The sequence below is a fragment of the Netta rufina genome (assembly GCF_964035555.1).
Source record: "Netta rufina genome assembly, chromosome: 9".
NCBI lineage: Eukaryota > Metazoa > Chordata > Aves > Anseriformes > Anatidae > Netta > Netta rufina.
This window is the reverse complement of record NC_140132.1, coordinates 4,282,619-4,426,797: the sequence shown is the minus strand read 5'-3', so window position 1 is coordinate 4,426,797 and position 144,179 is coordinate 4,282,619.

The following is a 144,179-nucleotide window of genomic DNA, read 5'->3' as shown; positions in this document are numbered from 1 at the left end:
CATCCACCCTGAACAGAAGGGATAGCACATTGCTTCCTGAAAGATAAAGAAAGGAAAAAAAAAGTTGTTTTTTTTTTTTTTTTTTTTTTTAAGTTAGCTGAGACACAATGAAATAAGTGTGCTTTCATCTACAAGTTTTCATAAATGAAGAACTTGAAGGACATGTGTATACATTACTCAGAAGAACACCTTTCCTCCCTCATCCTCAACAAAACCCTGAGGTCTCCACTCTCACCAGTTTTATTAATCAAGATCTTGTTGGCTGACAAGAGGAATCCACCAGCTTGACCCCCCTCCCCAGCCCTGGGCACGGCCCTAGATACATTTGCTCTGCTGGTAAGACAGACAGGATGAGGATTTCCCCCCAGTAACTCTCCAGCTGAACCAGCTGGAGGCCTCCCATGGCAGGAAGTCAATTTATAGACTTCTGACACACAGCAGCTGCTGTCGAAAGCTCCCCACAGCTTTTGAAGCCACATTGACCAGCCTGCTTCCATTGGCTCCCTATTTTAACAGCATCTTGAAAAACAGAAATTTATGCCCAAGGGTTCAGAGACTCTCAGGGCTTTCTCTTTTCTACTTCAGATTCCGGTGACAGCCTACAAGCAGACAAACACCTCAGTGGATCTGTTTAGCTCTTGCACATCATACCACTCCCAATTAGTGCCTACTCCCAAGCTCCGTGCTCTGTTACAGAAGTTGAATACTTGTGCTAAAGGTAATGCTTCACAGCTAAATGTTATTTGGGGCAGTGGAACTCAGGGAGGAATGCAGAAAGCAAATAGTGGGAAATTTCTGTATAGGCTTTTGTAAGCGTCACAAAACCAGAAAGGTTTGAACTGCTGCTTAAAGCCATTATTTTTGGAGCAGGATGGTAGGACAGAAGGAAGTTGGGATTTGTCCCATTCAGTAGTTCTAAAACTAGCCCATGTTGTCTCCTACTTTGAAATAGACACATCAGTAAGAGACTGCTTCCATCCATGTATTTTACTGCTATTTTGCCTTTGTGTTGTTTTTTTGTTTGTTTGTTTGTTTGTTTTTTGTTTGTTTGTTTGTTTTTTCTTTTTTTTTTTTCTTTTTTTTTTTCATCCTGTCTGGCATTTCCACCAGTACCCATTGCATTACTTTTTCGATGGTATCCTGCCTACCACATTATTTCTTTCATAGCACAAGGGTGCAGAAAAGAGGAATTTCATGAAGTTCTGATGGTCTCTTTGAGTTCTGCAAAAGTCAGAAAGATTTTATCAGCTGGCATTTTTCATTATTCCCATCCCAAGAAGCAGCTGCTTTCCCCCCTCTGCTGGCATCCTGCCAGAAGAACAAAGCCACCTAGTTAACAGAACTGTCAATAATCCATAGGCTTCAACCTGATAAAGTCATCAGGGAGGCTATTATTAAATTGGGTCCTAAGAATAGTGATAGATAATTGTGATTGCTTTACCAGGTAAATGAAGAGGAAATCTCTGAAATAATTTATGTCAAATTTGCGGAACTCTGAGCATCGACTGAGGCCTCCAACATCAAATTCTATCAGCCTTAAAGACTCAAGACTGCACCATGTGGAGCAAAAATTTTCCATGCTGGCATTCTCCATTGGGGTTGCTAATCTCTGTGTCATGGTTAATGTGCAGATTAGATGAGAATACTCTTTTTCTAGCTCTTTTAATGCCACAGTTCTGCCTCAATAACATACTAATTCTGGCCAACTTCTTTGGAAAGCACCTTTTCGGTAAAACCCTGGTGAGAGACAAAGAGGACACATCAACAAAACAGGTCAAGCAATTGCTTTCAGACTGACTTGAAATCTTCTCAATACACCTAAGAGTCCAGCATGGTGAGGCATGCACCATTACACTTTATCAGAGAAACAGACAGCTAAAATTTTCAGCACCTGAAGCTTTCAAATAAATACCTACATATTTTGCTGGCACAAATCGCTAGGAAGTACATCAGAGTAAGCCTAAACGTGTAGTTGGATACTGCATGCTGGAAGCTTCTGGATGTCGGATGCTGCAGCCACAATTTCTTGCTCTTCCAGAAAGACAAGAAAGTCCCTCCCAAACCTTCTGTGATCTTTTCTCTACAAACATCTCTCTTTTCCACACAGCCTCCATTTTTCTCTTTCCTAGTCTTCTAAGTCAGATAAACTTTCTCCATCATTGCTTTTGTTCCTTTCATCCTCCACTTCTTTTAATACCAATTCTTACTTAGGACTAAATGACTTTTCCTGGCTCTGGTAGTACTCAGCTGCTGTAAGAAAGAACATTTATTTCACCTGCTTCTACTTCAGCCTACTCATCCATGAAACAAAGTACACAACTTGCCCACCAGTCACAGTCTCCAATGCAATTTGTTCACACTACTTATATTGGTATTTAGGGAGGATGGGATATAATAAACTACAACTTCCTCACTGCAAACTAAAGATCTCATTTTCCTGGCATCTAGCAACCCTGCGGTATCTTTGTTGACAACCTGCCAAGATCTTTGCAGGTTCTCAGCAAATCTGTTAGTCTCTGCTGGGGCCAGCTGCTGTCTACAACCCTCACATATTCCAAGCTTCGTTCAATTTGACACACCCCTCAACGTATTACGTGCTTCTGACCTCAGGGGAAATCAGATGGAAAGACACTTCTGCTGACCATAGCAGAAACCTGACCTCATGAGCCCTGAAATTCAATTTGTATAGTACCACAATGGGTGAGAAGAGATGGGGTCAGAAGAAGGAAGGGATTTTCATCCAAGCCTTCTCAAAGATTCAGGCTTGGCATCGTGTCCAGAGACATTTATCCACCCTCCCAAAGAAACAGATGAAATCGCAGAAGCTGATAAGATTTGAACAGTTACCAACTTTCAAAAAACACTTCAGATTTGTCAGCATTCTAGTTCTGATCCATCACAGACTGCAACGTGTTCACATGATTCAGCATTGTTTCGTGAGATGTTAAATATTATACACATCAAGAGTTTGAGTTTTATTGTGTTGCTTTTGTTTGGTTGTGTGTTTTTTTGTTTTTGTTTTTTAGACTGTGGAAAGGTCAAAATAGTTTTTCTTCATTGTCCAGCTAGGCTGCTTTATCTGTCACAAAGACATATACATAGCATGAAAGTGCACTAAAACTCCAGTTAGACTGACAGAAAGAGGTGACCATGAGGCTGCATAGTATTCACAAAGTATGCTACAAACATACCTACTGATTCAGGCTCTGGCATTGAAAGAGGGAACAAAGAAAAAAAAAAAAAACACAAAACACACTCAAACCCCAGATCATTCAAGCACATATAGCAGACTTCATTTGTGAGAATGCAGGTTGTATGAAACAATACTTCCACAACTAGGTGAAAACTGAGCAGGACTTCAAGGGTCAGTATGGTGGATTTACACACTTAAGTTAACAGGGCAGCATCTAAATTCTTTATTGGAACTAGCCCAAAAGACAACACCCTGCAGAAATCATAAATGTAAGAACAGGAATTTTGTGACCACTCACAAGCTCAAAAGAAAATTATTCCCAACAGGCGACGTTCTTTTTCCCTTAGTAGTAGTAGGGGAAAAAGACAACCACCATTCAGATGCAGAGGAAGAGGAACAGACACCCAACACATTGAAATCAGGTGCACACACTCTCTAGCCATCACCAATGATACTCAGATACTCCAAACTTGCTATGGTCACACAGGCACAAATTTGTGGGAAATAGGTGTGTAGTTGGTGCTTGGATCCAGCTTTAAGATGGCCTATTTGTGGCCTTTAAGGTGGCGCTTGGCTTCAAGGTATCACTTGACTACTCTTTTAAACTAAGCTAATTCGAGTACAAAACCATACACTGGAAGTTTTCCATTCCTTGGTTTCCAAGCCCAGATCAGAGCCCTGCATGCCATCCTTTCTAGCAACCAGGTTTTGGCAGTTCTACCTTACCCTCCGGTTATTGTTGTATTGTAAGCATATGAAAAATGAAAGAAGCCATAAGGATAGCAGCTGAAGGAAAGCAGAGAGGGCTGGGTTAGTGCCTGGGGGAGGATATGAAGGTGTTTGTTGTGAGATGGTCTTTGGATGTTCTGGTTTAATGGCTCTGTGTGTGTGGGTGCTACATGATGGTGAGGTTGCTATTACAACTGCTTGTTATTTATAGAAAAGAAACCACACGCTCCTGCCTAACTTGTCAGCACTTAAAGCTGCATACAGGCAGCACCTTCCTTCAGGCAAGGTCTTCCAGCTTAGGTTTAATTCAGTTTTATTTTAAATTTTAAGCAAACATTCAGAATAGTAATAATGCTTCACCACAATCTTTTGGCATCACACATCACTCTTAGACTTTTTCCTCCGTGTTCTCTCATGCCCTTTTCTCCCCAAAACCCTGCCTAGGTATGAAGAGTAGTTATCCTCTAGTTTATTGCACAAACAGACAATTACCACATGGGAATCACAACAGCTATTTTTAGATAATCTCTCTCTGGATCTTCCACCTTATGTATTTAACACCTTTTTTCCTAAAGCAGTATATTTAGTGATACAAAATACATTATTAGTGATGCTATCAGTAATATCGTATAACCTTAATGCATAGCATAACAAACTACACATCAATACTTGGTTAGCATCAGCTCTTGAGCCATGCCATCTAAGTGCACCCTGTAGGTCCTATGACATGTGTGCTAAATACCAACTGAACTCCAAACCTCTGCTCAGATGACTGAGCAGCCCCATGACACACTATAGGGGTACCAAAGGGCATGCTCAGTCAACCCACAAACCTTTACTAACATGATTTCCCCTTCAATACATATTAGTTCCAGCTAGATAACACTTGTCTCATGGGAGAAATGGACAAGGCGAGGCAACTAAAAGGAAAAGACTGTACATTTCTTTAATGCTGCCACATTGATATCAACAGCAAATGCAGAAGAATTTTTCACCTGGAAAGTCAGGGGCACAACAGTAGTATTACTTCTACAAAGGAATACACATTGTCACCAGAAAAGTGTTACAGCTGTAATAGTGTATCTTGCATTACGCATTCCACTTGATTATATTTTATAATCATCTAAAAAATAGATTGTTTCTTCATAATAATTCATTCCTAAATGAAAAAGCTCTAAAGACCTCTCTAAGGCAAAATAAATATGCCCAAAGCGTAACACGTTCATGCATGTTTTCACCGAGTTCTAAAGTTCTGCATCTTGAAGCATCAGGATGGAAGCTCTTAAAAGAATGCTGTTGAACAGGTCTAACAATTGTCTAAAATAAATTTTACAGTATGGAGAGAGAGTTAATCCGGAAGACTGATCCTTCCACTTCTTGACTGATAAATACTAAGCCCAGTAACATCATTGAAGTCTAGCCATATCAGCGTTCACATAGCTATTTAATAGGATATGCATATGCATTTTTACTCAAAATTTATTTCTATTACTTTGGGATAATATCTTAAAATCAATATGCTGTAAATACTGCTCTACTAGAGGATAATTCAGATTTTCGTAGTTCAGGAAGCCTTCATATGCAGGAGCTCTTAATTTTTCTGAGCAGTTCTGCAGCTCAATCACATGTACATCACTTGCCACCCTGAAAGATGTACTAAGTCTTAGCACAGGTACACACACCAGCAGAAGGGATGCGACTATTCAGATTGTCTCATTTGTTGGATTGATGATTTGATCCCTAGCTACTCTTTTCCAATTTGTCTTTTACAATGCTCCCACTTCTCTACTGGCCAGATACAACTGACAGGTGCTTAGATATCTATAGGCACTACATCTATACAACGTTTTATTAAGGGAGTCGAATTAGTAACAGACTGGGAAATAGAATAATCCATACAAGAGACTCCCAGCTCATGTAAACATATTACATGCTGTGTGTCGCTTATTGCCAAGGAAAATTTTTTAGAGTTTAGCCAAGAGAAAATTTTTTGTTTAGTCCAGGAAAAGAATATCTGATATTAACTGTGTTTTCTGATCCAATCAGAATGAAAATGCTCAAGTTTCAGATCAATTGTTCCAAAGATTTTTAAGCATATTAGGAGGATGTCAGTCACACTAATGTAAGTCACACTGCAGTGCAAAAGAAATCGTTCAAAAAAAGTCATGCTCTTTCTCAATCACTAAGTATTATAAAGTAATCTAGCATAACAAATCCAGAAAATACCAAACCCATAACTATACAAAGTGAAATGTAGTGTTGATAAGGTGTTTTAATTAGAATTTAAAGCTCATTTTGCAGTTACTCAGACATTTTCGTCTTTAGCCACCAAGTATTGAAAGTAAGAGATTTGCTGCATACATTAGTTAATAGGTCAAACAATGAAATTACAAATGTAGATATGAGGGAGAATCCCTTACTCAATGAAAAAAATCAAGCCTAGGAAAAAAAAAAAAACTACAGAACGGAACAGACTGGAAAGCTTTCAACAAAATAGGCACTTCTCTGCCCTGCCCTATTCTTCTGCTTCCCCCTCAACAAATTAGAACACTAGAGGCAAAACTTTTCAGAGGAAAAGATTACTTGGGAAAAAATCATTCAATTTGAAATTAAACAAATAATTATAACCTTTTTCCACTGAATATACTTAAAGGGAAATAGTAGGTACTGTTATTTGTTATAATAGATTAAAGTAAAAATGAAATGTTTTCACCAAGTTTCTTGAACTACTTGAAGTCTATTTCTTTAGGGTGAGTATGAAAGGAGGAGTAAGATCTTTAGTTCAGACAGCTTAAGATACTGTGTTTTGCTCCAATTTAGTAAAAAAAAAAAAGTCATTTTAAAGCTCTTAGCCTTTAAATTACATATTTTTTAATTGTATTTCCAGTGAATAAATTAAGACAACTTTAAAGTGTTGAGTAAATTAATTCAGATTAAACTCAAACCAAAGCCAAATCAAACTTTGTTTTGTTTTTCTTCCCTTTTTCTTTTCCACTTCTTACTTCCAAGTTTCCAAAGGGCTCAAACGAAAACAACAAGAAAAAAGTCTTAAGTGGGTTTGAACTCGCTCAACCCTAGATAATACAAGAAACCATACATGTATATGAATACTCCTTCCAAACTTCCTTCCTGTGATCAAGAAATTGTCAGAGAAGTTCAGGTCAATTTCAAACCATTACTTGAACTGAAATAAAAATAAAATAATAATAATAAAACAGGATGCTATGAGGTAGAATTTAATTACAGTGTCCATCTTCTTAAATACACATCATTTATGAATGATATAGATGTTTATTTATTTGTACATTTTAGAATCATGTGCAAGGTGAAATCATATTGAAATATTGTTTCATAAAAAGAGCATGAACAGTCCAGGTAAGTGAAAAGGCAAAATTTTCCTTACTTTAACATTTTGTTTTGAATCTTAATACAAGATTTGTGGTAGAATCCAAGTTTCACACTGTCAGAAACAAGAAATCAAAGCAATAACTGAAGAGCCTGCTGTGACTTGGAATGAGACTAGCATAGGAAATCTCATCCAGGGAAATATGATAGTTTGGTCTTGTAAAAACCAGTTGGAGTAGCCCATGTGACAAAGGTGAGAACGTGCATGACGTGAAAGAAAGTTTCACCTTCCTTTTTGCTCTTTCCTTCCAACTGTACAAATAAGAAGTAATTTAATAGGAAAATTATTTTCACTCTTCCCTATTTTGTTCCAAAAAAATATCAAAAGCATTTTTCCCAACTGTTTCCTACTCCTTAGTTTGCTCCATACACCCTTCCTGCTTCCTGGTATGAAAAAGGATTAGAAATGAGAAAATGAAAACTGACTTTCTTCCTTGATGGATAGCTGATAGCTTTCAGTTTAAAAGGCTGAATAAATAGAAGGAAAAATTATTTCACAAAATACTATTTAGCAGGAAGGGAATCTTGCAAAAATAAAAAGCATTTTGGATTGGTGTTTCAAAACAGTATACTTTCTACAAAAATATTCCACAAACAAAACATCAGCTTTTGCACTGGTTGCAAAAGTTGGTTGGTTTTGGCACTTCACTGTCCCTGGGAAGTGCTAGTCATATGCGCAGTCAGTCCCTGCACCTGCCTCCCACCACAATTCCCAGCTGCTGCAGTGAACAGAACAAGAGAATTCCCAAATTCAGCCACTCAATGACCCTGTTCTTGACATTCAAGGATAAAACGTATTCACCTTTTATGAGCTGGCACAAAGCCTGTGCACTATTAAAATCTCACTTCAGTCTGTTAGGATTTTTTAAAGTAGTCTTCTGGATCTTTCCTTAGACGCAATTTCTCTCTCCGCCAGAGTTCCTGTACCAAGTAGCTGTACAGACTAATAAGAAGATTTCATTTGGTTTGATTACATCAGAACATTACTGACCACTCTATGATCATTCCTATGATCATTCCAGCTGTACAACTGTTAAATATGGTAACAAAACACTGAAAACACCTTGGTCAGCATACCTTTGGGGCTTTGAGCGCTGGCATGCATCTTTCTTTCCAATTTTCTTCCTTTTTGCATCTTTAAATGCCAGTGAGGGATTTTTGTCAAAGTGTGTCAGTGGCAAAATCAGGGCACCAGCTTGTTAAATAAACAATCAGCCCCAGCCCCCAAGGCATTCCAGAAAAAGGAGAGATTTCTCATACTTATATCTTTCGCAAGTTAAGGTTTATTTAGGTTTTGAATCCCCTTAAGGCTAGCATACAACATGTAAAGCAGAAGCCAGTAAGAGAAATATTTTACTCAGATTGCTTACTGAAGAAGAACAAGGCTTTTGAAACAGATCAAAATGCCACATTCATTATTAGACAAGCAAGGCTAATGTTGTTTAAACTTTCTTCTTTATTTAACTTGAGTTGCATTCATTTGTATCTATTTTTAAAAGGTAGCTTAACTTCCATATAAACAAGATATTTGGAGAGCAATGGCTTTTAAGGCTCACACTAACAGAAACATCCAAATGAAAGGGAATTTTTACACCACCACCCCTTTTCTTTTTTTTTTCCATTTAAGAATGCACAGGTGTTGCTCAAAAATAGCCCAAGCAGCATAGCTAAATGTAACCGTGCCGGGAGAGAAAAAAAATCAGTCACACATACTAGAAGTTTTACTTGATCATTCATAACTAGATACATGCAAATATATAAACAACTATTTTTTTCATATGAATACCCAGCCTTTCAGGAGGATGCAAAGCAACCTAATACCAGAAATCTTTCCCTGTTTCAGATTTGGTTTAAAAAAATGACTCAATGGAATGGCTGGCTGAAGTTCACAAAGCTTGAAAACAGCTCTGGACCTGTTTTTAAGAGTTCATAGCTTTTCATTGCTATTAGAGATGAATCTGAAATTGCCTAAAGTTGGAGGGTATTCAGAGCCAGGATGGAGAGATAAGAGAGGCAAAGATAGGCTACAGTTCTAGAAATGAGCATTACTAAGTTGAAAAGCACCTAGATCCTGGTTGCATGTAATAGCTCCTCTCTAAATAAATGGAAGATTAGGACAGATTAGTGAAATACCAGTCTATTTGAAATGCACAAGTGAGGTGATTTGGATTCATGCATTCTTTGACTATTCAGGTAAAATTCACTGGGGAAAAAATAAAGTCCCATTGTGACCTCCAGCAGAATAGCTGCATCTCTTACCACGTTTATTGGAAGTTAACAGTGACCACCGCAAACTGGTGAGAAAGTTTACTATCCCATGATCAGGAAAGCAATACTTTTTCCATTTTGCCATGAATAAAGCAAGTTGGTGCTTGTGCAAATTTGGTGTTACAAAAAAGTGCAGAACACAAATGCTTCTTGTGTAGAAACTCAAGAAAGGAAAGAAAACTCATATCTATTTCATTTAATTTCCTTATTGAGGAACACCAAGCTTTTCCAGAAGTCTCCCCAGTTTCTCTCACAATCACGGACTAGCTCTAGACTGCATTACCTTGTGAAAAACAGAAAGCAGCTTTTTATAAAGTTCACCACAATTTGTTACTGCTCAGCAGGAACCTAATCTGGACTTCTTGCAGTGCTGCAACCCAATTTAATTTCTCTGTCAGACTGCCTGATGGATGTGTCCATAGAGTTTTCAAAAGGGAGATAAAATTCTTTACTACTTAAAGCAGAAAGTACTTTTCATTTCATTTGCTATCCAGGGGTTCAGACATCACCTACTCAGCAGGACTTCACTAATTCAGTTCTCTATTTCTTCAGCAATGTGTCTAAGTTTTATTCATTTAGAATGAAAACAGAGAAATAAAATGTATGAACAAAAACCTTGCATTGGTGAGGCTCTGATTCACAGGCACAGGCACTCTGGAAATCGCAGCCTGTACTGTTCAGTGTTTTATCCCTTCATTTTAACTCCCAGTAATACTGACCCAAACACTAGCCAAAGAGATAGTATTTAACCAGGCTGCATGATGGCTCTGCATGCGACATGAGCCAAAAGGCGATGGGGAATTGACGCGTGCCATTTGCACAGTGGAGGGAGAACTTCATGGCCCTCAGCTACAAGCAAACCAGAAACCCTGCAGAAGACAATATAACCCTCAGGGAGAGCAGAAATAGCACCATCTTCTTTCAAAGGAAGTAAACAGTAAACCTGTGAGCCAAATCTCACGGATTAATGAGTGCTTGTTCTAGAAGATTCCCTGAAAAAGCACACATACACTTCAAGTGTTCCAAATACACACCCCTATGTAAGGGTGCTATAAATACTTTGGCTTTCTTTGCTGTCATTATTAAACTTGGAAAAGTGCAGCCACACCTATAGGCAAATCGGAAATCCCCTCTGAAAATATATTAAAGCATTTTGATAACAATAGGGTTATGATTATTCTTCCATCCATGTCAATAACTGTTTTCATAAGGTTGGATACAAGTAACAACATACTGTGAAATGACATTGTGCTTTTTTTTTTAAACTGAGCATTTCCAATTTGCATCATAAATCAACCTTTTAAAGTTATAAAGCAAACTTTAGAATTGAACTTCTGAAAATTTGATAAATTCATTATCAAAATTTACTTGATCTATTGAATTTTCAGAAAATTCCATAGATCGAGTAAATTTTGATAATGAATTTCAGTGATGCCTTCAGCACCATTCCTCTTGAGTAACAGAATTTGACAGAGCTAGAGGACAAGATAATCTGGATACACACATTTTATATGTGAAGTATCATGTTGATTTTTATCCACCACTAATTCCAAGGCACCCTGAGAAGAGGTGTAGTATTCTCCACAGAAGGCAAGAAATTAAAACAGTATCAACGTTGCGTAAGAGTTGTTTTAGGGTAGTTGAAGTTCTAGAATACTTCTAGAGAAAAGCAACCAGAGAAAGCAACTGCATTCACCAAATAGAAAAATAAACAGCCAGGGATGCTGAAATAAGAGCGACTTCACCGTCAATACATTGCTTAGTAAGAAGTTCCTACGCAGTTACAAAGAGGACCCAAATGCAGGGATAACGTGAGCAAAAACAGCCTCCTGACAGGAGAGTTCGGCACCACCTGCACACGCTATGAAATATTGTTTGGGAGGGCAGAAAGTGAAGTTGTTGTAATCACACCCAGAAAGTCATTAAACACATTATCCTAGCATTAATCCACTACTATCCCAGCACTACAGATCAAAAAGAGTAATGACAAAACATCAACTGAACAAGTGTAATTATTTATCAAAGCACATTACTAAAAGGTACGTTGCTTTCAGGATCACAACTATAAAGCAGAAGGTCAGATTGCAAATAGTATAACAGCATTTTCCTTCAGCATTCTTACATGTGTTTTTTATTGTTTTGTTTTGGTTTTTTTTTGTTTTGTTTTGTTTTGTTTTGTTTGTTTGTTTTTTTTAACTTCTTGAAGATTACCCAAGCCCTTTAACTATTTTCTCTGAAGCCCTTCAAACACTATGACAGGATGTGAGATCCACATACATTTTAGTTTTCTTTATCAAGTTATCTGCAGTACAAGTCCTCTAATAAAAGTATACGTTCTGTCTGATGTGAGCTTACCTCAACATAGGAAATAAAAGGATATTAGTAAAGACTGTCCACTGTATGTAAAGAAAAGTCATATATGCCATTTAAAGCTAGCTGAGCTTGTTAGACTAGATGGGTGCCCATAAAGTTGTGTTTTGCTACAAGGAAAAGAAATGTGGAGGGAAAAAAAGACACCCACATGGAGGGAGCTAGTGGAAAGATATCACATCACATGAGAAACACCAGGTCTTACACACAAACAGTGAACAACTGACACCACGTGATGTCCGTAGACACTGTCTTCCCCCTGCCAGCTTGACACATTGATTACAAGTCTATTCCCATGCCTAAATGCTCTATCAACCTTTTCTCAGTTAAAAAAAAAGAGACATGACAATTTTTAAAACAACTTCTGAAGTGGATTGCTTCATGAAATTAACCCTTTTCCCGAAGACTCAGATATTCACTTAATGCTAGAGCAAAGGAGATGAAGCCTTCAGTAGGAATTTAAAATCAAGGATAAAGTAATCCGTCAATGTTCTGCTCCTTTCCTGTTCCCCTAATCCAGCACCAGTCTAACAGCAATACCAAAACTGAATGCACATCAAAGCCAGGGGACTTCTGTTGTTTTCTTTTTATCTGTGTGGATGCAAAACAAAAGTAAGCTTGCCTTTGTCAGATTTGAATCTAGACTTCTAAATCTCGGAAATATAACCCATGGCTTTAAGCATTATTTTACTTAAAGTGGTACTCCTAATGGGTCAGTGAAAAGAATCCAGATGGCTCCACATAACGTCACGTCAGATGATGCTATTCCACAGTTTTATATCAACTAAAATACCTTTGTGAAAAGCATAAAGTAGGCAATGGCTAATTCAAATAAATAAATCTATCAAGCTTATTTCAAAAAACAAGGAATTGCCTTCTGGAATTGGAACTTTTTCAGAATCTGAAGTTATAGGTACTGTATATAGAAGTCACGATTACATGATTAAAGTCCAAAAATAGTCACGTTTACATAGAAACACTCTAATTGAAAAATGAACATATTTACTTGGAAATCCTCTGAAAACACATGCTTAATGTGGAAAAGATCTTGAAAACTGTGGAATAAAAGCCAGAGTATCTGCCACAATGTCAGATCTTTCCGCAAGTTGAGCTCTTGCTGTAAAAGCAAGTAGTATGCAGTCTTTACAGTGATATCTCAGTGTCTCCAACAGTATATCTGGATGTATAAGGTGTTCCTCTTAGCTGTCAAAAAGAGTTCAAGACCCTTCATATTTGCTTTTCATGAAGATATTACAAATATAGAATCCAGCCTATTAACAGCTGGATAACCTTCCAAACTTATCTCAGGAGATGGAAATGACACCAAAAAGATGGTTAGGTCATTAGATTCATTGCTTTAGGGATGATGTTGCAAAATTTGAAAGACCTTAATCAATGCAAGCAGCTCAATAAAGTTTGATCAGCAATCAAGACTGAAATAACTATGAAAAGACTGTAGCTGCAGAAAACAAGACAGCACCAATCAAGGTATTAAAAGTGAAAGTTTCTTTTTTCCTCAATACCCAGGAGTAAAACATATTTAAAACTAAAGGCAAAAAGACACTATGTGATAGCAATTTCTCAATTCTCTAGAGTAAACTTAATCAGGTATGCATAACTTATTTCTGCCCATAACACCCATCATTCCCCCACCCCAGCACTGTGTATTGTTTTTATTTTTGTGATTTCTACAATACTTTGTTCTCCACACCTAATGAAGGTACCCTCTCCAGTAATCCAATCTTGCTGTTTCTCATCCTCTCAATCTTTCTCTAAACCGTACATCTCCAAGCACATCACCTCAGTGTCAGCAGAAATTGCACTTCGCTAATTTCCATCTTTATTACAGCTCTGTCTCAGTCCTGAATTAGTTTAGCTTTCCTCATTTAGGTGGATGGGACTTGTTACAGTACAGGACATGTGTCCTGCATGAAGCAGGACTATGGGAGCAGCTCTTCAAATGGTATTTCAGTACAAACTTGCATTTCATCTCTACATAGGAGTGACCCATAAAATATAATTTAACTAAAAAGAAATCTTACTCATTAGAATACACATAACATGAAGTAAGTGCCCACACACAGAACTGCATAAAGTGAAGGGATGAATTAAAACCCATTTCATTACTTTAGTTCACTAAAATATTGACAAATGCTCACTTTAGAACCCTACTGCATACATTTACAATGTTATAAACACAGACCTTGCCACCAAAAACATTATAAAAAGCCTGTAACTTTCTCAAAATTTAATTAATTTTTGCTATCCATTTTCATAACCATCTGAAAAGTTGCATTCAATAAGAGATAAAGCAAAGTACGTTATTTTTTACACTCATTTCAGAAGCTAAGAATTTTAACCAATTATCATAATGTACTTAGAGCTTAGGTGCAGTAACTCTATATTTAAGAAAAATATACTAATTCAGTAATAGGAGCATACAAAGTCAGGTTTCTGAAAATAATGAACATACATTAATTCAAAGCCATCATTATGAACGCAATACTTCTAATCTTTTTCACATTGCAAGGACAATTTAGAAAATGTAGCAGGATTATACTTTTTGTGGCTGGTTATTCCACAGTTAACATCAAATCCATATTTTGCTTTTGCAATGCCAAGAGTTAGCATAAGAAAAAGCTAGGTTACAAATTACTCTAACAGCAGGGTTTTACAATAGACAAACATGGGAGTCATTTATAATGCATTTTCTGCTATTAAAAAACAAATAAACATTTACAGTCTGTGCTAATTAACTTTACTGCTGAATTAGTAGTATTCCTGACTGTTCTTAAACAGAAGAAATATTGCAAGGATGGCAGTAAAGTCAAACACTGCAGTGCAGAAAATGTCAATGCCTTTTAAAACCTCTCTTGTCCAAAAGCTCTGTATCCTCTGGAGGACTTCTTAAGACCCACCTATCTGTGCTCAGCATCAAAATCCTCCACAACATATGAACATGTGACAGAAGTTTATAAGAAGGACATTATGTCAGAGAAAAAGCGACCACAGTTTGAGCACAGCAGCTTAGTAGCCCTGCCTCACCAACGTACAGCATTCGTTCTCCAGAGTTAGCAAGTTTTGTCCTGGTGCAAGGCTAAGTGAATGTAGCTAAATAAAGGGCACGTTCTAACAGCTCATTTCTCCATGAAAATTGAAACTCAGCTTGGACAGGACTACAGTCTTCATGAGTTTTATAAAACTCATGAAGTATTTATATGCTGTTACCAATAAACATCTCTCTAGTGGTTTTGTTTGTTTTATATTGTGGGTTTTTTTTTTTTAAATACCTTATCTTGCTGCTATACTGCTCCATGGCAAGTGGGGAGTACAGAATGTATCCAATTAGTTTTCATGGAAAAAAAAAAATAACTATAACAAATGTTTTAGTTCTACCTTAACTGAAGTCAGTGGTACTTTAGGATGAAGCCTGTGTGAAAGCTGAAAAGCATGTGACAGCAGAATCTCTAAGAACCAGATAGATCCTTCCCCTCATCTTGCTAGAAGAATTTAACAAGGTCTGGGCTGTGCTCAGCATATAGAAAAAGTACCTGTCAAAAGGAAGAGAAAAACATACTGGTTATGGTTACTGAATTTACAGTCTAATAATATTTTCTAGATTATAGTCTCCACCTCTTGACAGAAGTCCCAGTTCATTTAAAAAAATTATTTACCTCTTAACTGTATCATAATTGGAATTGTTATTAAATGCCTCGTTAAATGACTTCCCCACTAAGTAGACATAAGTCTGGCCAAAGAGTTCATTTAAAATACGAAAGAAAACAGTTTACAATATAGCCATGTAATCATGACTGGTAACTTTAGCTGGCAGGAATCCATCACCAAGATCTCTGCACCCTGTTTTATATTTGTTTTTATTTTTATGTTTTAAAGACATCCAGTCAACTTCCTCTCACACCTCCATATTTTTGTTGTGCTACAAGTCATAATTAGATGCTAATGCAGACAAACAAACAGCACTGCTAAATGCCATACCATAAAAACACTCCAGGACAACAGTCCATTCATTTTCTTTACTCAAAAATTAATACAACAGTTCCTCTCCTTTAAAAGTTCTCAAATTTATTTTTTCAAATACATTTTTTCCAAAATGTGTGCCACAAAATATTTTATTTTTTTTCTCTAAAAAAAGAAAGAAAAACATTTTTCTGGGTGGATAATTATGGAAGTACCATTTCACGAGTACTGAAGACAGCAAGAGACCTTTTGTCACAGCTTCAGAGCTTTGGAGTCAACCTCTTACTTGCCTCTTTTCTGCTCAATTTCTTTTGTGCTTCAGAGCAAAAGATGTTGTATTAAGCTCCAATATTAAAGTCTGTTCTCTTTAGATCCAATATGATGTTTCCAGGCAGAAAACCTCAAGTTTTGAGAGCTTAAGTGGGGCTTCAGGCCTTTCACCAGCCTTAAACACATGGATCAAGTGCTTCAGAACTGCAGCTATAGTCATATTGCATCTATCCTTGCAAGTGTTAACAGAGAAGTGTGCTTCTAACCAGAGATATTGCTATCACCAACACAAACACATTGCATTAAATACATACAAATGTGAGTCCATGTCAGCATATTTGTATAGAACCATCTCCAAATGTTATATATTGAGCATTTTAGTCATTTGACTGCAACATACACTGCCTGAAGATACCTCCAGTTAAAGAAGGGCAGACAACTGACACTGTTAGGTTGTACACTGGAATACCAGGAGAAAATGAAACAGGGTGTGTTACTATGATCCTTATTTCTGAGCTCGGTATGGTTTTAAATTAACGCAACTAAAATCAGCATTTGCTGCATGTCCTGGTTTCGGCTAGGATAGAGTTAATAGAGTTAATTTTCCTCCTAGTAGCTGATATGGCACTGTGCTTTGGATTTAGGATGAGAATAATATTGATAATATGCTGATGTTCTAATTGTTGCATAACAGTGCTTACACTAAGACAAAGACTTTTCAGCTTTTCACTCTGCCCCACCAGTAAGGAGGCTGGGGGTGCACAAGGAGCTGAGAGGGGAACAGAACCAGGACAGCTGACCCAGACTGGCCAAAGGGATATTCCATACCCTATGGCAACACACTGAACAATTAATGTGGGGTGGCTGGGTGGGATGGGCATCAGTCAGTGGGTGGTAAGCAACTGCAGTGTATGTCACTTGTTTCATACACATTATTATTATTATTACTATCATCATTATTCTTTCTTTTCTAGCCTATTCATGTCCTGGTGCCTAGAAGACTGGTATACTGGAACACCCTATGGCCCACGTGTTAACATGAAGTTAGAGTTCCTTGTAGCGGTCAGGTCAGGGTTGCAGTTCTACACTTGTAGATCCTGACTTTGCTGCAAGGAAGCTAATCAACCTTTTAACTATGGCTAAACCAGAGGCAGATGGGTGACCGTGCAAGTGACAGAGATATTCAAAATGCCCACAGTAAGCTAGCACAGATTGTTCTTTCTAGGAGATGGTAATCAATGCAAATCTATGCATTAGTTATGAGGTGTTTTAATTCCAATAATAAACATTCTGTGATTGATGAATTTTTCACAGCTGTTGTCTATATAGCTGTTTAATTAGAGCATGCTGGCAGAGGCTGTTAATTCTTCATCAAGTTGCCGACTCCAGTGCATTCCTCTTTCTGCAAGGGAGGATGACAGTTGCCAGAGCGATTTGGGCGGCTGGTCAGGGGACCTGACATTTGGCATAAGATCAACGTGTTAGATGACAAGCCAAATTCCATCAGCTTCCTAAAAATACTAGCAGAGTGATAAACAGAAAGTGCTTTAATTGCTGGTGCTACTGTCTTTGCTTTTCTGTTACTGATGGGCACCGGATCCAACTACACAGAATTCCTACTCCATGATACTATTATTCCCAGAGAAGGGAAGAGCCAGCCAACCCTAATCTACCAGGAAGGAAACAAGATCAGCTGCCCTGGGGGTGGGAGGCTGCCCAAGGTTCTGGCATTTAAGTATTCAACCTTCTAAATCCATATATTCATCCATCCAAATCTCCCTCACTAGAATATTCCAGGAGGGAAAGGGAATCCCTATCTTAGGTAAGTATCATGTGATACGTGCTCAGCTGGGGGTCTTAGACATGGAGATCCCCAAACAGATACAAAATAGGGGCAGCCAACACTATTCCCACATTGAGGCATCTAAGACCGGACTCAAAGAATTACATCCAGAGGCCAGGAGGATGATTTTAATTCACCTTTGTGCCTGCATCAAAAGCCCCAACAGAAATGTCAGTTGTGGACATAGCTCCTGTGCCACAGGTTTCTCTCCATTTAAAGCTGGGACTTGCAAACTTATTCTACATATGCCACCACATAATTTTTAGATGCAGTCAAGTTCATCCATGTTCACACTGGTCACATACAGATGGATCGACTGGACATCTAGAACACTGACCTAAAGTAGAAGACACCTTTTATGTTCAGAGCAGATAGCTGAAAAGTTTCCTGTCATTAACCTTTGTTTTGCTTTATAGGTGTTGATACAGACTCTAAGCTCTTTACAATAAAAAGATGTTTTGATTTCAGTCACAAGACTGGGTCCCTGAAACCAGTCAAAATTCTTGCAACAAAAAGTAAATTGGATCTGCAATTTCATTGAAACCTCAGGGAAAAGTTACATTTCCAGTAGCATGACCTTTGATACCAAAAGGGCATGTTCACATTCATCCCTTCATAATTAATCATGTTGAAAAGTTTGAAAAATTGAACTGCATCTGTTTAATACTGAACCATTTCTAGCTTTTAAATGAAGTGTTTAAATATCAATTCACTTCTACATCGTTTTTAATCTCAATTAGAACTGCAAAAAGCATCTAAACTTTTTCCACTTAAATTTGCCACAGATGCTTTCAACAGGAAAATTGATGTTGCTCATTGAGTCATGCCAACATACAGAGAAATACCTCTTCTAAAGAAGACTAGTTTGGCACAAGAGACAAGTGTTAACATCTGAACTATTGAAAACATTTGAAACACCACGAGTTCAGTAAAAACAGCTCTGAGAAGTAAATGCACATACAAAAAATAAACAGTTAAAGCAAACTTTCATAAGATAGTAGCAGACTGATGTAATTTGCTCTGAGCCTCCAGAAGACACTCTGCATCCCTCACCAGCCTGATGTTCCAGTATGGAAATTCTACAACAGCCAGCCTGCTGCATTGAATATTTTTTTCCCTCATCCATCATAATTTTCCTGATCATCAGTAATCTGCTACTTCCAGAGGCAAGAATCCCTGTTCTACTCAGCTGCTAAAGCCTTCCACTCCCCAGCCAAAGTGAAGTTACCCTGTACCTTTCTTCACACAAAACAGCGCTACTGCCTCATGAATGGATAAATGCTGTGTAAATGGTCATCAAGATGGGCTTTAGATGCCTGCCTGTTGTCCCTCTCTCCCTCCAGACCTGAATCTATAATTAAGACAAAACCTTGCTTTTCATTTTCATTACTTTGAAAAAAAAGTTACAGTAGGTCTTTTAGTTTAGATGCTCAGTAACCCAAAAGCAGCTAAAACAACTTTGCTCATTACCTTTCCATTTTTTGATTTGTTTCTAACAGTGTAGAAGACTAAGTTCATGTGATATGAAAAATAACAAAACACCAAAGCTCCTGGCAAAACCTGTAAGAATTCATAGTGCCAAGTCTTACATTATAGCATTCAGCAGCTCTGCAGGTTGCTTTGCTTACAGCGATTCAAAATTTGCAAGCAGCAGCATGGAGTTCAACTTATCATTTGTCAATGCCTTCCTGAAAGGCAAAGGATGAGTTCACAGACTTTAGAGTGGGTTTCCGCAACTGAAGCTTCTGGTAAATGTTTTACCATGCTTCTTACCAGAAAGTTGAAAACAAAGAGGCTTGAGAAAGATGGGAGTTTTATGATTGCAAATCTTCCCCTAGTTTTAGTAAGATTCTTCAAAGTCATTAAGCATTTCATACCTGTTCTTGACTTACACCTATACGTGAAATCAAAAAGCCTGACCAGTTCTCAACACCTACACCAGGGCAATGTGTTTGCATACTTCATGCTCTTATTTTCTGAATGGCTGAGGGGAGTGAAAGAGAAACAGGAGAGAAAAGGCATCTTTGTTGCTTGTTGTAAAGAGAAGAGAAAAGAGAAAAAAAAAAAAGAAAAAAACTGAAAAGCAAAATTAAGGGTATCATTTATTTGCTAGTAACTGACCCATCACACTCAAAGTTTCCTTGGTCGCCAGGTATCTGTTACAATATAAACTGTAACAAGGGAAACCAGTAAGGGCACTGCTGTACATACCTCACAGTTTTTCCATTAAAATCTCAGACTACTTGGAGTTCATTCGCATGATTACCACATTGTCCTACATACCATTTAACATGCACCACGGTCTTCATATCACAGTTGCGCAGCATTCCTCTGCATTCTTATGTAAGTCAGATTACATGCATTGCCTGGTTTTCTAAAGAGTTAGTAGGCAGCAAACCATATTTGACTCTTGATATACAAGAAATCACCACTTAAATTCAAACGATCACAAAACTTCATATTATCTCTGCCGTTTTTCACCTCCTCCATGCAGACTGTAGGAAAACTCCCACAACAAGTTGGGCTATGGTCATTAAGCAGCAGACTTGGAAATACTAACCTCCCATCTTCCCACTATTGACTTCCAGATCTACATACTGGTCACCAATTCTCTTTGCCAGAAAGCCAAGTTTTTTATTTGTTTATCTAATTTTATTAAAATGTTTAAGCTTTCCTGGTAAACTTTGCTGTAAGCAGCTCTCTTGATAGTGCTAGCTCTCAAACAAGCAGCAGCCCGCTCCCAGAGGTGCAAGTTGCCAGGGGGTGTCACCAGCCCCAGGAGAGCTTGGGACCAGCACCTGGCTGCACCCTTCTTCCCCTGCTGGTCATCGCCCCTCACCTTCCCCAAGCTGGAGCTGGGAGCAGCAGCAGTATCTGCTTTCTCCAGGATAGGATTTCTCACACCACTTAGGGCCCTTTTGTCACCCTGCTCCATAGCATCAGCCAGAATCATGTTATTGTTCAAAAAGTATTTCATTCCTCATATCCTTGTAACTCCTCATTTGTTTTATATTTTTGCTAATCATTAGCTGAAGCTAATGCTGATGAAAAGCAGGAGGAAAAAAAAAAAGTCTGAGTATGCTACGTAATGTTACAGACTGGTTAAGTGTTATTAGTTTCATTCATGGACAAGGAGTAGAATAATACATGTACATGGAGAAGACACCTACTGGTACATTTCTTCTTAATATTTTTATCAAGATAAAGAGCATAGCAGTGTCATTTCTAGTGGTCAGTCCCTTTGTCTTCAGTCATTGATACATTAATTTTCTACTCAAAGTATAAAATTATGTTACATAAAATACACATAAAACCCCAGGAAAAAAAATGTTCTTGCACATTTCCCATAACACATCAGGACAGGAGGCAACTTATTTTTTGTTCTTTAAGGTCATACTGTAGCCATCAGAAAGTAGAGCTGAAGCCAGGAGCATTGACCTGGACTTTTTTCCTAATTTCTGCCAGAACTATGCAGCTTTTCATCCTCTCCCAGTATAATTCAGTGCATTTGCTAGGCAGGCTCAGATGACAAAGCATTCATCCATTTCTGAGTCTGGGAAGCCATTTTTTCAGAGGAAACCCTAAGGGACTACCAGTACAGCTGTTCCCTGAAGAAGTACCCTTCTGTTTTAGGTTTCCTTCCATCTTTCAGAGTCTGAAAGGAAAGATCCAATAATCATCTCGAATTCTCAATTCCCACAGGAGAGTAAACCAACCTCTGAAGCAAATTTGTTAAGAATCCAAGTTCAGAACCAGTGAATCCAAAAACACTAATAACTTCTGTGAGAAAAACAATTTGGCTCAAGAATAACTTTAGAAAAAGTAAAACAAACAACAACAAAAGATTTAGAAAAGCAAAAACCTTCACTAAAGCAATTATTGTTTGCAAATATCAGACAGCCAAAATTCAAGGCAAAACCAGAAGTGTTGATGAGTTGATCCATTGCAATTAGTGAACAAAATGTTATGCAGAATCACAATACATACTTTTAATTACTGGAGACTGGCTAAGCTTTCATACTGGACAGAGAAGCTGAGAGAAATTCTTTCCAGCTGCACTCATGGAAGACTCCATAGACTTCAAGTAGCTTACACACGCACAGCACAGCACTTACTCCACAGCAGGCCAAGAGCCTACTCCAGCTGGTATCATATTATGCAACACTCCCTCCTCTATCATAATACTTCAGTGCTCTGACAAGCAATGCTTAAAAGCACAAAATCAGTCTGGCTTTAGCTGCCTTCTTTTCACTTCTCCAAGTTTAAGATCGCCCTCTCTTCCCATGGAAATAAACCACATTGCCTAAAGTCACTGAAACAAAGACATCACCAATAAATTAGTGTAAAGACATACAACAGTGAATAGATTGCCAGCATCTGAATCTTGAGTAATTCCTTTTGATTCTATGGTGAAGCACTACAACAGTGCAAGTGAAAATAATTTTTTCTTCCGGAATCCTTGGTTAACCAGAAGCGGCCCAATTCCGTTATTCTTTATATTTGGAATGACTTAGTACCAGTATTTCAGAAGCTTTTTATGCACAGGAAGTGTTCTTTATGTAGCCTTTTTTCTTTAAAGAAGAAAAGTCATAATAGTGATTTAATCGATTTTCAAATTCATGGCCTCTAACTTTACCTAAAATTGCTCAACATACAGGAGTCACTGAATTGTCTTGGTGGAACACTGAAGCATTCAACTGAAAATATAATGACCATAGCATCTAACCACATCGTAGTAAAAAAAAAAAAAAAAAAAAAAAAAAAAGATAGGGGAAAACAAGGGGGGAAGATACAAGAGTAAAAACCAAAGAAAAAAAACAAACAGCTACTTCTCATAATGCACTGTTGTAATGGCATCTCCCTTCTAACCTCTACCAGCTGGGCATTAGGTACTGCACAAACTTGCAAAGTTGACATCCAAACATTCCCCATGTAAGAGGAAAATATTAATGGACTGGCATTTCACACACATGTATTATTAAATATTTCCAAAAATAATCTTTTTAGGAAGGAAATGAATGAGTCTCTATTTGCAGGCTTTACTATATATGTGTGTTGATATACAAAGGAGAAATAAGCAAATAGAGCATTTACACGCTCATAGATCTAAATGTATTCATAAAGATGACTTTTGTGAAGAAAAATATCTTTCACTCTTTCATCAATCCCACCCCAGTGTCCTCTTTATATCTAGTCACAAGAGTTTTGTTTGAACTGTAGGCTTTCAGCCATGCCATATAAAATATGAAGGACACAAGCCAAATTCTACTCTCAGTTACACAGTTTCAACCTTGAACGTCAGACTTGCACCAGTGTAAACCAATAATAGATTCTGGCTGCCCTTATGGACCTGATTTTGGCAGGTGGATGGAACAGGATTTGAAAGTTGTATTTATTTACCTCAGGAAACTAGAATTCACATCCAGCTTAGAAGAGATTTGAAAGTTTTATGGTCCAAAAAGCTAATCTCAAATGGAATTCCTCACAGCATAAAATCACCATACAGAAGAGTCTTGCACAATTCATTTTTATGCCCTTAATCCTTGCTTAGATATGGTCCAGGAAAAAACAGGCAGGATATTGCAGCGCAGAGCTAAGGTGTAATCATAGCAAAAGCACGGGGATAGGACCTGGATCCAGCGCTACTTGTTGTCAGCCTGCCTGCTTGCAGAGGGTTGCCATTCCCCAGTGGCTTCTCAGAGCGCTAAATTACAGCACAGATGCAATGGCAAGGAAAGGAAAGGGAGGTAAAAATAAAGTGCCCTTTGAGAGTTTTTAATAAGCCTTACAAAGAAATCATGCAACTTAGGAAGATGTAAATCACTTCCCAGCTGAAAGGTTCGCTATTTATGCAATATATGCAGCTATTTCAAAATTACCATGGAAGTCATTAGAAATACAATTTTTAATCTTGTAACAAATACCATATATAACACATAAAATAAAACATATAAGATTGGAGTGAAGACAATTTCAATGCCAACATACCATTAAATTGCAAGAAACATTCCAGCTCTATATTATCATCAGTAGGTGGGCTGTTTCTCCTAATCTGTGCCAATGGGGAAAAAAACACATTCTAAAAGGAAGCTAATAACCAGTTCATACTAAAGGGTTTAAGATCCATCAGTGCAACCAATATAGGGACACCACACAGAGGCAGAGTTACAGCACGACCAGATACATAACATTACTTCATCAAAACAGATATTTAATACTCGATAGCCACAGCCCCTTATTATTTATCCTACTTAATTTATCCATTTTCATGAGACTACTGGGATACCAGCAGCATAGCAGAGGAAGATGGCTGTGGAACAAGATAGAAAACATGCCTAAGAGGAACACATGGAATTAACAGTACTTCAGAGCTTTGCTCCAACTTGCAACTGGCAAGCATACCAGCCTCTCAAAAGTTTAGTTCTGAACTAATTTAAATAAGGTAATTAGTAGTACTTGAATGGTGACTGTCACCCACTAAGCAGTGATGCATTGAGATTCAACGCTTATGTCAAGAGCTTCACATGGATTCTGCAGACTCTATTCTATTCAGAAGGATGGCGTGAAGTTGTTTAAACAAGATCCTGTAAGACACCTTCTTCACACTGCGGATAAGATCTGGAAGCAGGTTTGCTTGGCAGAGTCTTGCACCAAGTGAAAGTTGTTTAGCTTGTCAGCATTAGGGAACCTTAGTGCAATAAGTCAGAGCTGTTTCAACAAGTGATCGCAATAGAGCTTTTGAATTTATTTCCATATAGCAAGGAAGCGCCCATAGCTTCAAGGCATATAACATACTAGACCTGGTCAAACAAGAGCACTTGACAGCAGAGCCAAGCTAAGGAGCTTAGTTGGGATCAACGCACCATTAGAGCTGACTACACGCATTCAAAAAAAATTACATAAAGTGATATGTATCTAAGGTCACTGTTAGAGCCAGAAAGTGGTGCCAAAACATTCTTGCAGGCTTCTCCCTTCCTTGGCTTGCCCTCATTCACGGACAGAGAGCCCAGGCTGAGACAGGGCTCAGTGCAAGCTTTCACTGGCTTACCCCTCTCTGACGACTGAACAGGTCATGTTGCAGAGTCATTTATATTTAGAGGAACAGGTGGGCAGCCCCACTCCAAATTTAATCAAGTTAACACTTTATACTTCTTCATGGCTTTCATAATTTTGATTAGCTTAGTGTTGCAAACTAAGGGATGGGCTACTGCAGCCTGTTAAGTTACAGAGATCATTTCTCTACAAACAACTGAGTTTTCTTCTTTCCAGGAAGGTTGTTGGTTTTGTTTTTTTTTTAATGTGCAATTTCAAATACACATGATTTTTCTTACTCCCAACACAGATGTTTAACAGTGAAGAATTCTCCAAACTCAGGATAAAATAGACCTTAGTATGACAGAGACAAGAGAGTAACGTTATTTTCATATGCAGAGTTGTGTCCCCAGACTGAACACTGGCAGTTTCCCACTTTCCACCAGAAATCCAAAAAGGAATTCACTATCAATATCCTTACTCAATTTCAGTCCCTACAAGTCTATGGACACCATGTCCTCCATCAGAGATCTTGCCAAAGTGAAAGAACCACCCCCAGGTTTCCAGCTCTTTCTATCTGTAGTTGTGGCCTGGGGATCACCCCCATAGCACACAAAGAATTACCCCAGCGTTCCTCAGCAACAGGCAGGCCACCGGTCTGGCAGAGGCCAAGGACCTTCACACCCCTGGGCTGCCACCAAGACACCTTTCACTAGCAGAGCTCCCCAGACCCATACATTTTTCTAAGAGGTCTGGAGCCAGACAGCACAACAGAGAGGTGCCAGACATACTCATCTCACCTGAGTGTGGCAGCTTAGTCCAGGTCCTGGTTTCTGGTAGCACAGTCCAACACTAGATGTAAATATTTACCTGATTGCTCTAGTTATTGGTACAGATAAATACAGACAAAAAAAAATGAAGCTAGAACAGCCTTTTCCTACTAAAACTCACTAGCTAGACATCTTACAAAGATGGCCTCCCTATGGTACACCAGTATTTCTTTCTTTCCATATTTGAGCAATATCTCTATAGGAAGCAGAACTACACCCTATGCTAACTTCCTAGACTCAGGGATCTTTTTAAGGACACCATCTCATGTTCACTGTAAGTTGCTTATAAGGGTATCTAAGGCACATATGCCCTGCAGAAACTCCAAAGCCTAAATGGAAGCTAGCATTTTCCCTCTTCATTTTTAAATGAGAGATGTGATAATCCTTAAGTGTTGATAGAAAATTGCAGGTGACAGTCTCCATTTTGTCTCATTAGATTCTGATAATCTAAAATAGCATATTGGTAGCATGTTCACAGAGCGACCTGATGAGGGGGCAGCACTTCCCACAGCCCTGATTTCAAGTAGGGTTAATGTCAGCAATGTAAAGGATAATTAATCTTATCTGTCAGAGCAGCTGCTTCACATAATTTTACCCTAATAGTGATATCACATATCTCTGCCAAGTTAAAGGAGTAGAAACAGCATACTCCATTCAGATGTACTTTGCCAGTGATCACTTCCACCCTCACTAGAGCAAATCTTCAAATTCATAGATTTAGAACTCTCTGGCTTAGATATCTATAAAATTTTATACTAGAAAGTTTTATAGATATTATTTATATACGTATACACACATGCATATATATATATAAAAGGCAAACTCTTTACTAAAATCTCTGGAAAAGTGGTACAAAAACACAGCATTAAGACACAGACTTCAGTATAAGATTTCCAGTTAAAACAGCAGTTTCTAGAACACAAAATCCAAGACAAGCCACCAAAGTAGTACCAAAGTAAGGCACAGCCCAGCCAAGCCAAGGAGCTTTTTTTGTTCCTGTGAATTTACCAATTTTATTTGGAATTCACTCTCTGGTAGAGGGAGCCTCCTCTAGCCCTTTTAATAAAGGAAGTGGCCTTTGGAAACCAGGATGGAGAACCTGTTTCCATCTGAAGTTTTTGCAGAAGATTTTTAAAGGAACACCCACATGGCATCTAGCTTGTTCATACACTCAGTGAGACAGGGCCTTTGGAAGCCTCCTACTCTTCTAGAGTACAGAGCTAGAAAATAACGTAGTCAGTGAAACTGATTTTTAGCATGAAAAAGAGCATGCTCTAACTGCTCCCACCATTCCAAAGGAGCAAAAGTTGCTCCTCTATAAACAGCTCCATAAGATGTAAATGGCACTCATCTTCCCTTTTACCATACAGGCACTTATTGGTTAAGAGAAAGCTGTAACAAAAAGTAACAAGCTTCAAAAAGCCTTTGAAAGATAAACTTTATAGGCCATCCCCAGAGAAGCCTGAAGCTGCAGGATCACTGATGACTGCTGCTGTTGCTGTCCTTTTTGCAGGAAGGCAGATACTGAAGAGCCCAATCCCCATGTTCTCTGGGTCACCCATGGAGCCAACTGCATTTCACTTGGCAGCACAGTTGTTTTCTGTTGTATAATTTTGCAAAATACTGTTGCTCAAGTGATAAAATTAACCCTCTAAGGATGCAGAGTACAAAGAAATAGCTTTGATGGATCCAGAGATGAGAAAGAGGGGAGGAGAGGTTAATGAGTTGTAGCTGCAGTAGCTCTGTACAGAAAGAGAGAAGTAGAAGAGAAAGCAAGAAATGACCATCAAGGAGCCAGAAATAGAGCAGCATGGAAAACTCTATTACCTACTGGGTGGCCTGGATCCAAGTTCATGAAAAGCTGCAATCAATCAGCTTTTGACAGAGGCACTTAATGTTACTCAGCTAAGTTGCAGATTCATAAGCAAAATGAGCTTACTGAGAAAGTGACAAACTCAAACTTGGAAGATCTATTAAGAACAATTCTGAGAAACATTTTCAGGGAAGATCATGTTCAAAGTTACAACACAGGGCATTGTTCCTGCAGAATTTTACCCTGAGCCCATGAAGAATGATGCTGACATCAACAATCCTTCTCATAGGTATACACAGGTGATGATGGATCCAGGTCCCTGTGCAAACAGGAGTGATGTTCCCAACATGAGATTACTTCCACAGTTGAATATAAATACTGCCAAAATTCTTGCAAGTTCTACCAAATTATTTTGCTGAAAATGAAGTTTTCATAGCCAAAGAGCACAAGATTAGCTAATACGTAGAAGTAAAAACGGCCTGAGTGCCTCCATAGTTTCAGAAGTTTAATATGCACGAATGTTAAAAAAAAAAAAGAATAAGACCACGTATGTGCAGGTATATGTCTGTCACTGAGAGTGGGAGGTAACACAAACAGGAAGTTTGAACTGATGAGGAAAGCTGCCAGATATGCAAGAGAGACCAATTAAATGCTTGTAGTAATGCTACTGTGAAATGCCAGACTCAGGACAGGAAACTGAAAAAGTTGTTAAGGAAATACCTGTGCATGTCATTTGGCCTTTTAGAAGTAACTCACAACAGTAAAATCTGTTAAGTATATCCAAGGGTACATTAAGATGACAGATTTTTTTCCCCCTTGATTTCCAAGAACATTTTAAGAATTCTAGCTTAAGCTAGCAAGTATCTGGGGTGCAGCTAATACTCCTATGGTTATTTTCTGTGCTAGTTGAGGTCCAGCTATTGTCAAAGCTATCAGTTTTTACATTAGGAATCCATTTTTTCCTCCTTAAACAAATGCCAATAGTTTTAACAATTTTCAGGCCAGAAGGGAATGGGATCTTTCTATACAACAAAGACTGCATTCGTCTAAGACATCGACCCTCATCATTTCTATAAAAAAAAAAGTGAACAAGTTTTCAGAAGTCTTCTAGAAAAATGTTATAGGTTGAAACCTCTAACACAGATTCACCTACTGGGATTTGTAGATGTTCTGAGTGCTGCACAGATGAATGACCTTGACTTTCACCAGTTATCATAAGGGACGAAGACCAACAGCCCCTTCATGTGACTGGGGACTTGATCTAATATAGGAGTACACAGACACAAGATACGAGACGTGCACAAATATGAATGATAAAGGCTTGTTTTGCCCAGCTCTTGGGGTCTATGTAGGAGGACACATGTTATGCCGTACACAGATTGGCCTCCAGAACTCTCAGACCAGGAGACTCTCAGGAGTTATGAAAACCAGCTATTGAATAAGTGAGCATCATAGCCACTATCCCTTCAAATAAGATGATCTCATTTTTCAAGGGCACAATTTTAGAAGGGGTGAAGATGTTTTATCTGCAGGCACATTGTTCTGTATTCATTCTGTGAGATTCAATGGATGCTTCTAAAAATCAGTCTCTTCACTTCTGAGAAATACATAGCTGCTGTTTTGCATTTTGCTAATAGAGATGGCTCTCAAAGCGATATTATACCACCTGGTAAATATTGATCATAGCACCTTTGTGCAGCTGCCGGCACATTACAATTAAAGAAATAAAGCACAGAAAGCCCTCAAACAGGAAATCCACACAGGAGTAGCACACTGACACAGGGTACCCTAAATCCTCATCTAGTTCCTAAACATTGGATTCTGCATTTCCTGAGCTCTTACATGAAGTGGGAAATTTCATTCACATTTTTCAGTTTTTTTTTTTTTTTTTTTTTTTTTAATTTCACTGTTAACTTCACAGATATCAAGAATACTTTACTACCCTTTTGTACATAGAGTAATAGATTTCTAGGGCAGATGTGCAAAGTAAAAATCATTTTCCTCAAAATGACAGATTGGGAATTCTCCCCAGCAATACAAATATTGCATTGTTCATCTCCTAAAACACAACACCTCAGTGAAATAAACAAGAGCAAAATTACATGATCACAAAAAAACACAAGTCAAATGGTTATCAGAAGCCACCATGAGAACAAAAGCATTATGAAAATTTTGTTGATCAAAATGATTTTGGTAGAATATTTTTGCTTGTCAATATTATACCAATAGAATACTTGTGTCTGCTTTTGTAACTGGCAGCTTTTAACTCTAGGGCAGTAGAGAGATGACTTCCATTTTGAGTCATTACAAAAGGTAGCAATACTTCAAGCAGTTGAGATTTAGTATTGTTCATACTAGAAAAACAGGAATATTACATATGAAATTGATGATCACTGATAATAGATACCATTCACAACGTAGTTTAAAAGAACAGGAGAGAGAAAGAAGGGAATATGCAATATGACTGAGGAAACAAAGGCTGCACATGAAATAGAAAGCCATCTCACAAAGGAAATTCACTTGGCCAGACTTGCTGGAACAGAGAGTAACAAATTACTTGAAAACAGCATATGATCTACCCACGTCACCTTATTTGTGAAACAGAAGCCACAAAAATATGAGAATCGCAGATGAATCAAATGCAGTTATATTATAAACACTTCATTTTAGCAGAGCCAGGCACAGATGTCTGGAGACACAACAGAAAAATGAAGCTAGTAAACAGTAGAGACAAAAAAATCCAAATATGTTATGTTCATCCTTTGTTAACAAGGATTCTAGACCCAACAAGACCTAATATTGCTAAGACAGCTCTAGATATCTAGAAAGATGTGTCATGGAGATTCATGGTGAACTATTTCAACTGTTTTTCAGATGAAAGATTTAGTTTGACTGGAGAAGAGACCAGCAATGAAGGGGATTAAAAGATCGTCTGCCCTTTCTTTCATCTGTGACAAAGGAATAGGTAGCTTCTTTACTGACCGTGTACACTAGGAAATATTGCTCTCCTACACAGGCAACAATAGAAAAAGTTTTCAGTTTCTCCCTTATTCTACCTACATAAGAAAACATTGTGAATAGTTTCAATCTCACCTTCAGTTCCAATCTAACTTGAATACTGTCAACCACAGACTTTCTGGTCTTTCTGGTAAGCCGTGAATCTTTATTCTCACTACTCACTGAATAACGTTTTTTTAAATAAAAGCTGAGACTGCTGCCTTTAGAGAACATAGACTCTTCCCATGGTCTTGCTCAAAAGGTTGCCAGATTACCAGGTCCAGAAACCTCTTTACTTCTTCTTTCAGAAGAATAATTCCCAGCACACGGCAGAAATATTTTAATATTCTTAGAAGAACCTGAATTGACTAGGGTTTTATTGTTTTGTGTTTAAGCTAATAACATATTGGTGAATAATATGAGATAAACATCATACAAGATGTTGATAACTGAAATGGTACATAAACTTTGTAATGGGGCCTCAGGAGCTGCATACCATACCTTACATATTCCTGAAAGTATTTACTTCATAAGGTAAAAATCACCTTAGCAGTACACTGCAAAGCAGATGGAAATGTGCTAATAAGTTTGTTTTGATATGCAGTGAATGACTATGGCCTTATGAAAGTCATGCTTTTTTTGCTGCCCTTTTAGTAAGATTAGACCTTAACGTCCTATGAAAGGAATTGCTACTTGTCCACAGAATGAGCACTGTCATCACATCACAAGGTGTAAAAAGAGAGAAAGGACCATAGCATTTCAAAGGGTCTTCCTAGTGCCCGGGTAATGGTGTCCTCTGAGTGCCCACTGAACAATTACTGTGGTACTGGTGTCTAAGATGTTCCCAACAGGGACAGAAGTTACTCTGCCAGTTCACTTTACCTACCAGAGAGTCAACTTGCAGGAAGTAGTTGCATTATAACTGATGGAAGACTGGATATTCCCTTCGGAGATGCGTGAGATTTTTAATTTTATATTAGGAAAACTAGCACCATGGGTAGAGCATAGATTTGCAAAATATAAAATTCTGGCTGCAGTTCAGAGCATCTCCCTTACTCAGCAAAGCATTTATTCCTAAGGTCAACTTTCAGCATGCTCAACATGCTTCACTGAACACAGCAGAGCTCCTGCAGAAGTGACAAAAAATAAAAGCAAGCACAAAAAAAAAGAAGCATTACTACTACACAGATTGTTTTTGAACTCCTCGCTCAGTCCAACATTTAAAATCAGAAATTTCTCTGGTAACTTTTCTAAAGCTATCCAGGTAAATTCTGAAGTTAGTTCATTGGAGAGAAGGTCTCAATGATACATGGGCATAGGATTCCCCATGAGTGGACACTCATTCACTTATACATGCTTAAATGCAGTCAGGCATTAGACAAATGAGAAAATTCTTCATGAAAGCTAGCAGTTGTATTTCAGAGAAATTCAACAAACTTGGTGTATCAGAGCAGTGCTACAGAAATATTAGAGCTGACCATCTCGATCCTCTTGACTGTAAGATTTTTCACATACATCTGGTAAGCTTTCTACTTCTTCTGTAATGGGATGTTGATAAATAGGTATATTTTCTAGTGGAATAAAATGCCAGACGTTAAGGCTATGAAAGAAGTACAGTAGGTAATAGATACTGTTTCAAAAATCCTGAAACAAAATATTGCTTAAAACTGTTTATTGTGTACAGTAAAATATATGCAACTCTAATAGCATCTCCTTTTCCTTAGCTCATAGGATATAAACACTGAAATTACAGTGCTAAAAGGTTTTCCCCGCTTAGAACAACCTATTAGGTCAGCAGTTACACTACCTCTAACTGCATTAATACCATCTGAGAGCCAGGCAATGCTAAAACTAATACCAAAGCGTGCAGAAAGAGAGGAACTGCTACATTCCATGGTCTGGATCAGAAGCCACTAGCCACCTTTCAAAACACAATGGAAGTTCTTAAACAAAACCTCCAAATTGAAGTGTGGCCCCAAAATATCTGAAGACTTCTCCTGTAGCTCTTGCAAGGTAAAACTTTTCAGAGTTCTAGATACTTACAGACAGCAGATTGGAAGGAAAAAAAATTATCTTCCTGGGCTGCAAATTGGCCAGCAGTCATTCAGGTATGTTAGCCTAGTGCTGAACACCTGCTAAGATAACTTCCAGGATTTGTCAATTAGACACTCTGGTAAACTAACATACTTCTAGGCTTGTAACCGGGTCAATTCAAGCCTGAATCTCCCTCCAAATGACCATGTACATTTGCACTTTGTTGTAAGATGGAGTTCCACTGTATAAAGATAGCAGAATTGAGCTGTAAGGTACAGGATCCTAACAGCATTTTAATGTCAATTCTCCTCAGAATTGACGTCTTACTCAAGAGTCTACTTTAACTTACACAGATGGAAAACCTATGGAAAAGGTTTTCCTCACAGGAAAACTAACACATCTATTTTGGTACAGTATGAGACAAAGAAGAGTTTACTGTAGCTGCTTAGCACTTCATTTCAAGTGGCACAAACTTTTATTGACAAACCACTCAATATTCAACTCAGAACCAAGTCTCGACCCAAAAATAGGTGGGAGCTACAGGGCAAGCACTTCTCTTATGAACCAATATTTTCCATCAAGTAAAATATCATTATAAGCTTTTCAAATATGCCAGCAGAAACTCTAGAAATCATCCTGTGTCGTGTCTGTTGAATGTTTGTGGTTTTGTTTTTTTTCAAATGGGTTGATGTTAGATTGCTTTTTTCCCTTTAGCTGAGTAGTAGTCTTTAAAAGGTGTTATTTCCAAAACTGAAGTCTCACTTGTGACCAAACAATACATCTGATGCTGCAATTTGAATATCAAATTTTATAGCTTGCAGGCACTTGACAATCACTAACTTATAGGTTTGTCAGCCCAAAGAACTCCCTCCTCCCCCCCCCTTTAAAAAACTGATGAGGATGCCCTAAAAATAAAGCATTTCTATGTTTAGATAAAACCTATTTTTGATTCCTACATCCTTTGTTAGGATGCAGAATGAGATTCTGGTGCTTTCTCATGTGCAGGAGTAGATCTGGGGCACACCTGACATTTCCACAGCTCACTCAATCTCAGGTACAGAAACTGAACTTCAGTAACTCAGACTTTAATTCCTTCTATGTGAATATAGACCAAAATATGCTTCACATGTTAAGCAAATGATTTCTAACAACATGACTTGTTATTATAATGCATTACTTCCACTAAGAAAAACAGTCCTCAGTAAGCCACTAATTGAGTGCCCTTTTTAAGGCAAAAGGGCTTCTCACCTGCTTCAGGTTGCTTTAGATCACTGTTCTGTCACAGAATATAGCACCTACTCCAGATGGAAGTTTAACAAGGAGCTATAACTCAGACACCTCCTACTTATCTATAAAAACCCTTGTGATACGACAGGGTTTATCTGGTTGCCTTTCCTACCTGTTTATCAGTTGTTCCTACCTGAGGGAATTACTGCCCACAAGCTGGTATTCTAGTGCTCTTAACCTCCATGGTGATCTCCTGTAGATCAGGAACACCCAATTTTTCCTGCAGATTCCCGAAGAATCTATATGCTTGGATGCATTTGGAAAAGTCTCTAACACAGCTGTAAAGTAACTAGTGCCTCAGTGAAGGTTTTCCATGCCTGCCAATTTCCATCACCATCTCTGATGTCCATTCCCTTAAGCACCCAGAAATTAAACTAAGGACATTTCTATTGAGACTGAAGTACTGTGTCACAAAAGCAACTAAGATTTCAAGATTCATGAAAAACTTCAGTACAAGATTAGTCTTGACTTAATTGCAGGACTCCTTCACAGTTGCTACAATATTCATTATCTTAAATAGGTAAAGCATGTCTCAGATGCAAAAGCCAGAGAAAAACCTAGAGGAATTCACCCCATTACCACATATAGTTTCCTATCTTTTACATGCCTTTCATCTCCACCTGTACTACATGAATTCCTTTTAAGAACACTTCTTATATTAATGAAGATGCTCATTGAGTGACATTGTAGTCCTTGTGCACCTAAACTACATCTAGTTCACACCTGAACAGCCCAGATAGTTTGTCAGCTACACTGATGTGGATGTTTGTGGATGAGATGGTTTCTTCTGCATCACTACTGTTATAACTGTAGACTGTTGGACAGCTGGCAATAAAACAAAAATCAGCTACTGATTCAAGAATAATCTTAAGATTTATGCATTCACAACAATCTACTGTTTTACATGTATTACATGTATTTGAGTTGCGAAAGTTTGCTCTGCATGAAACAAGCCTTTATATGCTAAAAATGCAAGAATCGCCATGCCTTTTTTTTGTTTGTTTAAAACAGAGAAGGCCAAGATAGGTTTACAAAGTTTCACATCTGTAAAAGTTATCTTTCTGTCAGACAGGACTGAGAAAGAATAATTTTTAATGCCAAATTTTCTATAGTAGTGTAAATATCTGAGTTCCTAAAACAATGAAATATAATACTATACTCTGTCCAACACTACTGAAAACAAGCCTGTGTATATTTTTTTTAAATCCTATGCAAGTACAAAAAAGATAAAACTGTGCTTTGCTTACTTTAAGTAGTGCAGTGACATACATAAAACATCAACTATCACTTGCTCAGTCCAGAGAGGAATCTTTTTGATATGTAACATATAGGTAACTTTTTCAAGTCTAAGAACACCTCCAACTGATAAAGAAGAAATAGAAGGCTGGCCAGCTCCACATTGTCCATAACTAATATTTTCAGCACAAGGCAATACTGACTACTTTGTTACATTATTCCCTGTAGACTGTATTTGGGCTTCGAAAGAAATGTTTAATGCACTTCAAGTTTTTTGTAACATGTCTTCAAAATTACTTCACCATAAAGTAACATCTGCATCTGTTTCATTAATGGTCCACCTTGAAAAACATAGCTGTTTCTTCAGTGCTCAGCATTTATGTTTGTCCACTACTATCAGGTGATACATATCTGTTTAACAAATAACTTGTCCTGGTTTCGGTTAGGACAGAGTTAATTTTCCTCCTAGTAGCTGTTAGGGTGCTATGTTTTGGCTTAGGATGAGAAGAGTGCTGATAACATGCTGATGTTTCAGGTGTTGCAGAGCAGTGACTTCCATGACACTATCATCGGAAAGTATTCCTATAGTTACGAATTGTTTTGAGAGCTCTCAGAGAAGCAAAATAAAAAGAAGCAGCAGCAAGTGCATATAATTTGTTATTATGCAAAAAATCAGTCTGACATAACATCTCATTTTCTTTGTATAAAACAATAACAAGCCCAAAGGAACTATGCTGATTTATATCAGCTGAGGATCTTCCCTAGTACCTGAAAGTCAACATCACCACTATGGCCAGTAGTCTACTATACCCAAGAAACAGTTAAACCCATGATTGTTCCTCCGCTGTAGCACACAAACATTAGATATTAGCCTCCAACAGTGGAATCATATCATATTTGTTCTGTAAACTGAACCAAATACCTATGACATCTGTGAGGAAAAAGAAGCCAAAGGTTTGCACAAAGCAGTGAAGTAAAAACCATTTTGGATGACTACGTTTTTCATCTAGCAATAGTAAAGGAAATCATGCACATGAAGATTCAACTGTTCTGAGAAATTGTACCAAAACTGAATGTATTCCTTGTCCTTTCCTGGAAGCTTGTCACAAAAACAGAATAAATTCATAAATTTCAGAAGAAACAGAAGAAAAGCATCTCACATCTGTAAAAAAGAAATGCTTCATGAGAAAATAAAGAGGGGATGTTTCCCCAGATGCTTGAGGTTTTTTCTAAGTACAATAGAATATACTTGAGACATTTCTTAAATAACTTTTTTCTGATTTACTCCAAGCCTTTATCTAAAAGAAAAAAAACTTGAACAAATAGCATACATCAAATAAACAATCAAAGCTAATACTGTCAGCAAGAAGTTTGCAAGACCAATCTAAAGCTACTCCAAACACTATCCCAAAAGTTGTCTACAAGCAATGTGGAATACCACATCTCATATGATGAATCTAAGCTTAATACCTTTGTCATTCTGTCTGTCATGATTAAACAGAGTAGGAGTAGAAATGGAATCAATATAAAGTTTTATGTATCATTTTTTTAAGCCAACTTTTTACTTAAGGAATTATTTACCTTTGATGTAAGGTAGAAAACAGTTTATATTTTAACCCAGGGCAGAGACTAGGTTCTGTGTAAATGTTTCCAAAAGCAGCTCCTCTAAAGCCACAGCATTCATTTTTCTTCTCCTCCAGTGCCTATATGCTGACAGATGGAATGATGTGCTTTGGGTCAGGAGGCTTTCCCACCATGCAGAACAAGTCAATTTACATTCTCATCAAGATCTAGCAGCTTATGTTTGAGTTTCCTTTATTATATTGGTAAAGTATCCCACTTCTGAAAACACAAAGTTACCCTGTTAAAGCAAACATGAGCTTTCTCTCATTGTTCTTCATAAGGCTCTATGCTAGGCTGTCCTAACCGGAAAACTCTGATTTACTTAATCTGAAGTGCAGCTTGTTTGATGTTGCATAAATCCCCACCTAAGTACGTAAAGTGCGCTCAAGTGCAATTCATCCACCTCAGGTGCCATATTCACCCTTCATTTATGAACGTGTAATGTTACAGAGAAGGGGACTGTACAAGCACAAGGAGGGCAGTTTTCTATAGGTACAGAGAATATTCAAACTGTTAGAGTGGCTACACAAATACCAAACAAAAAAAAGCAAGCAACAAGTTTGTGTCATAAAAAACTACCACTGAATTTGTGCATGAAAGTACAAAACAGAACAAAATATTCCTTACTCAAAAAAGTGTGCTCATGAATACACACAAAATACTCCAATGAGGTAGTAAATACTGGAAGTTATAAGGTGAACTTAGAAAAAGTTAATTAGACAGAGCATTAGCTAGTTATTTCAGAAAATCGAGTCATTAACAGGATTTCATGAGGGAAAAGGGGCATCCCAGCATGTGGGGAGTTGTGAGTGTGCCAGGGCAGAGAGGAAAAGAAATGGGACATACTCAACAAGCAATATTATAAGCACAGAATTTGGTTCAAGATACGAACTGCTGAAGAGTTACAATACAGTTCTACACTTTTAACATATATTTTTAATATCAAAGATGTTAATCCTGTAAGAACACTGATCAACTCAGAAAATCTAAAAAACAAGGAAGCTTGTTATATGGAAATTAGAGGGAAAACGTGAATTGGTAAATGGCTGCCAAAATCCCAGAACCTACAGGTGGCATGGATTATTAATTTATTCTGGGCTTCTAATAGGGCATACAAACATTGTGTTCCTACAGAGAAACATACAGGTGTTCTCACACCAATAATGAAGACTAAATCTCCTGGTAACTTCATTACACAGCACAGAATTCAGAATAAATATCACACTACAACGATTTTTTAAAATGATTTAAAACCACCTTATTAGCAAAATTGAACAGGTTCTTAGAAGAGATCTCTTTAAAAATTGAAATTCTGCCCACAGAATACAGAAAACAATCCACATCCCACAAGCTACATGGAGGGCCACAATGTTTTGAGGAACTACGTACATTAAAGCAGAAAACTTACAAGTGGTTTGATGATTATTTTTTTGGTCCCTCTGGTCCCCCCAGACATTATAAGCAGGAATTCTCCCCAAACACTTGTCAAGGTCATCAAATGATCACTGTGAAAAAAGAGTATTTAAGACAACAATGAAGCAGGAAAAAAAAGGCTGTGTATTGATGCTCACTGCAAAAGCCTTTGGGATATTTTCATGTAAGACAAAAGCTCTGCCTAACATCGCTGATACCACATTAAGCACAAAACAATCTACTTAGAGCCACTGAGTCAATACATTTTTTAATATTTATTAAAATATGACTGTAGCCTAAGGAAATATACCTGATATTATTAACTATGACACATTGATAACTCCATGCTTTTATCATAGCATACCCCATGTTGGAAGGGACCCAGAAGGTTGATCACCAAGTCAAGTTCCCAGCTCCACACAGGAGCACCCAAAACTCCAGCAGCTGGGTGCTGTGACCACTGCCTTGAAGAGCCATTTCAGTGCCTGACCACCCTCTGGGTGCAGACCCCTTCCCTAACCCCCAGCCTGACCCTCCCCTGTCCCAGCTCCGTGCCATTCCCTTGGGTCCTGTCGCTGTCCCCAGGGAGCAGAGCTCAGCACCTGCCCCTCCACTCCCCTTGTGAAGGAGCTGCAGGCCATCATGATGCCTCCCCTCAGCCTGCTCTGGGCTGAGCAAACCCAGGGACCTCAGCTGCTCCTCGTACATGTTGCCTTCCAGACCCTTCACCATGTTTGTTGCCCTACCATGTTGCTTGCTTTTATCATGTTGCTAAGCGCAAGTTGTATAGGCCAACAGATACACTAAATAACCAAGCCTATTTCCAGTTTACTTTTGCCACAAACACTGTTGTAGCTACCTAAATTTCTGTATTAAAGACATCAAAAATTCTAGTTAAAAGTTGGATTATTAGAGCTTGGTCCTGTTTTACCAGTGGAATCAGTGCAACACTTCGCTTTCACTTCAAGGCAACCAGACCACTCCCAGTGCTCTTCCACAGTAAGTTTTGAAGAGAACAGTAAAGCCAAGAAGAATTAATGCAGGACTTGCAGATGAAATGGTCAATCAGGCTGACAAGGAAGGAGGTGAGCAATACAGCCTGAGAAACCAGATCTCAGACATAACAGGGGTCAGTTCTTCCAGTTAAGTCTTCAGAGCCATCCATGCACCCCATACAAAGAAGAGTGCACAAGTCCACCCATCCTTTCCTGCACCATCCCCTCCTCCCAAGCCTGCAGGAGCCAGAGCCCTCACAGGCAGGGACACCACACCTGAAAACTTCCCCAGGGCTTCAGAAGTGCAGCTCTGTACTAACTGCCCAGCAGGAAATACAAGTTTCGATAAAGCAAAGAAATGGGGAAGATTCAACTATGGGCAAAAAGAAATGTGAGCACATACGAGAGTGCTCCTGTATAAGTCAGCCGAGATGATTTATGGTGCAGCCCAGAGCACTAGCACAAGACCTGCACTCCACAAAGCCAGAAGCGGATGGCCATCGAACAGTCAGACTGCTCCCCATGAATCACAATTACAGAAACACCTGTGATAAATGGCTAAAACTCACAGTACTCAATAACCTTTAACTCCTTTCATTATTTTTTTCTTTTTAAATTTGTGTGTAAATGCATACACACTTGTTTGCAAGAAAACTTGCCTGAAGATAGTTGCTCAAAGTTTCTTTGCTTTCTCTACAGGAAAAGTGACTTTCCTTTCATCTGTCAGCAGATGTTTATTTCCTTTTCACATTCTAATGCATCACATTATTTACTGTGGCAAGATTAGCTATGTAAAAAGACCCATTCTCATTTACATGTACTAGACCTGCAGACTCTATGGTTGAGTCATCCTTATGGTTTGAGGGGCAGAGAGAGGAGAAACTTCCATTCTCCGCATTCTCAATCTTACAGTTTAAGGACACTCAAGTTAGCAATACATTCATCTCCTACCACCCCAGCCAAATTTCAGATGTTACATTGTCTTAGCAACCCTGTAAAAACAATGTCAATTCTACACGAGATAGAAAGCGGAGGCAAGCACTGGATGTGCTCTGTGGTAACTCCAGCAGTGCTACTGGATGACTAGCTGTATAGCAAAGTTTTAGCAGTCCAGTTTGCTGTGCAGCCGCATGTTCTGCCTGAATCTAACACAGAATGCTCCTGAGCATTAATGCACCTATGCTACCTACCTTCAAGAACTTCCTATTTAGGATAAAAGCTTTGATGGGACTGATGGAAGCAGTGAAATAACAGAGGAAGCAGCAAACGTACAAGTTCCACACTGGCCATAGATATGCCCATCCTCATCATCTCAGCTGACTCCATATGACCTTCCAATTGTTGGCCCCACAGTTCTGAGCAAATCCAAGGTTTCATTTCCCTCTGCTCATAATTCTGTCTTCAGGAGAACGCAAGTCCAGAGCCAAGCCTCACCGGACACCACCATGTTTTCCTGTGGCACTCCGTATGCCTGATGCACTGAGGCAGATACAACAGGCAGCCAGCAATACCTGACTCTTTGATTGTGCCTGTGCAGACAGTTGGCTGACCAAGCTGACTCACAGTACAAACAAAGTTCATGAACTCCTGCATATCTTTCATCAAACCTGGCTTTTATATCTCATGTCTGTAGCAAAATCAGATGTGCGAATTTTACACTTCCTGGTATCCACAAGAACTAGCACAGACTGATTATCTGCTTCCCAATTAACTGCACAAAACATTTGAGTATCAGGTCTTCATATAAAAGTATTATCATCTAACATTCATCTAGAAAATTCCTGTAAGAGCCTTTTACTAAGTGACTGCACAGAAACAAGCTACAAATACTTAAAAGATGACACAAAACCAACAGCTTTTACAGGCACATTTTTTCCCCACAACTGGTGTCATTGTAAAAAGCCTGATATAACTTATGTTCTGCAATATCCATGCCTCTACACCTCCTTAACCCTTCAGCTAGGCATCTCACCCCTTCCCAGATGTCTTCTTATCTCTTTTGATTCCTTTTAGCTTCAAGCTTTTTACACCACCTGGCTCTGGCTCCGTCTTCCAAGGCATCAAGAGCATCATTTGCCTCACTTGGTACTCACTCAGTATAGCAACAGAAGTGGGTGCCTTGCACCACTTACTGCCACGGTTCAACCAATGGCTAGGCTATGGCTGTTCTGTAAGCACATTTTTTAAAAACTGTATTTTGATAAATCTATTTTGAAGCACAAATTAATAACTTTTTGAACTACTCTGTGCAAAGAAGTGAACCTTTCACTGAGAGATCAGAACTTTCCTAGCAGCAGTGTTTGCAACTCACTTGTCTCAACTCAGACTTTTACTAGGTTGAGTCTCTCACTGAGAATGTTACATCTTTGCTGAATTTGGGCAAGAAAGCATTCTGCCTACCTGCCCAAAATAACGTCTAGCCTGTAATTAAAGGTAGCAGTTCACAGTTCTAGCTGACCACCAAATGTATGCTGATCACTTACATGGAAGTTAGCTCCGCCCCTTAAAAAAAAGATCTAAGCACAATACTATATTAGTAACTACGATATGTGAATTGCCATCCTGAATTACTTTGAAGGTCCATCAAGCACAGTATCAGCAGACACCAGTATCAGACATTTAAGGAGGCAATCCCTATGGGGGCAATTATAGACTAATTTACCCATCAGGAAAATTCCTTTTTAAACTCCATCAATTATCCCCCTGAGGCACAGGGATTTATATATCTTATGCTTTTAATCCTTTCTAACATAACTCTAGATTATCTTATTACATTCACTTTTAACCCTTTTTCAAGTTCTCATCTCGTTTCACTATTACAATTTTAAATTATACGTCTGTCTCCAAATATGTGCAGATAAATGACAAAAATAAATTCTAAATGGAAAACTATTAATGGGAATTGCACACAAAGCACGTGTCATGGAAAATGCAGCGAGACTTATCACTGAGACAACTATGATGAACGTTCAACTTAATGTGTTCCAGAAAACCTCTGTGGGTCAGATAAAAGCTGCATCTAGAAAAAGCAAAATTAAGCAAACCTCACAAAGGCAGTCTTTGGTATTTTCACGAATACCAGTAAGCCTATTTTTGAGAGTGTTTTTTCCTGTTACAGTACCCAGTACATGATCCAGCTTCTCAGAGTCACAGAAGTTAGTCTGTCAGACCCACAATTCAGCGATTTCATGAGGAGTAAGAGAGGAGACTGCTGTGAAATTCAGCAAGAGACCCTGCGTTCACATGGAAAGCAGAGAAACATCTTTGGCATCCCCCTGCAGCGGCCCCTTGACAGGAAGGCTATACACAGCTGAAGTTTCCTGCTCACTGCAGAGCTGCTGGGAGTGGATTGAGGTGAGGAGGCATGGGAATCAGCTGACCGTATTAACAGGCACTTTCCTGGTTAGCCTTAGGAGCTGAATGAGAAAGATTTATAAAAACAAGGCAGAGGTCCTGCCTGCTCTGTGCCTATAAGAGGACATAGGTCACATAATGGGATTTAGCAAGAAAAACTGCATGCTCACCAGGACTTAACAGCTGACCAAACTTAGTTCTGGAAAACTGTTACATTCAAATCCCAAGAAGAACCTGAAATAGTGATATAATACAACATACACTTTAAAATATGTATATTTTTGTTGTTGTTTTTTGTGTTTGTTTTTTGTAGCTTTGAGACAGTACATCATCTTTCCAAAGACAGAAACGGCTCTGAAATAACATTAAACAGTTACCAACTTTTTCTCTAGGTATATAAAGCTATCGGGGGGCACGGGGAGAGTTCTGGCAACAATATCAACACTCCAAGAAGAAAGCTCAGCTCCCCTCTGACCTCTGCAACTGCCAAGTTTTTCAAGTGTTTCCTCCTACTTTCACCCAGGGAACTTGATGGATGCACTGCTACCATTCCTAGGGGCCATTCACATCTTCCGATCTGCCAGCTCCATACAGGGCCGTTCCCTCCTCTGCTGTGCATTAACATAAAAGAAAAAAGCAGCCTCTCCCCCATCCCAACCTCAACCAACCTGTACGGGCATCTCTTGACAGGCAGGCACAGCAGATACAGGCCATGAAAAAGAGCTGCTTATCTCTCCTCTGTCTTCTGACTGTGAATCACTTGCTGTAAATAACTTATTCATAGCATCTGCCAGGGACAGAGATCAGGTAGACTCCCTCCCCCCCCTCCCCTTCTTGTCCACAGTTCTTAGAGGCCAAACATAAAACCTCACATAAAATGCCTGCCTAACACAGCCCACAATAAAAACGTGTGTGAATAATCAATGTCATGGCTCAGGAGATGAAGAGCCAGAAGTATTTCACATCAGTCCCAAAAGCGAACTTACCCTAAGTTTTACATAAGGTGAAAACATTTGTTTCTAGTCAAGAAAACCCTTTCTCTACAGCAACATTTCCTTTTGTTTGTTTGCTGAGTTTTGTTTGTATTTTTTCACTTGTTTTTGTGGGGAAGGTGGGCAGGGGGTTCAGGGACACATAGGGGATTTTATATTTAATACAAGATGAACTGATTTCACCAAACAGCATTTTGTCAGTGGTTGGAATGACCACAGGGGTGACAAAATTCAAGTTCATGTTCCCATGCTCAGCCAGACAGAAGGAATCTGAACTGAGGTCTCCTATATCACACCCCATAAAACATCCAGGAGTCTACAAACTTTAAGAATAGGAAGGAAGCACCCGCACACCTCACCCTAGCTCTGTGACAACATGCTTTTCTTCAACTGAAACCACTTCCTAGGATAAAATAATCTAAGGATAACTTCAGGTGAACCAATGCTGGATTTTTTGCTCAATAAAGCATTCATCAGAAAAAAAAAGTTACCCCAGCATGAAACTAGAGCTGTAATTCTATAAACCTGATAAGCACAGCTCTGGAAACCCATTAGGGGAGTAACAAAATTTTCCATGGTTTAGAGCTTCTAGACCAGAACAGGCCATACCAAGTGCGATGTTGGGACAGCACAGAGGAGCATACTAGAGAGCTCCTCACACAACAGACCATCCCCCCCATATGAGGTAAAAAGCTTGCCCCTGCTCATCCATGCCTGGTGAGCCATTCAGTGAACAGACAAAAGGAGCAGGGCAGCGCTACCTCCATACTACCACCCCGCTCCTGAGCGGGAGCACCGGGAGGTGGGTGATGCACAACGGGTGCCAGCAGAAGCAAGATAATGGCTACCTGAAATGCCACAGGTAAATCCATATACAAATGATGTTTTGTTGATTGCAAACACAATCCTATTCAGGTCAAAAAGCATTTTACATGCAGCAGACTTCAATGTCTGACTACATTCTACTTATTTAAAACAGCTTCTGCCAGTCATGGAGGAATTAAAAGGAAGGCATCTGCTGGCACTCTGGTACTCATTCTCTCTGAAGCAGCAAGAATATTATTTGAGTGTTATCATTGGCAACATTTCAAATCCATTCACTGCCAGATTTTTAAAAATGCCATGTATAATTAAATATCTCCCTTCCATGGCCACCACATCAGACACAGAGGGGGAGCAGTGCAGCCAGATTTCAGTCCCTGAACAAGGGGTCACTGGCAGGCACAGTTCACTAAACCTGCTTTTTGAATAATCAGGATAAACCTAAACATTATTCCTTTTCTTACCTTTCAGAGTTCACTTCAGTCTCTCCACTCATCATCTGGTATTATTCAGACTCGCTCATTGCAGGCGTATTAATGCTTGATCAATGCATGTTCCGTAAGGTTTTAATTTTAATAGCATGATATGCACAGTATCTTAAGTTCTACCTTATAGCTCTTGTGGCTGTTATAAAAAGAATTTTGATCTCATTTGCTTTTGAAATGCAAAATACTTTTTCAGCTTCTTCCATAAAATTGTTTCAGTGCACTTGAAATTTTCATTATATTTTTGAAGGATTCCTCTAGTTAAATTTTAACTGAATTTTCATAGCGTGTTCTTTACCTTATACTTTAGTTATACATACAACTTCAACAAACTTCTCTTCTTATAGTTCCTTGTTCATGTTTTTAATTCTCTCAAAGCCACTTACATGTTTGCCAAAATTTAATACTAATTGGCAAATGAGATTATAAACTGGTTAATTTAAAACAGAAGTTCTAACTGAATTTCTGTGAGCAACCAAAAAGAAAGAGGGGCATTAGGTTTTGATTGTAAATCACTGCAGGAATGCTTTAAGAAGTTTGCGGTACTGCCCCTACTCCTATCATCTCACAACACTGTAAGCCACCTTAACTCCCCTGAGCCCCAGTGAACTGAGCAGCAGGTGAGAGTCTCCACCACAGCAGGATTCTCTACAGTGGTTTAATCGAAATCCAAGAACAAACCACAATGAATGTGATCAGCTCTGAATAACAAATGTTTTGGCCTGATATTTTAAGGGAAGTCCATGAGATACATGGCCTCTGACATACAGAAAGCATCAGGTGGGCCAAGGCAGACTGTTGCTTTATTACTGGCAAGAAGGCAGAGGTGCAGGAACCATTACAAAAGCAAAGAGATTTCTGTTCTGCTCTAAGTATGTCACAAAATGCAATGTTGTGGACTGATGACATGTCAGCAATAATGTTAAACAAAGCCATCTGAAATGTTGAAACAATGTTTAAGAATTACATTTATGACAAATCATTGCGCTTAAAAACACTGAATAGAATCAAGGCACTGCTGTGCCAGCCTGCCATTGCCCAAAAATATCAGTAGAGAATTCATACACAGAACTGCACAAAGCCTAAACAAGAGGCAGGATTTCCCAAACAGAAAGCAGCTACTTAGATGTAGAGAGGGCTGCACTGCAGCTGAGATGCCAGGTACCTATGCACTGAATCATGTAACTATCTACATTCCCCAAGAAAAATTTTGTGCTAGTGCCATGAGTCCAAGACTTCTGTTTTAGTTCACAGTGTGGGTATGCAGCAAGCTGATTAAAGCAAGCAGTGAGCAGCAGTGCCGATCTCCTCTCAGCCACAGCAATTTCCCATTCCATTGTCTGCTTCTGGAACAGCAAAGACAGAAAAAGCCTTCTTCATTTCCAATATGGCATAGCAGTTACAAGCAGGGTTGCCCCACAGATAGCTGATACAAAAGTATACCTTTTTTCGACTAAGGCACAAATCAACATAACTTATTGATCCCACACATTAGTGCATGTAGGGAATCAAACCAGGTGAGAACAGACCAATGCCAGAAGAGCCACATGCTTCCTCACGCATTGCACCTCAGGCTCCTGTCACAGTAGCTTTTCTTCCTTTTCCACACTTCTCACACCCATCTCCACCAAAACCAGTGCAATCTGTCTTTATCCAAAGGAATGGATCCAGCTTAAAGTGGACACGTAAAGATATTACAAAAATGGACAGATTGTATTAATATTTCCTACATAACTGGAAAGTCCTTTTAAAGCCTCTTTTAAATTCCTCCTTTCATGCAACTGAAAAGTCATCCTTAACACAAGTAGTTGAACATGCTAGTCACACCCTGGACTGGTGATGATTCATTGCACATATAACACCTGGGCAGAGAAGAATTAGCAGCAACACCATCAAAAACCTGTATGCCGGTATTTCCCTTCCTCTTTAGGAAAGCTGCTGAGAGCATCAGGAAGAGTGAAGGCTCCAGGTTACATGCTCCTACTCCAGCTTCAAGGCTTAGCATAAGCATATGGCTAAGTAAATCAACTGTCTTTAATAGCCCAGAAACTTGAACAAAGCACTGCATTGATCTCACAAATAACTAAATATACTGTGAACCACTTAAGTGAAAACACACAAGCTTGAGAGTTCAAGCCATTGCAAAGGTGAATTCTCAATTTCCTGGAGGAAAAAAAATAAAATCTCAGCTACAGGACAGCTGGATGGCCTAATTACAGCTGTATAAGCACTCATTTCAGACCAGACTTCCAGCTCTCACATGCTACTGTGAAACCATCAGCACTTTCAGGTGAAAAGCTGAAGCCTACTGCCTCCAGTATGCCAGGTCATTCAAAATGAATGAAGCACAGCTGTCTTTCCATCAATTTGCAGAAAGGTGGGTTCACAAATCTAATCTTTCCCTGCAGACCCATAGCAAAAGAAGCATAACCATTTCTGTGATGGACAAATAGAAGAATTAATAAGATTATTAATAAGATTTAGCAGGCAGCCACAAAATGGGCAATGTGTTACGGTTGCCTGTCTCTGTCAAATTAAAAGACAAGACTTATGTTTCAAGTGTCATAACTTTGTTAGAAAAAGATGTAAGTTAGTCAGTAAGCACGAAAAGAAATTCCAACATACTCTTCTTACCTTTCCCACTTTTGTATCCTTTGCACACTAAGGTAGACAAAATAAGATTCATCACAATAAAAAAATGGCCCCACAGCAACTTAGGTAAAAAAATCAGAATAAAAATCAAAAGATAGCCCTCCCCTCTGCCTCATTTTCTAAATCCTAATGTGAAGCTAAAATGAGTCTGCATTGCCCATTTCCCTCCTCTATCCCTTCCTGCAAGAAGGGTTACCCAGGGAACCCCCCTGCTTCACTGACAGGCAGGTCTCCATTACAGTGTAAATCCCTGGTGACTTCACAGCAGATGTACCAGTGGAAAATTGATGCAAACAAAAAAGATCTCACATTCATTCCAACTTCCAGTTTCACACAAACCAGTAACATTGCTAGTATTAAAAACAGGGGAAAAAGAAGTTACTACAGACCCTTCGGCACATGAAATCAATACACCACAGTTTGTGAGTAATAACAACCTGTGTCTTTCCCCAGCCTCACCTTAATTAACAGAGGACAAAGGATGAGTGGCTACAGAGAGGGCCAGATTCAGAGTTTTTCCCAAAGAGCTGCCCACCTCTGAGTGCAATTACCTTCCTCCACAATCAGTTTGTGATATGTTTTATATCAAGTTGGTTTTGTGTGTTCCCCCCCTCATTTTTATTTTGTTTCAAGTACGGGGTATATTTAAGTGCAAGTACCTAGATCAGCAAACTCTACCATTTCCCCATAAACACATCAGGCTACCTATGAGGGCACGGAAGTGACACAGACTTGTGCAAAGGACATTCTGGGAGTGAGGCACCTTGAGAATTCCACTGACACCCAGCTCTGAAACATCAAAAGATCTGCATGCAGTGCATATGGTGTCTGCTCTGGAACAGGCTCCCCAGATAAGTGGCCACAGCACCGAGCCTGCCAGAGTTAAGAAGCGTTTGGACGATGCTCTCAGACATATGGTCTGACTTTTGGGTGGTCCAGTGTTGAGCAAGCCAGAAGCTGGACTTGATGATCCTTGTGGGTCCCTTCCAACTCAGGATATTCTTTGGTTCTGCACAGGGCAAGTGCCACTCATGCTCACAGACATATGCTTGTGAAGGACCAGACTACAAGATGATAGATATACTTAGTTTCCTTTTAAGCAAATCTATGAAATTATACATAGGGTATGCGTGGTCTTTTCACACTCGAATATTTGGTACACTCTTCCCTATTCTATCACCAAGTCTGAGTGCATGCTTTGTGTTTCTTTAATTATTTTTTTATTAATTGGAATTGCCTGAGCTTTTCCAGCAGTTGGACTGCATGCAAATCAAAACAGATTTTTTGTTTGTTTTTAAACAAAGTCTAACTCTCATGGCCAGAGAATTAGCAGTCTCCAGACTCCAGCATACCATAAAGTCTCAAAGACCAGAAAACCCATCAAAACCTTCAATATTTTTTTTTTTTTTTTTTTTGCAAGTCATATGATTTTAAATACAGTTTACTTACACTGCTGGGCAACACAGAATGCTGTAGCAGAGTCAAAACTCTATTTAAAAAAATATCACCAGTCATTAATGTTTACAGAGGAACTGGCAATCCACGTGCAGTACTTTTCTATGAAAGTGGTAATTTAACAGGTCTGTGCATGTGCATCAATTCACCTGCTTGTTTTCAATCGGCATTGGTCATTCTTCTGTTAAAGCACCATGAAGACCAACCCCACAAAGTTCTGACACCACATATAGCCTTGGTCAATCAGAAATTGACTCCTGTTACCCAGTGCAAGAACACGGCCCACACCTAAGTGAGAGCTATATGAAGGTAATGAAAGTACCTTCTAAGAGGTTCCCCTTGGAGGTGTCCCACGTCAGGCAGTGCATGCAGCACAAGCAGCCTCCAGATTCATTATCTGAAACCTTGAAGCACATGGAAAACGCCACAGTTCCACACAGCAATAAAGAGGCACCATCATTCCTGTTGCTTATCTGCAGGAATCTCCTGGGAGTGCTTCTTCCTGCATAAACTGTAATTACAGAGGCTGAATCAGAAAATTCCATGTTATATTTCATCATGTTAAGTGTCTATGTTACTTTCAATCCTTTCCCCTCACAAGAGATCTGAGAGAATATGTGGAAACAGAATAAGCACAGAAGTAAATATGGGCTCCCCTTTAAATGTAGTGGGCTTGTTTCCAAGGCCACACAGGGAAATAGAGGGACTTAATACTGTAAATGAGCTACAGCCTCAGTCACCTAATACATCTGCAGCAACTGTTTTGGCACCATGTAGTTGAGCCAACAAAGTTTTTATTTAACATCATTTGTATATATAACTTTTTTTAATGACCTACATAGATGCTACTATGCTATAGTGGCTCAGTGTGGACTGGGGAAAGTTTCAGTTATAGAAGCTCTCTCTATATTTAAAAATCTTTGTTAGTCTTCTGTCTGCCAGTCTAGTGAAGCAGCCAATTTGGAAAAGCACCTTGTACGAATACTGCAGCAGTCTGAGCACTGCTGGCATCTTCCAACATTTAACAATGCATAAAATCTCCAGCTGCATAGCCAGCCCATCCACAACACTGTTATGCAATATTTTTTTGCATATATTCCACAATACATTGAATTCCTGGGCAACAGGGAGCTCTGCCATGTTTATCTCCTGCAGTTTGGAAGGCAATTCCTTCCAGCTCATAAAAGCAACGCTAATATTTATTCTGTTCCCTTACAGACATGTCTTTCAGAGACACCCTCCCTTTGGTCATCCAGAACACACAGGAAAGGAAGGGAAGAGGACAGGTGGGAATTGGACTGAAGATTTTTTAGTTTTTATACTTTTACTCAAGAGCATATTTGTTGCTAAGTTAGCCCCAAACAATCAATTCAAAAAGTTATCTAATCTCGAGGTGACAGCAGATACGTATTTTGGACAGGTTTTGAGGATTTCCTCAGCAATTTTTTGGACAAATCTGGCCATATTGCTAGTGATACTGTTAGTCTCCTGTCTTCATGGGGTTGCAACGTTAGTCAGAACCCTAAAGCCACCTGTGGAGCCACCTCTACTGTCTGACTAGATTTGAATCTACATCTTTTGAGTGAGTACTGCAATGTCTCTATGTCCTCTGAAGCTGTACTATGAGTGCTTAAGTATTCATTTCACACTGCTAGCACTACAAAAAAAATCCTTCCCTTACCAGAATAAGGTATCTGTGAGCCCTTTATTGCTGTTCCATGCCTTTTCCCAAGCCTAAAGGAAATTACATGGAGACAAGTCTCAACCCATCTCACAGCCATCTACGGAGACAACCTGCCAACCTGAACTGCACCTGGAAAACAGCACAAGCTCATTGATAGAAATTTGTATCTTAAGTGTTTAGTTCACATTATGAACGGCAGGTTTGAGTTCACATATACTCATCCTGAACTTTATGCTTATGATATGGAAACACACACCTTCAGATTTCATAACACTTAAGACTGGAAGACTAATTCTGATGATATTAAAAATACTTTGTGTTCTGGTGTGCCATACAGGTCAGTCACTCACTGTTCTTCACCCAAATATAGCTCATTTCTCTCCGCCCTGCCCTGCACTCCAATAGCCTTCATCTCATGGACTTCCCAGGTTAAGCCCACACAGCCAGCTGAGCTTCAGGAAGGGCGAATAGTCAAATATGCACAATGTAGGCATTGCAAAAATATATTCCATATTTCACCAGATTTTGTATCCCAGTATTTGCTGTAACCTTTCTCTCCAGTACAACAGGAAGAAACTAATCAGGGGATATTATACAAACAAATGGCATCCAGCAGCAGAAAAATAACCCAGATCATCTCATCAAATCAGCAGTTTTGGAACTAATCAGCATATAGAAATACTCCTGGGGAACTTTGAGAGTCTCAACAAATCCAGAATTTCCCAAGCTGAATTGCTCATAGGAAATATTTCTGGAGTGAGAAATTGAAATAGTTTCCAGAAAGCCTTGGATACTACCTGGTTATTTATACATCCACTGCTTAGACCTGTATGAACTAGTAACTGCAACATACAACAGACTATTCTGCTGCTCTTAGTTCTGCTTTTACACAGTCATTCTGGAATTAAAAATGAAAAAATGAGATAAATATGGGACTCGAACCTTCCCTTATCAGATTTGCTAAGTTATAAGAGAATTCTGAAGCACAGCAGCACAGCTTTATGTGTGCAAGAGGATTTGCCCTGCTGAGCGTATCACCATTGTCATTCAAATCAACAACTGTTAGAGAACAAGTCATCAACACTTACATATGAGAGTCACATTCCACACACAGACCTCAGCAGCTACAAGGTGGTTGATCAGAATTAAGTCCTATGAGCTCAAAACAGAAGTTTTGCTCACGCTAACTTTATCAGAAGCACAGAACTGCTACCTGGCTATTGATCAGTGGTTTTTTTCATTTATTATTACATCTACATTCAGAATGGTAGGTATTGTCAAAGATAAAAATGGAGACAACTCCGTGGGAAATGGTCTCAAACACACCAACAGAAGAGCACTGAACAAAGCAAAATCTTGCTGAGGAGCTCTTGACATAGCTGTCCTCATGGAGAGGCTAACAATCATATTGCATACTATACATTACATACTATACATACAGACAGAGCACCAATAGAATGGCCCCAGTAACACACAATTACTTTTGACACCAGCAATAGGTTTCCTGGATTTCTTCCATGATTTACAACCAGAAAAAAAAAAGTCTCTCTCACATTCAGACATGGAAAAAAGAAAAAAAGAATCAATTTGCTCAAGCTTATTTGCACTGTGCTTAGCCACAAGCTGTCCTTTCTCATTACATCATTCCAGCTACTACCAGGCAGAACTTCAGCTGCTTTCGCACAGCAACTATAAGCCTTTCATTTTTCTACTATCATTTAAAATATTAATCATTTCCCTATTAAACAGCAAAGATAAAAGACTTTGGCCCTGTCTGTCAAGAAACTGAACCATACCCAGGAAAATTAAGTTGTGTTTGTGTTCCATTTAATTTTATTGCTCCCAAATGCTGCCATTTGCCAATAGGATGTACTTGAACAGGAAGATAAAACCCAGCACACGTTCCTGAATGTATAGAATGCATTTGAACATAATTAATTGATGAGAACTATAATTAATATGCAAATAAATCAAGTGTGAGCATTCCAAAAACGTATGAAGTAATACTAGACATGAATTGACTTCATACCCAGAGACATTTGTTCCATTTAAAGAAATGTTAGTCATGTGGTAGACTCGTGAGGGCCCAAACTGTCCCTGACAGTCCAGAGTGCAATGGCTTTCACAAGTAGCACGTGCAGGTGGGACTTATTTTACCACAGTAGCTTTATTATAAGTTGTTGAGAGTTCTATGTCAAATTGGGAATGAATTCTCCTGCCAATGACAAAAGCAAGAGTCCCTATTTAGTTTCTGCTCAGTACCGTGACCAGCATATGATTTGTGTATGTCTATACTGTGGACTGCACACTGGAAAAAGGATGCCAGAGTTAGTGGTAAATAAATCAGAGTACCAGAAAGCCTCTAGCTGAAGCAACTCCACAGTTAGTTTTCACAGCTACAGTGCCAGGGCAGCCTGACTACTGCCAGTCCTTCAGCAAGTTCTCACAAACCAAAGCGCTGCTGCTTCCCAAACACCACACTCTGCAATGGAAGCATCCCGACTGCATCCTTTGATCCGAATCCCCAGCAAGATGCAGCAGAGGCATTAGGAGACAGGAACAGAATATGGCAAAAAGAATGCCAATCCACCACAGTGTAACTTGATGCAGCTACATCTTATGTACAATGTAGGGTTTTACACACAAAAAAAAAAAAAGGTACAATAGCGGTGGGAAAGGCTCACACCGTATAATAGTTAAGGACTGGTAAATGAAACTTAGAAGTGGTATATTCAAAACAGAGAGTTGAAAGGTGCCTCACACAACCTATAGTTAAATTACAGTACTTTGTGACACGGGATGTTGCAGGTATCAAAGTTTATGCAAGTTTACAGGGAGACTGCACAAGGTAATGGAAGAGAAATACCAAAAAGTTACCAAAATAAAGGACACATCTCTGCTTCGGAAGTCTGAGTTGCAAGTTATCAATAGTGTCTGCATGAAGTACTCTTTCATACTTGCCCTATTCAGGGATTTTTCCTGCAGGCAGCCAGTTCTGGTCACTGTTGTAATGACCAAGCTGTACCTGTAGTCCAAAGCTGTACAGCTGCTCTGATGTTCACATCCTTACAGTCATAGGGCAGACCATCATAGCATTAGTTAATGTTTAACATTAGTTTTATTCAGCATAACTGACCAGAGCTGCAGAAATGCATCGGTATGAGCTTTAACAGAGCTCATACCTGGAGTAAATTAGCGAGTGTCCAGAAAGACAGGAAAATTAGCCAGTGCTAAACTCAGTCCTGCTGTGACCAGATGGTTTCTGGCATCTCAGAAGAAAAAAGTGGATTTCAGCCATAAATACGCTCAGTTTATTAAACATTGATCAGTAGAAAGCATTGTAAGTATCCAGCTTTGATATAGTAAAAGCACAGGACCCCCAACCCAGTATTGTTCATGAAGTGTATGCAAGAAATCATCTCAAATAACACCACAGAAAACAAAAGTAAAAGTTAAGACATTAGGTAAGAGTTGTTTTTTTGTGAGGAGACCTGAACAGGGCTTACACTACAAAACACTATAGGTAATTCAATATAGCACACATAGAAGCCTCCAAGCATTTAGAGCTGAAGGGCAACATTTAGACCTTGATGACAGGTAGGAATCCATGGGGCAAAGAACATTGCAAGCCATGCCTACAATTAACAGCCCCCAAACAAAATTTGGATCAAAAACCAGGCTGCTAGAAAAGACCCTCACAAACGTAGCCTTCAGATTGAAAACACATTTGAAATCCCTTGCTGTCAACATCACACCTTGTTCTGGTATGACACCTCATACAGATGGTTCTAAAAATGTGTATTTCAGAGTCCCCTCCTGAACTCTAAGAAGCAAAAGGCATCTCTTAGCTGCTCTTCTACAGGCAAACAACAAAAACACTACACACAAATCTAAAATTCTTCCTCCTTGCCTTCTCCAGGTTTCCATATAAAGTGCTGATTAACAGGCCCACTTTAGGAAGGCAGCAGCCAAAAGGATTACCCTTACTTTTAGGCATCACTGGTATTTCAGTATCTAAAATCAATTAACAAGCTGTGTCTATTAAGAGACCCATGAACAGCTACAGAAAGCTGCTTGGACTTGCCTCTTATCAATTCTTAGCAAGAAGAAAAGAACAGTAGTGGGAAGCTCTCCTTAATAGGAGAATTTTCTATGTATGAAATTATTGTGTTTATGCCATGGAACCAACTCTTTGTTTTCCTACAAAAAAAGAAATATTTTCTTTTTCTTACAGTAAATCATGCACGTGCTGTGCAACCTGGCCTTCTTTTCAGGGGGCTGACTGCATTTGCATAAACAATATCAGTCTAATGTTTATCAAGTCATTAATTCTTCATGAAAGCATACAGCTGTATAGAAAGGCTTCTTTTATGCTTCGAAAAATTCAAGTGCAAGTGTTATTAAAAAAGGAAGTAGTTGCATGATTGTAGATCTTGGAGATTAAAGATCATCAGGGCTAGCAAATAAAGCAATCAAAATGCAGAAAAATTATGGAGAGTTTTTCACTGATTTCTTACTTGTTCCTTATTGCAAGGTGTATTTACATACAGATAAAATTCCAGATGATAAATAATACAACAGAAAGTTGTTTTTTCTCCTAATTTGGAGAATTTCATAAAAGACTTGCAGTGACATTATAAAAATGTGCTCATCTACAGCTTCTATAATTGAATCAGACTGGGTAGAAAAAAATACCTCTACATTTCTTCTTCTTTGGTCTTCCCTTCATTACATCCTTTATATTGTGTAAAAAAAAAAAAAAAAAAAAGTATCACTCTAAAAGCATAAAAGTCTTTAAAAGTCATTAATACAAAGCCTTATAACTGGATACAGGTGCAAGTGACAGAACTTCACCACAAACTTTACTCTAAAACATTTAGATTTCTCACACAACATTTTTATACACTGGAAGTTATTCTTTCAGTGAAATTTTGAAGAGGATGTGGTTAAGAGGTGAAAAAAGTGAAACATGGTCCTGCCATCAATTGCCACTCTATTGCTGAAGTTTCCTGCTTCACTGAGTGCCTGGGAGGTGCACACATACTCCAAACACTGACCTATATGATACTAGATGTCTAATGTGCAGAATGCCTCCTGACAATAATAAAGAACCTCAACTTATTGGTCTGGCATTTCCAAGGGAAATGGAGACACTTTGGGATAGACTTTGGCTCCTCCCAGGTGGAGACAGTCTGGTTATCACTCAATCACAGGGTGCCTCCAACATAAAAAGGCAGACAAAGAAACAAAGGCAAAGACAGCAATTCCTTTCTGCCATCACCTCAGGATTTAATGAGAAGTCAAGCAGTCCCCTCTTTCTCATATTTAAATAGAAAGACTTCAGGCCAGACTAGAGGCCATCAGCTTCTCCACCTGCTTCAGCTTTTCCCCTTTATCATCATGTAATACATGTAGCCCAGCTTCTGACCTTCTTGCTCATATTGAACAGCACCCCAGCATATGCCAGCACAAACAAATCATGATGGGATGGACCCCAAGGCAAACACACAGCTCCACTGGCTACTACACACCAAAGTGTCTGTCCATGAGCACCCTATTCTAGGACAAAGTGCTGCAAACGTCCACTCTGATTTAGCCAGATTACTCTACAAAGGCTTCTTTTGAGTTCATTGGGGCTGCATACAGAAGAATGACACTTCAAAGTCAAGATGGTTACAGCCAAGCCAATACAATTAATACTTTGCAATCCAAGAAATCCATATCTTAAAAAAAAAAAAAAAAAAAAAAAAAAAAAAAAAAAAAAAACCATGTAGTCTCCAGACAGCATGAAAAGTAATAAGATAAAGGAAAAAGACCGTGTTTTCCATTTATTTTATAAAAGGCACTAAAGCTTTTTCCACTAGCAATGAGTAATTGCCATAAATCTAAATGAAGAAAGCCTGTTCACTGAGCAAAGACAAAACCAGTTACTGTATATCACAGCGGCAGAAGGATCTAAAGATCAAAGGGTAAATACCATTTCCTGCAATGTGTTTTTCCAGAATACAGCTTACTCAGCTCCTGAGTAGCTTTACAGTAGAGTAGGAAAAACTATGAAAGGAGGGAGCAGCATATGTTTAGGATCTGGTAAATAAACACCCAGACACACACACACACAAGCCATGCTTGCATAGTGGAATCAATGTCTGTGGCTGTAAAAAAATGGCCCTCTTTTTTGCTGTTGTATCACTTGATATGTTCTTCTCCCATATTAGCTCTTAATCCAGGTCAAATGACAAGCTTTGCTATGGATTCGAACTCCTAACCACACGCTTTGTTTTGCTACGAAGAGCAATACCTACTTCATGACTCCCAATGGCCTGCGGATAAAGGCCCCTTCACTACTCCATTCACAGCACAGCATGTAGCTCTCGCCCTAAATCTAAGAAATACAGTGCAACATTACGGCTGTACAGAGTGGAAAACACTACAGAAACAGCTACAAACACAAGCAAGCAATTTTGTAAGAGGTTTTGGAAAGGTTTCAAAAGTCCCAGCTCTCAAAAATAAACTCTTTCTCCTCACTGGGTTATATCCTTTAGCAGTATTGATTATTCCTTTGTATCACAATGCCTCTAGGTTTTCCTAAGAGGTTCTTACAGAGCACTAGGGACTGCAAGGGCTATGCATTCCAGTGAAAATGCAGTGAAAGGCAAGGCAACAGAAGTGATCTGGAGTCCCTCACATACAAGCTGAACCTCTCAGCAAGACACCCAACACAGCAGCTCTCAGGACAAGGACACTTCTCTGAGGCAAAGAGAAAAGAGGAGGTAGGAACAGATTTGCTGCTGCTGTGGGAGGGTTCAACATGAGCACTGGCTTTCAGAGCAAACACACAGCCAGGTGCTACAGCTTTTGGAGACTAGGAAGTGAGACCCTCAAAAACTTCCCACATCTCCTGCCCCATGGGAGAGTCCCTGAGCAAGCACCTGCAGAGGCTGAGTGCCCAAGGGAGCACTGATGGGCCAGGAGCTACAAGACACAGCGCATTACTGGGGCCCATTCCTGTTAGGGCCACACAAGCTGATCCCTTGGCCATACGACCACAGTTCTGCAGTCAGAAATAGGGCATCCCCTAAATATGAGGGAATCAGCTATTGCCATGTGGTAACTGTGGGTGAAGCCTAGAGAGTGACTAGTGCAGCCAGCCAGAGCAAAGGGGGCTCCTTTGTTTTTACCCCAAAACAAGGACCTGATTCTTTTTTCCCCCCAACAGCTAGGGACTGCCCTCCTTTTTGTTCAGGAAGCCAAGGGCTAGTATGTTTTACATTCCCCTGACAACCAAGGCTCTACAGCATGTTCTCCTTACTCAAGGAGCAGATTAATGAAGAATTGGCTTCAGGCAGGTTTGAGTGACACTCGCACCAATTTCAGACAAGGCTTGAAGAAAAGGACAGTATTTGTCCTTGTTTATCTTTGTTGGAGAACCTTTCATGACTGTTCTTTGCTTTTTGAGTTATCCAGACACTTAGGACTACAAGCAGCCTCCCCAGATACTTCCCTGCAAGTCTTTGCAGGCAGCTAGTGCAGCAGGAAGAGTAGTTGCAGGGCTGCACCTCTGCTGTCCCTCTCCTGTGAGCAGGCTCTGCACCCACAAAGAGCAGCCAAACCTCCCCACCACTCCTACTTCTGGCACTCCACAGGCTGAGGAGCCACATCTCTCTCAACATAAACACACACCCTTGCCTCAAGAAGCACAAGATGCACCCCTCTGATCACTCCTGTTAGTAAGCTCTACAGAGATGGACTGACTTGACAATAATCAGCCTTCCTTCATATGCACACCACAGTTACCTCATATCACGACACCTCTCCTCCTCCTCCAAACATGTGATAAATAATAACCTGCTTGCTGCTAATCCAGGGGCATTGTTTCTTACTCCCAAAAGCTCTGTCCTTCAAGCCAACACATCCTTTATTCTCACTCAGGAGAAGCAGGGTGGTTTCCACTAACATTGTCTGTTCTATTGCCAAAATGGAAACCACTTTGTCCTCACACTGAACTGTATTAGTATATTTAAATATCTTCTATCACATAGGAACCTATTCTGAGTTTTACATAGCAGCTTCCAGTCCAATGGCTTTCATCTGAAGTTATTTTAAGGGCTCCCCCACCCCCCCAAAAAAAAGAAAAAAAAAAAAAAAAACACCACAAACTGAGGAAAAATGGTGACATTTCTGCTATATTAAAATACCATCAAGGCAAATACAAATTATTAAAAAGTAAAAATGTCTCTAGAGTATCAGAAGTACAATCAGGTTTGGCACTGCTTTCTTGTCTAAATCTAAGGTTTCTCTTACATTATAAGCATCTGCAGATACTATTTTTAGTGTCTGCTCTGAGCATTAAACAATTCAGTCAGCCACTTAACTCTAAGCATGTGAGTAGTCCCACTGAAATGCAAGCTAATTTCTTTCCGAATGCAAATTATCTGTAGTTCTCAAAAAGCCATTCAAATTGTATTTAAATGTAGAGGACCTTTCTACCTGCAAAAATCTGAATGTAAACAATTTCCTATTGAAGTTTATTGCATGCACTTCAGGTAGGTAATAATGTTGACACTCATTGGCTTATTTTTTTTTATTTTATGGAGAAAATGTACAGAAAAACTTACTCCATTTAACCAATCCTTTGGGAGATTTTCATTACTGGCCTTACATAACAGCAATTGAAGATAGAAACAAAATATTATTTAACAAGGTTTTATATGACAGCATAAAAAGTGACTGCTAGCTGAGTGTTGATTCAGACATATTTCTGCTAGGGTCACTTCCCTGCCAAAATATACTTCCAATAACCATACATAAATTTTATTTTTAATAAATAACCACTAAACGGTTGTATAAACAGAGTAAACTGTGGGTAACTGTAGTTTAGAATGAATATCTGTTGTAGCAACATTAACAAATACCTCGCACAGACTGACTCCAAGTCAGTGCCACCATCACTAGCTTGTTGGTTGGTGGCAAAACCAAATGATGTTGGAACACGTCAGTGGTTTCCCCTAGTGAGAAATCTACATCCTCACTACATCAGCTTTCACACTCCTGAAGTATCCCTCGTGTTTCTACTTTTCAGATGTTCGGCTTTGAAAAGCTTAAAATGTATAAAGAAATAGTCACTGACCCAGAAAGTCACTATGGCAAGACTGTTCCTATACCCTGCCCAAAACATAAACATATAAAACACACTTATATGGAGGCAGTGTGTTCTGAAGTTTGAAATAGGAGTCTAGGATTTTAAAAAAAATCAGCTACCAACTCCTTGTGCGACCTTGGGCAAGTCTTTCAACACCCTTATCCTTCAGCTCTCGAACTGCGTAGCTAAAAAAAAAAAAGTGATTGAAGGGGCCTTGTGAAGGTTATTGATTGATTGCTGCTTGCAAAGCCTGCTGAGATGCCACTGGGAAAAGAATTAAACTGTATGTATTTAAAGAATCAATGTATATTATTACATTATTACTGAAATAATGGTAAACATATTGTAAAAAAAAAAATAGAAGAAAAAAGAAATAGAAAAATAGTTGCAGATCAATTTGCAGAAGGTGAATTAGATGCAGTACAGTATACCTGATCCTGTAGCAGTAAAGTTAAAGAAAGCAGGATGAGACCTTTCTGTAAGAAGGGGTCTGAGGCCCAGGTCAGCGAGCACTACCCAGAATTAGGCACCCTCACTCTTGAAGGGCTTAGTTGGGACCTGCCCATTTAAGTCTTAACAGTGGCAACCATTCATGAAAATTTCTTCAGGTAAATCACCCAATTCCTTCAAAAAGCTACCTTGTAATTTTCTTGTTACAAAAGCAGTTCTATTTTTATGCTTTCATCAACCACATGTACATGTATGTTTAGGTAAATTCTGATTTCCCAACTATGCAAATGTAAGAGGCATTTTACACTTTTCTTAAGTACTGACACATTTACAACTGCAAATTCTCTAAAACGTCATTCAACCAAGATTGATTATTTGCTGCATAGTGAGCAGAGGAAAGAGAAAGAAAGGAGCTGTCAAACATTCTTGCTTTTCTTTTTAGAAGGGAGGAAAAAAAATAGGCTTTTCTTTGGAAAGAGACCTTTTAATAAAAGGATGATGCGAGCACTGAGCAAATAGTATCAGCATATCTGGAATTCCTCATAATAATGGAAGAAATATTTAAGATGGCAGAGAAAACCTTATGGGTTTTCAAAGGCTTCAGATGCATTTGTTTGAGTTGGTCTTCTACTGAAGAGACTCCATTTATTTCCTGCAACTTACAGGTGTATGTGGTCCATTTGCATGATGCATTCAGCCTATTGCCCCTCCAAAAAAAAAAAAAAAAAAAAAACACAACTAATCAGGCCACATTTTTCTTGACTTACTCTATTTCTCAGGCTGCTTGCATCTTAAAATAGTCATTCCTATCTCCCTGTGGCCATTGTATTTTTCCATCACACATTACCAATAAATTGTCCGCATTTCATTATTGGTGTACTCTATTATTATATAATCAAGATTTGCAATAAGTTACATGGAATGCGAAGGTGCCTTTCCTCAAGTATTTCTCTCTCAAAACCAAGTAACAAAGCCACCTTGATTCCCCATGACCTGAAAACTTGCAGTAACTATTTCTATAGAATAACAGGATTATTTTCACTTTTACTGTTATAATCCTTGTAAAACAATGGCCAAGGAACAGGCTCTAGTACCTTTACTGACAGAAAATAGCAATGAAATCTGAGAGTCATCCAATTGACTTTGACAACTTGCAGAGTAAGACTATTAAATTAACCAAGTCACATCTATGACTCCTAAACAGTGACCCCAACATATGGTTTGACACCTTTCCCACTGCTGCTGGAAAATGTATGTATTTACTTATTAAGCTTAGACAGTTAAATAGATTTATAGACTATTCTAACAATAATAATGAAAAATCGTCTCCAATCAATCAAGAAATGCTATATAGCATGTTTCTACAGACCCAGATATTATCCAGGATATGGGCATTTACAGCATAATTGTCCCACTAAGCCAATAACATCACCTTTAAATGGAGCTGACAGTTCTTCCCATCTGTGGTAAGAACTCAGTCTGCTTTACAGTAAAAGCTGCAGTATGAAGCTCACTCCCTCCACCTGTCTCATGCAGAATCAGCCAAAACATGCTGCACTTACAGTTTTGTTAAATGAAGTAATGTCCACTGGGAACTGAACAGAAACTATTACACCTCTTTTGCATAGGAGCATATAGTTGATATGTGGCCTAATGTAGAGCTATATAAACAAAAAAGAGCAGCCAACTCTCAATATTTGACCCTGATTTTATATAATGTAACCAAAGATAGATTCACTGAAACTTAACAAGGATTTTGTATTCATTTCGCCTTTTTCATGGATTGCTGTAGCAATGCACTCAATGGCTATTATGCTTAGCTAAGTTTAGAATATTACGTCTACTTCTGAAGTACACTGGCTCTTCCAAACTCTAAATAAACCACTGAAAGGCTTTAGGAAACTTTTCAGTATTAGTGCACACACAGCCAACTTGTAGCAACTGGGAAGGGGTTCTGCGTTGTATGCTTGATGCAGACTATGGGCTTTGGACAAGGCTAGGATGGCAGCATATTTTTTTTCTTTTTTTTCCTTTTGGTGGTGTTTTTAGTTTATTCTTAATAGAAATAATTTTTAATACTGGGAGATCTTTTCTCACAAGCAATATTTGAAAATATGTTTAACAATCACCAGAAAATAACCAGAAAAACAGCAGGGCAGATAGAGGCCAGCACAATCGCTAAGAACTCAGAACTGCCCAAGCCAAGGGGCAGCACCCCTCCTGGAGCCACATTGCACTTATTCCCTAGATCCTTACAAAGGAGGAAATGGGGAAATATAAGTCCTTCAATGCAAATATTTATCTCAGGTTTATTGTAAAGGTGGACCTCAGTGCACTACAACATGATGAGTTTAAATGTTACAACCTGTGTGGATACAAAACACCATCCCTGGCTCTAAAGAGGATTGTTTAAAGTGGTCATGGCTGGTTAAGGCTCTTTAAGAAATGCAAAAGCACATTTATGTCTTCTTTTTACAATTCTATTTTTCACTTCTGTATATGCTCAACTAGAACAACAACTTTAAAAATCTTAGCATACAATAAACATAATAAAAATAGGAAGCTAAGAGAGAGTGCGGCTCTAACTGCTACAGGTTGATTTCATACCAAAGTCAGACAAAGCCTAGCAATCTTTAATGTACTTCAGAAGCACAGGGTTTATCACAGGTTGTGATTTGGCCCACTTGGCTGACATTTTAACTTCAGCACATCTCCATCCAAGCCTGAAACCTGGCAGACAACGCAGCTTTCCTTTTCTCCTCAGCGAGGGATCTGATTTTGAGCATTCAAACAACTGTGACTAAGATCACTTTCTATATAGACATAAATTGATTTCACAAGACAAATTACAAAAAAAAATCCCCCAAAACCTTCTAAACTTAAAGTAGGCTATAAAGTCAGTGCTGAAGCTGAATCATCATTAACATTCTCCACACAAACAGCAATTGCAGCCTTGAACTCACCTGCACGCAAGCAGCAGTAGGGGCTCTCCAGGGCCAGGCCTGGGCAGCTGCAGCACCCAGCACCTCATTGGGGACAGGACTATAATTGAGCTGGAAAAGAGCCCCATTGCAGCACCATTCAAGAAAAGAGTAAATGCCCCTAGTGTTGGCTTAAATAGGGCTCCCGGGACTGTGGCAGGTGTTTGAGAGACCTCAGGTGAGGCCACTCAGGACAGGTAAGGCCCTGCCATTAGTGGTCTGTCACGGACCTCCCACGAGGCAGGTGTGCAGGCCTGGGCCAGGTCTCACCTTCAGCTTCCAAACCTGGCAACCATCTCCTCAGAGATTCTAATGATTCCCAGTTTTAGAGCCTTTTTCCTCTTTTTTTTTTTTTCCCCTCCAAATAACCTTGCAGTTAAGCCCAATTTTATAGGCATTGTTTAAGCCTGATAACTAACTCATGGATTTGACATTGAACGTGGAGTCAGTTACGAGAAGTGGGGAGCCGGAAAATACCTCTTGGTTATACAGTGGGTCACATACTAATGGAAAGTCATTCCTAAAACTTTTCTGCTCTTTGAAACCATTCAAACCGTGAGGCTTTCACTATTTCTCCTGGGAGGTAACTCTACACTGTATGAGGAAATGTTTCCTAATAGTCAGCCTAAATTTTCTTTTGCTCAATTTCATGCTTTTATTCCTAATAATACACCCTTCAGCCATCCTAAAAATCCTCTCTCTTCTGAATGTTTGGACCCTTGCAGTATGCTAGACAGTTCACATATCCTCTTTAGTCATTGTTTCCTCATTCAGATATTTCTTTTGGAAAATAAACTTGGCAGAGACCAGAAGACAGCTCTGTTACCATCAAACCTCCTGTGAATGCGACTGGAAAAAGAAAAGGTCCTCAGTTAAGTACTTCAATGTGCAAATAACACACTTTGGAGTTGACAGCGATCCCCAGAGTAGTGATTCTCAGAAGCTCTTTACGTGGAAATCTCACTCTGGAATGGAGAAGGAGCTTGAACCAACTTTAGGAATCGAGAAGGATGATGGTGTGTTCTCATCACTAAAGCACATGTATTGGATTATCTGAAGCTACTCCTGGCTCTGCCATCAAACTACTGTGTGGTCGGTCTCCTATGTCTTTGTTTCCCTATCTATCAAATGGTTTTACGGGAATGTGGCTTTTCTTTTTTTTATTTTTTATTTTTTTATTTTTTTTTCCATTCAGTCTTTCATTTGAGCCTGAGTTTTCAAGAAAAAAATTGAGGGGGAGAAGAGTACCTCTGAAAAAAGTTCCCTGCAAAGTACTTTGAATGCTAAAAGCATTAGGATATACAACATATATGTTTCAAATACTGAAGAAATTAAAAATTTCTTCCTGTTTACTAGTTGATGAGGAAGTAAAGCACTTCCCTAACTCAAAGAAGAATTTCTGACAAAGTCTGTCAAAGGTCTGTAGGGTGCTGCTGACATTCTAGGTTTGACTGGGAAGTGAATGTGCAAATGGAAATCTATAAAATGATATGATGGACTGCTTTCTTGACCTTCATTCAGCATGTAAGTACTCATGTAGATGGTAGTTGAGGTGTGGCTAGAATACTTTGTGTGGAAGCAACCTTGAGACAAATCTCAGCAACACTGTGCTATGTTGATTTTATATGGACAGACTAGGTGGAGAGGATGAGAAACACCATTTAGTTTCCATAGTCAGTAACCACTCCAGCAACCACATCACTCACCAGCACCTAAACCCCAAGCCAAATTTTGTGCTGGGTTCACAGCACCCATCCCTGCTCACTCATCACATCCTACAGATAGTAAGTCTGCTAATGGTCTCAGCATCAGTACCCAAACCACCTGCATTTTCTTGTCATGACCCAAATTCCACAGTGGGATTTGGATGAATTGCAACAAATTGCAGCTGGATTTTCGAACCTGCATGGGAAGAAAACCAGAACAACTTTCTACAAGCCAAAGGGAGATTTCTTGACTCTCTTTTCCAGGGCTAAAAAACTAGAATAGGAACTAGTTTTTATACAGATGAATGTTATGAAGTATAAGGATGCACCATCCACTACCTCCAGTCTTTTCTTGGGTTTCTGCTCCTGGCCATTTACAGATGAACATAGGTTTTTGAGGAACTGAGTACTCTGTGCCAGGACTGACTAATTATGAATAGGTTTACCAGTCAAAGGAGATGGCCCTGTGCTTGAGAAAGTATTTTAAGAAAAATAAATAAATAAATAAATAAATAAATAAACATATATATACATATATATAATGTTTAAAAAACAAACAAACAAACAAACACAAAAAAAACACTTCCTACCCTGCATCAGCCTCCCAAATTGTTTTGGTTCAGCCTCATCTTATTTCTTCTAAGCCCATGATCATTTGATTGGAGCAGTATAAGGAAATACTGACAAAGTTATACCTCATCTCTTCACTGACTTCATGCCTTGTGTGTTAAAACAGAATACATGTAACCTGAATACAGGTACAGGCTATTTGCTATCACTAGTGAAAGTAAATCATCTAATGCCAGATGAATGAGCTAAGACAGAGTCAGGTACTGAATATAGTCTCCTTAACCACACAACCACTACTTCTGTATTATTTTGCTATCTTTTTTTCTTTTTACTGCATCCTGGAAGACTATTTTATACAGTTTAACTTTGAAGAAGTACACAATAATAAGCATAAACTGGACAACATTTTCTTCTCTCATACTAATCTTTCTCTGTTCATTCCATAAACTTAGCAAAAATTGCATCTCTACCAAAAGGACTTCCTTGATTAATTCAGCGTTGTCGCTGACATCCAATGGTAACATTATAATGAACACTGCCCTGTGCTCACACTGCGTCTATCACAAAAACTGTTATCCCATAAATTTCCTATGTTCATATCCAATTATTTATACAAAGGAGAAGAAGAAAAAAAAAAAAAAAAAAAAAAAAAAGAAGAATACACCACTTGTTTTGGTAGATTTTTAGTAAGAGACTGGGTTCTTTCTTCAAAGATGTAGGAAGACACTCATCTGTCTCTGCTCAAAATGAGAGCACACATGATTACCCCTCCTAAACATGTCCTTTGTATTTCTCTAGTTTGATATGATTTGTTTCTTCATGGTATTCTCTTCATTGTAAAGAATCCAGTCTCCTGGGTGTGGTCAAATCTAGTTTATCCCTCCACAAAAAATACTGGTATGAATCAACAGTTTGTCTAAAGTAACAATGTTATTACTGTTCAGTGACCAGTAATGTTATGTGAATGCAATGCGTTTCTCCAAATTCTTCTATGAAAGCAATTAGATTTAAAAATTCAAACATAGAGTTTGAAAGGTGGCAAGACCATTTGATTTGTTAAATCAATAACTTTGCTGGACATACACCAGTTTGTATCATGTGGGTCTTGGACCATAGAATGAGCCGTAAGTGTTCTAAATACACCTTCATGTCCTCCTATATTTATAAAAGATGCTGTATTATCTTAATATATATTATCAAAAACAAGGGACTTGGTTAAATAAATTTTGCACTGATATATTTCTACTGATGTTGTACAAACACAACAGCAGCAAACAAGTTTAACAATTACAAACCAAGCCTCATATGGACACACCAAATTTCTAAGAAAATTAGCTTCTCCATCTGCTAAAGTTAACCAACGTATTTGTAAAAAGATTATGCACCAAAAATAATAATTTGAACGAAGGAGGGAGGAATGAACCTCAACATCAGAGCTGAAAGCGAACAGTAGTGAAAGCAATAAATTGAACTTATAAGGTCCAGAAAAAAAACATGAATCACCCAGCCTAGCAGACAATATGTGAAAAATACTGAATGGGAACATGCCACAGAGACAAGATGAGACGAAGTAAATATGTCATGTAGAACAGATGCTGCAAAACAAACACAATGGCAAAAATAATTATATGTTAATCAAAGTCTCAAGAGGAAAAAAAAAAAAAAATCAATGTATTAGCAAGTTTCAAAACAGCTGCATCTAGTTTTGGACAACAGAATTTGCACTTGCAAAAATCCCATCTGCAAATCCAGCCATGGAGGAGATGCGGGTACAATCCATTCCGGTAATTGATACGTGGATGTTTCTAGCTGACTGGCTGATAGAGTAACACAGCTGAGTACCTGAATACTCACATTCACCTATTCCTAAATAATTTCCAGATGCATCATTTGCTACCACAGGCTGTGCTTATCAGAAGGGAACTGCTGAACAACACCTTGCCATTCTAAACTTTCAATTCAGAAGACCAAAGTCAGCTCCTCTAGCCCATGTTCAGTATTCAATCCTAACGTTTCAGAAAAGGTTACAGAAGCGATGTTAAACATGCACATCCAAGGGCAATTCTCACCTAGTAGCAGATGAGACCTGATCCATGAGGCCTAAAAATACATATTTAAGTCAGGAATTAGCACTTATTGTGAGTAATGCTTCCAAAAATGGAATCTCAGAAGACAAAAATATTAGAACACTGCAAAATCTTACTGGTTCAGTTAAAGACATTAACAAGTGTATCTGTAAACACAAAATTCCAGAGGCTCTGAAATTTAAAAACACAATCGGTTACAGTTTTGTGTCTTCCATGACTATGAAACATGAACAAAATAAAATTATGATATAGCCCAGTTTCTTCAGTTTCTGGATCCAGAAACTGAACTAGCCTCTAGCTCTGATGAAACAACAGAGTTTTAACGTGAGGGAAAAAAATCTTTTGTTAATGCTTCTGCAATTATTATGTATACTCAAATATACATAACAAAGTCACAGACCCATAATTGGAAATACAGAAGACTGAGGTCTGACACCTTTCTGAGATCCTGAAAATAAAATTTCCTTCCTAAAATTGATTCAGCTTTCCAATAAATAATTATGAGATAGCTGTGATCAAGTGGGAGCGTTACAATGAATACAGTAGAAAATTCCCACCGAGAATTAATGTTCCTCAGAAGGTAGAAAGTTGGTGGGGTTTTGTTGTTGTTGTTTTGTTTTTTTCCTTGTTTTTCAGCTACTGGAATTCAGTCTCCCTCTTTTTTCAGAAACCACAGAAAAATGTCTCTTGCTCAGCTTCACACTCACCGTGGCAGAGGTTCAGCCAATAAAGGCAGAGAGTAAGACTCCTGGTAAAAGCAAAAGACAACTCTACTACAACAAAGTGTTTGGAGAAAAAAAAAGACTGGGCCAAACATAGCTAGTTTAAGGCCTGACTCTGACCTCCTGAACTTATCGGATTTTGAATGCTAATAAGGATGAATTTGAGCAATTCACAGAGCTGGGGAAAAAAAGAAAAAAGCATCATGGGAGCATGCTTATGCTCTCTCTGTATACACACAGACACACACACAAACACACGTATTTGGAGAAAGCATTCGTGTGAAAAGGATTTCATTGCTATTCTAAGCTGTCTTTAGCAAAATTTTCACAATGTTCAAAAAAACAGCCAAACCAACAAACAATCACAACACTGCAGGTCTCTCAGCAGACAAACGTGTAAAAAACAGAAGCAATCTAGAAAAACACTGAACTTTAATGTGTTTAAGTGCTTTGCTGAATTAAGGTGAAAGAAAGCATTTAAGAAGCTTTGAACCCTATTCTGTTACTCTTAAAAGTTATGCTTATAACTGACTGGCAACATTTGAAAATCAGATCACTATTCACACCTGTAATATTATAAGTGGCCTGGGAAAACACAAATAAAACTAATTAAATGCCATAGCTAATTTATTTAGTCACTTCTTGTAAGTGATATGAAAGAACACATTTAGTGCATGAACTTGTACATGAAAAGTCATCTCTCTGTAATAAAACTTTTTTTTTAACCTCCTGAGCTGGACCCAGCTGCTTTTCATACATCTATAACAAACTTTGTGCCAAATGAACTGCTTATATATTTTTCTAAACAAGCCCCACTTTACTTTTTCCAATCAGTCCAGACAGATGGCAAGTAAAGAAAACACTTTAGAGTCAATCTGGTGGAGACCGTCACTGAAGTGCTTTTGCCAAGAAGAAACAGACTAAACATGAATGAGGCCAAATAGTGAAGCTTGTTTTACAGGCTGGAGGTACTAGACTTCTCTGGGCTTACAGAAACTCAATAGCAGCTTTAAAGTGCTTGCAAAGAGCCGCTTCTCCCTTTTCCTGCAGCATGTAGCAACTGCATTCTAACTGGGATAGCAATATTCAGTCCACACAAGCAAGAATAGGTACTGCATTTCTAAAAACACGGGCAGGGAAGTGTTTTTTTGTTTGTTTGTTTGTTTTGTTTTGTTTTCTCCTGATGTACACAATAGTTTCAGCACCCCATGGAATAAGTATCTTATTTATATGAACTTTGCGTAATTTGCCTACAATATTACAGAATCACTTGCTCCTATTCAAAGGTCTGACTGCTCATTTTTTGAACAAAACCTGAATGAACACCACATTGATATATGTGTATCGACCCCAGCCTTTTCTCTCTCTCTCTTTTTTTTTTTTTTTTTTTAATCTGCTTTTGTGAATGCAGCTAAGGAACTAAAGAAAATAAAAGGAGATAAGAGAAGACCCAAAATAAAAATTCTGGCAAGGTGCTAGATTTTCCTACAAGACCTTATTCATGTGTGTAGTCTCTCGTATGCCTTACACTGCGATGCAATACCTGCCAAGTACAGAGGTTTTGTTGCCTACCACTTTGTAAGACCTGACCAGATTCAATAACCACTGTAACAAAATTAGTCTAAGTGTAGCATATAAATCTGTTATTGCCCCACGAGGTTTCAGACAGGGTGGTTAAAGCCTTGGCATCCAGGCTTCATCAGTAGATGAAGGATCATTCAAGCAGGAAGTACAGAGAGTACAATATAGTTTGTTAATCAGTGAGTCAGATTCACTTTGACCCTTTATCAGAGACAAAATGTCACCAGTTATCTATATGACTCAAACCTGTTTCTTTTTGTAGAAAACAGAATCTCTCTTAAAACAGTCAAACACTGATGGTATTGGGAAGCCTGAGACTCTTTCCTTTAAAAGGAAAAGTCTGTTTGACAATTTTTGGTTCTGTTTTAAATGCGTGTAAACTACCAGGAGAAAAGAGGAAACACAAAGGGCCCATGTGCTACTTAAATTAGCATTGACTTCAGTAACTGATGGAGCTGCTATTGTGTCAGGATAAACATGTAGAGAGAGTATTTTGAACCATCAATGCAGAATTACATGGAGCTGTTTCTGAAGCTAGAACTGGCTAACTACTTTACATTTCTCACAGCTTCCACCTTCTTTTCTTCAGCTTTTCTGTTGTAATGCTCTTTCCTCATCTCTTTTTTTTTTTTTTTTTCTGATAAAATGTGTTTTTTTTTCCACTCATATCTAGCCATCTGAGGATGAATCACCGGGATCCATTTCCTCTTCTGTACATCTCAAGCAGTGGGCCAGATTTCAGGGAGGTCAGCAGGCTGGATGGGAAACATCTGGATATCAAACTGCTGTCTGATAAGCACTGCTGAGAATGTGGCAACATTCGGTGGAAGAGTAGCTCTTTAGAAAAGTCCTACCCTAATACTGCTGAAAATTATTTTTAAGTCTAAACAACTACAAACAGACTGAATTACTTGCCCTCACTAGCTCATTATAAAGTAGTGTTGCTTTGCCTTGTTTCCCCACAGGAGTATTTAATTTACTAGTGTATTCAGCAGACACTGTAATTTTATGTCAAAGCAGCTACAAGTCTAAAGAAAAGCATCAAAAGATGTAGATATAGATAAATAATCAGGGATCAGTTTAAAAGATATATCCAGAAGACAAAGATTCAAAAGATGCTATTAACTAGATTGCACAGTGGTAAGGACATTCAGTAAACAGATTATCTCTAATAAGCTTATCCTGTATTAAACCACTAATGAGTCGATGCTGTGATAAGACAGTTCTGAAAGGCAATGAATTATAGACACAGAATAATAGGAAGGGAGTAGCACAAGGTTTCCCTTCTCCCACAGTGCTCCCTGCACACACTCCAACCGCTGGTAAGTGCAGGCCTGCAGCTTGACCCAACGGGTAAGTCATTCAGGTAAAAGCTGATCAAATTTAGTGTTACAAAATTGTTAGGACAAGAGAAAAAAAACACTGCTCTCAAAGCCACCTGTACAGCTTGCAGCATTTTCACAGAAGCATGGAAAGTGCAAACCCAGTAAAAACTTTGCCTGAGAGCAGAATTGTTTTTCTGCGGAGATCTCATTGCAGAACGGTGATGTAACGGTTTCACCAAGAAACTCTCCGAGGTCAAGAACTTTATAATGATAATTTCAATAACTGCAAAACTCATCCAAGACTGAAGTACATTTTTCCTATCACTAAGGTCTTCACATCATGAGAATGAAATGATCAGAGTGAGAGGGGAAAATTGACATGAACAAAACTTGCCAAAAAGACCAGGTCAGACCCAAATCTATGGTATTTACAAGCATCCCTTTGAACTGAGAGATGCACTAAAACCTGTCTAAGTCATAAAACAGCTTCTAGTTTTCATAATAGAAGAGGTCCCTCTATTTCCAGGACCACCAAGCATCCAGTTCCCAGAGCAATCCCTAGACATACTGCATTTGATTTCTGAATACAGAAAGCATCATCCGCTTTGTTTTAAATGTTTTTATGACTGCAATTACAAAGTCAGTATCAACACACCATCAATTTGCTGCAAGCTATAAGGAAATCACTCCATCATTTCCAACACATGCCAACATATACTTGATTTATGAAAAGGTCAGGGAACAAAGAAATTCTCAAACCAGTGAAAAACATGTGAAATAATCAGAAGGAAGTCTAGATTAAAAAAAAAAAATGCTGAAAGAGCAGTGGACAGGCACAATGAAGAAAGAGGCTGGTGAGCAGAAAAAATTAGGAAAGTTGAAGCAATTACCCATTAAGTAAATTCTCAAGACATGTTACAAATAAGCATGTCCTACCAAATCTAAGTAGGAATGTGCCAATTAGCAGTGCAAACATTCCAGTTCTGAGAATATCTGGCTGTAACTGTGCGTCTTGGAGGGCTAAATCACAAGGTTCAAGCTGTGGACTCAGACGATGATACCAGGGCTCCAGCCAATTTTCAGGGTACCTTTTCAGAGTCAGATTAGGCACACAGCTCTAATGACGGCAGAGAGACTAGCTGTCATGCAGAGTGGTGAAAAACAGCTTAGTGTTTTCACTATGTATTTTTCCACCCTCCAGAAAAAGCATGTTTGCTAAACACAAACCATGTAACCTTGTTGTCGTGGATAATGCATTAATTATACAGTTCTACAATTAGCAGCTTCAAGTTAAAAATAAATAAAAAAAGTTCACAGGTTTGCAGGCTGTCATAAGAAATATCCACAAAGTGTTTCTTTCTGTTTATTTAATCTGCTTGTGAAGTTGCTGTGGAAAGAGAAAAATAATGATGCATGGAGAAAAAATCCTCCTGAGAATCCAGTCATTGATTAAAAAAATGTTAATTAAGAATGCATGCCTTCAGAATGGTATCTAATTTGGCATACAGGGAAAAAAGCATCTAAGAGTGAATTAAAGGCAAGTCCCATGATAAAGATGCTTTGGTTTGGATTAAACTGCTAAAAGCCTCGGTCTTTAAACACTGCAGAAAAAAACGTACCTACATATACCAGAGGGAGTATTAGCATTGTAAAGAAAAACTGTATACAATGTGATAGCTTATAATTGCAAAGACAGTGGAAATAAAAAGTTTAATAAATCACTTTTCTTCCAATATTTTTGCCTTTCAGAATTCTCTCCTTTTTTGGCTAAGTGCTTGCAGTAAAATTGCAGTATAACAAATCTTTATTCGGCAGGCCTCACTGTCTGGCAAGTTGTTGGAGAATAAAATCTTGATCTATAAATTAGCAAACTGAAAACCTACTTATCTAAAAGCCCAACGCATACCCTCAGGCATTTAAATCCCAAGGCTGGTAGGTTGGATCTAATTGTTTCCATCATTCTCTCTACTGTGAGCACACCCAGGATGATATGAACCCCCTTCCCAATAATAGGAACGTACCAATAAAGGCTATTGTGGTCCATGAGCTGACCATTTGCCCAAGGAGTATAAACAGTGAGTATACTGGCACACAGAGGGAGCAGATTCTGGCTTGTGGGTGCTTAGAAGAGATCCATACAGGCAGATAAGTACTACAAGCTGAGAGTGTTTGAACAGAATTCCACTGCTCTCCTAAATCTTACATTAACACAGTACTGTAACAAGAAGATTAATAGCCTCCTGCATGCATTGGTTACCACATACCACATCATGCTGACAATCCATACACATTGCACAAGCGAAAAAGGAAATGGTTGATGTAAAAAACATTCCAAGGGTTTCATATTTGTGGAATTTCTCTTTCGCATTAGGCAATTCCTTTATTTCAGTAATTCACAAAGAGGTTACACATGCATCCTGAAAGGGCAGACTCAGCCAAAACAAAATGCTCAACTGAGCATCTTTATTCAACAACATCGATAGAAAAACATTTCCAACCATACCAGCATATGCTCAGTATTGAGTAGAAACGTGCCACAGAGGGAGCCGACGGAGGAAACTATGAAATGTATTGATTCCACGTATTTCTTCAACGTGGGTTTCTGTGGAAGTACTATCAGCAGCCCTGTCTGGCTTCTTACAGTGATTCATCATCGTGCTGGCCCAGGAGACCAGAATGATGTAAGCTAAACTGGGACTTTCAAGGAAGCATAAGGAGCACTGGCATGACACTCTCATCAAATTTAATATATTGGCTGATTCTTTTAGACCCTTCCAAAATCCCTAGCCTTAACTTCATGTTTTAAGCACAGGTAAACCTTGCCTACTGACCTTTAACTACTGCCAAAATAACAACTGCTGCATCTGCTAGAACTCCTTTTACGGGTATCAGTGGCCTCTTGGGAAGCAACCAAACAGAGATGGTAAGATTGTTTATAAAGCCTGGGAGCAGCCAAACCAAACCCTTTGAATCCAAGTGGTCCTAAACTTTGAACTCAGAAAAAGAATAAAAATCAAAATTTTATACCCAGAGCTCCTTTCTTTAGTGAGCTGAGCCCAGGCCAGATCCAATTGTCTCTTTCCTTTTACTGACAGCAGATCCTGCTGTAGCAGCGGGGCCCTCCCGAGAGGCGAGCGAGGTTCCAGAATTGGGGTAAATCTCTGCCTGTCAGCATATAATTTCTCATACTCATACAGTGACTTAGCATGTCTGTAGGTAGAGATAAAAAAAATATCATAATTGTCTTTAAGGAAATAAAAAGAAAGCTGTTAAGGTAAAGAACACCTTTTAACTGAGGTGCATAAAATGAAGCATTTTTGGTCCAACAAACCAAGAGCCTAGAGCTGAAATGCTTTTAAATTAAGTTGGGGGGGGGGGGGGGGAGAAGAAGGGGTTGAAATTTCCAAACTCTGTATGCAAAAATGCCAAATTAGAAGCTTTCTGAGGTTGATTTTTATATGCTCTGACATCCTTTTGCAGTATGTTTGCTATATACAGGAAATTTCAGTGTGAGCTCAGCCAGTATAAAGTCCTTCAGTACTACCACAATGCTAATGATATTCCAAGCATCCAAACTAAAAATACTTGACTTGTTTTTTTTTCAAATAGTCACTGCCTCCTCTTTCTCACTGAGGGCTGTGAAGCAGAGGACTGTTTCCAGCTTCTGTTACTGAGTTATGAGCACACAAAAATTTTACTTTGAACATACGACAACAGTATGGAGGAAGAGGGATCACCCTCATAAAACTCCCAAATATATCAAATTGTCCAAAGAAAGAGCAGACCAGACATGAAAAAAAAAAAAAATCAGTTAAGAAGTTTAGAGTATGAAATCCCGACTCTTTTTCATTTTTCCTCAGTTAAAATCTCTTAAGAATATTTTATAGTGCTATTTGCACTATAATCTCTTTTACCACTCCTCCTCATGCCTTACCTCATCTATATTAGATCAACAGAGACACATCTGTAGATTACAATATTCTCTGAACACATTAGTATTAGATACTTTTTAGTAAGCAATTATTTCTTCATGGTTTAAAAATATACAAATAAATCTTAAAACTCCTTGTTAACTCTGCATTAATTATTTTTCTTTCATTTACTCAGATATCTAAGAATAACACACGGGATAAACAGATTCAAATGCATGCAAATATATATATGCATATTTACACAAATACAGATGAGGTTGTCTAGAAGTGATCCAGCAGAATGGATAGGAAACAAAACAGAGCTGTCAGTAAGATTTCCCAATGGCACAGGAAAAACAGATGAACCAGTGCCATCTTCTCCAAACTGTGGGCATCATTTCTGGTTATATGACCCTGAAAACTGTCCTGCTTTTTCAGTGCCAGGACACCGACTGCACTGGTATCAATATCAAGCTGGCTTCTTAATGCCTCACTTTTCTGACCCATCTCATCTTATCTCACAGAGCTCATTGCTGAAGAGAGGGAGGGCAGTCATGGGGTGCCGAGCCCAGGGAAAGGAAGCAGCAGCCCTGGGGTGCCGCTGGCCCTGCTTACCATCACAGCCCAGCACAGGCGGTCCCAAGGTGGTTGCACAGAGGCTGCTGACCAGCTTCGAAACATGTTTTCTTCTATCAACGTCCTCTACTCTACTACAAACAACAGAGAAGAATAATACATAAATTTATTTGGGATTTTATGTTATTTAGGGAATTATTTTCTTTTGCAACAAAAAATAAAGATTTTTTTAATGTTTTGTTTTTTCTTTACCAAGTCTCTCAATATGTTTGTTTTTTTTGGTAACTTCCCCATAGTTAGAGGGACAAAAGTCTGCTTCAGCTAAGAGCACAACAGGAATTATAAAGGCTTGATCATGGTTTAAATGATGTCTGATAGCATAGGAAACATACAGTTCAGAAATTTCTTGGATACTTAGTGGGATACACCACTACTCTCACTCCTCTGTGCAAGTCTGACACACACCTGGCACAGGCTTACTTTACTGGCACCCCTCACAACATGAACATCTTTCTTTCTTCATTTTGTATCTCCTTTTTTTACTGCTGCTTTTTGGGTGGGTCATCTAGGGGATCCCTTATTTACCACTCTTGTAATGCTTCTAAAGTCTTTCTGAAATCAGCCATTCTGCAGTCATATTGATTCATATACAGTCCTTTTTTGTACTTCTAAATTGATTACCTGTGCAACTAATTAAAATCATTACCTCTAGTAACTTCATTGCTCCATGGAGTATGCCATGCAGTACAGCTCATCTCAGATTTCCCCAGTATTCTTCTCTCACCCACACTACCTTCCTCACTAAAAGCAGAGCCAAAACAAACGAGGAAATCTCCTCAAAGGGTTGTTTTGCATCTCCTGAGACTCACATACCAATAATAAAAATAAAGGAAATGTCAAACCAGTTGCTGCTTAATACTTTGTAAATGATTAAAAAAAAAAAAAAAAAAAAGGCACAATTAAAGGAGGAGGAACATTTGCATCTCCTCACCATTCCCCTGGTTACCTTCTGCCAGATCTCAGCATATTTGTCGCTAGCAGAAAAGCAGCAGCATTCATTGTGTGAACATGAAGACACTGAGTCAGCAAAACGTAATGCAAAACCTCTTTCTTCTCCATTTGTTTAGACTCAAACAAAAGGGAAGAAGACATGCCCTTTCCAAAGGTGCTTACTTGTCCCAAATCATACCAGCAACAGAACTGTTAGCAGTAAACAAACAACACTCAGTATTAAACAAAGCTATCGACCTGCAGAAAAGAAGCACTGTTTTCACAATACTCGGGCAAGCCATGAGGCAGAGGCATGAGGCAGTGATATGCAGCTCTCCTTTCCCAGCAACAGACACTCCTCTTCTGCCCTTCGCTAGCCAAGCCCGTGCAAACGCAGCTGCTGGGTCTCCTTACCCAGAGGAAGGTCGTGGTGCAGCCGGTCCTTTCAGATGAAGGAAGGTCACTGCGTCTGCGTGTTCGTGGCAAAAGCTGTGTGCACCTACAGGACGCTGAAGGACTGTCCCTAAGGAGTCTGTCCACAGTACCAAGCAGCACTGACAAACAGGTCTTAGCATTGCCTAACGTGTTTGACCAACACGACTACTCGTTCCAGCCTTGGCACAGCACAGCCACTGGGGCCACGTGGTCAAAATTCTTCTGATTCAGTCTCTGTGGGCAAGGAGGCAATGCTGCTCCTTGGAGGGTCATCACCAGCAGAAACATCTAATCTTCTTTGCTGAGATAACCGTAGCTTTACAGGACATCATGTCATATTGCAAAATGACTTCAGGGATGGTAGATGGCCTGGGCGCATGGTGAACTCTGCAACCCATTCTTGCCTTAGGAAGGAGCAGAGCCATTTCAGCACTCAAAAAAATAAGGGACATCTGAGAAAAAGGATGCCACATGACTGTCCACAGAAATGGGAAAAGCTGTAAATCCATTCCTTAAATTTATTTTCCAAAGAAGCCAACAGCTTTGCTCTGCCCTCTACACACCTTCTGACAGGCAAACTGAGTTGCAAGGAGAGGCTGCTTTTAATCATACAGCTCCAGAGCTTTGCTGCCCCATGAGAAACAACAAGTGGTTTCCAAACCAACAAAAGAAAATTGGGTTAGGAGTGACCTTTTTCCCCACTCCTACCACAAGTTCCTGCAAGTGAGAAACTAAATAAAGCATTAAGGAAATGAAATGAAATAATGAATTGGAAAAGCTATAAATAAAATGTTCAAGCTGAAGTGAAAAATTGAAAACAAACTGTTACAGTCAGAAAGTGCAATAGGCCACAGATTTTTTTCAAAATCCTCCAAAAACATATTGCCAAAGAGCTACCTGGGAAAGGGGGGGATGATGAAAAGCAGTCCAGCCAGCTTATACTCTGAATTAGCACAGGCACTTTAAAAATAGTTAAGTTCAATAAGATTTCCTTGTGAGCTCCAAAGCACTCGAGAGTCATCATCAAGGCTACATCAGAGAAGTCATTTAGGATTGCATGGAAGATTGATATTTATGGTGAATCCTATTTTGATGAAAACATCGTCCCATATTCTCAAGTTCTTTTTACAATCCCCTAGCACATGTCCTAGCAGTCCTTGGGGCATATTAGAGCACTAGCATTCGCCATGATTACAATGGCAGCTCATAGCTCTCTGTTTAGACTGCAAATACAATTTTGTTGATGCTACATGATCTGAATTTTAAAACTACAGCTTTCAGGGCACTGGCACTTACTCACATGTTAAGTCAGACAGTTGTGTGCTCCCATCTGCACCACAGAATACTCTCTCTTTGTTGGGTAGGTAACAGTTTTATCCGACAAATATTTTTAGAACATAGCAGCTGAGCTACCATCTATTACCACTTGGAAGGAGGGATTTAACCTCAGGGCCTCATCAAGTTTTCTTGCAGGTACTGTTTCCACACAGCCTGCTTCAGCTGTGAGCAGTGTTATAGAAGTGACTTTTCTAGGGGAAATTTATATTCCATGTTTCCAAAATCATAGAAATGCTGTCAGAAAATACATTTGTTTATGTAATCATAAACATAATTTAATTTTAAACATGATTTGTTTATTGCTTATAAATGTGAGAATTTCCAGAGGCAAAAAAAACAGCTATTAAAGTCAAATATAGTACTGTTGGACTGAGAGAAGTGGGAATCAGGAACACACCAATATACCAGTCTTGATTTCTAGTGTTGGCTTCATTGTTTGTTTGTTTGTTTTTTGGTTGTTGTTTGTTTGTTTGTGTGTTTTGTTTTGTTTTTTCACTGCAGTATCAATGACCTTGACTATAGGGAAGAGCAGTACTGAGGTGAGAATTACCACACGCACAACAATCTCAGGTTAGACCTACCATGAGGCACAAGTTGCTTAAAAGAAGAATTCGACATTTAATCTCTCTTCCTCAGTTTCCTCAGCTATAAAAGGGGCATAATAAATACTTGATTTTTTAATTACCCCCTGGGTGTTTTCAGTGGTAATATGTTAATGTTAAAATATTAAATATATATATATATATATATATATATAATTAATTAACATGCCAGGAGTATTAGCAATGAAAAAGTGTCAGAAGTGTCAGTGTAGGCATTAGACCCTACTCTCATTCTTTCAGTCCTTCCAGAAAACATTTTGGAAAAAATTATATTCCCGAGTGGACGTTATAAACATTTTATTATGTACTTCCCTGGAGTTATACTAGTCTCTGTCATGGAACAATCGGTAAATAAGCACCCATTTTTACAAGAGTGCTGCAGGCTTCTGTGTATTAAAAAATCATTCAGCCTGTCTGTTGCAGAGACGGTACAAATCCTGCTTTGGACTCGGACAGTTACTTGCAGTGGGCACTGATTGCCCAGTGAAAATGATTTCTTCTTTTGGAGTCTTACTGTTTTTATGGTATTTTCTGAAATCATATATAACATTTTCAGACATAAATTGCCTATCTCCTGCTGTTCCTAGGCCAAATTTGTAGTTCTTGGGCAAAATCCCACTGGAATATATTGCATTTCCTATGTATATCTGTTGGTTCATATTGACTCCTGTGCTGGGAGTTAAAAATGCAGTGACTTTGGTGACCCAAAACGCAGCTCAAATTCCCCACTCTTGCTTACTGAGCAATCTAATCTAATCTGGCTGTCACAGACAGTTGAGTTCTTCAATTTCAGCACTTCTTGAACTCATCTTAGCCACAATTATATTTTGAACTGTCTCTTTTCTGTTTTTTGGCATCTACAGTTACAACCTTAATAGGAGTGAGTTGGTAGGAACAATCAAGCCAGTGAAAAGAATAAAACTATGACTCAAACATTAGCCCCCAGTTGTTGTGTTTTGTTTTGTTTTGTTTTGTTTTGGTGGTGGTGGTGGTTGTTTTGTGTGTGTGTTTTTTATAGAAAAATTAGAGCTTCAGGCAGAGATGGGCAGCTAGGTCATTATTAAATAATATTAACTAAACCCTCTGTCTCTTGTCCATCTACCATTTGTTCCTCGGGTTTGAGAGACAGAGAAAAGGGCATCACTTTTACTTTTACTTTGCCCATAGATATTCTTTGCTAACTGAACAGAGGTAGAAGCTTGGGAGTCCCTTTTCACTCCTGATAAATTCACAAGGAAGTACAGCAGCTGACTGACTAGCTCAACAAGCCTGTTTTCCACAGATAAAATTAAATGGTGTTGAAAAATTATATCTGTACGAATTACAAGGTATTCCAGACTGTTGAGTACTTGAGTTTGATCCAAAGCCTGTGGCAGGCATTGTAAAGGCTCTCCTTGACTGCTGTGACCTTTACATTGGACTCCTCCTGATGAGTACAAACAAGGATTTAGGAACTCAGGTTTAAGCATCCCTGCTTTTCAAAATCTTGGACTATATCTTGCCCTTAAGTCATTTTGCTTTGCTTTCAGAGCTGGTGTGAAAACCTTATGGCACATCCACACTACACAATGCAGAAATCCCTGCACCAGCTGGTGTGAGTACCCAGCATAGCACCATGCTGAGCCATTAGCTCGGGTCCAGGGAATAGTACAGATATATTAGCATGGCATTACGCCCAAGCTAATGAGCTCAGGCTAGCTCTGCTTTATACTGCCTTCATCCAAAGATAGCTCCTTTGCATTTCTCTATAGCCCCACACTGCAAAGAGTAAACTTGTCTCTGCACCGCTGAGCCTTATCTGTTCCATGTATCACAACCCTGCTCCCGTGGACCCGGTGCTGCTGGAATGACGTTTCTTTGTCTGAATTCTAAACACTTCAATATGCAATAATGTCTGTTCCTAAACTGAACCGTATTTATCTGTCCACACATCTCAATCTACAGAGCACCTGCATTTCACAACATTTCCTATTCTGTCTTCAGTATTTCACATGCTTATATTGTGTGTGAAATAGAGTTTTGAATGAATCCCAGTAATTACCAGTTAGCTCTTGTGTCCTTAGTCTTGTGGGGAGGGAAGAATTCTTCATTTTAGTCCTATCACCCAGGCCAAAACTCATTTTCTTAAAGCAACACTTATGTATTCTCCTTCTGTTGACAGAAGATCGCCTCTTGAATAGCAGGGAGTTTATCACTGAAATAGAAAATTTCATTGGCAAGACAGGTTGACTGACAGCCATTGCAATTAACAGGAAGATTTCAATTGTTATGCATTTTTGTGCCATTGGCAACACTGATTATTAGCGGGACATGCACGCATGTGAACATAACTGTATTTGTTACTTAGCAGTTCTACTGTGTCATCACTGTTAAGAGATTTCTTTCTTCCTGCTTACCAATTCCAAGCGACCAAACATACGTCTTTGATCTGCCTGAAAGGATAAATATCCTACCTAGGGTCTGAGCACATGAATAGCTAAGCAAAGATCCTGACACAGCAGAAAGCATTTGCACAGACTCAAGACAAAGTTTAAATGCTGAAATGGAGCAACCAGAATAGAAAACACTGAATGGCGCAAACTTGTAATTACCAACAGGAGCAACATCCTTTCCTCATCAATCCTCAGGCATGCTTAGATTAAGCCATAAAGGGTTAGACGGTTCTTGAGGGATAGTGTTTCAGGGTTTTTTGTTTAATGCTTTGGAGCTAAATCACGCTTGCCTTTCCCAGGGGTGCACAAGACAAAGAAGAGGCCAGATGGAGCCCTCCTCCCCTCCCTGCCACACCTGGGCAGGGGCCAGCCTCAGCACGGTGCCCAGGGGACGCTGGCAGCACGGCGGCAGCCCCGTGAGCGCTCTCCGCCAGGCCCTCACCAACCCGCGGGCAGCAGCAGAAGCAAATGGTCCCTCTATTGTGCAACCAGGCAGCAGAGCATCTTTACACTCGCTGCAACACCTAATGTATTGCAGAGACACAGTTCACCCCCTTTGAAGCACCGATGCCTTTCCTTTCTGCAGGCAGCCACTGTCGGGGTAGGTCGCTGCCGCCAGGCCTGCCTCCAAGCACGCACCCTGCCGTGGCAGGGCCCCAGGGAGGCTGCCCAGGGAGCACGCTGTGCCCACACTCCCAAAGCAGCAACGGCTGCTGCCTTCATGCTGCCCGGGGAAGGAGCTGCAGGTTCCCAGCAGGATACTTCAGAAGGTGCAGCCAGCAGCTGGAAGGACTTCAGAGGCAACGCGCTGTGAGTGAGGGACAGCACTTGTGAGAGAAGCACATGAGACAAGCTTCCAGGGCCACAAAACATCTCCCTGGAGCCCTAATAAACAAGGTAACTTAACCCAAGAGGCCTTCCTTCTGGTCCACGACACAGCTGCACAAGCAGCCGCACACTGCAGGGCTGACAAATGGGGACTTGAAGCCCAGCGCCAGCGGTGCGATACCCGCAGTGCTGCTGAGGGCGAGCCCTAACGCTGCCCTGGTCATCGGCATGGGGCACACAGCGGGGACGTGCATTCAAGGCAGGGACACACTACGGGATTTCAGGCAGGGGTATCTGAGGCAGAATCTGTCCTGTTTTGAGAGGAAAGAAGACACATGGCCAGCTACCATGCAGCAAAACAGAAACCGGTGCCTTATCTGTCCCAGCGGAGGTGCGTGTGCTGCCCACACACAGCCAGCCAGCCCCACGGGGAGCTGCAGAGCTGTGGGAAGGCACGAGGTGCTGCTGGATGGCCAGGAGCAGTGTGGGGTACATACACACGTGGTCGGCGCTCAGCGCGAGAAAGGCTTCTTGCACCAGGCTGCTGCAACCGGACTGTGCAGCAAGAAGAAATGAAAATATGGAGAAAAACAAAGCACAACCTAGAAAGGACATTTCATGTCACTGGTTCCACTTCCTCGCTTTGTTTGATCTTCATGGCACATAATGGAGAGTGCCTGGAGCCGAAAGGAGAATCTCAGAGCCAGTGCTGGCCATAAGAGAGTGAAGACACCCTGTCACTCTGTCCTCCCCGTGTGCTCAGGGAAGTGCTGTGGCCAAGTGATGTGGTTCGTCTCACCTGTTGCTGAGGAGGGTTAAAGCCACGGTGCAGGTTCGTTCGTTTTCCTTTCTTTCTTTCTTCTTCTTTCTTTCTTTCTTTCTTTCTTTCTTTCTTTTCTTTCTTTCTTTCTTTCTTTCTTTCTTTCTTTCTTCTTCTTTCTTTCTTTCCTTCCTTCCTTCCTTCCTTCCTTCCTCCTTCCTTCCTTCCTTCCTTCCTTCCTTCCTTCCTTCCTTCCTTCCTTCCTTCCTTCCTTCCTTCCTTCCTTCCTTCCTTCCTCCCTCCCTTCCTTCCTTCCTTCTTCCTTCCTTCCTTCCTTCTTTCTTTCTTTCTTTCTCAGGGCAGTACTCCAGGAGCAGAGAACTCTATCTTCCATCTAAAATAGAGCAGCGCTACCAGTTACCTTGCCCCATGTGAAGCAATGCTGTAGCAGCCACTGCAGCCTGCACCAGCAAGCACCAGTGCCTCAAGTCACATTTGTGAAGTTCCCAGCGGCTCCTCCTGAGCTGCAGCACTGGTGGAGCCTGGAGGGCAGCCACCCCAGGGCTTGGATGAGGATCCTGCTCTGCTTTGTTGAACTTCTCTAGACTTTGGACTGTGTGCTGGACTTTGTTGCTTCTCTAGAGATGATGAGACTCCACAGGCTCTTTCAAGGACGGTTAAACCAAATGGACAAAACACATCACAGGAGAACCTGGGAAGGAGCCATAAATCTTCAGCTTGACACAAGCTGGCAAGAATTCCCAAGTCTGGATGGCAAATTGCTCGGTGGGCTTCATTTGTACTCAAAGGTTTTCTTCACACCGCCACAGCATGAATTTCACATATTTGGAGCTCATTACAGGTTTCACGTGGGCCTACTTAACTCCCCTTTTCCTTTCTCTCTCCTAACACCTACTCACCTTTACCAAAAATTTAGCATCTGTGCAGTCGGAATATTCTGCAGCAGACATTAAGGACGGGGAGCCAAATACGTGGCATGGCATCTCAGCTGTGTTACTGACACCGTGACCAGCTCGCTGGGTACACCGGCACACCTGGCTCCAACGCAAGGCTTCAGCCTGCTGGAGGGGACCAAATCCCCCTGACGCCCGCCGGAGGCTCTGGTGCTCTTCACCTTTATCTGATTCCGTGCACACAGAGAGGGGGATGACAGCCAGCCTGCCCACCGGCACTTGTGCAGGCTTCCCCTGGCCACTGGCAAGGAGCTGCTGATGAGAACCCGGTCTCGGAAATACAGCTTGTTGTGGGACAGACCCTGCCCACCTTATCAAATCAAAAGCCACTTCCTGCACACAAGCTGAGAGCAGATTGACTGTTAAGAAGCATGCAGGAAAGGACAACAGTATACAAAGAGGATAAAATTCTGCCCTCTCGGCATTCACTAAGAAAGGTTTTATCCATTGCTGTAAGTGTTAGAATTCAAAATAAATCCGTGTTCTTGCTGCCGGCGGTATCATCGCCCCTATTTCCTGCCCCTCTTCCCAAAGACCCTTAATAGCAAAGGTATTTCACAGGCAAACATTTCTTTTTTGAAAGGCAGAGCTCATCTTATTTTAGAACCCAGCATCTATGCCAAGGCTTCACACTGTGCTGAATGCATTACAACATCTACCAAAAGTGCAAAATACATTTTAAAAATGGTCAGGCAATACACTGAATAGTTGTGGTTTCTGAACACTTGCCAGTTTTAGTTAGAGGTTGTTGGAGTTTTTTGTTTTGTTTTGTTTTTTTTCCCTGTGTAACTTATGGGCACATTGAAAAAGATGTGTAAAGTGTTCTTGCAATCTACTATATCAAAGCAAGTAGATTTGCAAATGCATTTGCTCACTGAAGCACACCACATTCAGAACTCTGCCTATAGCTCCCTCACCCATAATGTGTTGTTTTCCCTTTTCAACACAAAATACCACACAAAGCGGTTATCTTTGACAGTTTTCCAAACACCAGTCAAAGTCTAGAATACAAAAATCTGGTTATTTGAGGGAACAGGATGCTGTGACAAGCAGAGTAAAAGATACAATTTTTTATTAATTTTAAAAACAGAAGATAGGAGAAAAAAAAAAAAAAAAAAGAGCAGGAATGATAAAGAGCAAAATCTAGCTTGGGATGAGTCAGAATAACACAAGTGGTTTGGTTGCTGAAATTACCTGCAAATACTGGTTTGCAGACAGTACAGCAAATACAAACCAGACAGAGGAATCAGGAATCAGATCCAGTTCTCATAAGAAATCATGGTGTGAACCTTTCCTGAATTCCAGTGTAATCTTGATTTGAGTTTGAAAATAGGTTTGCACGATTTTTTCCCATTACTTATTCATTATGGGCGCTTCTGGTGAAAAAGAGCAGTAAGAAAAGCCAGGAAAGCAGCAGGCAGCCTTTGTAAAAGAGACTGAAACAGGATTAGGGCTCTCCCTAAGGAGAAGAAAATAGCTGCAGATGAGTCGAGTAAGAGAGAAATCTAGACGAAAGCAGAAGGAGCTTAGGAGATGTTTAAAAGCCCAGCAACAAGTACTACTGGAACCCCGACTGCATTAAGCAGATTAAAGATGGCAGATCAGAGGGTGTGAAACCAGAGCTGCTTGGTCATTTTCTGACAAAGTTGTTTTTCAAAAGAAAATGCCAATTAGTTGAAACCAAAGCTTTTGGCAGGGAAACACACACTGACTTTCTCTGGAACATTTTCTTGGGTACAAGATGGAATTTCTGAGCAGAGAAATCATTCCCCAAGAGCAGCCAACAACCCCATCACTAGGCCAGTGCCCTGAAATAGCATTCAGATCCCCGCACCAGAGGTGAGGAAATACCCAGCCTAACGGTGTCCCTCGGTGGTGCGCCCACCTGATTTCACAAGGCATCCTGCAGACATCCCAGCCCAGCAGAGCTGTATTCGGGTGGACCTGTGCCCAGGCTAATCAGCCCTTCTGGTGCACCGGGGTCATCCTCACAGAACAACTCCTACTGCCCCCCTAATGTCTCTGCACCTCCCTCCCTGCTGGAACTACCTCAGGCACCACTGGACCCCAACGTGCGACCACACCTCTGGCTTGCTCCAGGGCTGGACAAACCTCTGGGCAAATCCAGACTCGCTCTCTGGTATCAATAGTTGTTTTGCTTAAATGCTGTCACTTTATTTTGAGAACGTTACTAAAATGCAAGCCATATTCATGCATTCTAGTATCTTATTTACATACAATTTATAAAAATTCATATAAACAATAGTTTAAAAGCTGAAAAAAACATTTTCTCATAACCAAAACAAGAAAACCAAGAGGAGATGTTAATACATTTCTTCACCTAACATTTTGTTCAAAGCTGTACATTCACGCAAACACCTCACGAACCCCGATTTTACTAATACTCCGTTTCCCCAAGGAAATAAGTCCCATCTCCACTCTAGAAGTTAAAATCAAGCCTGTCATACAACAGATGTATTTTTATCTTCTCTGCATATTTTTTATTTTCTGTTTTCCAGATTCTATTTCATCTTCCCTGCCAATTGTTCAGAGAGCTCTACTACTAAGCCTTCTGCCTTAAACATGGTTCATAGCAAAGGTGAACAAGCAAGTTAGCTCATTACCAGAAATGGTCCAAGGTGCGTGCGAACACCCCTGGAAAGAGTCCGGATGTGTGCAGAGAAGACACACCTACGGATTTCTATCTTTTCTTACAGAGAAATGCCTGGCTGTCATGGTTCTTCGACAGGTGAAGCTCCTGAGGAGTCCCAGACCCCGAGCTGGTTCTGGGTCCTGGAACGCTGACTGCATCAGACACTTTCTTACAGAGTGAAAATAGCTCAGCTACTGATTTTAATAACAGTATTACTCACTGCTGCGACTTAGCATGCTAACTATTTACAGCAAAATTTACAGTCTGACCATTAGTCAGCCGTTAAATTATGCCTCGTGATAAAATAAGGTTTAGATCTGCTTCTTGAACAAGTATGATCAAACTCACAAAAAGTGAAAGCAGATGGGAAGTTCTATTGCAAAATTGCTGCAGAAACAAAAAAAGGGGAAAAAATCAATGGTGTAATTTTAATGAAAATAGAATTCAGATGGAATGAGATAATGTGCAAATCATTTGGTGAAAAATACATCACCAAATATGATTTAAGAGACATTTCAGTGCCATGGTTACTCATTTAATTTCCAAAACCATGCAATGTTCCATTATTGTAATAGCTTTGATTGGCTGTGATTCTGCAGCAAAACTACTACAGTATTGTTATAATGATAAATTTTGCTGCAAGAAAAGGGCTATTATATAAGACTGACTCTTTCCGATATTTATAGAGTGAGAGTTTTTATTTATTTATTTTAAGAGGTTATAATGAGAGACGCTGGATTGAAAACAAAGAAAGAAAGAAAATTGGGGCCAATCAATATAATGCTCTCAATTAGCCTGAGTTTTTCATATTTTATGTCGTTTCAGGGCTTCAGAAAAACACAGAAGGAATCTACAGCTTCTATTTTTTTTTCAGATGTGTGCTTTTGCCTCTCTGTTATGACTGTTTTCTCATTCTTTTCTTCCGTCCTTCCTGCCTCCTCTCTCTTGTCCCCACTTTTCAGCCACCTGAGATTTTGGACATGAAAATATGTTTTCCTGCCAACGTTTTTCCTTTTCTTTTCCAAATACTATGCAGACTGGATAACAGTTTCCCAGAAATAACCTATAAATACATTAATATCTAGCTAGCCACCCATCTATATAGATAGATAGACATAATGTAGCTGTGTGCAAAATTAATTTCAAAGGTCATGAAGCATCACACAATCCCTCCATAATAAGCCTCAAAAAGAATATTCAATAAATGTAATATTACATATAAAGTGCAATAAAAATTTCACGCGGAGGTGCATTTTCATTTAAATTTCACAAGTGTTGTGGGAAATGCCTTTCATCACCAGTCCTGAAACCTGAGAGCAAAACCACTGCTTTGTGCTAGGAAGTTCAAGTGTAAATTTGTAATATAAATCTTCCTCGGGCCTTTGGGGGTAAAATAGATTAGTAGGCAAAAGCAGCAGAAGTAAAAATATAGCTACAAGCACATTCTGCAACAAATAAAAGCAACAAAGAGGAAGGTGTACAGTCACAAGCAAGTCTGCTAAAATTATATATTCTTGTCTTTTAGAATATGATCCCAAAAGTTCAGAATTAGGATCCATTAATGAAGAAGTTAATGGATTCGAGAAGCCCAGAAAACAGGCTTCTTTGTGTAAAGCTTTATCAACCTGCTGCTGTTGGTATTTTCCATTAATGAGAATGTGCCTAGCTTTAATATTTAAAGAGAGACACTGAAGGTGGCCCACGTCAGCCCTAAAATAGTTGCAGAAGTCAGGCATCAGCCAAGGGACTACAAAAGCTCTTTCTGAAAAGGCCAGGAAAAGATAACAGAACAGACTCACAGCTTCTACCATTTTCTTCAAATTGCCAAGCACTTTTTAGGGCATAGCTGTGCATAAAAAGCGTAACACCATACGCTCGGTGAGAGTCATAGGCTTGTTGTACGGACCTGCTCCTAAACAAGTTTCCTTCTGCAACTTTCCCATCACGGCAGCAGGTTGATGCAGCAAGTGGTGAAAACTACTGCTCAGGAGCTCCTCACCGCAAGGCAGGACCTTGTGCCTCAGTGGTCAACCATCACGAGCCTTCAGCATAAAACACCCAGTACAGCCCCTGAGGTCAGGAAGTTCTGGGGAAACCTCACTGCTGCTGGTTTTTGCACGCTGCTGAGTTGTCACGTTGTCACTGAGCTGGTGGGAGGCATGAGGTCCTTCTCTAGCAGCCCGGCTGCCCTCCACGCAGCTCCTACTCCCAGCCCACAGCCTGCTCACGTTTGTCAATGTCTGGGTACACTGACACCTGCAGCACCAAACTTGTGGCATTGTGTCCACCTGTCCTTGCATCCTTTGTGTTGCAACTCTTGGAGCCAGGACAGCAACAGTGGTGCTCAAAGATGGTGTAGGCAAAGCCACAGGCTGCAGGGCCAGGCCAGACTTACAACACCATCACCATCCGTCTCCAGCCAGAGCACGCAGTACGTATGTAGAGTCCGAGGAACAGCTTTCTCAGTAGATATTCTGGGCTATCTAAGGCCACTTGGACACACTTTCATGGCTCCAACCAAGGCTGATGTGCTGCTAGACTCCAGGCAGCCAAGCCCTTGCATTCACAAGTGGGTGAGTGTAGAAATTACTCCATTAATGGATCTACACAGACGCTTTGAGCTACTGTAAAAACAACATGCTACCTTTTTGTCATCTCACAGAGGGTTTGAATTAATGACTATGCATCCCACCTGTGTCTGTGTGTCATAGCCTACTTGGCTGAAATAGTTACTTGAATCCTCGCTGAACACCTCACATTACTACGGCACACGGAGCTGACTCAACATCCCTCTCATGCCATGCTCAGCACGGCAATATTTTGGGACCTTGGAGGGTGATGCACTGGAGGCTTTGAGAGTAAGTTTGTAGGAAGATGATTCAGAATATGAGTAATTCCAAAAAAGCCTCTAGATTCATTCCCATCTGCCCTACTCCCACACCACACTCGATGTGTTTCTTCCCACTCACTAATAACAGCTCTTGCCTCCTACATGCTATCAACACCTGACTGTCTTTTCTCACTGCAAAACAGTAAGCTCTTATAATGCATTCAAAGCACAATTTTGTCTGACACATTTTTTTTAGCTAATTCTGTTAAGACTTTTTTCTTTTTTTCTTTTTTTTTTTTTTTTTTTTCCTGTTAGAGCTGTTTCATTTGTAGGAGCAAATAAGCCTGAATGTCTCCTGCCACAGCTGCTATCTTCCCTTTATTCAATACACAGGGCCAAAGCCCGCAATAGGTTACACTTCCCAGAAAAGGCATGCCCTTCCCCATACACACTGAACCTGGTGAGGAAACCAGCCAGGTACCAGCCAGGTAGCTCTCCATTCAAGCCAGCAAGACCTATTTGATATGCTGTGGCAAGCAAGCAGCTGGAAATCGATTCCTATGTGGGCAGTTGTACCTACTTCAAACACTGGAAGCAAAATCCACAGATGTCAGGCAGTGCTTTTTTCTCCCCCTTGAAATACTTGCCAACTCTTTCCCTTCTGGGTCTGTCCTCATTGCTGTAGACTTTATAGTCCTTAGAGGCACCTTATAGTCCGATCGACCAGGTTGAAAGAAAAAAATGCAGTGGGGAGAACACAGTTGGCACTCCCTGACCATGCAGGATGCAGTACCCAGCCCTGCTCTCAGATGTAGGGCATGTTTCCTTTCTCAAGTAACATCATTATGGCACTGGGACTCCTGGCAAGCCATGAAGGAATCTAACTAGCCAGAATGCTTTAATGCTGTTTTAGGACCATAATGAATCAGAAAGTTCTGCCAATATTAAGCTTTTTACAAACAAATAAACAAAAAACTCCAGCCAGCAACATTTCCACACAGGCTCCTCTATTTTTAAAGTGTTTGCTTTTCCCACCTAATGACTAAGTTCATCAAGAAAAAATCAGAGAAGATAGAGAAGCTGGGTTTGAAAAATTCTCCATGTGCCATAAAAAGTTTCAAAAAGCTCCAGGCTGACTAACACCATCGTGCCAGAAAAATTATGAGAGAAATACAGGCCAGCATGAACTCTAACCTTAATATTACTGCAACTTTATCCACATATTTTACCATGGTTTCCTAAAGAAATAAGGCTCATGTAGTAACATAAAGCCAGCTTGTCTGTGTCTGATTATAAATTCCCTCTCCTCCAGTAACTTCTGAAGCCATTGGCCAATTTCAACCAACTTTTCCAGAAAGGCAGTGGTTCAAGAAATAGATGCCTCCTGTTCCTAATGGGCAGATAAGTGACCATCTCAGACCAAGGCCTTTCCTTGCAGCCCCACCAGGAAAAAGACTTGTTCTGAAAGTTTAGGAGCAGCTTTCTAGTGGCTGCTCTTTGTTTTCCTGGGTTCTGATAGGTGGTGAATATAAAAATACTGGCAAACACAGTAGCTGCAAAAGGCTCTCACATAACATTGCACAGGGGGCCTTGGGTGCCTCCCCTCAGTTGCAGGAGACCAAAGGGGTGGAGGTAAGAAAGAGATCCGTGTCCGTGGATATATTCTTGCATCAAGCTTTGCAAAAGCTGCCTTCGTTTGGTTCCATGTTATTCTGTGTCACAACCCCTGTAAGTGCACTTTCTGAGCATGACATCTGTGCTTGCAGGGGAGGGAAGGCAGCACTCAGATGCACACAGGTGTTCCTGTTGTAAAGCATGTGTCTGGAAAGCTGAGCGTACAACAAGAAGTGCCCTTTGTGCACTCTTCTGGGAGCTGGGAGCCACACTAGCAGCTGCACAATTGGTGGACAGTAAGCAAGATCAGATAGGTCAATTAGATGCAGAAGTTAGTGGCAAAACATCAGCTCCAAATTTCCTTTAGCATCCACGTTCTGAAAGAGCACAGAACTTCGCCAGTCTCCATATTTACTTGAAACTCAGCAGGTTTTCCACAACCAGGATTTTCCAGCTCTTGTATAATCAGTGTGCAGTGCTCTCTTTTATAAGACCGTTGTTTTCTGCTTGCTTAAATAGGCTCATTATTTGTTATAAATTCCATGTGTTTGCAGCCATGATCAGCTGATCTTACCCCTTGCATATGAATCTCTGCAGAGTTTTATCAGGTGTAACACTGACCGAGCTCTACTGCCGTGTCCATAGGGAAGAAGGAGCACAGGGGAAGGGAGTGTTCAGTCTTCTCATCCTGCTGCCCAAACAGGGCACGTATTGACCATCAGATCCACCACGGTTAGTACAGCAGTGGCAGCTGGTAGCTCTGAACAGACGGGACTGAAGGTAACACTACGAATCAGCATTAAGTTTCTTAAGCTGATGCTTAAGGCTCAACCAAATAGAAAGCTCCTGGTGCCAGACACTAACAAAACAGAGAATGAGAACATCCCTGCGTTAGGCACAGAGTCACCCTGATATGTCAATGCTGACAAAGAAGATTCCTTGAAATCTATTCAACCTCAGAGGTATTTTTGGAAGTCTGACTCCTCTGCTCCTTGACTTCCGCAAACTCATGTAGTAGATCCTCATGTAGAAGTTGGCTGCAGACAAGGAAGTCCATTCAAGGTATATCTGTAAAGGCCATGACATAGGTAAGTTTGAGCTACCTAGCTTAGTAGGCTGCTCACAACGGCACGGAATCCTACAAAGGCTGCAAAACACCACCAACCTGCCTGCCAAGTAAATTTCAATGGGTAAATCTCCAAACTCTTTTGGAAAGATTGTTTCCAGTATTTGAGTTACCCGGTACACAGAAAGCTCAAATACTTCCATAGCATGCCTGTACTTTCTCCATCACGTGTAAGAAGTGGCAGAAGAGGCCAGAGGTCAGGCCACAGAAATTTTCAATTCAAAGAAACAAAACCGAGTGATCAAAAGTATGTGCTGCAGTTGCAGCTGATACTAACTGGTGTGCATGCACCTCCTTCTCATTGTCTTATATTTTCTTCCCCTTCATTTATAACCTTCTCCTGAGCCCTCACACACTGTCTGGATACTTTCAAAATCCCTTTCTTCCAATCTGCACTTCCATTTACAATCGCTCTGTTTCTGTTTTTCCCTCCCCCTCCACCTAGAAGGCACTCCCAACCCTGAGACATTGCACTGCTCCTCTTGTAGCACAGCGCGTCAAAGCTCCGGGGTTCCCTGTCCTGTTAACAATATCAGGCAAAGAAATGCATCTCTGAGATTATGTACCCTTTGACTTTTGCTACCATATAAAATAAAAGGTTTCTCCATCCATAACTTCTCTATCTAAAGCACTCCTGGGTTAATACAGACATAGCTTTCTTCACTTTGGACACTGGCTAACCTCTCAGTTGGGCTGCTGTATCCCAGACCAGCTTTCATACTCACTTTCCAGAAAGGTCTGACAGGCAGATCAGCAGAGTTTCAGCCCACCTGAGGGCAGCTGGCAGCTGGTCACCGTTCCACCCTGGTGGCCCTCTCAGTCACGAGGCCTCCTCAGGCCACAGTGACCACACTGCCTGCTCATAACCAGGACTTCAGTCAAAATCACGCAAGTCACCTTAAGTTTTGCAAAGAAAGCCAAAAAAACACTGGTGCACCAGCACAGCTTCCAGGGAAATGGCAGTGCCATACCAGCTCCACGGCAGCACGTAGGGTTGAAGGCACCCTCTGAGCACTGGGACCTGCTGTGCCTCGCAGACTGCACCCCAAGGCAGACCCTGATGAAACCTGCTACTGCAAACTGCACAGAGCACCTCCAGAGCTAGGAAGGAAGAAAGGCTGGAGGAAGAGCAGTTTGCAGTTTCTGCTTTCTATAATTAACACTAAGTTTGATTACAGGTTGTTTGTTTGTTTGTTTGTTTGTTGTTTTTAAGAGACTTGCAGTCTTCTGCACGCTTCCCTACCCTTCAAGCAACCAGACTCTACAGCTATAGAGGAAACCCCCACAAACTGCTACCCGTGATCTCCTACCCTTATGAAATGATCAGAGCATTGCACGGTTTCTGTGTTTTCATAAATACAGTTGAACAGTTGTATTACAAAATGTCAAATGAAGCTCCACTGGGACTTCTGTGTTTCTAAATGACAGAATTTCCTTCGCAAGTAACTCTGGAATAGGCAACCTTCCAGTGCTTAGAAAGGACTATTCTTTTGCCTCTGTTTTTTCACTATCCAAGAGAGGCCTTTTTTGATCTGCTGTTCATTCCTGGGCAATGTTAGCTTTTGGGTCACTGACCCATTTTGATCCTCTGGGCATGGCTGAATCTTCTGTGCTGTAAGAAACAATCCAAGCCCACAAACGTGCTGCATGGCAGACAGGTAGTACCGAAACTGTTTAGAAAATTCTTCCATCCTGTACATATTTCCCTAAGCAAATATTTATTTAACTTAACAAAGTATTAGAGATAATCACTATAATTTTCTTTAAAGATATCACTTCAATTTCCTTTTAAAACCACTTTATTAGTTTTACCATTTAAGGCATACTAAGCTGAAGCATCATACAAAATTGCCAGTGTAGATGCAAATGTCTCCTTCTAAAAATAGCCAAATAACACTCTCATTTATAATACAGATACATCAAACAAAAAGTGGAAGCTAGTCGTTTCAAAGTCTTTTTGGCATGCTTCCATCATAATGAAATTGATTTAATTCTGAAAACTAAAAAATCTCAAGCATTTAGTCCTGGGTATGGTGGGCTATGGTTTTCATTATTCACACTTTCTATGTGTATGAAAGAGATCTGCTACATAATATTTAAAAACATTATTAATATCTGTTCCACAACTATCAATAGCACTGCACAAATCTCTCTCTATATACATAATTTTCCTCGGAATTGTGCTCACAGAGCTTGTACAAACCTAGTAGGAAATCTACATTAGTTTCCAAATCTGAGATGCTCTTCCAACATTTCCTAGGACGCCAATGGCCAGTACAACAGAACTAGAATGCTATTACTTCTCAGAAGATGTTCAGTTATAGAAGATTAAACATGCTGTAACTGCACTAACTCTGAAGGAACCAAATAATAAAGTGAGAAGCAAGCAAAGGCAACTGATTCGTATCACCGACCCAAGAAGAAGACCAATTACAGCACAGAGTATTCATTGCAATATTCACCGATCCATTCAGCTAGAGGAAAGAAAACAGCAACATAGAAACATGCATTCTCCAGGAAGGTTTTACATGTACAGAAACCAATGATATGTGATAGCAAGAAAAGGCTCCCAAACTACAAGAAGAGCTGATGATGATTGTACTAACAAGGAGTTAATTTAAAATGTGAGAACTGAAGGCAATTTATTTGTCTAAGATCTTTCAACTCAGCACCATAAGGAACAGGAAAACGGAGCACTCTGTCAGGAGATGTATTAGGTCCAGCAAGGAATTTGTTAATATTTTACGTCCAAATTCTCAGTTTGAAGGATTGCTATCTTTGGCATCTAGTAAAGTCATGAATACAATAAAGTTCAGAGCTTTACTGAAAAATCAATTTACAAAATCACAACAAGAAAATCCATTATGTGATTTGAAAAAGAGCTAAACACCTCTGCTGTAAGCATGTGATAAATAGCAAGGTAGCAAACTGGGTCTACTGAAATTGCCAAAGTAGCAATATAATAGCTCAAGTCTTCTTTAATCCTCATCTCTCTCAAAGAGAACATGAGGGACCTCTCAATATTCACAGGGCGTTCAATGCAGGGATTGCAACCAGCAACAAAAACTGGTCTTTGGAGGCAACTGGTCTTTGGAGGCAACATTTTCTCTGCTCAGAGAAAATGTCTACAGTGAATGAAAAACTGAAAACTGAGCACTTTTGTTCTTGCACTGCTCTAGTGCCTGGAGATGAAGATGAGCAGATCTTCCTGTTCTCATCCTACCCCATGGGTTACTCCCCTTGCTTGAGCTTTCTCACCCAGGATGTTTTGTTCAAACAACTCCTACAAAATTTTGTTTTATTCTGCATCTTTGGTTTCCCACTCAAACAGTGAATTCTGAATATAAAGCTTAAAGAAGACCAGGGAAGGACAGTGGGAAAATATGGCCAACAGTCATTATAATAGTTTAGTCAAGCAACATTTTCTCTATTCTTCAAAACTAAAACAAGAAGCCCAGAACTCCCCATAAGGGGTGGGTGCTTTAAAATAGTAAATATTCTAAGACCCAATATTCGGTTGAAAAAACAACTTTGATGGGAAGTGCTTAATACACCTCACAGTAATATTGAGGCACATCTGCAGCTGTGCAAAACCAGAGAGAAAGCTAAACCAACTACATCCAGTGGAAACACTCAGTGAGAATGCCAAGGCCTGCGGTGCCTAAAGATGCTGCAAATGCCTATGAGCTAAAAGATTAATTTCCTTTTTTAATGTTGAGGCCACATACACACCTTTGCTACATGAGTGGATCAGCTGAACTGTACTAAACGTGCATTAATTCCAGGAAGATGGACACATGCCTGTAGCATGCTAATACGGAGACATTGCTCCCCTTTCAGTTAATTATTTTTTTTTTAAGTTTTCAACACAGAAGAACCTCACCTACAACCTTACTAAGTCCCTAAATCAGAACCCTTGGACTAGCTGTCCATAAACCAGGACCTCATGTCCCGCAGAAGCAGAGGGAACATCACTGTGATGGTGGCAAGTGCACCTTACGCAGTGGTTACAGAACCGACACCTCCGCAATTATGGATTTGCTCACACAAATCCTAACAGAAACATCTCTATCAATTGTAAAGAAACCAGGCAAAATACATTATTTCATTTTGAATATATCAATCTTCTCCTGCCTAATTTTGGCTCATTTCTCTCAACTTTGCCAAATTTAGGTATTTTCTAATAACTGTAAAATATAAACAAGCCTTTTGGTAAGAAGTGAGTGCTTCAAATCCCAGTTTCAATTTTTGAAACTATACAATCCTAATTTCGTGATCCAACAAAGGGCTCTGTGCTTTACCCTTCAAGCATTCTATTGCTTCTTAGGGAGTCCTTAAAAATGTCTTCACTGTTTAAAGACCTTTCCTCCTATTCCAATTTCTTTACCACACTACTGCTGCCTCTCCCTTTCAGTAGAAAAGTGCTCTCTGTATTTCCTTTCCAGTGGTGCGGAACCTCTAACAATTAGCAGTTCCTACTTGTCTCTGCTCTGCCTTCTTTTTTCTCCCCTGGCAGTTGCTGTTCATAAAGTAGATACCTGTCAAATGCTCAAATCAGTTACTCAAAAATAAATTTATTTAACTGCTATTTTTTAATGGGCATTCATTTGAGGGGGGAAAAAACATTGCATTTTAATGTCTTTCATTTGGTGCACAAAGCAAGACTATTTTAATAAATAATTCATATTAACAGAACACAAAATTTATTGGACTAATACTTTTAGAAACATAAATGAACACAATGAGATGGGATGTATACATACACACATGTATTCAGCTGTATTGTATTTTCAGATTCCCATTAGTACAATATTCCTTATCATCTCTGATCTATGAACACTTCTGTCTACAACAGGACAGAAAAGAGATTTCTTGCTAACATATCTCTCAGTAAATTAGATAAGGGAAAGCAGAAGTGAACACACCATATCCTCCTAACTCTGCAATTTGGTTTGTTATGCAAATACAAGCAACACCAAAAAAGAAAGACATTTAAAAAAATTTTCATCTGCAGTTCTTGCAGTTCTGATTCTTTTCAATTTACTCTTGGAAAAAAAAAAAAAAAAAAAAAAAGCAGGCTATGCAGTATATGCAACTGCAGGAGGGGGTCTGTATTAGGTATACATATCCAAGCAAAACCCACAGGTTTCATGTGGCTCCAGTTCCAAAGTACTGTCCAGGAGAGAAGGCTGAAATGAAGGCAGTCCACAAATACTCACAGCACAAGGAAGGATGCTGTCAATCCACAGAAAAATTAAACATTTCCTAGCATTATAAAGTCCTAGTTGTAAATTTGTTATCTGTGGAGGTCAGTCCCCGGGCACCACTTCAATTCTGATATTGGGCAACAAAATTAGTAGGGCCCACATGCAGAGCAAGCATGCAGAAAAGAGCACCATTGAGCATGGGCCTGGAAGCAGGCTTGCAAAACAAACGTGGCTCTTCGAAATCCCCAGAAGGCTGCTGAGTCGCCAAGCACATGCACTCTCCTCCCTACCCCCATACATAAAATACACCACGAGATTAATTCCTAGCACTCATTTGGCCAGTGACCTCATTGAGAAGAGCTTTAAGTCACTGTTGAAAATGTGCATTTTCTACAGAAACTATAAAAAGTAAATTAAATTAAAAAGAAAGAAAATCTGTAAAAAGGGAGAAAAAAAAAATGCTTCTTTCATCTGTTCCTGTCTTCCTTATTATTTCAGTGTTGGATGTAGAAGAGTAAATAAATCTCATTTTATATCTGTGACACAATTCCCAGCTGTGGTTTCCTCAAGTCCTTCCAAAGCAGCTTTTTGGCAACTTAAAATGATTTGGCACCGTCATAGTCACAGAAAATATATTTTATTCCTGAAAGGATTATTCAAAGTTTAACTGGCTGTAAGAGCGCCACATCCGCTACGACTCTCCGAAACTGAACCCTGGGAGAGCTGCTTCTCTGCTGCCTGATGTATAGCCCGCACACACGGTACGGAAATTTCCTCCCGTATCCTCGATTGGGAAGCTGGCAGCTTTTTTTTCTTGTCTCCCATCCTACAAAGCAATTATTTCAGTGACAGAGAACCGGAAACCTATAGCCTTTCTAAGTCACTTGATGAAATGACGGAGAAAGTATGGGATTTCCACAAGGGCTGGGGAGCACAGGCTGCACGCCGCCAGAAACAGCGGTACAGTGGTGGGCATTGTGGCAGTTTTCAAGACTGGGACACTTGGTCATGGGAACTGCACTGAAACTCCATTTTTAAGACTCGCTTAGGCTCTTCAACAGCCCTAATTCAGCTCTGAGCCTGGGTCCTCCACCGCCAAACTTGAACTACTGCTATGGGGCAAAACCCATTATAAATCCACAAAGAGCTTTTCCATTGAGATTGTGACACAGAAGTGTTTCCATCTCAGTATCACCTGAATAGGTACCATTTATTTCTGCAGTGCTTCTCTAGCATTTCCCATTTATTTACCACCTGAAGAGAGAGAAATCCTCTGCGCTGCCCCGAATTTCCCATCACAGCACCTGCTCTCTGTCAAAGCCCACCTAGGACCCCCAACACGCCCCCCTCCACGGGCTGCCAACTGCTTTGCAATTTTGTGTTGTTTTTCAGCACGCCAGGCACATCCCAAACAGTCAAACCCACAACCAGATGGTCAACACACAGGGGAAGACACCCACAGACTTTAAAAACAAACAAACAAACAAACAAACAAACAAACAAAGACATAAATCAGAATTCCCACTATTTAGCGTCTGGTTGTGTTTCAGCATTTAGGCCAGACCCTGCAAAAAAGCCTGAGAACACATTCACAATGAAGGAAAACATTCCCAACCTAGCTTTTATTTCTGCCAACAGAACAGGTTGGGAGGGGAGAGGGGGGGAAGAGGAATAAATCTTAAAAGCACTTCCTCCCCCCTGCTCCACCAATGCATTATTCATAAAAGCCAGGAATTATTTTATTATTTTTTTTACTACCTGGGGATTTCATTTTTATTATGTTCAAAGGATTTTTGCAGTGAGCACTCACTCCCCTGCAGGCAAATATTCAGGGGGTTTCTTTTGTTGTTGTTGTTTTTTTTTTTTTTTTTTTTTTTTTTTTTTACACTGCAGTATAAATTACAGTGAATATCTAAATAACACCAGCAAAACCTCAACAAAATCAAATAGCCAAAAACATTAGGGACAAATTGCCCTTGCACAATTTATTCCATTGTTTGGTGGAACTCCACAGAGAATCTGGGGCCCCTGGTATACTGGATCTAAATTGATTTATTCTTACTATCACAGGGGAAGTTCACAAGCTAATCTCTTGTATAAGTTAGATCTACATTAAAAATATCCTAGCAGGCTACCAAATGGCTAGTTTTCCTTAACTGCTGAACAGAATGATTTCTACAAAGAGGTGAGGGGCATTACGGTATCTGTAGTTATTCTTATACATCTGATTAGTGATGACAAGGAATAACCCCAGTTTAAAAGAGAAAAGGAGAGAAAAGGAGAGGAGAGGAGAGAAAAGGAGAGGAGAGGAGAGGAGAGGAGAGGAGAGGAGAGGAGAGGAGAGGAGAGGAGAGGAGAGGAGAGGAGAGGAGAGGAGAGGAGAGGAGAGGAGAGGAGAGGAGAGGAGAGGAGAGGAGAGGAGAGGAGAGGAGAAAAGAAAAGAAAAGAAAAGAAAAGAAACAGAAAAGAAAAGGAAAAGAAAAGACAAAAGAAGAGAAGAGAAAGAAAGAAAAGAAGAGAAGAGAAAGAGAGAAAAGAAGAGAAAAGAAGAGAAGAGAAAAGAAAAGAAAAGAAAAGAAGAGAAAAGAAAAGAAAAGAAAAGAAAAGAAAAGAAAAGAAAAGAAAAGAAAAGACAGAAAGAAAGAAAGAAAAGAAAGAAAGAAAAGAAAGAAAGAAAGAAAAGAAAAGAAAAGAAAAGAAAAGAAACACTTTTACTCTTAGGCCATTCTTCTGATGCTACTCTGTTTGTTGTAACCGCATTTCCAGTCTGAATCAGAAATACTCCAGTAACCTATCTTGTTCTGAAGAGCCAAAATATTTATTTTTATTTGACCTCCTACTAGGTGCATTCACGGGAAAACAAATGGATTCTACTTGGGGCATGTCCATTTGTGCCTGTATCCCAGAAACCTGAAACCAGGCCAGCATTCTTCTGATTGAATAAAGCTGAGATGTCTGGGTTAAATCTGTTGTCAATATGCCTTGCTTATACAGTGAAATAGTTTCTTGTTAAGCAAGACAGAGATTTACTGTAGGCAAGATATGGACTTCAAATGCATCAGCATGGAGGGTAAGGATAGAAATGTATTAATTCTTCAAGAAACACTAGATAAAAGTACTGTATACCTTAGCAGGGAGCTCTTTTTCTATGAATAATCATGGTCTTGAGTCAACAGACTTTGCCTACTTAAGCTATCTCTCGCATCAGAATCCAATTATAGCAAAGCCTACAGAAAACAGGTTTGGCACACTTTAATATTTTGGTATTGATCTAATTTAGCTCTGGTTTCAATTACAACAGGGAGCATTTTATCAAGAGATAGACTTTGTCTGTTGGACTTTAAATTGCTTTTTTCCTTATTGTCTCTGATCTCACTATCTGGGTATTTTTGCCACGCTTATTGCTGCGGTTTATTAGAGGTTTCACCCATTTTACTATGAACTTCTTTAGAGGAAAAATCAAATCCAGCTTCTCTAAGTAAAAAGGATTGAACTCAATACATATAAAAAATGGGCTGGGGTTTCTGTAGCAACCATTCCACAGTGATGCAACTCGATTTGACATCAAAGAACAAATGTATCAAGTCATCCTGACAACTGAAATACTTGCTGTAAGAGGAATGCATACATATATCTGGAACAAAGATGGATTATCCTAAGTAAAATGAGCATTTTATTTAGTAATATATGTATACCGTATCATCCTACTTGAGGCATCTTTTCTCCCATCAACGTGCATAACTGCCACAAAAATTAGCTGAAGTTATCCACAGAAACTGAGAGGAGAATAGACCTCTTTATTTAGTTTTCAGATGTACGGAAGAATTATCTCATTTTCCATTTAATGACATACAGAAGATAATATGGAAGTAATTTTCTTTCTTCCTGCTGAATTTGGCTTTAAACTCTGCAGCTTTCCTTCTTACATTCATTGAGGGGAATGTCATCTCTGCAACCCAAAATAGTTGCATATATTTATAACCTATATCTAAGAAGTTACCCCTGGCTTCTTTCAGCTACAAAACCTAAAAGCCTGACAACAGGAAAAATTTGCTGCAGTGTGCTCTCCCAAACTACAAATCACATATGTCGATAATCTGGAATGTTTGCTGAATTAAAGGAGGATTATGAAATCATAGCAGTGATTAGAATCATACACTGCTGCGGGCAGATAGCTGGAGTGTTGAAATTTCTAAAAAGGAAGCTGTCAAATAGTAGGAAGCAATTTGCAATGATCCATAGCTTTGTGAATAAAATCGCAAACCTAGTGCTCTAAGCTCCAAGAAGTGATAAAATTTGAATTCAGAGTTTATAGCTCCAAAAACAAGCCCATTTCATGGACTGCCACAACTTCTAGCAAAACTTCACAGAGTTAAAGGAACATTACAAACTCACTGCCACTGAAGTACAATTGCTAGTGTTTCTTCAAATATGGTAAGGCACGATACTCAGGGGAACTGTGTTTTAAAACTCCCCTTTGGTATTGCTAGATGTGAGATACAACTATTCTGCCCAAATCAGAAACATGCAGTGCATCCCCCTCCAGTCTGCACAGCAACAAGAGCAATGAAGTGTTTTTGCCAGAGGTAGCAGAGGTAGGCAGAGGTAGGCAGAGGTAGCCACTCGCCTCTGATGTGGAAGAGGAAAAATGCACCTGAAAATTGCAGCTTGTGCTCTTGGGACTATTTGTTGACTTCTTTCCTAGGTAAAGTTTCAAGTCCCTGCCCTGCCAGAATAGTGTTGAAACACCAAATGGTATAAATCAATTGCTGGCATTAAAAAAGAAAAGTAACCAACACTCGTTTTTGCAGACACTGGAAAAAGTGTAAAGGATTTGCACAAACTATTCACACTGAAGGGATCAGCTGAATTTGGGGTACATGTTAAAAGAAAAAAAAAATAAAATCTCTCTCATCTGTCTCAAAAACCTCAGCCTAGTTTTGTCCTGGTAGCATGAAACTCAAAGATAGCAAATTTATCTGTGTTTTGCCAGGTCTGAAAAACTACATAACACAAAACATTTTCCTCTAGAATAGCTATGCTGAACTTCTCAGCAAACAACCAACGAAGCAAAGGAAGGGCAAATATATTTTTGGATTGACCAGATAAGACTCATGAAGACAGAAATCATAGAAAATCTACATTTAGGAGGGGAAAAAAAAAAAAAAAAAAAAAAAGGTTTAAAAACATCCATGTGCTTTTCAATTGTCAATAAAAAATTAAAATAAAAAATAATTAACTTTCTGATTGCTGTTTTTTACTTTAATGATCACTGGAACATTGGTTTTTTATTATTTATTTATTTTAATTCCAAGGTTCTGAATCTGTAGAATAGAAGCTAATCCACTTGGGTTATCTTGGGAGTCATCATGGGACCTCTGCCACTGCTTGGCTATGACAAAGAGTAGGCTGCAGGCAGGTTTCTGCCTTGGACCCTCAAATTGCTCGTATAGCTTTTCTAACAAGAGATACTTACACCAGCAAGCCCCATGGTTATCACTCCAAGTGGAAGCCCACTTGCTCACCTGAATGCATACTCAATACATCTTCCAGCTGCAATATGCCAAAGGCATTAACACCTACTCTGGAAACATGGACACTGTATAACCATTGTACTTGCCCTTAAGAGTATGGTCCTCCCAGTACCAATACGAATTCCTGTAGCGAGATGTCAGGTGAGCATTAACTCAAAAGAAAAAGATTATTCTATTCACAATGGTTATTCATGCACAACCCATTCCTAACAGGATTCTGATGAGGCATCGCTTAACTATTCAAAGTTATATTTTTAGCATTTCTGCCTCCCGAACAAGGAAACACCTTTAAATTTGATCCCTTAACTTAAGAATTTGAGCTGCAACAACAGTGAATGTGCCACGTCAGCGTGTGCAAGGCTTCACCCAGCTAGCAGTTACTTTCCCAAAGCAAGATAGCAGGCACTAGCTATGTTGAGGGGAACTAAAAACACACTGCAGCCAAGGTTTCCATCTCCATTTTTACTACTGTACACCAGCCCAGGCAGCTGCTTCTCTTCCAGATTCTCTGGGCTGTACTGAGATGATGAGGGCACCTGTCTCTCCAACATCAGCAGGGGTGTCAAGCCCCTCTGGAACCCCTGGTCCATAGCTGCATTCTCCTTAACAAACTCATGTGTTAAAATACAAATCATCTTGCTCACCTGAGGCTCTGAAATGCATGAACTCTTCCACCTCAAGTATTGATTTTCCTTTTGAAGTTTGTTTGTTTTAAAGGCACAGGTCTACACAAGGCCCAAATGACCTGGAAAAGACATAAATGTAAGGTCACCATAATAAAAAATGCTCTGTACAGTAGTGACACCAAAAAGTTTAGCTGCTGGTTGAACAAGTTTCACACAAGTGATCACAAAGACCTCTAATCCTCTCCCTCCTACCACTGATTATCTCCTTCTGCCTTAGCTTAATTAGCTACAGCTTCAGCGGCCAGTGCCTTAGCTGACAGAGCCAGGGCTGTTATGGATGCAGACAATCTTCCTCTTGTGCCATCTAAAACATGGATGGCTACTTGTGCACAGAGAAGCACTCCCTTGTCCAGCTAGAGAGTCCATAGGCAGGAACACCAGAAGATACATTTGGGCTACACTGTACTGGATGAAGAATACAATGCTCCCAGCCTGCCTGTCTTTAAGAAGAGATAGAAAATGAAACATTCCCTCCTGTGCCCCCAGAAGCATTCATGTGAAATGGCCAGTGAGCCCAAATGACAGAAACAAAAACACCCTGCAGCCTGGTTCAATTCCTGGACCACCAGTTGGCCATCCCAGATGTGAAACATCAGACTCTTAGATCCTGTCATCAGTCCAGGATTTGCTGACCTCACTTTCCATTAACTCAGTCAGCACAAGGCCAGCCAGGTGCTTTCTGTACACTGAGACTTGTCCTGTCACAGCTACAACAAGGACTACCCTCCAGCAGTGAATCAGGGCTATTAATAAGCATAAACATGGCCTTCATAGTTGTCCCAATTCATGTAAGGCCATCAAGCTGCTGTCCTTAAGTAGTGGTGTTTTAGCACTTCAGCAAATGCTGAATACTAAGAGCCAGGATTCTGCAAGGTCTCAGGCAGCCTCAGAGCTTCCCTTAGCTATGAAGGGGCATTCCCAACACCTGGCTGGCTCTGTTACAACTGGTGCAGTTGTACATGTACAAGGAAGGAGAGGCTTGCCAAACTTCCCTTGCATGCACATTTATTGCTGCCGTGCCCCAGGTAATGTAATTTGAACATTTCTGTCCTTATTAGTTTATGTTCCATGTGACTTCCTTTGCATAGCTGACATCTTGGGTAGCCCAAGATCTGCTTTTTGCAGACTTTATACCCATATAACTAATAGTGTGAGGTGAGCGGCTTTTTTGTTTTAAACTAACCCACTCAGCTCTGCCTCAGATGAAGCCAGCCATGAAGGCGCCCTGTAGTGGAACAATGTATTCCTCCTCCTGTCATCTTCACAGTGCTGCAGCCCAGGCCCAGGCTATCGGGGCCTTTAAAAAGCCACAGCTCAAGCATCAATAAATCCTCTTAAACTGCATACCCGTAACCCCCTCACCAAAATACGGCTGTGACATTTCCTTTTGTTTGCCGGGAGAAATCCCGTTGTGCCTTGAGGGGTGGGAGAAACGACTTTCAAAAGGCAGCTCCCCCCGGGGCAGCCAGCCCGCCATGAGGCCAGCCATGGCCCCGGGCCCCACGGCCACCTGGGCCAGGCAGGCTCTCCACAGCCTGGGTGTGCGCTCGCTGGAGGCTCGCACGCCGCCGGAACGGGAAGCCCTCGTTGCACTTAATTGTTTTCCTGAATGCCTTTATGAACAACAGCAAAAGGAAATATTACAGCCTGGCCGGCAGCCAGGGGCCTGCTCAGTGCCGCGGCGCGGGGCTCGGAGCAGCCAAGGCAAACACGCTCCCAGCGCCGCCGCTATTTTCGCCTGTGTTTCAAATTAACCGCTGCCTTTCAGAGGGCTCTCCGGCCCCTGCTTCCAGACGAGGGGGACACAGCCCTTTTGTTTCTAACGTGCCCGGCTACCTCCAGCACTGCTACCGGTGCTCCCGGGCTGCCCGGGCACCCACCGCCCCGCTGCTGAGCCCCACTGCTCCTCCACATTGCGGGGCCTGGCAGCGAGGGCAGTGGCGGTGGGCATGGGGGGTGCAGCCCCGGGCGGCGAGGCGGGGGCCCACCTTGGGCATGTGGCGGCTGGGCTGCGGTAGCCAGGGAAGCCCTGTGGCCCTCAGAGCCGCAGCAGTGCTTCGTGCTGGGGTGTGTATTGGTTCATTTGGAGCAAAAGCCTCTGCACAGCCTGGGAGGCAGAAAAATGAAAGTAGTTTCCCCTTCCACGAGGTGCAGTGGGGCAGGAGGGGGCAGGAGGGAGCACACCCAGGCACATTGAGCTGTGTCCAGGCCAAGGCCTAGGGAGCCACCAGGAACCCCCTAACGGGGAGGGTCAGGTCCAAGCAAAGCCTGGCAAGCAGCCTGGCCTCCCACAGCACCCACAGGCTCCTAGTGCCAGGGGCAGAGGAGGGTGAGGGTGAGCCACAAGTCACACCACCGCCTGCACTGCCCTCGGCCCAGCTCCCAGGGAGCTGCCCTGTGAAGAGCAAGACCCAGGGTGCCCCTTCTGGCCCGCAGCGCAGTCGTGCCCTGGTCACTGGCTGGCTGCCCGTAGGGCAAAGCTGGGCCAGGATTTTGCCTTTCGAGATGGCCATGGTGGGAGCACATGTGAAAGCAGTTAACTGTGCAGCTATTTGGTCACAGGAATTTACATGCTCAGCTGCTGAATGTAGCAGGAGGCTGTATGCTTAACTGGAGATGTTTAATAGATTTTTAGCAATGGGTGGTGGGGCTTTTATGTGCAGCAATCCATTTAGCTGCAGAGCAAAAAACACACAGCAAGTTCGTATCACTAAACCCATTAAACTCCAGAGCAAGGGCACCGGGGTGAAACCTGGTGCAGGGCTGAGGCAAGACCAGCCATGCTTTACTCTCCAACGCAGCCAGCAGTGGGACTGGAGTGGCACAAAGGACCACTGCTGAGATGGTGCCAGGAGGTCAGTTCCTCCCACCCCCATCTTCCAAGTTCCACAGGCAAATTTGAGAATCACCGTTTTACAAGTGTTAATAACTTCCAAGTAATTTTCCAGGCTCTACTAGCAACATGTTTTGAGTTTGCAAGAGGCCCGGGCAGAGAGAGAGCTCTTTAAAAAGTAAAAATTAGGGGGATCAAGATAAGAAAATAAATACTGCTGACCCAGCATTCCATTCCTCGGGTGAAACACAGGCAAACCAGGCATTTCCTACAGCTCTTTTGCAAACATTGCTTCTTTGGAGGTAGGATGGATGGAGCAGTGGACTGGGGCTCAGGACACCTGGACTTCATTCCCAGCTGTGTCGCTTATCTGCTGGGTAACCTCGGGGTATCACTGCCTCTCCATGTAAAATGACACTCAAGTCCTCAAAATCTATCAGTAAGAAGTGCCGCACAGGAACTAGGCTCATTCGCCATCTTCCCACAGTGCTGACATGCAATCCTGTGTCACAGCTGGCATTTCTGTCACAGCTTGCTTACAGTCCTAATCCTACAAAGAGATTTCGATGGAAGGGGCTTCTATTAGTGCAGTTCTGCTTGCAAGGAATGAGTCCAAAAGAGATGTGTGAAGACAGAAGCGTTAATTCTACCTGGATTTTTTATAGAGTGAAGATCTGTGTTACAAACTGAAAGCCACAGGACCAAGATAGCATTCCAATTTCAGACATACTCTGTGGCTTTGACATTATTGCTTATATTTCCAAAGTCTCACTCACAACTGCAGCAGAAATAAATAATAATGGTACGGGATAACTAGATCTGTTCAGTCAGGAGAAAAAAAAAAAAAAAGTACCAGTCGGATTCAATTTCCATGGACTGCTAGGATTTTTATGCTATTGAGAAGAGTATCCATATGGCTGTAACACTATTTTTCCCTACTCTCAGGTAGAAGTTTCACAGAAAACAAAATAAGGGAGAACTTGTTCAATCTTGCAATGTGTTATGTGCTAGAGGCCACCTGTTTTCAAGTCAACCCTTAGCTGAAGATAGTGAATCAATGTGCCATATACCGTAGGACTGAGGCCTACATTTTAAAATCTTTAAGGGATACTTAACAGAGCTTTATCATCAGGATAGGATCAGTTTAACATCTGAATCTCCCAGGAGCCATACACATGATTTATCTGTCTGAAAGCTTGGAATCCCATCCAGCCTATGAAACAGAGCTTTGGAGAGGCCATACGACATATATCTTATTTTAAGGTTTGTAAAGTGCCTGTCACCAAGCTCTCAAATCTTGAGCTTCAAAAGATCACTCAGAAAAAAAAACTAAGAATCACATTTATCTAACCCAGCAATATCAAATCCTCTTGGATCTCTATTAGACTGAAATAATCAAACTCTTTTGTGACAAAACGTTTTTTCTGTTGTGAAACTATATCAAGTTTTTCATAGGTTTAGAAACTGCAGTTCTGGCCAAGGTACATAAGTGACCAAAAGAGCAATGAGGAGCTGTGTATACAAATATATTGCATTGTAGACCATTTTATCTATTTGCATTAAGTTATTTATTACCTGAAAATACTGGCATGTACAGACTGGATCTAACTAAATCATTTGACTATTTTTTTTTCTCTGTTTGCAGGTTGTCTACTCATTGCAAAATTATCAAATATATTGTGGAAGACCATACAGGACTGCATACCAAACAGCAAAAAGTCAAAATGAATGTCACATATGTGTCTTCAGCTTCACATCCCTCACTCTAAGAGAGGACAGGTATATCATTCACATTGTGCTGGTAAGGTAAAAAAGCCTGTCATTCAAAAGCAGACTTGAGACTGATATGGCTCAAAGAACACTAATTTCAAAAAGTATATTCACTGGCAACATTCTGAGTCACAATCACTCTTTTTATAACTGTCTGTCCTGGTGGAATTTGAAAGAAGCAAATACAAAGATGGTCACACACAACAGAAATAGAAATGTGTTCAGTTCACTGATTTGGCACTGTAGAGAGCTTTACCAAAGAATATGGTCAAGTATGTGGAACTGCTGAGATCTACGTTTCCAAAGCTGGGCACGGCACCAAAAACAAGGAACCCACTTTCCAGAGCACATGCCCTCAAAGAGCTGCCCCATACTGAGTACCCAAAGTCTCCAGGTGCAGGACAGGCCACTATTGGTCAGCCTTAGATCTGAGGCTCCAAGAGGCACTGAGATCACATTTCCAAGATAGCCATATGCCAGATGCAAGATTATATTCTTTAGCAAAGCTGCAGCAATTCAGCAAAAATGCATGCAATTCCAAACATTTCAGCCTCAACATACCTGTGTTTGTAGAACTTGGCGTCATTGGAACATTTCCAGACAACTCCAGTCCTATCTACTCTGGTCATCCCAGATCTCTGGGTGGTACTACACCTCTGACACACAGGTACGCATAAGATAGAAAGCACACTGGAATGAGATTACAGCCCAAAGCTTCGGCAGCATGAATGACGGAGACAAATGATTAGATCAGACCTGAATTCAGCTGTGATGTTCAACAGGTCCTGGCTGACACGTTGTACTGGGAAATGCTAATAGGCAGAGGCAGATGGGAGGGAGAAGAGGGAACTAGCAGACTCCCTGCTAAATTCATCTGTGGTGAAGTCATGAGCAAATCACTGAGGCTATCCCTGTTTGTGACATATCTAGAGACACCTAAAATAAGAGGATGTGAAAAAGGCTAATATAGAAGGAGTTTATGATTTATTTGGGGAGTAGTTATTTATAAATAAATAAACAGGCAAAGGGCCTTTTGGATGTGTTGAGCAGCTCTGCCTATCAAAATAAAAAGGAGCTGTGGATTCTTCCAACCAAGATTAAGAAAAATCTTTACGTTGAGTTGGGGTAAAGCATCTGTGCTCATCCCCAAGTCAACAAGGGACTTCACAACTCCCCTTAACTACCAGTTTTACAAGAAGAAGACATTGATGAAAACAAATGGTTTTCTGGTTGCACATCCCCAAAATGGAGCAAACTGTGCAATCTTTAGTCAGGTGAGAGGATTGGCTTTAATGTCACGGTAGAATGTGGTGCAGTAAAAAAAAAATGCACTGATTTTTTTCTGAAACTACAGTCTAGATAACATCAATAAGAGTAAAACATGATTAAATTTTTTTAATTTTAAAAGATGATGAGGTAACCCTGCCTCTTGCCTACTAGAAACAAAAAAGGCTGCATGTTACATTGCAGACAGTATTTCATCTGACAAAAAGCTTTGTTGCTGGCCCACAAATACACAGAATGTCATGGAGAAGCAATTCGTTTGGCTTGTCAGAACCGGTAGTAAGCGACTGAAGAAAGGGGAATGACTTGTTAAGCAGTCGGTTTGCTTTTGTCATTGCAGGAAGAGAAGAATTGCCCAAGTCAGGGATATTTCCTGGTATGGCACAAGGACTTTGATAGTCAGTTGGTAATACATTTACCAGCTATCTAGTTTTCCCAGAAGTGTCTTGACCTTAGGTGACTCATCTGTGTCCCAGGAGGATGACTAATCATTCTGATTTGTTTTACTGTGGCCTGCTAGCCATTTCAGTTCTGTTTACTTTGGTGCCAGCATAATATTTTATGCACAGAAAACTAGGTTCTGCAGAAGAATAGTTATTTAAACTGGATTCAAAACTAAGAAGAATTCATCACCAAGCATCCACAAAATGAATTAAGTACAAAATGACACTCTGGGCAACATTTGGAAAAAAGCTGAAACTTTAAAGGGCATGCAGAGTTACAGGACAAGCTAATAAGGTAATTAAGCCTGAAGATAGTTGATAATTGTAGGCATCTTCCAATTAAATTGCAAAATCCTGAGGACTGCATGTAACCTACAAAAAACCCACATGATTATTTTTTTACAAGGAAGCAGTGGAGCACTGTGTTATGGGAAACAGTCTCAATCCCATTAAATTAATAGCTCTTGGTGTTGAATATACTAGAAACCACACTGTAGAAACCAGAAAAGAAAAAATAAATAAATAAGAAGAAGAAAAAAAAATAAAGAAAAAAAAATGGAAAAAGACAGCTCATAGTTTGGAGCGCATGAGCCTATATGGCTTAGTCTGGGCCAAAACGTTGTCTTAAATGCAGCTCTACTCCAAAACAACATAGTTTGGGATGGGCATCACTGCCCATATGTTCTTTTCTTGTGACACTGTTATCACCTGCAAGCAGCAGTCAAAGAAACTGTTCAGTTCATGAGAATAAAGTAGACTAATCTGAGTACTCAGCAAAGCATGAAAAAAGGGAGGACAGCACAGCTGATGAAGAGCAGTTTCAGAAGCAATCTAAAATTCACGTGCTCAGATACACCATCAGTACCTCACTAGCTACAACAGTTTGGCTATTCTTACTAGTATTGCACTTGAGGTTCCACTCTGTATCTTACTGATTTCCACATAAATTGTGTTCATTTTATTTTATTTTGTTTGCTTTGGAAGCTCAGCTTGGGATCTTAGAACCAATCTGGCAACTTTCATTCTCCATCTCAACCCATAATAATAGTTTGTGGGACAAATAAAGACATTGATTACATCTCTGCACTGGACCCAGATTTCCTGCCCCAGAATTTTGTCTAGAAATGGAAAGGAGAAGATGATTTTCCTTGCCCAGAACTCCTCTACTGCCCAGTCTCAATACGTGCACAAGTTGTTATTCTGAACTGGCTCTGAGCCCAAGGCAAAGGAGTAACAGAGTGTACTCAACTCCCTTCTGGTCCACCAGGATGAGAAGGCTTGGGGAAAGAGGAACAGTGGGAAAGGGGCAGGGAAGAGCTTTGAGTCTCTGGTGCAGTTGGGAAGTGAGTGGGAGAGGGCTAGGGAGGCCTGTGGAGCAGAAAAAATTGAAGGTCAACATGGGCAGTTTCTGCTGAGGCAATTCCAACTTGTAGTGGGCGCATAAGCACAAGTCTGTCCAGCCGAGTACTTTCACACATCACTGTGAAGCCCCTTCACATACTACATCTGACTCTTTCTTCTCAGCATTCTGTCAGAAACGTAGCAGTTGAGTGCCTCAACGCCTGTATGCTATGCTGCCGGGAACACCCAAGCAATCTCAGGCCAACACTTGTGTAACTGAATGAGACTTTGCATGGACTTCCGTGGAAGCTGCACAAAACAGCACCGAATACCACACTCATCCCCAGATCCAGGCTTTGAACAGTTAATATAGAACTAATAAGTAGTTGAAATGCCATAGTCATGAAAATCAGCAGGTTTACAATAAAAAGATGAGGTATACTTGATAACAGGCATCACTTCTCAGAGAAGCGCTAGCTCATCCAGTACTGAAAATTCCTTCCAGCTTGTGGGAGGTGTGCAAATACCACACACAGAGATGGGCACAGCACAAGTTTTCTGATAGTGATTGCTCTGGGTAGCCATGGATTTTAAATACAAGGTACTGTGGAGGTAACTATACTTACTGTGGGACCAACGCTTCTGCTCCCTATGAACATATCAGCCAGACGTCCTCTCCAAGCTGTCTGAGTAGTTCTTTCAGGCTGCTCTCTGAATTTGTCCTAGAGAAGAATTGGGGACACAAATCTTACTCAAAAATTGGAACAATAAAGAGTAATAGCACCAAATCCTTATCCTAACCTCAAGCCAAAGATTTTTATTTTATTTTGCACTTGTTTCTTTGAGGTCTGCAAGGAATTTCTTACCTTTTTTTTTTTTTTTTTTTTTTTTTTTCCCGGTTCATTTTTCTGTGCCTCTGCACTTTCTGTTTCTGGCTGACAGCTACTAACATACTTTTAGACAGGCTTCCTTCCTCACCCTATCTCTTACTTTTGACCAAAATACCAGCAAGAATTTTCAAGCCCAACAAATTCTGAACAACAGTTGTTTTCTCATGCTGATCAACACTTCATGTTGTTCCTGAAATCAAGATTTTACACAATGTTTGTTGATATTTGCATAGTCAAAATAAAAGGTAAAAGAAAAAATTTTAGAATATTTCTTGTTTATAATTTAATATTTAAAGAGACTAACAAATTGCTTATATAAAGAATGTGCCCCAAATGTGTAATCTTACATTCATTTCTGAGAGAACTGGGTTGCTTATAGTGGCTTTCATGGGGGAAAAAAAAAAAAAAAAAGTAACGATGCAAACAAATGCCCACCAGTTGTGCATTTGAAACACTTATTACACTAAACTTTGTATTATTAGTAATGTTTCTAATACACATCTCCAGCCACTGATAAAAATATTTTTTATTTTCTCAAATCACTCTCATGAAATGGTCTGTTCAAGTGGATCTGTCATTGTGGTTTCCTGGCTTTCTTCAGCCTCGTCGGAAAGCTTGTAAATTCCCATGCCTGATAGTAAGCTAAGGAAGGAAATAAAAAATAGTAAATACCACTTCAATGGTGTAAGCCCTTTTCTGCTCTTTTTTTGGCTGAGAGTACATTTTAGGAGATTATTATTGACTTTTACACAAACTTCAAAACAGTTCCAGCTGGGAGTCCATCTGTATTTCCATTTTGCACCCTCAGTTAAATTCCCTTCCACCAAATTGGTCTTTCCTAAAGATGTGTACTGGTAGACTTAATGTTTGGCTGAACTAAGTGGGTCTGAGCTGCCAGTTTATTTTACAGGAGTACTTGATGATATCAATACAATAAATGGATGAAGCAACAGGAAGGAAAATCACTCTTCAATATCATATTACTTCCTGCAGCTACAGAACACAATGTGTGAAAGAAAGAATAAAGTAAATCAGGTGATCTATTTCTATATGCAGCGGCTGGATACTTAACATCTGCTACTTTTTTCTTTTTTGTTTTGTTTTTTGTCATCGACGTTTTAAACTCTGAAAACTAAATGTATATAGAATATTTTTACTACACAAAGGAAATGACCGTACATCAGGAGTAGCAGAGTGCCGAATGCATTCTCATGTTATACCCTCTTCTTGCACTCAGATTGTGTAGTAAAATTACTCGTGTTGCTTACTGTTTTATTGTTGCAAATGAAATCAGAATGCACACTGGACAGCACAGTCATGGAGAGCACAAAATACATGACAAAGACTATTAATTACTAAGTTTAGTTCTACTTTTCTTAAAGCACCTAAGTGTCTCATAGGCTGTAAACAAGCCTCTGGCTTCTGGAGATCATGCATAATAGTGGAAGGATCATGCCCTCTGAACAGAAGATCCCAGTTTTTGCTGCAGTCATTCCAAGAGAAGACGTAAGAAGAAGAAATTCTGACCGGCATAATATTGTTAGATGAGTATTGACACTGAGTTGACCCGCAAACAGCACTCAGAGTTGATGAAGAGATTTAAATGGTGCATTCTGGTGAGGGGTTCAAAAGTCAGAAGTCATAACCCAAAATAATTGTGTATACCGGAAATTCAAACTATTTCACTCAGGGTCAGAATAATGAACTCATGGAATTAGTTGCCAAGTAAGAACATGGAAACAAGCACTGCAGTCTAAGTGGCTTGGAGACATCTTGGCACTTTTATGGAGAGAGAAGGGATTAAAGGATATAGTGACAAAACAGAAAACTGGGGGTTAAGATAAACTTAAGGGGGGACAAGCCTGTGAGGTCAAGTGGATTTTCCTCTCCAGACATTTCTTTTATGTCATTCTTCCCCAAGACATCATGTCAGACTGAATAAACAATCACTAAAGCTTAGATGAGGAATGGACTTCTACTGGATTGTAACAGAGATGAAGAAGCTCAATCTTTTCCTCTGCTCCATGATAAAAGTAACTGCTAACAAACAAGAATTGACTTCTTTATCTTTGTACAATGCCATGCATTTGACCCACTCAATCTAATGTAGCACATAGGGTTTTCTCATATCAACCTCTTCCTGTAGCCTTATCTTCTCCAGTCCCTTCAGAATATCACAACTAACCAGATTAAAAATAAATTAATTAATTAAATAAACTGAAGCAGCTTAATGTCAGAACACAATACAGCTGTCTAACATCCATTTCATTGGCAACACACTTCTTCAAGACAAGTAGTATTTCTATACTACCCAAGCCATTTGCAGTATTAGCATGAGTACATCATATGCAATTGCAGGAAACATACAGAGTTATGGAATCACTGTTTCAAGTGATGAAGAACCACGAAAGAAACTATTTTAGACATTTTTACCTTGCAGTCTTTCTGGAAGAAAACTTCTTAAGAGGTTGCATCAAATATAAAATCATTTCAATAGGAAGCTACACGTGTAAAAAAATGTGTAAAACGGGGTGCATTTTTAACTTGTTAGCTATTAAAGCGTGACTTAAAATTCTTACTACTTGACTGTTCCTATGAGTACATTTTAGCTGCTTTCCTCTGCCTCTTGCATGAGTTGACACAAGCTCCAACTGTTGAGGCAAACAGCCTTTGCTGACCTGTCCTCAAGACGTGTGGGATACTCAAATATTCTGGAACGCTATCTCACTGCATTGTGCTATGCCCTAGTCTGTTGAGTTGGGCTCTAGTTTCTTGGCCTCCAATGTACCTGCAAAAATAAGATCCAGGAAGGAGAGTAGCTAGATTACAATGGCTGACACATCACAGAATTATGAGTGCATTTATAAAACTACCTGGGAATTTATTTTTTCTCACCAGTATAAACCAAAACACATCTTCCAGAGAGAAATCCACCTAGGGACCTACCCAGCCCTTTCTTTTCCCAAAGATGTCAGGGGGATTCCTTTGCTGATAATCTGTGAAACACAGCTGTATCTCAGCAGACTCAATAAACGCTCTGCTGGGTTATCTCCAAATCTTACTTGCTGACAGGCTTCCCCACAGACAGAGGAACTGAATAGATTTTGTACCTTTCTGATGCTGAGAAAAATCCCTGGAGCATGCTCAATACGTGGTGGCAGCCTGTCAGGCCGGACAGACAAATATTCTTCAGGCAGTGCAGGAGCTCGAGTGGGAGCTGATTCAGATCAGGAGTGAGTCAAAGCAAGAGAGCACAGGGCCAGCTTGCACTTAGGCTAGGGAATTTGTCCTGAGATAAGAAAGAAAAATTTTGATAGTTTTCTGAATCACAGGGGGGTCTAAACAGAGCAAAGCTTTGAACTTTGAGCATTGCAACAATTTTACCAGAGGTCCAGCCTTTTCACAAAAGGCATGAAAAAGATCGTGTCTTACACTCTTTGCATAGAAACCAGCTTTGTCAGCTCAGATCCTAGGATGTGGCACTAAAGAACATTCCTCTGACTGCCCACAGAGACAGCTCTGTAACAGCATTTTCCCAAAACCCTTAAGCTTTCAGTTACCACTAAAAACTGATGTCAAAATCTTTGCAGACTGTCTTATTGAAACAGGCAAATGTCTGTTTGTTTTTCGTCTCTCATCTTCTTAAAAACATACTAGAATCACACTTCCTTAAAACATCCCTGAACTGCCCTAGAATTTCAGCTAACCTACATTTGTTTCTAACCAGTGTCAGTCTGACACCCCCGACCTATCTCTGAACCCCATAATACTATATAAACTGCCTCCCAAACTTACCTGCATTGCAAGTAATACAGAAACTTAATTTGGGGGGACTGATAAAACGAAAATTCAAACAGTCATAACCTTTTGCCCCATTTAAGCTTACAGCATTTAGCCATTTTATCAAATTTGAATTTTGGTTTATTAAACCTTATTTGGCTTCTCATTTAATCTGCAACTAATAACTTTTAGTATTCTGAAATCTTAGGGCATCAAAACTACATCTAAATTGAAAAGAACAATTAATTATAGCTCAGAACTCAATTATAAGCCATGCATTTGGTTACAGAATTTTGTATTCCAAGACAAGTTATACAGACAGAAAAACATTTGTTGATGACTGCTTCCTAAAAGCAGACTCAAGTCACCTTTCTAGAACTCCACACTCCTGATTCTATAAAATATATACACAGAGATCCAGTAGGAATCCAATGAGGAGAAGGCAAAGTAAGATTTTAATCTCCTTGCCCCCTCCCTCCATTAGTGTAACTAGGTGCAGCACAGTGGTCACAGACCCCACATAGCCCACGGATATCCCACAGCCCTAAGGCCGGCATAGAGCAACACTCGCAGGACCATAGCTCCTGCTCCACACTCAGGTTCACGCACGCAGCCTGCCCAGCAGGCTGCACAGGATTTCTTGTGCTGGGACAGCCACGCAGGCAGCACCTGCACAGGGCTCGGCGCAGTTTCTTCAAGCAGAAATGTGGGTCTTTAAAGCATTTGCTCTCATTTTACACGATGCATTTGGTGTCTTATTGCTGCATAAGTTCCCTCTTACCCACACTGTTTTGCCATTTTGGTCCACTGTTTCGAGTGCCCTGTAGAGGTCTGCCTTTAATGAAACAACATGCTTGTGCATTTGTCAAGCTATAAGATCAGTGCTCAGGCAAACCATGATGTTATCCTCTCTGAATCTTCCCATACCACTGCTGTGTTAAGAGATTTGTAACAAAAGATCTGAAGCTCATTATTCAATAATGGGTGTCATTCAGATTTCAAAATTAATCTGGCTCTGTTAATTACATGTCAGGGATCTTTTTTTCTCTTTTTCCAACAGAAAAAAATAAGGTGCTGCCACTGGCAGTCTGCCTGAAAGGTTCAAATGTCAGGGCAGTAATTTTGAATGGAATGGATTTGACTCAACCAATGTGAGAATAAAAATAGCTATTAGTGGTTCCCTGACAAGTTGACGTGACAGGAAGAAGCTTAGAAATGCTTTCACCCTCCTGCCTGTGAGAACTTGGCTCTGTCCTGAATGGTACAGTGCAAAATGCAACACCAGGAAAATAAAATTTCCATGTCTTTTCCTGTGGAGAGGAGTACTCAGGAGGAAGTACATGAGCATGTCGTGGCCTCACCTTTGCCAAGCACTAAATTCAATGCACAGAGGTGCTGAGTGTGGTGGGCACAGCCAGTAGGACATGATGCTCCTGTGTCAGGAAGGAAGCCTGGAGAGGGCAGTTCTGCAATCATGACAGAAAACAGCAATGTAGATATAGTCACTGCAAAAAGCACGGGGGCAGGACAGGGCTCAGATCAAGCTTCCATTAAGCAGTCTGCCCACCGTAAGAACACACAACTGCATCTCGAGCTTCTGACAAGCCAGCTGGGTACCCGAGTTCAGTAACTCACTGACAATTTAACGCACCTTCAATATTTATCATTTACTTAGCTTTTAACAGCTCTTTCTTGTCCAGGTTATAGAGAAAGAAATCTCAAACACAGGACTGATTCTGCCTTGGAGAGTTAACACCATTGCTGCGTTGCTTCTTCTGGCTCTCAGCCCAGGTCTGAAGATGGCACTGCTTCTTAACCCTCTTGAGGGTTCAGCAACACACTAGGCAAGCAGGCAAGCCAGATAGAAACTGTGAATGCTGCGAATAGGCAGGGACCAAAGAGATGGGTTTATGTCACTGGGTGTTATTTAGCCCAGAAAATTCAATATCATACAGCTTCAAGTCACATAGCTTCTCTCATACAAAAAGAGCATCCAGTATCCCATGGTATTTCACTGTAATAGTGTTAAAGAAAAGTACAGCAGAGAAAGTACCCCCAGGGAGCCAATTCCCCTCTTGAACACGTTTACCTTTTTCAGCATTTCTTTTGCCTGAAGATTTAATGAGGACAACATGTCACTTGACCAGCCCTCCAAGAGGCCAAGATTTGCCATATGTCAGCTGGCTGATGAGCAGGGGCAAGGGGTGAGGGAGCTGTTCTCCCCACTCACTCCTCTGATACAGTGGGCAAACAGCCTCTGGAGACTTCCTAGTGGAAACCTCCAGTCAGGTACAGCAGGATCACAGGGGCAAGGCTGTCTTGCCTCTTTCAACCTCACCTCCTATTGTAAAGTAAGACCCATCCTGACTTTCACTGTGAAGCACTTGTAGAGCTACAACATAGAAAAGGTAAATAAGAAATGGTAAATTTAATAAGGATGGCCTTATTAAATGAGAATTCAAGGAAAACGTGAAACCAGGGCTATAGAGATAGATGAAATGACTTTAAAATCCTTGGAGGATGCCCCAAGAGAGCGATATTTGAAATAAGAGGCTCTGGTTTCTGTCCCTCCTCCCCTAGGGACAATGGCATCAGGAGATAGGAAAGATGCTGCCTCCTCTTCGGACCTGTACATCTTCACCATGGTGACTGGCAACTAAATATTCATGAATTACAAGCAAACGAAGGCAGGTATGCCTCACTAAACACAGTGAGGGCATTCTCTCTGGCCATTTTGTTAGCCCCTCCCTTAGTACTATCACTCACAGACTGCCTGAGATCTTCAAATAAGCAGCTCTGAAAAGCACCACAAAAATAAAATTAGGACATTTAAATAGTTTAAAGGTTTCCTGGGAAAAATATCTAGCTGCATAAGACCAGCTCACATAGCCATAAATGTCACATGTATAAAGAAGGTTCTTTAAACATTGAAAGACTGTGTCCTGTCTTCCTCCATTATGCATTTTACTGACCTTTTATGGCTGCCTTCCTCTCTCTAGATTTATCTGTTTTCCATCTCCTCTTCTCAAAAATTCTTTCCCCTATCAATTTTTTCAGTTCTTCTGCCATATCTCAAGACTTCTGCCTAGCTCTAGCCAAGCTGTCACACTGAACTGGCTTCTCTGAAGGCGCTGCCTGCGGCTAGTTCTGTGCAGAAAAGCCACCAGCCTGGCAGAGCAGCAGGGAAGGTTCAATTAAAGGCAGTACAGAAAACATGCTTCATGTGCGACCTCTCTCCTGCTCTCCGATGACATATCAGCCTCCTTGATCATTCCCAGAGATAACAGCAAAAACAACAAATGACACAAGAGAAAAAGACTTGTCAAAATAGATGATGACCTGTGCCACCAATTTCCCTATTTAAGGGATCTTTTTGTTTCCTACTGGCACTTATTTTCTGCTAGGGACATACCAAGGCTCAGAATTTTCAATCTGTTTCTGTTGTCAGGCCAGAGATCTCGCTTTCAACTTTCATTTCTGTGACAGAATACAAGACTAAACACAAAAAAAAGTAATGACCAAAATAATTTTGTCACCGGAAAAGACAAAAATTACTGTTGAGTTCTTCCATTATGAGATCTTTGATTTACACCTCTTCCTCCCCAAACGTATTTTTGCTTGTCTCATTTGAGTGTCTTCAGACATTCCTAGGTTCTTCTTTCTTCTGCTGCTCGTATTTTTTCTTTTTTGCAGATACAACCATAAATACACAAGGAGAGCGCCGTAACCCTGTTCCCATAAAGATGAAAGCCCTCTAAAAGTAATATGTTCAACACCTTTCAACCAGTCTAAAGAACTTGAGGAAGTGAGGAGAGAGGATTCTCTGTCAATGCACATTGGTCACAGTACAAGGAAAAATCCCCTAATGACTGCCAACCTTTAGGCTTACTTGGTTACAGGGTCATGCCACTGCTATCCCAACATTGTCTGGATTAAATCCCAGGTAAAATGGTCAGAGGTCTTCTGCACCTTTACGTGGTCTTACCCACCCAAAGGGGAGTCTCTGTCTGCTAATCCGTAACAGATTCCCTGTATTTGTGTCCATATAGATGGTCTTAAGAAAGCCATTGTAGAAACAGTGTTCTAGATTTCTTAAAACAAACAGTATACATCAGAATAGCTACTGCCAAGGACTAAAATCATGCCTAAGTGATTTTTTCCAGGCACTCAATAATAGAGTATTTTTTTCATCTAACAGCCTTTCATGTGATGCTTTTATATAAAACTGTTTACAGGAAGCACGAGATTTCTTTTTATTCTTCGGGTTGCATTTACACCCATAAAGTGCAAATGTGGAGTGAAGTCGTCGGACTACCTGACACTTAAAAAACAAACTCACCTCAGCACCCTGCTCAAGATCAAATGGTGCTCCCAGCAGCTAAACGGATGTTTCAAACATCAGATAACTGATATTCTTCCTGACCTCCAACTGCTGCTTTTAATGGGGAGTTACGCAGAGAATCTCCATTAGCAAAGACTATGGGCAGTAGAGGGATCAAACAAAGGTGGTTTCCATTTGCACTTGCACAAGATAATGTCCAAGCCTTCACCTTTTTGCAGAATTTTTAAACTTGAAATGAGGACTGGGGACTGTCACAGAGGCAAAACAAGTCAAGGAACGCACAGTCCTGCAGCACACCAGAGCCCATGTGCTTTCTACCTGACCTGTAAGAGAGCTGGCAACAGCTCCTGGGGAATGCCAGCCAAAATCCAGAATTCCACTTCTGCAAGGAACTTTCCAAAGATATTAAAATCTTTCCAGTCATCAGAGAACTTTCAGGATTCCCACTCTCATCTGAACAGTTTGATAATGATGTAAAAATGTCTGTTGCATTTGGTTTTCTCTTTTTCTTATCCTTTCTCCAAAGTTTTAGGAGGGGTGCTTTTCCACAAAAAAACAATAAAATCAAAAAGCCAGAAGGTCTCAAAACTAGTTTGCAAGCAATGCCTTCACCAGCAGTGGCACATGCAGAGAGATGCACATAGAGCCTGTGGAGTTCCCAAAGTTGATTTCAGAGGATGTTGGCTGGTGAGGCCTCCACTTTCTGTGGTAGAGGCGTAGGTTTCCTCCTGTGCTGGGCAAAGCACAGCAGGAGGCCCTCCAGTTGTCTGGGAGTGACTGATAAGAAAGCAGCCAAGCTTTCCTAAAAAGCAGACTTCCTAAAAAGAACCAATCATTTTCCTCTTCCATTCCTGGTGGAGAGGTATCTCCCTCCATCCTTCCTTTCATATGAAGCTTTTTTAAATGAGTGATTTTACCACATTCTTCTTTCCTCTTTTGTTACAGAAAAATGGGCAACTCTTCAGCACACCGAGATTACCTGTGACAGCCGTGAACAAGAACAACACAGGATGTCCTGTGTTACTTGGCCAGCAGATGGGAAGGCTACATGCCCTCGGGCTACACAGGCTGCCCAGGGTGTGCTGTAAGCGTCTGTTTTCCCTCGTGGGTACAGTGCTGGCAGCCACAACGTGCAGCTTGCTGTGCCAGGGACACCAGGATACTCACAGGGGTACCCCGGGGCAGTGTGCGTACCGCTTCTGTGTCACGATGCAAGCTAAAACTTCTGGACAGGAACAACCTACTGGGGCAGGAATTTCTGACGTTCCCATTGCTCTTGGAGGAAATCAATCGACAAGCTCCACTTCGGGCACAAAGATGTTGCAGGCTCTCTTCATGTCTGTTCGCTCATTGCCAAGTGCAGGAAGAGCAGCTGCTACTAAAGAAAAGGGACTTCATATTTCGTGCTGTTCCTTGACACATTTTTTTCCCCTGAGGCCTTATCCCAGTTACTCTGGAAGTAAAATGGCAGTTAAGAAATGCTGGCAGTCAGGAGACCTTTTGCTGTAGGGCTGCTCTGTTTCTTAGTGTAAATAGCCAGTATATTTCATGTTTACCATCAGAGTGGCACTTGGACACAACAGCTACGTTTTCAGCCTTGCAATTGCAAGGGGAGACATCACACAACCGGGCAGAGGTGACTTGGTGGAGGGAAAGCTGGGGTACCTGCACGGCTGCCTCACTGAGCAAAGCCAGGGAAAATGCAAGGTTTTGGCAGCTGGGACAGAGTCTGGCTCTTTTGCATAACAAAGCCAATTGATCAGCAGTATGAAGTAATAGACACTTGAAATTGTCAGGGTTTTTCCAAGGAAAATGCTGTTCATTTAAAATATCTTGTTCCAAACTTTCCCCAGGTCAGAAACCAGTTGAGTCAGGACCAAGCCTGGATTCCTGCTCCAAGGCTGGTGATCCTAAAAACCAAAGTCCAAAATCCAATTAAAAAACACCAACAATAAAATTTGCTACAAAGCAGAAACTCTGGTTTCCACCACTCTGGAATATGTTTCATTGAATGCAAAAATGAGAATCTTGGCAAAGACAGCAGAATTTTATCACTTAAATTTTCCAGAGGAGTCCTGTAATATTTATTACCTGCACAAGATGAGCATAATGGAATTCATTCTAATGTTTCATCCAGAAGAGAGTTCATGAGAAAGTAAGAACTTGTTTTTTAATGAGTAGAACCTAAGGAAACGTGATTGATACTCAGCCAATTCGACTTTTTTAGAAGTTTATCCATTTGCAATCATTCAGACTTCATTTCCTCACACTTGGGACACACACCTGACAATCTGACTACACAACCATACTGTACTTTGAAGGAAGGGTGAGCCTGCAGCCAGACAAACAAATTGCTTCAGCTCTGATCTCTGTTTCTGGCATTTTTGTCTTTCTTCAAGAAACAAGTTGGATAAAAGCAAATCTCTTGAGGGGAAAAACATGTTTCCATTTAGTGCGGGACCATCACTTTATCCATTCTCAGTCTGGGAAATGAGTAGTGTTGAGCTCTAGGATTAGAAAAGGAATGCACAAATGTTAAACTAGCTGGTGGGCAGCATTTCTGTGAGAAGGCAGGAAAAGTACCACAGTGCAAAAAAATGACCTCTGCAGCCCACTCCAGGTGTAATGCTTGGGGTTTTCAGAGAAGGTACGTCTTAGGTGTACTACAGGAAAATCACCATTCCGTTTGAAATAAATCCCAAGAAAATGACAATGTTCTTAGGGCTGCAAGTGCCATTAGGGAAGAAGGAGTACCATGAGTTACCGGGGGGATACACAGAAGCCAGGCAGTGGAGCTGTCTGGATTCAAGAAGGCACTGCCATATGCAGTCACCATATCTTGCTCACCCTCTTGAAATCAGCTCCCATTCCCAGCTAGAAATAGATCGGTGGGATGTGAGAAGGGAAGGAGCAAGCAGAAAAGGAGAAATTACCCTCCCCTACTTGCCCCAGATGTAAGCCTGCAGCCTGGGGCAGCTGTGTCTGCAGGCGCAAGCAGGCAGCAGGGGCTGTGAAGCAATAAGATACAGACTAGCTGATGACACAGCAGAGATTAAAAATAACACTGCTGATCGGAAAATATCAGTGTCCACTGTGCAGGTCACACACTTGGAGCTATCTGAAAAAAGCTTCAGAAGGGCCTAGACCTTGAAAGCAGGATAGCAACATCAGATAACTTGGCAGAACAGCCAATTCCCAGGTTTATTCAGGCATCCTGAGGGTGCCCCGAAACTGCCTGCTGTGTCAGAGCTGTGAGGGGAGAAAACACAGAGGTCTCCGACACATGCATTTGTGCGGGCAGTTAGACCTCATTAAGGTGTTCAACATTGCATTTCAGACTGGAGGTACTCAGGAGAGCCAGAGCGGGGTGCTCAGGACCAAAATTGTTCCAGAACTTAGGCATGGAAGTGGCTGAAGGAAAAGCTGCTTCGACACAATCAAAAAAAAAAAAAAAAAAAAAAAAAAATTTAGGAAATATCTTGTTATTTTGCATGTACTGAATAATGGGTGATTTCACAACTTTCAATGCCCATACTTAGGAGAAACTTTTACAAACCAAATTCAATGAGGTCTGCTCAAGGGACTGTCTTGCAACACTGCAACATGCAATATCCACAGGTATTGCAACATCTAATTGCAAAACCAAGACTGTTTTCTTCCAAACCTCCTCATGCCCTCCTTTCAGCCAACAGTGACAGTGTTACACAGGGCTAGTTTTCTTTTTGGTTAGTAAGTTGTATCAGCTCAATAAATGTCTGACAGTCGCTCAGCACATCCAACTCGAGGGAAATGGCAGAATTGCAAGGCCAGGGGCTAAGAAGGGGAGTAAGACTTCTCCTGTCAGTAATGCTGGGCTATTAGCAGAGCAACTTCTGAGACTGCAGCGTTACTTGCAAACTGCTCAGTTGTCCCCTTGGTTACTGCAGAGAGTTCTGCACATCAGTACTGTGCCCAGAAGCTACAGCAGCGACAGGAAAGCAGTGCTGCACTCCCACCACTGGCACTGTGGCCAAAGTTACAAAGACCAGGGGGATGCAAAGTTTAATGAACATACATTGGACTAGGTGATCTTGGAGGTCTCTTCCAACCTAGATGATTCTGTGATATATTGGTCTGCAAAATGCAATTATCTGTGAGGGACAAACTACCAGAAGGAGCTTTTAAACACACCAGTTCAGAGGAGAAGCACAGCAGTTCATGGCTGCTGACCAAAGCACAGTGGGTACCTTGCAATAACTTAGTACAAATACCTGGTACCTATTCCCATGTTCCTATGTGGTCCTAGTGCCCTGATCTCCTTTTCCATGCACACTCCCAATTTTTCCTCTGCATACCATAGCCAACTTCTACCCCTTCCTCCACTTTCCATGCCAGGATCACTGTAAGTGGAGTAACACTAGCTGTTACAGACAGATAAAATATGGTACAGAAACAGTTCAGGTCAAAAGGTGAGCTGAACTACCCTGATGGTCACAAGAGGAAAACAGCTCCTTCCAGCAGAGTTCTGTGAGACCCAGCTGAAAGTGGAAGGGCTCTGGAGGACCCCCTGAGGCCATGGCTCAGCCACCTAGCCGTGCAGGCACAGCCAGAGGGCTCCTGTGCCCTCATGCTGTTACTCTCCTTACCCCTGTGTCTCTGGGTGCTATCTGTGCAGCCCAGCCCCCCATGCAGCAGGGGCCCTGCTGATTATCCAGGTTGGCTCATTGTCACGCAGCCAATTTAGCTTCAGTTCCTCAGTCTCACAAACTAAGCAGGTTGAGCAAGCCGCAACGGTATGCCAGAGCTGGTGCAGGGAAAGCAGCAGGAGAACATGGAGGGTGACAGGAAGATGGAAGGAGCAGGACTGCTCCCTCTCACTTGATAAACTGAGCGACATCTTCAAACCTTACATGACTTCTGCTGATGGAGCAGAGAGTCGAGGGGGCTCAGCCCCAGCAATGCCTCCGCTGAAGTGCTGGGAGCACCCCTCACCACCAAGGCTTCACACGCGGGAGGAGGATGGAGGCAGCAGTACTGCACGGAGAGGACACTCCGAATGGAGGAAGACTGCAGCAAACACACAATAGCTAATGGACACTGAGAAACCTGGCTTAGAATAACACTAGCAATATTTCAGGGAATGTACTGTTCACACAGCACCGGTGTTCACGTTGACCTCATGGGATGACCTGTTCTGGCAGTGCCAGCTTATTAATGAGTGGTTCATACACGCAGTAGATTTAAAATTCACATAGACAGAAGTAACAGCTCTGGGTTTTAAGTATCTATAAGCTTGATTGCAGTTTTGGAAATAAACAAGAACAGTGTTTTGTTATGTCAGTGTGACAGAGCACCATAACAGGAGAGCGCTAGTTGCCCCTCTGAGCCTCTGTGACAAACAGGGACCATTTCTTACTCATCATACTTAACGCTCTTATTTTTTGCAACCCTGCCCCTCAAAGAGGCATCCTAAGACTAGGGGCAAAAAACAACCACCCTCATCACACCAGGATAACTCCAGGGGCATGTAGAGAGGGAGAGGTGACGACATGCAAAGCTGGGTGGGAGGTGGCATACACCAGCCAGAGACTGGCGTGCACTGTGACATTTACTCCTGCCTACCAGAAACCTGCCGAGTGCTGCACGCAGCCCGCTGTCTCCTCGGCGCTCAGTCCAGGTGCATTGTGTCTCCAGGCCTGGCACTGTCCGTGTCACGCAGAAGTCACACTCATCCCCCATGGCGAGCTAACACTGCAATAGCTCCCAGAGATTTGGGGACAATGCAGTTCTGAGGAGGCAAGAGTAGGAGAAAGATAAGAGTGACTCTTCACATGGGCTTACCTAGACAGGTACTGACCTGCCTCCTGCAGGCACATGTTTTTGCTGGCTTCTTTTGAAGCAAAGGCAAAAGCTGTTGGAATCAAGCTGTAGACATGCGTGTGACCTGTTAACTCTGGAGTTCCTGTGTTGCGTGGCCTCTATTATCTACTGCCGTCATCATCAGATGGTGGTTTGGCTGTTAACTTCAGAGGACATAAATGTAGCTCCACAAAGAACATTGTGTGAACAACACTCCTGATAACACAGCAGTGGGCACAAACCCATTCATTAAATAAAGTAATTAATAGTCACCTAGCCTCTTCCCACTCACAAGCGAGTGATTAGATGCCAATTGTAGTGCTTATTGAAAATTACCACAGACAGAAGTGTGTATCCTGAATGTCAGTAAATGTCAGCAAGCTCAGCCACGGCTACCCACTGGTGCCCGGGGAGGACTCGGGGCAGGAGGCAGAGGCTCTGGCTGAAGGAATTCCTACAAGAAGCTGTAGGAAATGGCTGTACCCTGGATACTGCTCTCTGCTCCCGCCAACCACGGGAAGGACATAAACACCCCATGGGTTCTATATCCTGAAATGGTGGTTAGGTTGGGAAAGCAGCGGTGGAGTCAGTTTGTGTATGTTTCCCAGGCCCTTCTGTGGAAGTCGGTGGTGAAAATTCCCATAAACAACAGGTCAGAATCCAGCCTCTCTCTTCATATCTCTGCATAACCCTGTCACTGGACACTCAGGCACTCTCAAATAAGAGTGAGAGGAAAAGGTTACCTGATCAATCAAGTATTTCCTTCAGCTGCAGTTCTTTTTCCTACAGGAAGCCCTGGCTTGTGTAAGCCACTCAAGAAGCAAACATCAAAGGACTCCTCTATCGCTTAGATAGAGCAGTAATAGACTGCACTTGAACTCTACTCAGTGAAGTGAAACTTCTTAAGCTGAGAGCTGAAGTTAAATTTGTTATTCCTGGCAAACTGCCCAAGAGGAAATGGATCTAGGGCAGAAGTTTGTTTGTTAGATAGTAGAGAGAGATTGACACTTTTATAACATGCCACAAAAGCAGGGGAAATAGAAAGAGTTGCTCAAACTACTGCTTGAGCTAAGATCTACTCTTAATGCTGTAGTGGTTATAAGACCTCTTTTTAGTAATTGGAAGATAATGGAAAGCAGAAAGTAGGAAGTACTCTGAGCAAAGGTCCTGCCCATCAGGCCAATTCAAAAGTAGAGGAGGTAAAATCCGTGTGTAGCACCAGCCACTTTAGGTCTTTGTATACAGCAGCTGTTACTTCAGAAACAGACGTGGATCAAAGATGCTCCTCCACCACAGACATGAGGTACCGGCTTGCTGGTCCTGTCCACACTCAGCACCTCACAGCCTGCCACCCACTCCAAAAGGAGTCATGCAAGGAGCTCTCAGGTGTTTGATAAAATACACAGCAGCACACAGCTCGGATCCCACTGCAGCATGCTCTCCTGGAGATCTGCTTGCCTATGTACCTAGGGGTACCTCAGCACACAGACCCTCTCCCATCCCGCGTCTCCCAAAGGCTCAGTCAAGCTAAGCTCTAGAGAGCCAGCAGAAAACCTGGACTTTGAGCAAGCAGCAAGAATGGTTTCACTGCACTGAAATTCTTTACTATGTTTGTCAAAACAACCAACTGCACCTAGCGGTTAGCCACACCTCATGCAAAAACATCACGTGAGCTTTGCCCAGTCATCTCCCCGGTGGAGCTCTACTAAGATGCCATCTCCTAAATACGAAATCTGCAGTTGCATTTTGATTTTTGAAGTAAAGAGGCTTACCTCTTTATTACATATTAACAGGAAAAATATTTCAAGGTAACATGTATTAACAGTAAAAGTATTTCATGGTAACATGCTGTTTGGGATCTCCTTTACCATCTATAACTATATTGTCTATAAAATGCATTAAGACAGAGAATTCAAGCTGATAAAACCACACAAAAGCAAAGGCGGTGCATTTACCAAAGATACCAAAAGACTTGATCTTTGCAGGCATTTTTTTAATATTTGTTTCCACTTGTTGTGGTGTAACCCGGCTGGCAGCTAAACACCACACAGCCGTTCGCTCACCCTCCCCCTCCCTCTCTGGGATGCGGGAGAGAAATGGAAAGTGAAGCCCGTGAGTTGAGATAAAGACAGTTTAATAAGACAGGAAAATAATAATAACAATAATAATAATAACAATAATAATAATAATACAATGATGATAATAGTACTACTACTAATAATGTGTACAAACAAGAGATGCACAATGCAATTGCTCACCACCCGCTGACCGATGCCCAGCCTAACCCCGAGCAGTCCGGCCCCCTCCCCCCGGCTAGCCACCCCTATATATTGTTTAGCCTGACCCCAGATGGTATGGAATACCCCTTTGGCTAGTTTGGGTCACCTGTCCTGGGTCTGTCCCCTCCCAGCTCTTACTGCACCCCCAGCCTGCCTGTTAGCAGGACAGAGCGAGAAGCTGAGATGTCCTTGGCTTGGTGTAAGCACTGCTCTGCAACGATTAAAACATCGGGGTGTTATCAGCACTCTTCCCATCCTAAGCCAAAACACAGCATTCCACCAGCTACTAGGAAGAAAATTAACTCTGTCCTAACTGAAACCAGGACACCACTTCATTATGCCTGGAGTGTAGTTTAAAGAGCTGATTGTGTATAGATACAAGAACAACTCCAAGTACAAAGAAGTGTTACTGTGCACATTTAGTGGTGCCTCAAACAAAGTTTATTGCACAGATTTTGCAATGTGGGGAATTATAAATATTGTTATATCCTATTCCTTGGTATTTTGTTTCTTTATTATTATTATTATTTTATTTGGAAAGGCTTTGCCTGAAGGTTAAACAGTCCCCATGTAATCTATGAATGAAACAGAAAATCCTGCTTAGATATCTGGTCCCACACCTGCCACTCCTGCCAGGCTGCACAAGCACTGACAGCTCCCAAAGCACGTCTGCCACCAAATCCTTTCCTTCCACGTGGGCAAAACAGACGGATCCAACCATCGTGCCCTCCAGAGATACTGAAAGCGGCTTTCAGTTGTTGGACCATGATTGCTGCCTACAGACAGCCCTTATCTTTCTAAAAACAAGCACTCCAAGCATACAGAGGCATCCTGTGAATGAAACCGAGGCCATGCCAAACTGACCCGTGCTGGTTCCGCCATACGCCGTAAGAGAGGCTACTTGAACACTGTCCAAATACATTTCTTGACTGGGCCTTGGCAAGACTGTCTCTTAGGAAGGAGAGATTAATCAGCAGTAATCAGGAAGCATTCATCCATGATTAAGTGCATAGGCTATTGAACAAATCTAATGAAATGGCAAATAACTCCTGAATGATATTTATACTATAAAAAGAGGGAAGGGAAGGAAGGGAAGGGAAGGGAAGGGAAGGGAAGGGAAGGAAGGGAAGGGAAGGAAGGGAAGGGAAGGGAAGGGAAGGGAAGGGAAGGGAAGGGAAGGGAAGGGAAGGGAAGGGAAGGGAAGGGAAGGGAAGGAAGGGAAGGGAAGGAAGGGAAGGGAAGGGAAGGGAAGGGAGGGAAGGGAAGGGAAGGGAAGGGAAGGGAAGGGAAGGGAAGGGAAGGGAAGGGAAGGGAAGGAAGGGAAGGGAAGGGAAGGGAAGGGAAGGAGAGAAGAGAAAAGAGAGAAAGAGAGAGAAAGAAAGAGAGAGAAAGAGAGAGAAAGAAAGAAAGAAAGAAAGAAAGAAAGAAAGAAAGAAAGAAAGAAAGAAAGAAAGAAAGAAAGAAAGAAAGAAAGAAAGAAAGAGAAAGAAAGAGAGAGAAAGAAAGAAAGAAAGAAAGAAGAAAGAAAGAAAGAAAGAAAGAAAGAAGAAGAAAGAAAGAAAGAAAGAAAGAAAGAGAAAGAAGAGAAAAAAGAAAGAAAGAAAAGAAAGAAAGAAAGAAGAAAGAAAGAAGAAGAAAAGAAGAAAGAAAGAAGAAAGAAAGAAGAGAAAGAAGAGAGAGAAAGAAAGAAGAAAGAAAGAAAGAAGAAAGAAAGAAGAAAGAAAAGAAAGAAAGAAAGAAAGAAAGAAAGAAAGAAAGAGAAAGAAAGAAAAAGAAAGAGAGAGAGAGAGAAAGAAAGAGAAAGAAAGAAAGAAAGAAAGAAAGAAAGAAAGGAAGAAAGGAAGAAAGAAAGAAAGAAAGAAAGAAAGAAAGAAAGAAAGAAAGAAAGAAAGAAAGAAAGAAAGAAAGAAAGAAAGAAAGAAAGAAAGAAAGAAAGAAAGAAAGAAAGAAAGAAAGAAAAGAAAGAACCCTAAAGAGAAGCAGGAGGAAAGGATGAAATCATATTTTGGCTTCTTGCACAAGAACTACAGAATAAATCATATGCTGTTGATACATCGCTTTAGGATTCTCACCCAATAGCTGTTATGATCAAATCTAAAGCAACTCCATGTGTAAACAACAAGGAACAGGGCTGCTGGAAACTGTTTGGTTCTTCAAAGCCAAAATAACTATAAGCAGGTAACAACTTCACCTTTAAATTGACACTTTTAGCTAATTGGGCTGCCACTTTTCCAGTTGCAAATCACTAAAGCATTTGCCTCCTAAATTCAGGGAAAAAGTCTCCAGAGACCATGAGTCAGTGAATGAAAACTGGTTTGGGTCCCATGGCAAAGAAAGCACTTTGCATTCAAAAATAGATATATTTCTTGTGGGAAAAAACAGCCCAGCTCCTTCCTCTCCCATAGATAATGCAAAATGTCAGGCACCTCCCTCCCTCCTGTCCCAGGAGATCAATAGTGTTGCAATGATTACTTTGTTTTGTTGTGTGTTGTTTTTCCTTAAAGGTTAGCTCACATCTAATTGCAAATTGTGACCCAACAGCCACCAAACCCAGCTCCCTGCTTATGGGAGGAAGAGGCACGGGACAGCAGGATGCCACTTGTGTTGAACTGCTGCGGCTGCAGAAAGCAGCAGGCTTCGGACACTTGGAAGAGACAAAGCTGAGATGGGAAGGCCAGGCTGGGTGACGGGGGACGGCTGAGTGCAGGGGAGGGGGTAGTACCTGTGTCCTGTGCACAGCAGCGAGGGGCTCCAAAGGGACTGGGAGGGGATGGCATGCTGGGGAAACCTACCTGCACGCCTGTGTTTGCATTTACACAGCAACACGCCTGTAGGATTCATCTCCTACACTGAGAGCACATCCTGAAGGTTGGAGGCTGTACAGAGGAGCAGTGTAGGGTGCTGAACCTCAAAGATAACATTCAAAGGTATGGCATGTCCTACCCTTTTAAGTCAAGGCTTGCAAGCAGCAGGTTCAGTGACTCCAGCATAAGGCTGCCTGCAACTCCCACACCGTAGCAGCTCCAGGGGTGCAGCAGAGCCACAGCGCCTGCCTTCCAGCTGCTGCACAGGTGACCCTAAGCCCTGCCAGAGAACTGCGGTCCCAGCACAGTCAAGCAGAGGATCCAAGACAGTCACACAGCATCGCTGCAACACCGCCGTCTCATGCCACAGCACTGCAGCCTCATACAAAACCACAGCTTATCTGGAGTCTTGGCAACTCGTGACATTAATCCTCAGCCCTCTGGGGCCTCTCAGCTCTGCCCGCTCCACCTGTACTGCCATTGTGCTGCGTTTGCAGGCAGCAGGGCCAGGCATGCGAGCATGGAAAGATGTGAGGACGCTGTCTAGAAGTTCCTCTGCTCTATTGTTCTCATTTCACTGGATAATTTCTACATCATCTACATGGAAAAAATAAAATAAAATAGACTAAAAATCCCAGACAGGCAGTTAAACTGAACTCTAGGCTGTGTGCTACCACTACTGGCTAGGCAAAGTTCTCACAGTCCTAGGGGAGTTAGGAAAAGGGGGAGTAAATATCACAAGGGATGGCTTTGCTTACTCACATCATTGGCATAGGCACACTTGTTTACGTTGGATTGGCCTCATCTAAACTTTGCTGGAGGTTGACCATAATATTTACAAGCTAAAAGAACAATTATGTAGCTGAGAGCAGCTAAATGGAACAAAACAAAACCAGAGAGGCAGAAATCATGTCGTTTGCGAAAGTCAGAAAAACAAACTGAGCCATCAGACCACACATCTTCCCCACTCTATAGAAATTTACACCGTGGCACAATTTGTGCTGCTTTGCTGCAGTATGGATGTTCTTTGGGTTTGTAAACACTTATGGTGCTTATACGCTCCATGTTCTGATTTGTACCATATAAATGTATATGGAAGGATATTTCCTATGCCTCATCTGTTTGTTTACAGAGTCCACCTTTAAAAGACCGATACTTTTTCCTCCGGGGCCTGTTTACAATCTGCACCTGTGATCCTTTCTTCAGTTCAAATCTCATGGGCTGTATTTATTACATAACTGTTTTCCCTCTTTTAGACACTATTAATCATCCCTCTGCCAAGATCTTCTTCCCACACCAGGCTTTACTGTACATTCCTTGCATTTTCATACCATGATGTCAGTCCAGAGTTGGAACAAAGATAAGAATGGCTCATGATTTTCCTTCAAATGATCCCTTTTCTTCAAAGCTATATATAAAATAAAAACCTAATATCCACCATGGAATTCAGGGAGGGCCAGGCCTGGGGATTTACGGTCCTCTCATATTCCGTATCCTTATTTCCTGAAAACTAAGAGAACATATGCAAAATGATTTTGGAAAAATGATTGTAGGAATACAGAGAGCACAGCAAGCACAGCATGGCTTTCTAATCAATGGTAAAGCAACTAGGCAAATATGTAAATTACATCTGCAAATGTTTTGAAAATAGTTTGTCAACTATGCTTGAAAAATTATGAAAATCTTTCACACTTCTGAATGTTTGGAAAAGTGAGACTGCTGCATACATTTAACACTTTTTTGCTATTGTGAATGATTTTTTATGTTTTAGAATAGCAAGAAGAAAGAATGCTGAGACAAATTCCATTCATTTGCATGTTTTAGAGATAGCATGGGCTCTGATTTTTTAATTATGAACTTCGTTTTATGAAAGCAAAAAAAATAATAATAATAATAAAAAAAAACTAATAATCTGGCAAATCACTGTTCTGGGGCAAACACTCATCCTACCGTGGTTTTCTTTGGCCTGAGTACCCCAAGCAGGTTGCTTCCAACTAAGTTATAATACTTACATTATAAAGTGTAAAGACTCCACATAATGTCATAGCAGCATATCAGAAGAGCAGTGCTGTGACATGCCTGGCTGTCAAATCTCAGCCTATAAAAATACCTAGGCAGCTCTGCTCTCTTGGAGTAAAGAAGAGAGCTGCTCAGGCAGAACAGTATTTGTTTTATTGACAGATTTTACTGTTATCTGTTATCCACCAGTGGGCTCCATTTGCAGTTTTCATCACAGAGTAATTGCTTATTAGAGACATTAGCAGGTTGTTTATTTGAAAACTATTATGCTAATAAGGAGCAATCATATTAGCAAGGTGTGCTCTGTACAACTTTATTTGTTTATCCTCAGGGACTAAACTTCTGAAAACCCATGCCTTTTGTTCCATACTGAAGGATCTGAAAGTAAAACATCTGATTTTTTTCTGTTTGGGAAATTTGTCCAATAATAATCAGGAGTTTTATTGCCATCGTAAATAACAGGAGCTGTCTCTGACAGGAAGATATTCCTAGCATTGAAGGCCATTCTGTACACAACCATTTACTTGCTAAGCAGCCTGGAAAAATTATGTTGTTGCTGTATTTGCATATTTTCTTATTATAAATGTTACCATAGTTATAACGTACCAACTTGAGTACGTTATTAAGCCCAGAGGAAAGGAAGAAACTAATTGTAGCATGACTTCTAAGGCTCCAGGAAAGCACCTGTTTCTCTTATCCTTTGAGCCTCAGGGGGTTTCTGACCTCAGACTCACCAACAAACTCCGCTATGAAAGCCTAGATTGGATTAGTTATATTTACACATCCCAAGACAGCTAACAAACCAAGAAATGCTCTCAGCACATTTGCAGTCTTGCAAGAAAATACATTCACCATTGGCACAGCTTAAAGTTTTTGCCATGCTGTTGCTGTTTATTATTTTGTTGTGCTGGGGGATTATTTGCACTGTACACAGCGTAACTTTCAGGCAGAAAAATAAGAAAACGCTCTTGCAACGGGTAGTGCCCACAAGCACAGCAGAGCTGCCGCAATTCCAACCTGATTGCATGCCAAAGCAGCTACGCTTATTATTATTTATATTGCACTAGCACACAGATCCAAATTTGGGATCAGAGCCCAGTACTACTGGGTGTAATGTAAACACGTAGGTGAAGAGCCTCCCGACCTAAGCAAGGCATAATCTAAAATGACAACAACAACAAAACACAGGAGAGAAAGAAAGAAAAAGAGAAAGAGGGAAAGAAGGAACGAGAGAAAGAGAGAAAGCAAAATGCAGAGCAGGGGAAGAGAAGGAGGAGAGACCGTGTATGGGGACTAACCACACACCACTCGGCTCACCTCCTGCCTGCCTGTTAGCCTTGGCAGTAAGCGAGCGTAGGATGAGGTCTGGATTAAGTAATCAGACAAGTCCCTGTAAAAATGGAAACAGAATAGGCTGGATTTTGTTATGCAAACACATACACATTAAGCACTCAAAGTATCATGGTGTATTTCCTATCTCCCTGTTTCTATATACATACAGACCTGCATGCGTGCTCACATATGACTCGTGATAGAGTGAAGCCCATTTGATCTCACTGCAGTATAAGCAAAGCACTGAAAAGGGAGGTAAAAACACAGAGAATCAGACATGTTGCATCAGAATTGCATGTGGCTGTGGGCTGGAGTCCAAAGCCAGCAATCCGGGTATATTTTGGAAACTCTTAATCCTGAAGTTGGGTAAGCACACCTGGATATCTACCTGAACTTTCACATTACTGCCTTCAGAGGAGAAACGAGGAGCAGACACAGATGAATTCTCACAACGTAGTTAAAAGTATTCATGTGGGAGACTTTATCACAGTAACAGCAAAGGAAAAAGAAATACATAAAAGGCTTAGTGCTTTGTTCTGAAGCTTCAGCCACTCTTCAGGAAAGAGACCTATCACTTTACATAATACTTTACAAATCAATGCTTGCTTCAAAACATGTCTATTAACAGCAAGACTTGCAGATCTGGCAGTCTCCCAGTCCAAGCACTTCCTCCGTGCCAGAGAAGTCTCTCTGAGTAAAGGCTGCTTTACTTTACAGTGAGTCCAAAAAGCGCCTCAAAGTGAAAGCTCAGCTAAAACCCAGGCAGTGGGTGCCCTCACAGCCAGCCCCTGCTCTGCCAGGCACTCAGCCCCCTGCTATGCCAGGGGAGGCACTTCTGTGCCGAAGGACTACCCCACAGCTGGAACCTCAGGACAAAAGCCAGCTATAGTCAGCCGAGAGCACACAAGAGCATGTAGATGCCCTGGAGTTTGCAGGCTGTGCTGTTCCAGCCCACCAAAGCACCAGGGTGGCAGCCCCACAGGCTCCAAGCTCTCCCCTCAGATGCTTACATCACCCAGCAGAAATCCTTCGGAGATGGAAAGAGGGCTAGATATTTAAGAGGGGTGTTTATTTTTCTGGAATAGCATATGCAGTCAGCTGCACATTCTCTCCATCACAAAGTCTGGTAATCTGAACATCCCTAAGCCGGTGTCCTGTGTCTGGTCCCTCTTGATCATCTTTAAAAAAAAAAAAAAAAAAAAGGAAAAAAAAAAAGGGAAAGAACACACTGCCACTTTATGGTGCTCTTACAAGCACAGTCTTGTTTGTCAGCACTTAGTGGGAGTACAGAATGGCTTTGTGAAGAGCTATCTGTTCCAGCAGGTTTATATTTGAAGGTGACAGTAATGAATGGGATCAGCCTGTTCCGTGTTAGCAAGAGGCGAGGCTCAGGCTGAGACAGGCAGGGTGCTGAGGCAGATTTGTGTCCATTTGGGCTCCAGCACTGCAGCTTTAAAGCCCTTCTCTTGGACTCCCCCTCGCTCCAGGTTGTTGCTAAGGGAACCAGCATTTGAGGATTTGTTTTGCTCCTCCATCCATAACGCACTGACGAGCTCTGCTTGTATCCCAACTCCGAGGGAGAGCCGTACCGGCTGCAGGCACAGATGACTACAAGTGAAAACATACCAGCGATGCCACAACAGACAGGAACAGATGAGCTGAGACTTCACAGCGTGCTCAGAAACACCTATGGGGGGAGGCAAAGCCAAGCCCGGGCAGCTCCAACCACCCGTGCCCAACCCACCAGCACCACCTTGGGTGGCCGGGGCACCCGTCCTGCCGCTCTGGCAGGTCCCTCCTCGCCAAGGCAGCAGGGCACTGACAGCCCCACCTGCTCCTCTGCTTCGTCTGCCTGCCTGCTGGCTGGAAGGGCAGGGCTCCACACGAGACAGGCTTGGTCTAGCTGGGACAGCCAAGGCATGGAGGGAAAGCATAGCACGATGCATCTGCACATCTACCGCTATGAACCATCAGGGCGTTGCAAAATCACCATTTTCTCTTGTACCCAGTAAGTCCTCCACAGCGTGCATTGCTGAAAAATAACCCTTCCTCTCTTCCACACTTCGCAATTTATTTTTTTCTTCCTTTTTTCCTTTGTCTATGCCAGTTCTAGCATTCAGCAAGGACATCCCAGGATCAGAGCAGGTGGGGATTTTTCTAGCCATTACACTGGACTAAGCTCTGTAGGGCATCCCCCAGCCTCGCTTCAGGGCTGGCTTTCCTGCTCTGCCTTCCTCCCTGCCATCAGCTCAGTGTTTGGGTTATGCACTGGATGCAGAATTAGCCCTCCATTCTGCTGCTCCTGCAGCTCCATTCAGTTCCCACTGAGTACTTGAAAACAGCATTATATGTGTGTATATACATTCATACACGCACATAAAACAGAGCTCTCAAGAGTTCGCATCCTGGGAGGAAGCCAGCATTGATTTCTTTAAACTCTGAGTGACTCCTGACTTCTGAAGGAGGTCATGTGTCTAAGAAACAGCAGTGGAAATTTGTCTTTCAGTGTTTCCTCTTATCACTCATCAAGGTTCTGGAGTACATTCACATCTCGGTAAGGGCCCTGAAGAAGCTTTACTGAAAAGCCTTGTTCCCATTAGCAAATCTGTGAAATTGTCTGAGAGACTGACATATGGGAATACAGATAGATGCATCACATTCGCTGATCCTTGCTACCCAGCTTCCTGGCTGTGGCACTTAGCTCTCATGCAGCATCACTAAGCATTAAAGCCTAGATATTTCATCCATTCTTATACTTGTCACAATGCAGAATGAGTCTTAATATTTTTAAACAAACTTGTGAGCTCACAGGAGGAAAAAGTAGTTTGGCAAAGGTGAGACACGATGGCCTGGGTGATGGCTGACCCACCGATGCTGGTGAGGAGCTCAGGAAGCGCACACGCTGCAAACCTGCAAACGTGTTGTTTAAGGTCCAGGGAAAAAGCCTGCTGCCACCGATCACCTTGTCTAGGAAAATACTCCGAAATGACAGTACCGTTCTCTATATTTGGGAGACAAACTTCAGCTTCTTCAGCCTCCTTCAAACTTTATCACAAACACAATGGAAAGGGAAAGGGAACAAGAAAGCAAACTACCTGAGAAGCCATTTATTTTCATCTGCCTGGACCTCATGAATATAATTCACCCAGTTTTTCTTCAGCACCATTCCCCTTCCTGGAGACATCACACCTAAGAAATAAAGTATCTAATTAAAGTGAATGTAGATACTCTCCTGGGACAGAGAAGTCCTTTGCTCCTTGTGTTGAGAACAAAAGGACAGGACCAGGGAACAGGAACTTGTGTGTTCAGAGGGTATTGGCACACAAAAACTCGGAAGAGGTGGTTTCCACTTTCTGTGCTTATACTGCTGCCTTCAAATGTCGATGTGTCAGAGCAGGTGGCTGATTGTCCTGTTGTACCAAACATCTGAGGCTCATGAGTGAGAGCTGTGTTTGTCTCTGAGGGTGGCTTTGAATGCTGCATCCTGAACGTCCCTGGGGCAGCCTGTGGTCACCTCTCTGCAGGCACCTGCAGGAGAAGTCCTGGCCCCTGCAGAAACTCCTGCAAACAGAACCTCTCAGACTGCAACACCCACAAGTGAGTGTATTATAAACAGTAAAGAAACCCTGAATGGCTCTTGTCTACTCAGAATTAAGGCTGTTGTCAAGTGATTTCATTTCCCCAGAACATCGTATAGTAAAAAATAAATTGCATGTAAAGAGCACGTGACTGGGAACGGAGAGACGCCTCTCGTTGTAGGCTCTCATTTGCCTTTTATCACACTGTTTTGCTTCATCTCCTATAAATAGATTGCATGCAGTGCTGTTCCTTTTGGCCTCATAACCATGAACTGGATCTTCACTGGCTTTGAGGAGCCTGAAGAAAATCTGCAGAGAATGCTACAACCGTATTTGATAGATGCTCACAAGTGCATTAATTTCAGAACAGGGCTCAGGCAGCACATTTTAAAATACACAATAATCAGGGCTGGTTGTAATAGATTCATCTCCTGCAGTAGAAATCAGGACCCTGAATAGCTTGGTTTCTGCAATCTGATTTTAGTTACAGTTAGGCTGCAATCTATTTTTAGTAACACGCTGTTTCCCTGAGACAGATTCGGCTGCTCATTAGCATTGGGAGCCTTCTCTACAAAAAATATATTGTGAAATTTCCTTTTAGCTCTGACTAGACCTGTCCATTAGAACTCAAACTCAGTTCTGCAAAGATTCCTGGCCATCTTTTCATCGATGGAAGATAAGGACACTGGAAATAAATTTCCCCTTTCCCCTAATTTTTCGGTTAGCACACAGTTTCCATTTAAAAAGGCAGGAAAATCTGTTAATCTGATACATGAATTAAGAGTTTAAGAAAAAGAAGCATAATTTAAAATGAGGTTGAATTAAAAATAGTAAAATACCAGTTGTGTTGAATTTGTGGTTTCATATCACCCTACTACTTTTTTGACACAGAGGCTGGGGGGATTCTCCACAGTGACTCCTCCAGAAGAGATGGGTTAACAGGGGCCTGGCATCCAAACCATTGCTTCTACCAGCCGAGCTTTCCAGAAGGAGTTTAATCTGCTTCGTTTCCCATTTCACTGCTGGTCCAGCCCCTGCTGCTGCAATCCACCTGCCTGCTTTTCCATATTAATCAGTATTTTCCAGGCTGTTTCTTCTGTGACACCGTACTCCAGGCACCCTGACTTCTAGCACTCTAATTTCCAGCACCAGAAGCGCCAGCTTGGGTCAGGCCAAGGGTCCCCTTAGCCTCGCTCCAACAGGAGATCTTGTAACCAGCTGAGAGGTGTTTAATAGTCATGAACTCCAATTCTTCAGATGCGCTTACTTGTGCTTATGATGTCTTAAAGTTGCACGCAGCAAGCAGAAGAGATTTACTTTAGCTCTACCCTAGGGCTGATAAAAAATGCCTCCAGCACACTGACAAGCACCAGCAGATGGTGGTCCCAACACAGAGCAACCTCTTGAGCCATGGTCCTGAGAAATGTAGCTCCTTATTTTGCCTCAAATTCTGGTGTAAAAGATAAACTCACTTCTGTAAAATATTTGCTTTACTGAAGATGAACCCTACCGGCTGCCCAAAGGAGCTAATTCCAAAAATGACAAGTATCGGAGTTCAGATGTGCCATTTAACAGACTTGGTGATTGCTGTGTTTGTTTTTTTTAAGTCTTCATCTACTACTAATGATGTTGTATGTTAGAAATTTTGTTCACTTCAATTATTACCAAGGTAGTCAACCTATTGGAGTGAATTTCTGTCTATGCCTGCCTAGAATTTCAAGCTCTAAAACATCCTTGACAGTTTAAGTGTTACAGATGTAAAATTTAAAGAGAGTTACTCTTAATTTGCTTGAATTCCCAAACAAACAAATACTTTTCCATACAATTCTCTGGAAAGATATTTTTTTCCCTGAAAAACACTGTTAGTTTTGGTTATGTTCAACCACTGTTTTCATGCACAAAAACAATAATAAATCCCACTTCACTTTAAAGTATGAATGCAATCTTAACTATTAATTGTGGTGCTGTTAAAAACAAACAAACAAACACCACTGAAATGGGTAAGAAAATCGCTCAGAGCAATTGACAAAACCTTTTCACAAACCAGTGCAACTTCTCCAATCCATACATATTTACACACAGAGCTTTCAAATATACGGATATGTTTGATTTTGGAAACGAAGTCAATTGGAAATACATCATTTCCTGATGTAAGGGATGTTGTCTTCATAGATTTTCACTGAAATCACACAAGCTAATTCAAAATTCTTAAACCCCTTCTTGTAACTAACCTTGACCCTTCAACCCTGAAAGGTTTCCTGACTAATTGCCTGAGCCAGGCACTTGCTTGAGGGAAAGGTCTTCAAATGATGGATTTCAAAGAAAAACAGAGATCATTTTATATCAAACACTAGCATGCTTGCAGGCTATGGCGTCCTCCTGCTTTGAATTTGCCTTATTTTGACTGCCTTCATCTTAACTGATGTTATTTCAACAGGAATTTGGGTGCTTAGCTTCCCTGTGATGGTATCTGTAGTAGCACCACAAACGGCCCTGCATTCTTGGCATATTTGATGGCATGCATCAGCCCAGTGTGGAACAAAAGCTCTTGTTTTGGACACATCGCTGCAGACTGTTGCCTGATCCAAACTGTCTGCTTCCTTCTGAACTTCTGAACAGAAATGACAGATCATTTTGTAGTTTTTAACAGATCTACACTCAGAAATCTTATCTGACATTGCCTACATTTGAACTACATTCTGCATCCAATTTTATTTTATTCTTTAATTTACATCACAGCACCAAACAGCATAGCACCAAAAAGACAATGAAAATTTAAACATAAGCTCTAGCTGGGGAGGATTTTAATTGCAAAAGAATCTGAATACATGCAATTAGCCAAAGCCAAGGTGTTATTTGAAGAACTGTTGCAAATGCTAATTAGGAATCCACATACACAGCAACTGCATAAAACAGCTTCATTTGCAATGTCTGGATATTAAATATGGCCTAGCTGTTCACAGCTTGCAGTCTCCCATGCAAAGAAACACATCTCTGACTTTCTGTACACAAGCTGCAATGCTGGCTGCAGTGGGGTAGGGGATAGGTTATCCTCCAGATATTCCTTGACACAGACAAACAAGGAATGGAAATGTGAAAATCTTAGATGCAGTCCTGGCTGCTTTCCCTACTTGCCAAGCCAAGAAGATTGTTAGGAACAGGGAGTAACAACTCTATTTTGAAAAGTAAATGAATAAATTTAATCCCCACATACCTCGAGTATTAAAACAAAATATTCCTTCTCAGGAGAAAAAAGATCTTCAAAAAAGAAATCAGATAGGGACACTGAAAGGACATCTAGTCCGTCCCAGGTCCCGAAGTAGGAACAAGTCTCTCCATGTCATTCTTGAGAGATATTCCTCTAACCTGTTCTTGATTGACCAGCGGGGATTTCATAATCACCCCTAGCTCTCCTCTCCAGTGCATTGCTGCCCCTGCTTTGGACAGGCTTTTTTTCCCCTTGTCTTCTTCTACTTTTCTTTTTTTTCCCCTGTCTTCTTTGAATCTCTTCTGCTGCAATCTAGTTTTAATAATTCTTGTTCCATCTACCACAGAGCTTTTACTCTCTGCAAACAACACACTGCTCTTCCTTAGAGAAGCCTTTTCTGTATTTGAAGAGTCTTGCAATGTTTCCTCTGGTCCTTTCTTCTTTAAACAAGCCAGGTAGTTTCAGTCCCCCTTCTAGGCTTGTTTTCTAGTTGTTTGATCATTTACTCTTTGGAGCCTCTCCAATCAGTCCCTATCACTCTCAAAGCTACCATTCATCTTGGGATGTCCTCCTGGGACATTATTACCACGTATGAAACCACGTTTTCCCATTCAGGTTTTAAAACGACCTCTATTAAGCTGAGGGTTGCGTCTTCAGTGCACAGTTAACTTGAGTTATTTGTGCTTGAGTTAATATCTCCCCAGTCAGCCTCACGTCACAGTCACAAGAACAGAGAAGTGGAAGGAATCTCAGGAAATCATCTCGTCCAAACCCCACCTCTGAGGTGCAATCAAGTGCCGTATATCTACACTGCTTTTAAAAGACTCCAGCAACAAAGTCTTCATGACCTCCCTTGGCAGTCTTTAGATTCGAAGTTTTAAATCCCCATTTGCTGGCTCATCCCAGGGATGTTTCGGTCGGTTGCGTGCTCACCATACCGTGTTTTCATGATAGATAAAAACATCATTTGTGCACGAGAACATCATGTAGGACCGTATCCTAGCTGTCTTTGAAAAAAAGGTTCCTCCAAATCCACTAGACCCGTCACACACAGTGGCACCATGATAGCTATCTAACACATTTGTGAGGACAATACAGATTTTAAAGTATCAGCTAATAATTTAGACCATTATTCGTTTTTGATAGTGAATAAGCATTAGCTTTCTGTAAATTCTCCATGACATCCCTCCTCTCGGATTCCCCTGCATTTTCAAGCACAGATAATACATTTGGCTTCTTGACATCATCAGGAGAGTCACTCATCTTCCAGTTTTCTTAAAGATAACGGCAGATAGCTTAGCATTTGCAATTTTTTTCATATTCTAGGATATAGTATCAGGTCCTGCTGACTTGCATAATCCGTCTTATCTGTCAAGTATACCTGACCTGTTCCTTTTTATTTCTGCCTGGTTTTTGTTAAAATTAACTGCATTAAGCATCTGGTCACAATTCATCTTTTCTTTGGTGGCTGAAGGGAGAAAGACATCCAACACCTTTGCCTAGGTCACCTATTATTCGCTCATTTCCTCATTAGGTAATAAATGTCTACTTTCCTGTACTTGATTACTCAGGTATGTCCTTGCTATCCTTCCTGCCTTAGTAGCTGCAATTTCATTTTAGCCTGAGCTTTCTGACTTTTACCTACACGTTCATGGATCTGTCCTGTCAGTCCTTGGCAAGTAGAAATTCTCCCCCCCACTGCTGTAAGTCATGCTCATCTCTCACTTTTGGGGATTGTTAGCTGAATGCTCATCTCTCACTCTTTGGGATCATTAGCTGAGAGCGGCCGCGCTGCAAAATAACACTTGCATTGCACAGAGGGATTGGATTACTGCACAGAATAACTGTGTTAGCAGCTGTCAAACTGTGTTAACTCGAGCTGTAGCCCATTTGACCAGACAAGCCAGGCAATTCAAGCAAAGCTGCCACCGTCCTCATCTCAGAATTTCTGCATTTGGACAAGACTTGAGCTGGGGCAAAACTGAAGTCCTGACTCCAGCGTACTGCATAGTCAAGGCAAGTCCAGAGAACGCTAGGAAGAGATATTAAGTGAATACATTCCTTCATCTCTACTGATATAAAACAAAAGCAACAGGCTGCACAGCAGGAACAGAGGCCTCGCTGCCCACTCATATTTCAGCTCTGGTGACAATGAAAAGGATAAGAAAGTTTGATGTTTTCAGGATGCGGTTACTCCCGGGGTTGCTCCTTCTCTGCTTTTGCACTAGCTCGCCTGTCCCAGAGGGTGCACAGGAATGCTCTGAGCCCACAGAACATCCTCAATACACCTGCTAATAAAACAAAAGGCTTCTAGCAAACCCAGATGAAGCACTACACAGCAAGTACTGTAAATAAATAGGATAGATGGGGGTCCTATTTATCTGTTTTACAAATGGAAAATATCGAGAAACAAATGTAAATGGGAACAAGCTCCCAGAAATGTCCTGCACCCATAAATTTACCATCTAAGAGCACAGCGGGAATGATGCTGGTAGTTCTGTGCTTCGTTTAGCTCCTGCAGTCATACAGCTCTAAGAGTTTCAGTGGAAAAGAAAATAAAATCCTCCAGTCCTTGGGGAAAAGTCACAGTTTATCTCTAGAAAGCATGAAGCCGCAAATCT